At 38.8% G+C, this 113,824-nt stretch overlaps 2 protein-coding genes across 4 annotated transcripts; one reads left to right on the forward strand and one right to left on the reverse strand.

The window, feature by feature from the left end:
- The first annotated feature begins 30,918 nt into the window (after positions 1-30,918).
- On the forward strand, positions 30,919-47,813 carry Tmem243 (transmembrane protein 243). The gene is made up of 4 exons (XM_042684797.1): positions 30,919-31,087; positions 45,214-45,264; positions 46,358-46,462; positions 47,222-47,813. The coding sequence occupies exons 1-4, from the start codon at positions 31,010-31,012 to the stop codon at positions 47,342-47,344; spliced, it is 357 nt and encodes a 118-aa protein (XP_042540731.1). The 5' UTR covers positions 30,919-31,009; the 3' UTR covers positions 47,345-47,813.
- Dmtf1 (cyclin D binding myb like transcription factor 1) lies at positions 47,636-85,100 on the reverse strand. Of its 3 annotated transcripts, none has more exons than XM_042684795.1 (19): positions 84,981-85,100; positions 77,060-77,163; positions 75,658-75,770; positions 73,303-73,419; positions 71,588-71,710; positions 69,027-69,121; positions 66,877-66,991; positions 66,007-66,083; positions 63,297-63,454; positions 61,949-61,981; positions 60,968-61,077; positions 58,596-58,824; positions 57,352-57,503; positions 56,370-56,579; positions 54,276-54,361; positions 51,076-51,231; positions 50,121-50,495; positions 49,208-49,352; positions 47,636-48,948 (listed from the first exon to the last, which is right to left on the reverse strand). In XM_042684795.1, exons 4-19 carry the CDS (start codon positions 73,409-73,411, stop codon positions 48,839-48,841), a joined length of 2,283 nt encoding a protein of 760 aa, XP_042540729.1. In that variant the 5' UTR covers positions 73,412-73,419; positions 75,658-75,770; positions 77,060-77,163; positions 84,981-85,100; the 3' UTR covers positions 47,636-48,838. The 3 variants fall into 3 exon arrangements, with proteins under 3 accessions (XP_042540729.1, XP_042540730.1, XP_042540728.1); XM_042684796.1 differs by having other exon boundaries at positions 71,588-71,707; positions 75,658-75,780; XM_042684794.1 differs by having other exon boundaries at positions 75,658-75,780.
- Positions 85,101-113,824: the final 28,724 nt, after the last annotated feature.

Here is a 113,824-nt window from a genome sequence, read left to right on the forward strand (position 1 = left end):
TGGGCTCTTATTTTGGGAAAGCTCTTAGTATAGATGCACATATTTTGATGAGAAAATATAAATAAAAATAAATTAAAATATTAAAATATCTTAAGACTTTAAGAGCCGTTAAAACAAAATACAACCAATCTCCTCTGGGTATTGATACAATGAAAGTATGCACTTGGGCACAGTAACTACTTAATTAATCACAGGTTTGGTTAGGAGGGCCGCTGTCTGTGAGGTACCAGTTGTGCTTAAGTGACATCTTGTGGCTCATATTGGGTATGACATGCTAGACGGTGCATGTTTGAGGAGGGGCTCACATGATGCGAATTTCTTCTTTTTCTTTTTATAGTATGGGGTGGTCTTGGCTGGCTTCAAATTTACAAACTTCCTTCCTCAGCTGCCCAAATCATAGGATTGCGGGCATTCACCACATGTATGGCTGCCTCATGCAGATTTCTTCCTTCAGGTTTGCATGGCTTGCTTTCTGTGTCTGTGTTACCTGTCCTCACAGTCCATTCTTTTATAAGTACACCAGTTATGAGGCCCACCCTATTCCAGAATGACCTTAGCTAATTATGTCTGCATTTCAGAAAGGGGTGGACCAAAGAGTAGGAAGTTCAAAGGGAAGAAGGAATTTAAAAAACAGGAACTTACAACCTACAAGCCAGGAAGAATCTAGACATGGGGATCAATAATCACAATATGTTGCAAGAAAAGCAACCAAACTGCCAATAACTGTCCCTAATCTACTAACAGAATCCTAGTTCAGTCGGTCTGATGTGGGGTGGGAAAATCTGCATCCAAAGCAATGCCAACTGTACAGGTCATTTGAAAACCACTGGAAATCAGAAGAATAAAGAAGTGGAGGGGTGGCTCAAGTGGTAAAGTGCCAGTGGCTGAGAAAAATATTAAAAAGTTGAGAAAGAGTATGAGGTTCTGAGTTGAGGCTCCACTACCTGCACAAAAGAAAACAAAACAACAAACCAAAAAATCTAAAAAAAAAAAAAAAAGAAGGAAGGTAAAAAGGGAAGGAGGGAGGAAGAGAGAAGGAGAGAGGGAGAGAGGGAGGGAGAAAGAGAAACTAAAAGTGCAAAGAAATTAAAGTCTTAGCTTTCTTTTAATGTGCCCAAAAACTGGTATGACAACTGAGCTAACAGACGCCTATTGTAAAGACATCAATACTGTATAAATATGAGATGTTGATATCATGAGACCACATGTAGACCTTTTGCAAAGGCAGATGACAAAGCAAGACAACACTAGAAAAACAGGTACAGCCACTCAGTCTGGCTCACAGGTGACGTAGGTCATCTGGAAGCCAATGAATTAGTTGTCACCTTGCCCCTTGCAAATAAAAAAATGTTTGTTTGCCCTATGAAAAGTAAACTTTGACTACAATGCAACTACCTGTGTTGGAAAGAAAGAAAAGAACAAGAAAGAGAGAGGGGGAGGAAAGAAAGGAGGAAGGAAGGAAGGAAGGAAGGAAGGAAGGAAGGAAGGAAGGAAGGAAGGGAGGGAGAGAGGGAGGGAGAGAGGGAGGGAGGGAGAAAAAGGGAGGGAGGGAGGGAGGGAGAAAGAGAGGAAGGAGGAGATAAAAGCAACTTGAAGCGTGGATTCCATGGCCAACTATTTATAAATTGCTTCTTTTCGAAGCTTCCCAGGTGGTTTTCATGTAACTTCCCTTTAAGGGGTTGTCACCTTTCCATATCCACTTCTACCAGCCTACCAGACTACTGATCAACTTCCTTGCCACGTGGTAGTGAAAGGTGGACTGCTCATTACTCAAGATCCCTACTGCCTTCTGATCTACATATACATATATTTGTTATTTTCACTGTCAGCTGAAACTCCCTTGGATTCTAGTTTCATATCTGAAAAAGTATCAATTCATCTACTCCATTTTTGTCTCCATTGTACAAAACTCCTGTATTAAGCCAACTCCTAAGTTACGTTTTAACCAGGTGCCCTGTGCAGCTCAATGAGCTCTATGGATAATGGGTCATGAAAAGAAAACTATGGTAACTTCACAGAAGATACTCCCTTACGCTGAGACAATAGGAATAGAAATGCCAGATATAGCAAATAAAAATACAAGTTGCACAGTGAAATCAGACTTTCAGACAAACAATAGTTTTAAAATATAAGCGTCTCCCATGCAGTACTTGAGACCTACTTAAGTATGAAAACATACTTAAATAAGCCTGAGAACCCTGCTGTTAGGAAGTCTGACAAGGTTATCTGCAGTTGCTTTTTTTCACCAAAGTCTAATTCGATGATTAACAATTCCCATGTCTTGGTTATGTGAAAATATTCCTAAGCCTCCTCTGTATTATCTGGTACCTCCAAATAGATTGGGGTGCTTTTGCTAGCCATGCCTTGGCTCATCCAGTACACCCCTGAGGCAACTGGCAAATGTTCAACACCCACCTCTCTGGAGAAACCAACAAAATGGCTGAAAACCTTGATATGAATGTTTCTGTGGTTTCTATGATGTAAATGGTCCTGGATGATTTCAAGCTCCCAGGTTATAAGTGAGAATTGAGCTGGGAAGAGATGTTCACTGTGACAGAGAAATCAGGGAAGAATCTACCCTGGGTATTGTATCCCTCAAGAGAAGAATTCAAGCAAGGTGTGAAGCATAGTTAAAGTGAGGCAAAAGTTTATTAGGAAACCAATATGTCAGGGAAAGATGATCATGTGGCACCTCAGTTTATTTTTAACCACCTTTAGGGAATGCTGTGAAAGTGTTACCAGGAAAGAATGGGAATGGAGTCTCCCCGTCAGGATCTGTCTTCTAGGTCTCTTGTGTTCGCATCAAAAAAGGAGCAGCACACCGACTGGTGACAGTGAAGAATAGGAAGTAGAAGGTGCACCCAGCAGGATATACAGGTGGGCTGAGCTGCAATGCTAAGCCTGGAATGCAGCATTCTTGCCTGTTTACTGGGGAAATCAGCCAAGGCAGGTGGGTCATTGTGTGCACTATCGGTAGTTGTTTATTTGTCACAGACTCAGATGGACAGGTTGGTTGGCAGGTGGAACTTACGGAATAGATGAGCATATGCACCCGCCCAGGTTTACCAGGATGACTGTGCACCAGGCTCCTCATAGAGATTGGGTGGTCTTAAACCAAGATCCTGAGCATCATTAGGGTAAAATGGTTAGTCAGTTCATTGTCCTTGTCCCCTTCACTTTCACACTGGGTTATGGCTCTGCTTTGCCAGATAAACCGCCCAGATTTGGCACCAATTAGTCTGCCCCTGAAATTTAATCAACATCTTTTGTCGGTGTGTTTTGGTGGTCTCTTCAGCACCATTTGGCAATCTCTGTAGTTTCCTTAAAAGTTAGAAAGGTCGGAAGTGGCATTGTGGCTCAAGTGGTAGAGTGCTAGCCTTGAGCTGAAGAACTAAGGAACAGCACTCAGGCCCAGAGTTCAAGCCCCATGACCAACAGAAAAAAAGAAAAAGCTGCAAGTGGCACTGTGGCTCAAGTGGTAGAGTGCTAGCCTTGAGCAAAAGACGCTCAGCGGCAGTGCCCAGAGGCCCTGAGTTCAAGCTCCAATACTGTGGGGGAAAAAAGTGTCTCACAGATTTTAGCCGGGCTGCGGTGGCTCACGCCTGTAATCCTAGCTAAGATGTGAGGATTGTGGTTCAGAGCCAGCCCAGGCACGAAAGTCCGGGAGACTCTGATCTCCAATAAACCACCAGAAAACCGGAAGTGGTGCTGTGTGTGGCTCAAGTGGTAGAGCACTAGCCTTGAACTGAAGAGCTCAGGGACAGGCCCCAAGCCCAGAGTTCATGCCCTAAGACCAATCAAAAAAAAAAAGTCAGAAGGGTGTCTGTGGGAGGGATCTTGGTAACCATGGAGAGTAGTTCTCCCTGTTGCTCCAGCAACCAGGAATTCTGTTCTATCTGCCTGCCTCATACCCACCATGCAGAGTTGAATTCTCAACAACAGAGATGGTAAAGGGTAGTAAAATGACTAAGAAGCAGTGAGTCTCGAGTTTGAATTCAATGTAAAATATAACTTGTCTAATTGTAAGTTAAAATACATTGCCCGCTTTCTTGTGGAACTCCTGAAAAAGTTAACAATTGGCTCTTGCAAGCTGAACTTGGCCACTGAAAATATAAACGTATTTCAGGAAGAAAGTAGTTCGCTAAGCTCAAAAACTACCACAAAGATAGAAGAGAATTTAGGGTAGACAAAGAGAAATATCTAACAGGTTGTAGAGGATTTCTGTCTGTTACTTCAACAGTTGTATATTTGTGATTAGAATGATTCCTGTGAACATGAGATCTCTAGCATAATGAAACTGATTTTAAAAAACATTATAATGTCTTGGTGCCTAAAGGGGACATCAGTCCTCTTTCTAAAGTGACTTTACAGAAATAACACCATAGTTGAAAACGTGTTATATTTTGACATGTTTTAACGTGTTATATTTTGACATGTTTTAACAATTATTTGCCCTATCAGTAACATAGCTTTACTATTAAATCAAATGTTCTAAGAATAATTTGAACATCCACTGATTTCTGAGAACTACAACTTTTGCCATACAATAATAATATAAGGTGAATAGTTTATAGGAATTTAGTTGTATATTTTGAATCAACTGAGATAAATTATAAAACAAGAAGTGAAATACTTGACACCATATCATAATGAAAATTGTTATGAAATTTTGATCCCAGCTTAGCAGTAGATAGAAAAATGAACAGTTTTGAAGTGTCTAGTATTTGCAATTATACAGAAGATGCTGATGTCCTAAACACCTTAAATATTTTTTCTTTACTATGTCCTTTCAAATCTGGCAGCTTTTTGTACATTTTTTAAATGAAAGGAGAAAATGGAGAAAACCCTAAGCTCACAAAATTGTTTGATCAGACTTCAAAGGACACATAGAAGCAAAAATATAAGATATGTCAGGTCTTTGACATATAAGTTTTTTGAAGCTCAACAACTTCTAAATACTGCTTATATATGCTTATATTCAAGTTTTACAGCCAACATATCTTAAAACTTGTCTTTTTTAAGGCAGTAAGTTCAACTAAGAAAATCGTGATTTCTTTCCAACTTTAAATAATATGATTTTGTGTATCTTTAGAAAATCAAGGGCTAGGCATATTAGCTATTTCGGAGGGTGAAGTAGAAGGTTTATGGTTTGAAGTCATCCTAAGCAAAAAGTTAAGACCCTATCTTAAAGAACAAGTGAACATTGTGGTTTATGCATGCTAGTCAAGCACTTTACCACTAAGCCACCATCCCTGTCCCAACCTACAAGGGAGTCAGAGATAGGCGGATCATAACCCGAACCTTCTGTAAAAAGTGTAAGATCCTGCTAAAAATAAACTAGAAGCTAAGTGCCAGTGGCTCATATCTGTAAGCCTAGCTACCCAGGAAGCTGAGGTTTGAAGATGACAGTTCAAATCCAGCCCAGGCAGGAAAGTCTGTGAGACAATAAACTACTCAGAAAAAGCTGGAAGTGGTAGTATGGCTCAAGTGGTACAGTGCTAGACTCGAACACAAAGAGGCTCAGGGACAGTGCCCAGGCCCTGAGTTCAAGCCCCAGGACTGGCAAAAAAATAAAAATAAACTAGAGCAAAAAAGGCTAAGTGTATGGCTTGAGGGGTAGAGTGCTTACCTGGAAAGCATAAAATCCCTGAGTTCAAATTCCAGTATCTTTAAAAACAAACAAAAAGTGAAAGACAAAACACAAGAGCCAGTCACTGGTGGCTCATACCTGTAATCTTAGCTACTGAGAAGGTTGAGATGTGAGGATCATGGTTTGAAGCCAGCTCAGGAAAGAAAGTCTATAAGCCTCTTATCTTCAATAAACTACCAAAAAGCTAGAAAAGCTAGAAGTAGAACTGTAACCTCAGTGATAATGCTCAGGTCCTGAGTTCAAGTCCTGGGACTAGCACACAACACACACACACACACACACACACACACACACACACACACACACACGGAACATCAAACGTTCTTAAACTGATGTTCCTCAAAGTATCAATTCCTCTGAACAAACAACCTATTTATAAGCTTATTTAACTGAATTGATTTAAGCCAGTGGTTTTAAAGATTTTGGAAAGATTATTACCACATACATTGCTGAGCCCCCCAGCTCCCTATCCTCTAGAGTTCCTGATATGAGAGGTTGGGATTGGACCCCCAAAAGGTGTATTTAATGTTTTCCCAGATGGTGCTAATGTTGCTGATTTGGAAGCCAGACATTGAGAACCAGCACTTCCATCATTTAAAACAGTGAGTAGAGATGGAAAGTATCTGACTTTCTTGGCTACTACTACTATATTACGAGGCAATCACACAAGATCCACCAGCAAGATCTTTCCTGATATTTAACTCCAGTAGGCCAGATCTCTTAGACATGCAGTTCAACTTATAGACCATCAAATTGCCTACTCATACCAAATCAAATTTTAATAATGTAATAAAATTTTTATATTTCAGATTTTTAAAAAATCATAGTTCTAGAAAATGAGACTTTCCTAACAAATTAACTTTTACATACATCCTACTAGAAAATATGTAAAGTGCTGGGCACTGGTGGCTCGTGCCTGTAATCCTAGCTACTGAGGAGGCTGAGATCTGAGGATCATGATTCAAAGCCAGCCCAGGCAGGAAAGTCCATGAAACTCTTATCTCCAATAAAAACCACTAGAAGATTGGAAGTGGAGCTGTGACTCAAGCAGTAGAGTGCTCGCCTTGAGCTGAAGAGCGCAGGGACAGTGCCCAAGCCCAGAGTTCAAGCCCCATGACCAACAACAAGAAAGAAAGAAAAAGAAAGAAAGAAAGGAAGGAAGGAAAGAAGGAAGGAAGGAAGGAAGGAAGGAAGGAAGGAAGGAAGGAAGGAAGGAAGGAAGGAAGGAAGGGAGGGAGGGAGGGAGGGAGGAAGGAAGGAAGGAAGGAAGGAAGGAAGGAAGGAAGGAAGGAAAGAAAGAAAGAAAGCATGTAAAATATGTCCATTTAAACAAGTGTAAGAATTATATGCAGAGCTTGTCTCTGGTGGAACATGCAATAATTTTGGAACATGAAATAATTACTTATGTGAAGCAAGTAATCGTAGGTACTTAGGAGGTTGAGATACACAGGATCACAGTTTAAAGCCAGCTCAGGCAGAAAAGCCCACGACAATTCATCTCCAAACTAAGTAGCAGAAATGCCAGGCTAGGAGTGTGGTTTAGAACACCAGCCTAGCAAACGAGACTAGCAAGGTTCTGAGTCAGTACCTGAGAAAAAAATTACTTACAACATTACTTGTGTGAAAGGAAGATTAAGAAATAAAAACATGGAAATTAATTTTACTTTCAAACTTTTACAAAGGACTTAGATTTTTATCTATTTTATTTTTTTGGCTTTAAACAGATTTTATTAACTTACAGTCATACAAGTCATAAGTTTTACATGGGTCTATTTAGGCTAACATCAAGATATATAGGGCTGTGTGCATTTCTGGAGGAGTCAGATTTCAAATACATTCATTCACAGATTAAACACTACAGTATTTAAGAAGAAAAGTTATGGAAAAGCTGGGTGCTCATGGCTTATGCCAGTAATCCTAGTTATTCAGGAGGCTGAGATCTGGAGAATCAATGTTTGAGGCCCCCTCCAAAACAAAAAGTCCTTAAGAGTCCATGTCCAAAATATCCAGCAAAAAGTCAAGCTAATGGTATGGCTCAAGGGGTAGAGCAATAGCCTGAGCAACTAAGCCATGCAGTTTTAGGCCTTGAGTTCAAGCCCTGATACCAAGGGAAACTATTACTAAAATGAGCCTGTACCTAGCAGGAAAACTTGCCAGGGTTATGTCTGCAAGAGTTGTAATTATCTATTGGAGTTATCTAGGCAAATTGGAAAGTCGTTTGTTTTTGTTAAAGAACTCATTTCATCTAATGGTAGACATCTCCTCTTTCTTTTTTCTTTTTTCTCCCTCCCTCCCTCCTTCCCTTCCTTCCTCCTTCCTTCCTTCCTTCCTCCCTCCCTTCCTCCCTCCCTCCCTCCCTTCCTTCTTTCCTTCCTTCCTCCCTTCCTCCCTCCTTCCCTCCCTCCCTTCCTCCCTCCCTTCCTTCCTTCTTTCCTTCCTTTCCTTTTATTTTGTGTGTGTGCCAGTAGTGGAATGTGAACTCAAGACTACACACATTTGCTTACTTATTTTGCTCATGGCTGGCACTCCACCACTTGAGCCATACCTCATTCCAAGCTTTTTGCTGGTTAATTGAAGATAAGAGTCGGTTTTTTTTCTTTTGAGGGGGCTGGCTTCGAACCTGTGATCCTCAGATCTTAGCCTCCTCAGTAGCTAGTAGAATGACAAACAGGAGTCATTGACACTCAGCAAACACTTAAAACTTTTTAATTGGCACTGAGTAATTGTATACAATTATAGGGCACAGTGTGATGTTCTAATGCAACTGTGGAAATCAGACCGTAAGCATTTTATGGTCAGGCACGTCCAACTAAGTGAAGGAGAGGCCCTGAAGCCACATTTCAGGCAGGCTGGGCAATGCAACTGCACAGCAAAGAGCTGTCCTGAGCATCTTTCCTTTTCTGTCATATGAGCGTTTCACCTCCTTTTGTTTTTAACCTCCTAATTGTAGTTGATAGATTCTCTCCCTTGGTCTTTTTCAAGTTGCTACTTGTTTCCTTCATCACATATTTGGCTCTGTTCTTTACTGCCTCACTGATTCTGCATTCTTAACTATTTTGAAAGTCAGCAATGTGGCGATTGTTTGGCTGCCTTTAGTAGAATCCATAATCGAAACTGTGGCTCCCCTGAAATGCCAGGCTCTGAAAGCAAGTAGTTCAGCAGAACCACAACAATAATAACGAGTCTTGTTCGTCTTGTTCGATCTCTTGGGGGAAAATGATTTCTTTGTAGCACCAGTTAAGAAATGTTCGTAATAAATATCAAAACCTAAGGCTAACGTTTGGAAGTTTCAAATGCCATACTGGGTGCTAGCTGTTCCCTTAGTGTTTTTTTCTTGGAAGTGTTTTATATTCTAGGAGAGTCTTGCATTTGAAGGATCACAGCAGCACTTCCAGGCAACTAGGAAACCGGATATTTAGACATGCCAAGTAATGTTGCTCAACAATGAAGAACATGACCAGATGCCATTTTGATACTAAAGATAAAACTTATGTCCAGATTTAATAAACAGGGAAAAACAAAAATAGGGCTGGAAAAACACATCAGTGGAAACACAAATTTCTTTCTTTTCAAAAAGAACATAAGCTGGCTGATAAACTTACCAAGTAGATGAAAGCTGTATTTCTCTGAAATAAAAGCTAACTATATTAAAACAGAAGCTGGGCACCAGTGGCTCAAACATGTTATCCTGTTTACTTGGGAGGCTAATATCCCAAGGATCTTAGTTGAAGACCAACCCAGACATATAAATATGAGACCCCCTTCTCAATCAATAGTTGAGTGCATTGGCATATGTTTGTCATCCCAGCTATGAAAGGAAATATAAAAGTAGCAGCTTGTAGTACAAGCAAATGCTCAGTCAAAAATTAAGACCCTTTCAACAAATAAACTGTGCAAAAAGGGCATGCATGGTTCAGCAGTAGAGTGCCAGATCCAAGTAAAACTTCAGTGCTACCAAAAAAGTAAAAAGGAATAAAAGAAGAGAGAAAAGGATGAAGGGAAGAAGAGAGGAAGAGAAAAATAAAGGCAGGAAGAGAAAGAAGATAGAAAGAAAGAAAGAAAGAAAGAAAGAAAGAAAGAAAGAAAGAAAGAAAGAGGAAGGAGGGAAGGAAGAGGAGAAGGAGGGAAGGAAGGAAGGAAAAGAAAGAAAGAAAAAGAAAGAAAGAAAGAGGAAGGAAGGAAGGAAGGAACAAAGAAAGCAAGCAAGCAAGAAAGAAAAGATTTGCAATGACATTGAATTCTACTAGGCCCATCTGCTAATGAAATCCACTGCTGTAAAAGAAAATAGGTACTGAGTTGTTGTTTTATATGATTTAGAAGAAAATGAACTTCTACACACATTACTTTTTTATGAAATTCAGAACAGAACAAAATGCAAAGTAATCATTGTAATGCATTATTAATATGAAACAGATTCTGTGTTGTTAGGAGAAAAGCCCTCTTTGCTTACCAAAAAACAATGAATCTGAGCCTCTGAGCTGAAGTTCTCATTAACCCAGACATACTTCTCTGCATGATGTGAGACCAGATTCACTAATCTGGCATGAAGTATGGTGTTCCATTTTCCCATACTGAAATGAGTTCCCAGAAATGAAAATAATAGACTGAGGCAGCCACAGTCCTAAAATTGTGAAACTGAAGAATAGAACTCAAGAAGGAATTTGGAATTTAAAATTTGAGGAAAAGTAATTAAATGTTGTATTCTCTTTTTGTAATTAATGGACAGTGTGAATGAAGAGCTAAGTGTGATGCTATTGGTCTGTGGTACAGTATGATACTGACAACCAAATAGGACTTTTGGAAAACTAAATGTATTATAAATATGTCTGAAGTCATTTTCCTAAACACAAGATCATAGACTCTTTATATTCAGATTACCTATGAATTACTGCCTTCCATTTGAAATGAGCTCAAGTTTTGCTTACCAAGAAAGAATCCAAGGCAAAATTCTGTACCAGGCCTAAGGCTTGAAACTTCCAGGTAAAAACACAAGAAAAAAGACTAGGTTTTTTAAACCTCTAAATTAAGGGAGCCATAAATTTAAAAAGACAGTAATAACTGATATGTTTGAAGTGTGTGTGTGTGTGTGTGTGTGTGTGTGTGTTTGAGATAAACCCAGAATGACAAACCCAGCCTCAGTGACTTGAATTACACTGGATGATAGGCATGCACTATCCCCAACACTATCTCAATGTTTTCATAGTCCTTTGTGTTGGGTTAGTGGTGCTGGAGATGGAAACCAGGACCTTGCACACATTAGGCACACACATTAGGCAAGTACTCTACCACTGAGCTAGATCCTCAGCCCCACAATAACATTTAAAATATGTTTCACCAAACCTATGTATACTGAGTCCATGTCTGTAAGAATATTCCCTGTGCTCCTATTTCTACTGCTGAGTTTACTCTGCATTCTTCCTTCTCCCATCTGTCAAATAAATGGTCCTGGCTAGGACCACTTGTTTTAGGACCACAGTTGTAAAGCAAAATTCTCTGTATCAAGAAACTAGGTAAAACTCAGACTGGGGAAGAGGATGTGGGAAGAGGAACTAGAACAAAGGAGAATAAGAAAGAAGAACCTGAGTCAAGGGACTTACTCTATACCCTCCTATAGGAGAGCAAGTCTCATTCAATGGTACTGAAGGGCAGAACTTCTCCTAGAACAAGGGTGGTGGCACTCAATGTCTTATGGGAAAGAATGCACTGCACTGAATCGATGTGGAATATCCCTAGTAGCCCAATAGTGCTACATCATTTTTATTTCAATATGGCATTTTGATATTATGCATCTTTCCTTTATAGTTTAGGAATTTTAGAAAGTGAGACTAATCTGGAAGTTCATGAAACCAGAGGTATGGGAGCAGGGAGAATAGTGGATATTTACATATGTGAATATACAAAAATAGAATAGCACAACAAAACCCACCAAAAAAGTTAATAAAGAAGATTTAAAAATGAGAGTGGATAACCAAGAATAACAGGGGTGGAAAATTGTATCAGAGTGCATTATTTGAAATACATAAATATCACAATGAGGGCCAGGAATGTGGCTTAGTGGTAGAATGCTTGCCTAGCATTCGTGTGGCCCTGGGTTTGATTCCTCAGAACCACATAAACAAAACTAATAATAATAAAATAAACATCACAATGACACCCCTTTGTACAATTGATTTATGCTAATAAGAACTTTTTGAAGAAACCAAGGTCTAAGGATTGGGGTTTGAAGCCAGCCTGAACAGGAAAGTTTGTGAGACTCTTAATCTCCAATCAACCACCAAAATGCAGGAAAAATGGAACTATGGCTCAAATGGAAGAATGCCAGGCTGGAGTGAAAAAGCTAAAGGGCAAAGCACAGACCCTGATTGCAAGCCCTAGTACAAGCACACACACACACACACACACACACACACACACACACACACACACACACCAACTCTAGTTGTCAACTTGTAATTTATTTCATCATCCTAAATTTAATGGCAGCTTCAAGACAAGCCTAGAAGACAATCAAGGTCCTTGTAAGGTGTAAAGTGTCCATGAGAGGGCACCACAATCCTAGTCAGACACTATACTGGGGCCCTCTACTGGGGAAAGAAGGGAAGGGCGGTGTTGCTGCACTTTGCATGTCCTAGCTATGTGTCTCCAGAAGCATCCTGGGACTGGGGCCCAGAGGACTTGTAAGGCATGGATATTCGCCTCTGAAGGCCAGAGCTCCAGGAACTAGGAAAAACCCTCAGGAAACTAATTGTAGCTGTGTTGGAGAGCATACTCCATCAACGGGCACAAAACTTTGTATGTATTTAGTGTACCATTATATGCCAATGAGTGCTTTGGTTTTTTAGACTTCTGTAAGTTTGATAACATAAAAGGTGTAATTTACATGTAAGTTATGAAGCATAATAATGAGGCAGCATGAATATGTCCATTACCTTAGCTTAAAAATAGGTCATGAGCTAGGTGCTGGTGCCTCATGCCTGTAAACCTAGCTGCTCAGGAGGCTGAGCTGAGGATCACAAATCAAAGCCAGCCTAGACAGGAAAATCCATGAGACTCTTATCTCTAGAAGTGGAGCTGTGGCTCAAAGCGGTAGGGGACTAATCCTGAGCAAAAAGAGCTCAGGGATAGTGCCTAAGCCCTGAGATCAAGCCCTACAATCAATTCCACCCCCCCAAAATAGGCCATGAATAATTCCTTTGAGATTCTCCCTTGTCCCTCCCTGAGCTTATTACATTCCCCTTCCAGAAGTAACTACACTTCTAGTTTTGTATTAATGTTTCCTTTATGGTTTCATTGCATCTATCCCTGCATCCTTACTATGAGAAATAGCTAATGTCCTTTGAATCCTTTGCTCTTGGTCAGACAGCAATCTAGATCCTTTACAAATGTTAACTCTAATGGCCACAGTGAGCATATGAGGCAAAGACAATTATCAGTAAATGAGAAGACTGAGGCACAGAGAAGTTGGTGATTTTCTCAGTGTCAGACACTGGTTTTAGTTTCCATATCCTTAACCAATAAGCTATCTCTCTGCGCTAAACAACAGATTGCTCTTCTGCTTATTTTTGAATCTCATACAAGCAGAAGCATACTGTCTTTATTCTGTTTGCTCAGACATACACCTTTAAGCATGGATTCTAATGTAAGGGGTTGACCTGAGAAATGAGCCAGAAAACCTAGTAGGGGAGTGAGAAACTAATTGTGGACTGAGGAGAGATTTGGCAGCCAACATGTGGTTGTCATCAAAGAAGGGACCATTATGGACAGCTGTCTTGATCCCAGGGAGAGTCGCCCCACGCAAGGGTGAGGAAACAGAGGTTGATGTTCCTGGCTTGAATGTCCCTGATACCTCTGGCCTGCTGTGTGTCCAGGTAAGAAGAAAAGCCTGGCTTGATTACAGTTGGAGGCTGCACTGCAGAGTTTGCTGGAAACAGGATTCACACATTTTCATTGGCTGTTACCTCTTCCCATTATGGTTGGGAGACTCATCTTTGCTGCTTTATTGTTACATATAACTGCTTCCTTCATTTTCATTGCTATATTATGTTGTGGGTCTATGTTCCACTTATCTATTCTGCTGTTGATGGACATTTGGACTGTGTCCACCTCCGAACCTTTCCCTAAGTGTCCCTTGGCACGTTTGTGCAAGACTTCCTCCCAGATTTAGAATTGCTGAGTGAGCAGATGTTTGCATCGTTTTCATCTTAACCTTTACTATGCAATCAATACAGTATTTCTTCCAGGTACAACCCTACCAGAAGAGATTTCCTAAAATGTTTTATCTTTGCCAAATACATTACTGCCAGGCTTTTAATTTTTGCAGCTGTTTTAGGTATAAAATGATAAGTGAAATCTTTTGAGAAATACATAGATTATATATCTATGTAATATATATTAATATGTGCAATATATTTAAAATGTATATATGTGTGTATGTTTAATTTTTCATTTAATTTTTCATTTTTTTATTGTAAAGTCACAAAGGGCTGGGGTTGTAATTTAGTGGTAGAAAACTTGCCTAGCATTCATGAGGCTCTGATTCCATCCTGAATATTGTAAAAAAGAACAAAAGAAACAAAGGAAGGAAGGAAGGAAGGAAGGGAGGGAGGGAGGGAGGGAAAGAGGGAGGGAGGGAGGAAGGAAGGAAGGAAGGAAGGAAGGAAGGAAGGAAGGAAGGAGGGCAGGCAGGCAGGCAGGCAAGAAGGAAGGAAGGAAGGAAGGAAGAAAGGCAGGCAAGAAGGAAGGAAGGAAGGAAGGAAGGAGGGAAGCGAGGAAAGGAAGGAGGAAAGGAGGGAGGAAAAGAGGAAAGGAGGGAGGGAGAGAGGGAGGAAGGGAGGGAGGGAGAGGGAAGGAAAAAGTCACATGGGATCAAATTCAATATTTGTTTCTATAATAATATTTTTATCTAAGATTAAAGATTGAGTGACGTAGTATCCATGTATAATCCCAGCTACCTGGGAAATGGAAAATCTAAAGGATGGAGACTTGAGGCCAGCCTGGGAAAAAAGTTACTGAGACTTCAATCTCAGTCAATAAGTCAAAGCATGTTAGTGTGCCTGTGGTGCCTCTAATTGAGAAGACATAGGTCATAAGATCAACATCTGAAGCTAGCCCTGAGGGGAAATAAATAAAGGTGAGGATCTACACCAAAATACCGAATGCAGAAAGGCCTAAGAGTATGGCTTAAGTGGAAGAGCATCTCCCCAGCACCAAGAGGCCCCAAGTTCAACCTCAGTACCATCAAAGAGGAGGGGGAGGCACAAGTAGTTCATGCCTATAGTACTAGCTATACATTGAACTGTGATCTGGAAAGAAAAATTTTGGAGATTATCTCCAGTTAACCATCAAGAAACCTCCAAAATGGGGAACTGGAAGCATGGCTCAACTGAGAGAGTGCCCACCATGAGCAAAAAGCCCAGCAAGAGCTTAAGGCCTCAGCACCGGCAAAATAAAAAAAAATAAAAGAAATGGGTAATAATACACGGAGTCATGTGAGTGGAACTATTGTTGCTTGCATAACTCACCCAAATACTGTAAGATGTATAAAACAAAATGTTTTTCAAAAGCAAAACACATTCAGCAAGTTGATTTAGTGTTTAGATTCAGGAGGGCATTGAAGGATGGAACTAAAGTTCTCTGTGTTAAAGTTCAGTGTCTGTTTCATAGGTAGCTTGCCTGCCATAAGGCAGATGGGTTTCCTGTCCTTTGAAATGTTCTGTTAGAGCTCTTCTTTCTTTGGAACTAGTGGCTCTTCCAGGGTCTTCTCACAAGAGAAAACTTGATCAACATTAATTCTTTCAATATCTATAGTAAAGGAAAAAGAAAATCCCAGTGGAGTTACGTAGAGCTGCTGTAGCAGTCCGCTACAAACGGGGCTGGCTTAAATCAAGAGACATTCATTCTCTCTCAGCCCTGGAAGCAAAGTACAGGGTTTGTTCCTTCTGAGTGTCATGCTTCCATCCACCTCTGGTGGTCGTAGTCAATCTATGGTGTTCCTTGTCTTGTTGCCACCCAACTCTAACCCCTGCCTTGTCTTATAAGGGATCAATGACTGTATTTAGTGCCCAACCCAATCCAAGGTATCTCATATTAAGACCCTTAAGTATACCTGCAGACTCTTCTTTTTCCAATGTAAGTAAGTTCATTGTATTAGTCAACTCAAGTTGCTATAACAACATGGACTTTGTGTCTTAAACATAGAATCTTTATTTCTTGTACTTCTGGAGGCTGGACGTCCAAGATCATCAAGGCTACATTCTGGCAAGACTCCTTCCTGGTTTTCAAACTACAGCTTCTTGCTGTATCTTCACCTAAGTACGCAAATCCCATTCATGAAGGCTCTATCCTTATGACCCAATTAACTCCTAAAGCCCCATCTTCGATATAATTACATTGGCATAGTGATTCTGTTTATACATTTTTGGGAGCCTGTTACACTCAACATATTGTCCATAGTAGTTGACAAAGATTCTTTTTTTTTTTTTTTTTTTTTGTCAGTCGTGGGGCTTGAACTCTGGGCCTGGGTGCTGTCCCTCAGCTCTTCAGCTCAAGGCGAGCGCTCTACCACTTGAGGTACAGCGCCACTTCCGGTTTTCTGGCAGTTTATTGGAGATAGGAGTCTCACAGTACCTCCTGCCCGGGCTGGCTTTGAACCGCAATCCTCAGATCTCAGCCTCCTGAGTAGCTAGGATTACAGGCGTGAGCCACCAGCGCCCGGCTTGACAAAGATTCTTGACCAAATTTTAGTCTGGCTCCTGAACCTTCTGCTAGGCCCCTTGGTGTACTTCTTTGCCATATCCAATTTTATCAACAAACTCAGTTTAGTAAGAATGTTCTACCTTGGGCAGCTAAGTGCCTTGATACCTGATTAGGTTTCTCATCTTTCACCATCTGCCAGGTGATTCCTGATCACTCTGGAACATCCTGAGCAAGACTCTGCTGCTTTAGTTTAGTTAGAATTGTCTTCCCTTCTGATTTTACCTCTTGAGGTTTTCTATTGGTTGAGGTCCACTCTGATGCTTGTTTTTACATTCCCACTTGCACACGCTTCCTCAGAGTTGAGGCCAGGGCAGGCTCCCTCCTTGTAAAGTCAGATTTCAGGGGTCCCCAGGCCTGCCTGGCATGGAAAATGACTTAAACTGAAAGCACTCATCTCCCCGTCTTGACAGCGATATCCTGAAAAATGCCAGCACGAGCCTTGTGCTGACCCCGCTGAATCATCTTCCCTCCCTTTCCCTTTTCCCAGTCACACCTTGCGGCTATAAAAGAGATAACCTGTGAACTGAGAGCCATACTGTTTAATGACATGTCAGCTAAAAACAGATGCTGTTCAAACCTCTTTTCTGGTAACTCAAGGTAAGATTGCAATCCTGTCCTGCCTCCATCTCTGCACAAAGAGCCCCTTCCTCTGTTCCCATATTCCCCAGCTCCCTCAGCAATACAAAGTATCCCTGCCCCCGGCCCCACCTGACTTTACTGTTTCTGCTTATTAATCGAGACCTGAGTTCTAAGGGAAGCACGCCATTTCTTCTTCTACTGTGCTGAAGCAAACTTAATTGCCCTTCTCAGGTTTTCAGTTCAATAAACCCTGTTGTCCTGTCCATTTCTTCATTCACATTCCCGGTACTCAAAATATTTCCTGGCACCCTGGAGAGTCTTGGATGCTGTTTCCCTATTGTACTGTCACATGCGTCTTCGAATATTTTTTTCTCTTGAATGCAATCACAAGCACAGGCATGGGATGCACAGGTCTTCTGGGTGGCCACAGTTCAAGCGGGGAAAAAGGAGGCACTGGAGTCCTTGTTGGGTGGAGACATTCATTGCCTTCAAGATTCAGAAGTTCTGGTCATGTGTGTCTTGGGGGCAAGGTGGGAGAACACTGTGCTGGGTGGTATGGATGGAACTTCTGCCTGTATTCTGAAAGTGAATACTGTTCCCTAAATAGAGGCTCCGGAATAGATGCTTTTGCACTTCAGGGACCATATGGAGCCCAGCCAAGATGGAATGGGGCTTAATGTTTGCACTGCACAGAGCACACAAATATGTATGCTGCTGGGTGGACAGATTGCCAAAGACTTTCTTTATCTTTGTGGTTACTTATTTTCTTCTCTATCTTGACATCCTTTTTTGTTTTGTTTTTGCCAGTTGTGGGGCTCAAACTCTATTCCTGGGTTCTGTCCCTAAGCTTTATTGCTCAAGGCTAGTGCTTTAGCACTTTGAGCCACAGCTCCACTTCTGATTTTCAGGTGATTAAGTATGGATAAGAGTCTCACAGATTTCCTTGCCCAGGCTGGCTTCAAACTGTGATCCTGAGATCTCAGCCTCCTGAGTAGCTAGGGTTCCAGGCTTGAGCCACCAGCACCCAGCTTTGATATCCTCAAAATGAAAATTGAGTGCCTCTCCAAGTTCTTCTTTGGAAGGAGAAACAAACCTGGTGTAAATGTGCTCTGCTATGCTTTGTTTTACCTAAAAAGTCAGCAGTGCTGATAATATGTGTTCATTTTTTTTTCATTCTTTGCTTTTTTTTTCTTGTGTTGTTACCCTTGAAAAGTCAATTCAATATATTTCACATCATTAGAAAGAGACAACATAATAAGCAATATTATTTACTTCATCAAATATTCTCCATGAATTTCTCTGGCTTTTATGCAATAAGTTGTATGCTTGTCTCTTCTTTAGAGAAGCATTATTCTAAGAAAAGATGTGTGATTACCCCCATTGCTCTATTTAGAGAACATCTTAAACAAGGCTGTCAGGTTTGGGCTTCAGTATGTGTTGTGCTTTGCGCCTTGCTGAGCTTACACGACTAAAAATATCAAATTATCACAGAGAAAATGCCTTTGGGGGAAAGATTTTAACCCGCCCCTCAGCTTGAATGCTCATGTGCTTGCATGCACATGCGTGCCTGCACACACACACACACACACACACACACACACACACACACACACACACACACTCACAAAGACTATCAGCTTACAAAAGGAAACTATAAAAACACTGCATCTGGCCTGGATATGTGGCTCAGTGCCTAGCATACATGAAGCTCTGGGTTCGATTCCTCAGTACCACATACACAGAAAAAGCTAGAAGTGGTGCTATGGCTCAAGTGATAGAGTGCTAGCCTTGAGTGAAATAAGTTCAGGGACAGTGCCCAGACTCTTGAGTTCAAGCCCCAGCCCCAGGACTGGCAAAAAAGAAAAGAAAAGAAAACACTGCATCTGTGAATTACATTTATATTTACCTTGTATTGTTTTTCTTTACTGTTAAGCCTTAAGCCTTCCTCTCTTATGGCAAAAGAATCACATGATTTCAGTGTCAATGAACTTTAGCAGCTTTGTATTCCATCCGGCTCATTTTACAATCAAGAATTGGGAACTCTTAAAGCTAAAGGAATAGCAATAACAAAATTAAAGGCTAGAGCCTCCTCTACACATCTCCTAAATAATTTTAAATAATCCTCTCCAAATCATTACCAAGAATCTTGCATGAAATAACAGAGAGATAAGCCACTGAGGTCATTCTCACTTCTTCCTCTATAATGTAATCTAGGAAGTTCTCAAGCTCACCTATTCTTGCTTTGATTTTCCCAGTGCTGAGATTACAGGCATTCACCATCATGCCTCATACTATTTTCTCTTGAAAAACATCGCTCAACACTGGAAAATTTATTTACTTTCCTTTGGATCTTCATTTCAAATTTCTAATATAAGAAATTAGTTAAAAATAAAATACACAGACAACACACCAAACATATACATAAATGTGTGCACACTTGAGCACACACACACACACACACACACACTCACAAATAAATCCCAGAGATTATTGTAGGAACTTTTTGTAAACTGTTGATCTGTTCAAGAATCTATCTAGCATGAACACATTTTTTTTTAAATCCCACTTTTCTATGCAAACTTTGCACCTTTAAATGGAGAACCGTGTTTCTCACACTGGGTGCTAAATAAATCCATGCTGAGGATTTGATCTGCAATCCCAGAAGCTATGCTGACTAAGTCAATTTTAAATACATCTACAATTTATATTTTATTCATTCTAATTGATTTCCATGAGGAGCAACTCTGAACATAAAAACCTACCTCACCTACCACAACAAACTCCTCTTGGGATATTCTCCTTATTTATTGGTATATGGGGTCTGCTCAAGGTCAGGGGTTTTTAATTATTAATTTGTCTTAGAGAAAAATGGGGAATTCCAAATAGATTCTGTGGTATATTTCCTAAGTCGTAGGGCACAAATGTTCATTTCCTAGTTTGATTAAATGTCCAGTAGTTTCTTAAGATGTTAACATTGAGATGAAAGGCACAAAGGCCAGGCTGCACCAGGCATATTACCCTGGGAACTCTCTTCAACTTTTCTGTAAATTAAAAAAAAAAATGCTGTCACAGTGTACTAGCGTTGCCAATGTGGCAGGGCAGATTCCAGGCTTTCCTCTTCCAGATGAGGCCAGTGGCACCCAAGGTGCCTCAGCCCGGGCTAGACTAACAATAGAGTTACTGAGCTGACAGTTGAGGAGCAATTGTCTAGTACATGCAAGGTCCTGGGTTTGATCTGCAGCACTATTGAGCAGGGCTCCTCATCTTCCCCACCTCACCACTGTACCCACATGATTGGCAAGGGTTGGATAGATTTACCATTTATTCCTTTCAGCAGGAGACCCACCAATCTGACTTGCACTCAGCAGTGTATCCTGATTGATATGGACAATCTGTGGTCTTGCCTAAAGCTATTACATGTGTGAAGCTATTCTCCTATCACATGACTTTCAGGCTGAGCATCAGTGACTCCCATGTGATGCCTAGATTGTTAGAAGACACTCTCCCTTATTCTAAATCTGTGGCTCTCTACTGGTACCACAGACTTCCTTCCTTCCTGATCTTTTTCTTCTTGGGTTTTCTTCGAGTCAGTGAGTCTGTGAAAAGTCGCACTCAGGGCAGAAGTTTGAGCTGCAAGTTTGAGAGGTGCTATTCTCTGCTTCCTGCCCTTTAAAACACACAACAGATTAGGGCATATCCAGTCAGACATCTTCTTCTCTTGTCCTTGAATGCCGCCAGCGGGGGCGGAGCTCATTTTACACAGTTCTGCTCTGAGTGTGAGCCTTCCTCTCTCCACTTGCTTCTGATAGTTCTGTCCACAGAACCCTAACACTGTGTGAGAATCATTACTTTCATCAAAACAAACCTCACTGACAGCTATGTGGTCTGGGTTGACCTTAAAAGCCGATTGTCCCCTTGCCCTCTCGCCCCTAGTTTTATTTTCTGATTCCTCTTGCTCTTGGTTTTTGAAGGATCATATACGATGGCACAGTGGTTTCTGAGCGTATTTCACAGAAAAAAAGGATACAGGAGCACAAATTGCCAGTCATCCGATCCTCTTACACAGATGGAACTTTCAAAATGCCCAGGAAAAGACAGAAATCAAACTAATGATGTAAAAAAGTAATTCCCATGTTTTTCATAGCCCCTTTCAGATTGGGTTAGCACGTACAAGTACACTTTCCCCTCTACTGACTCGAGCCTCAGCTCAAGGCACTTGGAAGAGGGAAAGCCTCGCTTTTCTGTACTCAGCGTTTCACCTCTGACACCGCTTGGCATCAGTGCAGGCGCTGCCACTTAAAGGGCTCAGTCCCGTAGGCTGCTCCCACGTAAGATGCCAATTGCTACTAATGGGTCACTGGGGGCACTCATAAGTCTGTCTGACTTGACGGCATATCAGAGGTTGCTACCAGCCCTTCTTCAGGTTTGATCATTTGTTATGATGGCACACACAACTCAAGAAACGTATTTGCTGGTTTGTTGTAAAGGACACCATAAAGGATGCAGATGAAAAGACAAAATACATAGAATGAGGTCTGGAGGGGTCCCTGTGGACTTGGGGCATGCTACCTTGCAGGCGTAGAGATGGCTTCAGTGTAAGAGCTGTCTGAACTCAATCCTCTAAGGATTTTTATGGAGTTTTTTTTAATCACATAGAATATAGTCAGATGTTTTCTGCTTCTACTTATGGGTGGGTCTTTCTTGTGACCATCCCCATCCTGGCTGCCTCTGGGCCCATTATCACTCAGGAGATTCTGAGGGATTCAGAAGCTCTACATGATGAACTAAGGGTAGAGACCTTGTCATGTGACAAAACACATAGACAACTCACTTGATTATACCACATAAATTTCGACTTTGTATTTATATTTTTCTCTGTTTAATCAATGTAATTTTCTCTATCTTACAAAATTTGCCCTATGCCTTTTTAGTAGGTGTGTACGTAAGGTGCATTATTTACAGAGCTAACTGGAGGTCAGATGTTTCAAATATACTATTTAAAAATGCTCATCAAACCCAATGAGGCAAATGTTGCTTTGTTCTTTTCATGAATATAAAAATAGATGACTGGCTGATAACTCATCAGTAGAGTACTTCCCTGACATGCCACATGGTCATGGGTTCCAAAAAATAAAAAAAAAGTTCAAACAGAGCCTCATTGCAGTTAGGTACCTGAGGGGTTAAACTAAGAGTCAGACTGTGGATGCCAAACTCTATGTTATTGACTGGCAGGAACTCCTGGTTTACCAGTGCTTCTCTACTTTACTGCATCATCCTAGCGCTTAGGATATCTTGCTGCTGAAGTGTTTTCTCCAGCAGTTTCTGACTGCATAGGTCTGGGATGTAGTCCCAGGCTATTAAATAAGTCCCCAAGTGCTTGAATTTTCAGCCAGAGTGGAGGCATTGCTTTCTATCAAGATAGCTCCAGTGTGCAGGCAGCAAAAGCAGAGATGCACAAATAATTCTTATTGGAAAAGAAGAGAGTTAACTTTAATCACAACGTTCTTAAATTGCAATGTCTCCTGATAAGGTGGGGCGCCTCTGGTTTGGAGAAAGCGGCACAGAGCAATTCATTAAAGCCATCACTGTGGGTCCTTGCCTTTACCAAGCATTTATTGAGATGAAGACAAAGCCAAGCCTAGAAGGCTAACACTGAAAAGCTGTGCAGAGGATAAGTAGAAGAGCAGTCACGAAGGCTGTTTATAGAGGAAAAGTCAACCAATGGCTGCTGTGTTCTGCAGTAGTCCTTTCACTGGAAACTCAGGGGAGAACACTCATGAGATCATGCTCATTAACTAGGTTTCAGATGAGGCAAATGTGGGAGGCCAGGCAGTTAACACTATCGATACCTGCATGCAGACCCTTTCACAGAAAGTTTGACTTTAAATATGTAATTAATATATTCTTAAATGTTACTATGAAGTGCCCAAGTAAGAGTGACATGTAGCATTCCCACTGAATTCACCCACATGCATGCTTACACACACATATGCACCCACATGCACAGACACCAACATGCCATATAGGAGAAGCTGGAGAAGGCAGCTCACTCATTCTTACTCTGGCTGTTTTCTCTAGGATACACTTGGCAATCTCTTATGGTCATAAGATGTGGGCAACATCTCCAAATAGCATTGTCCTTGCATGGAAACAGCTGGAAGGATTGTTCTCCTCTTATGCCTCTCTCTTTCAGAGAGAAACCACCCACCTCATGACTTGTCCTAATGACTCACTGGCCTAAACACTCACTTCTCCTCCCCCAGCTGCAAGGACTTCTCTGAAAGTGAACATCTGTTTTTGTTTTTCTTGTCTTCTATTGTTTTTGTACTGGAAAGTGGGCTCTGCTCTCAAGGAAGGAGAGGGAGAGAGGAAGATGGCTGTACCAGTGATCAACTCTGTTCCACAGAGGAGGCTGAGAGAGTACTTGGGAGGCTGGGAAAGACACCGGCTCTGTGCGAGTTTGTCATTTACTTATTTCCACATGGTTGAAACAGAGCGTGTTTTAAGTGTTTTTCGTAGAAACAAATCTAGTCAGCAGAGTGGGACCTCTATGATTGTGGGCTAAGGGTGCCATGGGGTATGAACTATGAGTGAAATATGATGGCCGGGCATGGCATTCACTTAAGTTGGAGTAAAGGAGTGATGGAGAAGGGGTGCTAGGTGGAGCTTGTTGGGGACTTTGAGGCTTCCTGTCTGATGGCTTCCACTTCCTCCCTGTCAAGAAGGTGGCTGAGTATCCTGCTGAGACTGAAAGAAGTGGGGGAGGGCCAGAAGTCTGAAGAAAGGGCACAGCGTAAGGAAATTGCCCATGCAATATGTGATTTACAGATTTTTAAAATTTTTGGTTTTATTCTTATTTACTATTTTATCTTATTGGGCTGGTCCTGAGGATTACACTCAGCACGGGCGCTGTCCTGGAGATCTTTTTGCTCAAGGCTAGAACCCTACCACTTGAGCCACAACTCCACTTTCAGCTTTTTGGTGGTTAATTGGAGATGAGTATCATGGACTTTCCTGCCCTGGATATCTCCGAACTATGATCATCCTCAGATCTTAGCCTCTGAGTAGCTAGGATTACAGGTATGAGCCACTGGTGCTCAACTTTCAGATGATTTTAAGGACAGTTGCAGTTGACTGCTCTCAATTTAGATTATTCCATTCAGGTGTTTACTATTCCCACCCTCCAGCTGAATAAGATATCTAATCACAAATGCCGAGGAGGCAGACAGAGTAATATCCCAGGGGACTTTCTGTACAGGTGCAATGAAAAAATAAGATAATGAGGAAGTGAAGATATTTTCAAAAGAATGCCCTGCTGGGTTAGAGAAGCTAAATGAAAGAAAGTAAAACCAAGTAAGATGGCTTATCCTTGCTATTTGGAAAGTAAGATCAGGAGGATCTCAGTTCTAGGAGAGTCTTGGCAAAGGGTTTGCCGAACCCCATCTCAACAACAACAACAAAAAAACCTTGGCATGGTGACAATTCCTTGTCACGTCAGTTAGGAAGAGTGAATAGGAAGATTAGGTCCAGAGTGTCCAGGACAGAAAAATGTTATCTAAAAATAACCTGAGCCAAAAAGGCTGGAGGCATGATTCAAACAGTTGAGAGCTTGTCTAGCAAATATGAAGCTCTGAGTTCAGCACTGCTGCCAAAAGAAGAAAAAGAAGAAGAGAAAGAGGAGGAGAAGGAGGAGGAAGACGAGAAGAGGAGGAGGAGGAGGAAGAGGTAGAAAAAATAAGTGAAATCAGGTATCAGATTCACCAGAAAAAAGTCACAGGAGCAGATGAGAGCAGCTCTGGTGACTACAGCATTGACATGTTGACAGTGTGAAATTCAGAGTGTTGAAAAGGTTCAGAGCATAAAATAGGAATGAGTGACCCAATGGGATGAGGAGGATCAAGAACTTAGAGACCATGGGGTTGGGAGTATTTGCTAGATGGCATTAACCCAATTTGGAAAAACAAAATATTGTAAGTGCTTTACCAGCCTCATCTATCTGGATACTCTGCTGGTATTTATCACAACGCAGTCAGTGATTCAGTTTGAGGTGAGGCTTGTAATCTTTTACTTCTAATGAGTTACCCAGTGATACCAGTGCTGGAAGCCTATAGCTAGAGTGGCAGGTGTTGCTAACCCTATCATTAACTTCAATGCAACTCTTTCCTTTTGAATAATCCTCTCTCATTGTGCTGAAGGCACAGTGGAAAAACAGATTGGGGCCTGGAGTGGTAAGGTCTATTTTTCCCGAGTTTAGCTGGACCAGTGCAACCTCTAGTACTCGTGAGGAAGCTGGATATTCAGAGAAGAAAAATGAAGTAGAGGTGTAAAACACTGACATATGGAGAATAGACCGCAACAGAGTGAGGTTGCTACTTGTGACTCGATCTATCTTCTCAAATGCACCCCCATGAAGTTCTGGCCTCTGTGCCCAGATGCTCACCTCGCCTCCTCATCTTGGTGAATTCAGAGCATCTACACTGTCCACTGTTCACACTGCTTGTCACCATTTATGTCAGCCATCATTTTGATACTATTTGCTAGCGTCATACTGTGAAATGTATATATTTTAAACTATGTAAAAGTTAGACATTTAGTACTTTTTATTATCTTCATTGTTTATATATGAAGGAACTCAAGAGAAGTTAAATAACTTGCTCAAGATCACATAGCTTGAAGGTAGTGGCTTTCGTCTGAGAAAGATAGGTTCTTTTAGATGTAGCACCTTCTGCTTTCTCTACATTTTTTATTTTTACTTATTTTTTTTGTCAGTCTTAGAGCTTGAACTCAGGGCCTGGACACTGTCCCTTAGCTTCTTTTGCTCAAGGCTAGCATTCTACCACTTAGCCACAGTATCCCTTCTGGCTTCTGTTTATGTGGTACTGAGGAATCAAACCCAGGGCTTCATACATGCTGGGTAAGCACTCTACTACTAAGCTACATCCCCAGCCCTTTATATTTTTTATATTATTATATTTTTAATTTTTTGTGCTGGTCATGACTCAGGGCCTAGGTCCTGTCCCTGAGCTTTTTTGCTCAAAGCTAGCACTCTACCTATTGAACCACAGCTCCACTTCCAGCTTCTTAGCGATTTATAGGAGATAAGAGTCTCCTGGACTTTCCTATCTAGGCTAGCTTAGTTTTCAGTTCTCAAATCTCAGCCTCCTGAGTAGCTAGGATTACAAGAGTGATCATGTGACTTGCCTTCTGCTTCAACACAATTTCAAACACCATAATCCCAAATGAACAAAATCCCTGAAGTCTAGGAAAATCACAGTTATAAAAGATTAAAAATCCTGAATTGAAAAAAGAAAAGAAGCTAAGAGGGACAGGTAACTGAGCTGTGGGGAAGGAACTAACAGCCATGGGATGCAGCTGTAGTGAAAGCTTCCTTTGAAAAATTCATCCTTTGCTGATATTACTGGATGCAATTCTTGAAGGGCTTTTCTTCTTTTAGTTACTGCCGTACTAGGGATTGAACCCAAGCCCCTGCTATGCCCTCAGCCCTTTGTTTTTATTTTGTTTTTGAGATAAGTTTGGCCCAGATGGGCCTCAAACTCTTCATCCTCCTGCCTTCACCTCCCAAGTACCTGTTTTTTTCTCATCTATCTTTTTTGTTCTTTCTTTTCTTTCTTTTTTCTCTCTCCTTCCTCTTTCTTTTCTCTCTCCCTCCCTCCCCCTCCTTCTCTCTTCCTCTTTCTCTCTTCCTTTTTCTTTCTTTTTCTCTCTCCCTCCCCCTCCTTCTCTCTCTCTCTCTTCTTTTCTTTCCTTCTTCCTTGTGTGGTCCTGGAGTTTGAACTCAGAGCTTCAAGCTGGATAGGTAGGCACTCTGTGACTTAAACCACATTTCCAACCCTTTTTGCTTTTAGTCATTTTTTTTTCAGGTCAGGTCTCGAACTCTCTTCCACCAGTGAGCTTGGATGATAATCCATCTACTTATTCCTCCTGCTTAGCTGGGACCACAGGCATACACCATCACACCAGTTCACTTCTTCCTGCCCTCCCCACCTCAAACTGAGTTTTTTTTTTGGGGGGGGGGTCCAGTCGTGGGGCCTGAACTCTGGGCCTGGGTGCTGTCCCTCAGCTCTTCAGCTCAAGGCTAGCGCTCTACCACTTGAGCCACAGCACCACATCCGGCTTTTTTCTTTTTGCTTATGTGGTACTGAGGAATCGAACCCAGGGCCTCATGCACACGAGGCAAGCGCTCTTCCACTGAGCCACCTTCCCAGCCCTCAAACTGAGTTTTCACAAACTTTTTGTCCAGGTTGGCCTTGAATCAGGATCCTCCTTATTTCTGCCTTAAAAATAGCTGGGATTTTGCTAGTGAAGTCACTGAGAAGTTTGAAAATAATTATGAGCATAGGAGGATAAGAAGATAGGCATGCAGTGAGTGCTGTTGCTATTCAGTCCCTAGAATTGTTCCACCAAACCTCAGGCTTGTATGTGAGCTTATATGGGACGAGTTTCTCCATACCCCAAGCAGCAGAGAGGCAAAGCACAGAAGAAGGGAGAATTTAATAGGGATATTTAGGCCTAAAGACTTTCAAAAAGAATATCACATAGAAAATGAATGACAGGCAGGGCACTGGTGGCTCAGGTTTGTAATTCTAGCTACCAGGAGCTGATATGTGAGGATCACAGATCAAAACCAACCTGGGCAGGAAAGTCTGTGACACTCTTATCTCCAATTAATCACAGAAAAGTCCAGAAGTGGTGCTGTTGCTCAAGTGGTAGAGTACTAGCCTTGAGAAAAAGGACCTCAGGAACAGTGTCCAGGCCCAGAGTTCAAGGCATAGGACTGGACCAAAAAAAAAAAACAAGTAAAAAAAATGAGTGGGAGCATATTTTTCAAACACAGTGATGCTATAAACAAACAAACAAAAACAAATAGGCATTCCTAAGGAGGCATGACTTGAAAATATGGTAATGATTGTGGAAGTTGGCCAGTTCATATGGGCTACCCCTCCTGTCCCTGTAATGCTTTCTTTAAACAGGTGCTGAAGTTTCTTTTCAGTGAAATTTCCCATTATTTGTAACTGTCAGCGTTCATCTGTTATGTTCTGCCTTCCATCTCCTCAGCTTTATCAATTTTTTTTTTTTTTTTTTTTTGGGTCCGGTTGTGGGGCCTGAACTCTGGGCTTGGGCGCTGTCCCTCAGCTTTTCAGCTCAAGGCTAGCGCTCTACCACTTGAGCCACAGCGCCACTTCCGGCTTTTCTTTTTGCTTATGTGGTGCTGAGGAATCGAACCCAGGGCCTCAGGCATGCAAGGCAAGCGCTCTACCACTGAGCCACCTTCCCAGCCCGAGCTTTATCAATTCTGAAGGTAAAGATTTTAGAGAACTCTAATTCAGTCTCTGCTTTTTTGTTGTAAATTTAACTCCTTAAAGGTGTCTTATCATCACATTAACTTCATGTATAGTGGTGAATGAAATGCCAAAACACTGAAACTTCCTCAATAAATTAAGACTTTAAAAAAAATCTGGGAAGTGGCGCTGTGGCTCAGCGCTAGCCTTGAGCTGAAGAGCTGAGGGACAGTGCCCAGGCCCAGAGTTCAAGCCCCACAACCGACAGGAAAAAAAAAAATCTGCACTTGTGAAAGAGAAAATTCTTAGGAGGTCAAATCTTCGGTTGGCTATATAGTAGTCACTCATAATTTTTTGTCTTCAGAGACTTTGTTTGTAGGTTATAGTATTTTCGATGACCACAGTTAGATAGCTGGTGCCCAAAAGTGCCAGTCAAAGTGATCTGGGTCTCTATATTATGGTTTTTCACGGATGTCTTTATAGATATTTCTGTTCATAACTGTGATTCTACGGGACTGCTGTTAGTACATGTTGTGTGTGAAAGTATATACTTGGAAAAATAGATATGCTACTATTGCCTATACAATGTTCACTTGTATCTTTCAAATAATAATACTCTTTCAAAACTGTAAGTGAAGAGTGTTTAAAATGGTGTCATCAAGATTGTGATCTCTCAGTGTTTTAGACTTCAGAGATTTGGATCTTCCTATATTTCAACCTTCAGTAGTACAGTGTATAAGATTGTCTTCGGTGGTTGTTGCCCAAATCCATCGTGATCATCATATTGCTCTGACTGGCAGTTGTCTGGTACACAATCCATTTCCTAAAAGTATTTTGCTGCTTTTGTTACTGTTTTCGTCTTGATATGGAGTCCAGGCTGGCCTCTAAATCACCATCCTTCTGCTTCCACCCCTGGAGGTCTCGGAGTCCAGTCAGTCATACCCCACCGGGCGAGGCGTCAGACGCATTCTGTTGCATATGGCTACATGCAGGCGAATGAAGTTAGGTGTGGGACCCATCAACCTTTTTAATAGAACCGCGTTTAATCCTGCGTATTATGCCTGCAGTTCACAAACAGTCCAGACCTCAGCGGTAGATCAAATGCACACGGCACCCATTCTGTCCGGTTCCGAGTTCTCCACCCCTCGTTCCAACCGCTCGCATGATCACTGGATTCATGGCTGGGATTCGAAGTTTGTGTGACTACAACGTTCCAGCCTCGACTTCCCAGCACACAAACATTCTGTCTCTCTCTCCTTCCTTCAGTCCGGACCTTGAGTCCCGCCGAATCCGAGGACGCTGTGCTTGCTTGCATTTGTAAATGACTCCAAACGTGAAGCTCGCGGCTGCGACCTCTGCCCACCTCGGTTCCCCCGGGAGGCTGGCGGCGCGCAGCTCCGGCTCCGCCGCGGCCCGGGGGCTTAGCACACGCGCTGGAAGCCTCAGCGGACGAGTTAAACGCCCAACCGTTTCTGTAACAGCCCAGGGTTTGGAGTACACGCAAACCCACGGTGTCCGGGTCGCAGAGCCCGCAGGCTTCAAGATGGCTTTCAGCCGTCTCCAGCCAGATGCAAAGCCGTCTTCGGGAGTGGGCTTCGCCGACGCGGACGGCGCGCCGACGCCAGGGGCTGATGACGGAGAGCCGGGGAGGAAGGTGTAGCCCTGGAGCCCACGCCGCCCGGAGAACCCGGCCCCTCCAGGCAGAAAGCTCCGCAGCCAATGCGGCGCGGCTGCCCGCGGGATTGGCCGCCTGGGCGGTGACGCGGCCTGGGCGGGCCCGGCGGGTTTGCGACAGTGGCGGCGGGCTCCGGGGCCCCGGGATCCGTCGGTGTCCGCCGCGCAGCCCAGCCGCCGGGGCCGAGGCCCCTCCTTCCGCGCGCCTAGCCCGTGTCTCGGCGCCGCGCGCGCCGCGGGATCCCAGCGGACCAGGGGCCAGCGGAGAACGCCGAGGTTTGGCCTGCAGGCGCTGGCAGGCGGCCGGTGGGTGCGGGACCCCGGCGGCGGCGGACTGGGAGGGGAAGCGGCCGCGAGCACGCCACCCCGCGACCTCCTCCGTAGGTGCAACCCAGGCGAGGGAAGCCGAGTTGGGGGGCGCCACCGGAGCCCGCGACTCCAGGGCCGGCCGCGCCGCGGGGCGCGGGGGGCGCTCGCTGACTCCGACCCACGGCCACTTCACGCCTCCCGCCGGCCGGGCGGCCGCGCGGGGTCCGGGGCGAGCGCGCAGCGACTCACTGGAGGAGGGGGTACGGCTCCCCCCCGGTGAAAACTTTCTCCCCTCTGAACCCGGGGCGGGCCGTCTGGGAAGCACGGACTTCTAGGGCGATGTCGGGGAGCGGGGTCCCGGGAGGGAGAATCAGATTGCTGGGCGGACTGCAGCTGGGGCGCCGCGCGCCGCGGGGCGCGGCTGGAAGCTGAGATTTGGGGAAGTGGGGGACGGGGGCGCCCAGCGCGCGGATCGTCCACCGAGTGGTGGCTTTTTCGGTTTCACTTCCCGCAGCAGCTGCTCGAGATGAGGCCGGGAGCGGGGTTCGGGCCGAGCGGCTGCCACCCCCGGCACTGAGCGAGCGCCCACCGCCGCCACCACCCCGGCACTTCCCCGAGCTCCAGGCCCCGCGGCCATGCGCGCGCGGTGAGGCGCCCGCGTTCCCAAGCCGCGGACCCCCGAATCCCGCAGCTCATGTGGGATCGCTGTTGAGTGTCCCTGGACGAACGAAGGAGCGCCAAGATGGAGGACTTTACTGCCAGGACCTACGGCACCAGTGGCCAGGACAACAGACCTCTGTTCGGGGAGACATCAGCCAAGGTGAGTTGTGGACTTTGGTTCCAGGCCGCGCGCGCGTGTGTGTTTTGTGTGTGTCTGTCTGTCTGTCTGCGTTCCCGCCAGAGCCAGGCTGGATCCATTAGTAGCGGCCCCCACTTGGAGGTAGACTGAGCTGGTTCTACACCCTACCCCAGCTCCCTTCTCAGCTTGTTTGGCCTGCCACTTGGCGCCTGCTTTCGGACAGGATTGGCCTATAGAGCTTTGAAGGTTGGAGTGGAGAAAAAGTTCAGAAAGTTCCAGACCATTTGTTGGAAGCCCTTTGCCAGAGTGGAATTTGGGGTAGGTGTACAACCTCACCTCCACTTGAATCTCAGGTGTGTCAAGAGAGGTGCCTTAGAGCCCTTAGGGTTCACTCTTGAGGCAGTAGTACTTGAGGATGTCTTTGATAGCAGCCGCCATTCCAGGAAGTGATCAAAGGGTCCCTGGGCCCCAACAAGCTATACAACTACATTATTCTAGGCTTTTATAGATATACGACCTTTCAAAATGCTTGATTATATAATGTCCCGGGCCAATAACTGTTGAGAGCTCTTTTCCTGTACTCACTGTTAACTTCCAGAGTAGTCTGGGCAGGATAAGCTTGGTTTTCATTTTTCTGTAAATGGCAGGGGGGTTCTTTGACCCCTGATAAAGTGCTTTCAGCCTCTCAAGACACACACAATCCAGGGCTTCCAGGGATAGGAACTTGTACACCTGGTGGTCAAGAACACATTGCTGAGTTTGGAAGCTGCCAGCCTGCCATCAGATTAAATTCCTCCCAAGAAAAATCTTCACAGGGATTTTACTATATCTTAAAGTATTTTAATAAAATTAAGCTTTCTTTCCAGGAAGCTGCCTTTTCTTGATTCTTGTGGCTTTGCATGGTCCCAGACTACAGTGCTTAGGAATTCTAGTCCAGTAGATAGATCTGTTTCTGTAGCCTTGTTGAGTGTTACAAAATGTGCTTGGTCTCAAAGATTCCAGGTAGGTGGAGGGAAAGGAGCAAATCAATGTGGTTTGTCTAGATCATATGCCTGCTCTATACCCTGACATCGCAGAGGGACATGTTGGGGATATAAAGGAGAAACTATTTGCTTTAATGGGGGAAATTTGACCAAAGGAGCATCAGTATAACTTCCATACTGATTGAGATCTCTGGTCTCCTTTTCCTCATTGTTCCTGTAGTATAGAGGGAGATGACTTGGTTGTAGACTGGTTGGCTTATATAGACATTTAGCAGCTGGATGTGGTGATATGTGCCTATAATCCTAGCACTAGTGAGGCTGAGGTAGAAGGATCATTGAGGAGTTCAAGACCAACTTCAGGAATATCATGAGACCCTCCCCCCCATCTCAACAAACAAACAAAAACCTGAACAAATACATAGACATTGAGAAATACTGATATTTTCTGACTAGTTAGGGTTCAAAAGACCAATGCCTAAGTATTTTAAATATTTGTTTATTGTACACATAATTAGTTCAAAGATGTACAGTCCCTCCATTAATTGGGCAATGAACTATGATGGTAGATTTAACTACACTGAGCAAAGTTAAGAATGATATATAATTACAGATCTCTCAAAATTGCTTCTCTTGGTTGGCTCTGCGAAGCTGACTGGATCATTAGATGTAGAGAAATTCCATAGGATAGAAAAAACAAGACATTCTATGGCTCCAGGGTATGAGAAGATACATGCTTCTAATAAGTTAAGATGCCAGAATCTGAAGGAGAAACATCTGTCTTTGTTTATAGAAAATGAAGGTATTACTTGAGGTCCTGAAGACAGGGTACAGGAATGAATGGTGCCTTAATCATGAAGAGATAGGGCATATTCCAGTCCAGCCATTCCCAGAGGACAGGAATTGCAAGAACCCCAGGGTATTTTTGAGGACCCTAAGGAATCTTGGCTCTTGTATGTGGGTATCCTCAGTTTACTCTGTGAGATGCCAGGAAACTGAACCCAATAGCCACTTTACAGTGGAAACTTGTACTAATGCACTACTGTGCTAAAAAATCTTGGAAGGGGAAAGTTGACTTCCTGTTAACAGTCTAACAGACTTTCTGAGCTATTAATAATCTTACTTGCTTTGCAGGCACTATATAGCCTCTCTATATTTATATTATATATGTGTACAAATATATTTTTTAGTATTTTTATAAAGGTGATGTACAGAGGGATTACTGTTACATAAGTCAGGTAAAGAGTACATTTTCCTTTCCTATTTTATTTTTATTTTTTATTGTTATTGTAAAGGTGATGTACTGACGGTTTGTGGTTATATAAGTCAAGTAAAGGGTGGACAGTGTCACCTCTACCCTTGCTCCCTCCCAGTTTAGCCTCTCAACTTCTTACTTTAGTGAGTGAAGCCCAAGAGCAGAGAAGAGTCTGGAAAGAAGTTTGTGGTTCCTCAGTGCCAGGCAACATGCTGGGCATTTGCCTTTTCCTTGTGTGTTCATCAAATTCCTTGCAAGGTAGATGTTGCTATTCGTACTGTACTAAGGAAGTAGTGCTGCTACGGATGACTTGTTCTGCCACCCAGCGTTCTCTGACAATATTTCCCAACTCTCTTTTGTGAGTTGAATAGTGGAATGAGTAGTAACTTAATGATGCAGCACTGCAGACAGTTCACAAACCTATTGCCATTTCACAGGAAGTAGGGCCGAACTGGTTAGTCCCACATGAGTGAAAGATACTGGAACCTAGTGCACAATACAAATATAACATGGTAGCCCATGAGTAGCACCCTGGTGGCCACTCCCTGGAGGATTTTCCATTTTCCTCTGTACTGGATTATATATACTGATTTTAATTAGGGAAACTCTAAATTTGGTCAGTCCTTAACACAATGCTTAGGAACAGCTTTATAGATCAAGCTGTGGAGCAAAAGGCAAAGCAATTTTCTAGGGTTATATAAATGTCTAAGGAATTATTAACAAAAAGGAAAGTTTTTCTTTTGTAAGAAACATATCTTTCATTCTTGACATCTCTGGAATTATATATTAGTATTAATTTGAACTCAGGGCCTCGTGTTCTCTCTAGGCTAGAGCAAAACTGCTGAGCTATGCCTCCAGTCCTGTTTTATTCTGGTTACTTTTTTTTTGGAGGGGGGGTCCGGTCGTGGGGCCTGAACTCTGGGCCTGGGCACTGTCCCTCAGCTCTTCAGCTCAAGGCTAGTGCTCTACCACTTGAGCCACAGCGCCACTTCCGGCTTTTTTTCTTTTTGCTTATGTGGTGCTGAGGAATCGAACCCAGGGCCTCATGCCTGCAAGGCAAGCTCTCTACCACTGAGCCACCTTCCCAGCCCCTCTGGTTACTTTAATGATAGGGTCTCGCTTCCCACCCTCGTCTTCCCCTGAGCCACATTCTGCTTACTTTAGGCTTCTTTTCCTCACTGGGACCACAGGCATATACCACTGCATCCAGTTTCAATCTGTGGAGATAGTCTTACATTTATCTGCCCAGGCTGGCCTGAGACTCCAGTCCTCCTAACCTCAGCCCCTGTGTAGCATGGGATGACAGGAGTTTATCACTGCGTCCATCTCTGGAATCTTTCAAACTTTTTGTGATAGGGCTGACATGAAACCATTATTTTCTGTGCTGAACCTCACAAGTAGCTTGGACTGTAGGCATGAGTCACTGGTACTGGCTTTTTTGTGTTTTTATTTTTAAGACAGTTTTGCTATGTAACATAGTCTGGTCCAACTGTGTGCTCCTGTTTTGTGTTATAGTACATCTCTTTTTTTTTGGGGGGGGGGGGGGGTCCAGTTCTGGGGCCTGAACTCTGGGCCTGGGCGCTGTCCCTCAGCTCTTCAGCTCAAGGCTAGTGCTCTACCACTTGAGCCACAGCGCCACTTCCGGCTTTTTTTCTTTTTGCTTATGTGGTGCTGAGGAATCGAACCCAGGGCCTCATGCATGCAAGGCAAGCACTCTACCACTGAGCCACCTTCCCAGCCCCCTATAGTACATCTCTTTCAAGTAAAAAAACAAATACAGCACAGAGACTGAGACAGTATAAACGTATTAGACTGTTCTTGGTTTTGTGCCAGTACTAGGGCTTGTTTGTTTGCTTTTGTGCCATTACTGGGGCTTGAACTCAGGGCCTGGGCACTGTCCTTTAGCTTTTTTTGCTTAAGGCTGGCATTCTTAACACTTGAGCCACAGCTCCATTTGGGCTTTCTTAAGTGATTAATTAGAGATAAGAGTTTCAGAGAGTTTTCTTGATCCTTAGATCTAAGCCCTCTATGTAGTTAGGATTATAGGTGTTAGCTACCGACTCCTACTATGAATTTTTTTTTTTTGCTGGTTGTGGAGCCTGAATTCTGGGCTTGGGTGCTGTCTCTCAGCTCTTCAGCTCAAGGCTAGCACTCTACCACTTGAGCTACAGTGCCACTTTTGGCTTTTTTTCTGTGTGTGGTGCTGAGGAATGGAACCCAGGGCCTCATGCATTCAAGACAAGCACCCTACCACTGAGCCACCTTCCCAGCCCCACCATAAGATTTTAAGCCTGAGTTGTAGCTTAGTATTTTCTAAAGAAGCATGAGCAAATAAAATTTATCTTAGTATTTCTATTAAGTATCAAAATTGGTGAAATTAATAAAGAAGCATGAGCAAATCAAATTTATCTTAGTATTCCTAAGAAGTATCAAAATTGGTGAAATTAATTTAAATATTTTTATTTGGCCTTATAAGTTCATCATCTCAACATACAACCAATACAAAAATGGGATATTTTTACTTTTTTTGTATTAAGCTTTTGAAATCCAGCGTGTAAACTGTGCTGCCATTTGGACAGCACAGTTTTAAAGCTAGTGAGTCACTCGTTATGGTAGCTCTGTAGTCATAGAGTGAACTATTATTATTTTTCTTCTTTTTATATAGCGTCTCACTATTGCTTTGGTTGGCTTAAAAACTCATAGTAGCCCATGTGATGCTCCTCCTGCCTCCGCTTCTCAAGTGCTGGGATTATATAGTTTTTCTTTGTTCATGTCATTACTGGGGCCTTAAGCTCTTGCTTTACTATTTCCACTCAAAGCTGGCAGGTCCACTACTAGCTGCTTTTTTTTCTGTTGTTGTTCTCTGTCGTGGGAGCTGAACTCTGGGCCTGGGCGCTGTCCCTCAGCTCTTCAGCTCAAGGCTAGCACCCTACCACTTGAGCCACAGCGCTACTTCCGGCTTTTTTCTTTTTGCTTATGTGGTGCTGAGGAATCGAACCCAGGGCCTCATGCATGTGAGGCAAGCGCTCTACCACTGAGCCGCTTTCCCAGCCCTCACTTCCAGCTTTTTGCTGCTTAATTGGAGATGAGTGCCTCATAGACTTATCTGCCAGACCTGGCTTTGTACTGAGATTCTCAGATCTTAGCCTCTTGAGTAGCTGGGATTACAGGTGTGAGGCATCGGTGCCATGTTCCCAGAAAGAGGATTTTGCCTTTAGAACCATACACTTGTCCATAACTTGTCCCTTCACAGAGTTACCTCCCACCCAACCCAGCCTTCTCCTGCATCCCCTCTTCTCATGAGTAAGGAAATAAACAACACAGGAAAGGTAAGATCTTTCCATGACCTACAGCCCTAATCAAACAGTTTGAATGTCGAATGGTGGAAGATTAATGTCTGCTATTTGAGTTTCTGCTCCTTAATTAAGAACAAAGCTATGGTTCTGAATGCTGTCCCAAGGCTGTCCTCCAAGGAGGATGCATGCTTCTAGCTTTTCAACAGGGTTTATACATGGTCATCTGAACACAGCTCTTATGTTCAGTGGAGAGTTTCTCATCTAGTGGGACAGGAAGCTATTGACGTCTTTCATGTGAGGCAGCTCACAACTTTTAGTTCTTGTGCTATAGAAGCAATTCAGGACAAACAGATGCCATGGCTTTCCTCATCCCAAGACTAGGGTGGGGACTGGGATTCCTGGGGGTGGGACTCATGCATTGGCTTGTTTGGAAAGCTCCAAGGGGTCAGGGAATATGGGTGGTTAGGATCCACTGATCTTACCCTTGCTCTGTACAAGCTCCATTCAAACACTTTCTGCTTGCCTTATCTGCCTCCTTGCCCTAGGCAAATGGTCTTCTCCAGACACCTGAATCCCGATTAGTCTGATTTATCACTTTGGCAAACTTCCTTATAGTGCAGTTTCTATCCATGCTTCCCTCTTGCAAGCCTGGCAGGTTCAGGGCTCTTGCTCTTTGTGCTGAGGGACTTGTGTGGATCTGGCTTCTGACTAGCAGTGTCTGCTCCTGGAGTATAGGAGTCAGTTTTTCTTTACTCCTTTAGACTCTAGCACTAGGCACAGTATCTTGTCCTGTTTGTGACTTTTGTGTATTCAGTTTTCCTTGACAGGAGAATTTAGCATCATAAAGTAACCTGTACTCTTGTGAAAATTCTGAAGCAAGGGAAGACAAAGGCTAGTATTCAGAAAGCCAAGATATGTTCCTTACCAAAATAAGAAGTGGCATTTCAAACACCCATACAGAAAAAGCTATCAGCATCTATCTTTTTCTCTACTGATCTATCTGTCTGTCTGTCTCTCTGTCTCTGTCTTTTTACCTATCAATCAAAGAGGACAGTAATGAATGGGTGAATAATATAGCATTTTATGAAAAACACATAAACTAAAACCTTTGAAGCATGTGGTCTACTGAGTATCCCTCTGAAGATTTGATTTTTTGCTGTTCTGTGTTAACTGGCTGGTTCCACTGAATTGAACTATTTTTTAATGGTCAGGTCATGTATTGGTATAGAGACTATGTTTTCTGGTGTGTTAGAAGACAGATCTGAGTGTTCTTTGGAGAGTGATGGAATGCATTTAAAATTATTGGCTTTTCTAGAAACAGGCTATGGCAGTGGGTCAGCTAGCTCCCACTAAGCTCTGAGGAGCCTACTCAATCATGGTAGAAATAATAGTACAATTACCTACAATTTACTAGTCAGTCAACAATGAATATGTTGTTATAGGGGCTTTGTGTTTTATCCTAATCCTTACAGCTTTGTATTTATCCTAATCCTTACAGCAGGCCTGAATTTTAGACTATTATACACACATGGAAAACTAAGGCTTAAATATTAAGTGACTTAAACTCAAGGCCACAGGCAGGTACATGGCAGAAGAAGAGTAAGCCAGTTCTGTCAGGCCTCCACCTCTGCCTTTGTGCTCTATCTCCAATCCTGAAGCTTGGTGCACATTTTAGGGTGCTTCTGGGAGGGCACCAACTTTAGGGGTCATTTTCCTCCTTGAATGTGGACTGGGTTTTTTTTTTTCTTTTCTTCTTTTGTCAGTCATGGAGCCTGAACTGTGGGTCTGGAAACTGTCCCTCAGCTCTTCAGCTCAAGGCCAGCGCTCTACCACTTGGGCCACAGCGCCACTTTCGACTTTTTCTGCTTATGTGGTGATGAGGAATCGAATCCAGGGCCTCATGCATCGGAGGCAAGCACTCTACCCCTGAGCTACCTTCCCAGCCCTAGAGTGGGTTTTTGTCTGTTTTTAATCCTGTGGTCTGATTCCCCCAAATTGTGCTCCAGTGGCTATAATGGATTTCAAATGCATGTTATCTATGAGGAGACATGGGAAGAGATTTCTAAATGTCTGTGAAGAGGGAAATTAACATGTCTATGAACTAACTTTTCTAGATAGAAATGAGGCATTAAGTTTGTGTTCAAATGAACATATAGAAGTGGAGGTCTTGTCTGAGAATTGGAAGGGAGTTGTAAAGGGTAGGTGTGTTTGCATTCTCAGAAAGCTTTCTCATATATCCTCTGCTGTTGGCACAGTTCAGAGTTCAGTACTTCTCTAAGAAGTTTCACATTGGCCCTATGCCTAGAGCCAGTAGGGCAAGATGTCATCTTAGTCTTCATGTATGCATTGGATGTTCCTGATGAAAGCGTAAGTGGAAACTGCTGTTTGGTCAGTTGCACGGATCTCAAAAAAAAAACAAATGAAACCCATGGATAGGGCATGGTTTCTTTTGTTTTGTGTTTTGTTTTGCTTCAGCTGGGCCAAAACCTTTTGATATGAAGTTTCAGTTATTTGGAAACAAAGCAAAAATAGTTTCTGAGAACTGGCCTTTTATTTATAGTACCTGAATACTTAAGTTTGGTAAATGCAAAATGTTGGAGTAAAAATTGTAGGATGTAGTTCAAGAGTCTTGATTTCCACACTGTTAGGTGAACAATTGTCGGAAGTAGAGCCCTTTGGGTTTACGGAATAAGGAATAGTTAGATTGGGGTGTTAAGTCTAAGGACTTGAGTCTAGAAGCAGGGGTAAGATTCCACCACCCCCCCCCCCCCCCCCCAATCCTAGGGCTTGAACTCAGGGCCTGGGCAGTGACCAGGAGCTTCTTTTGCTCAAGACTAGCACTAGCACTACTTGAGCCACTTCTGGCTTCTTGTTTTATGTGGTTCTGAGGAATCAAACCCAGGGCTTCATGCATGTTAGGCAAGCACTCTACCACTAAACCACATTCCCAGCCCCAGGGGTAAGATTTTTTACAGTGGGAAGTGACAGGTTAATTTTCTGATCCGGGAGATTCTGTTTGAGTCAAAGGGGTGGCAGCAGGAAATGGTGAGGGAATATGAGTGATCCTTTGTGGGGTTTTTGTGTTCAGTACTAAAGTTTAAACTCAGGACTTTTTGCTCTCGCTTTTCCACTTAAGATTAGTACTTTACCATTGGTGCTGAATTTCTGCTACTGGCTTTTTGCTGGTTAATTGGAGATAAGTCTCTCAGAATTTTCTTCCTGGGCTGGTTTTGGACCACCATCCTTAGAGCTCAGCCACCTGAGTAGGCATGAACCACCAGCATATATATAGATACCTATATTTTCTTATCACTATATTTATATAGACTCAAGCAATCAATTCTTTTTATAGCCAGAAGTTTGCCTCATCTTATCATTAGTCAGTGTGCTTTAATTAGTGAGTACTTCCCTATTGTACTTTCCATTTGTCACCCAGGAATTTACTACAGTATTTCCCTTTTATCTACAGATGCTTCAAATCATGGATAGTACTGACTCCTAGATTTTAATATTTGAATACCTTTTTCTTCTTACTAAGTACTTACCATGCATTGTGGCTGTGTAATGTTTATGTGGTACAGAAACTAGCCTAAATTTCTTTTTTCTTCTCTACAATTTCATACGCAGATTTTTTTTTTTTGGGGGGGGGGGGTCAGTTGCGGGGCTTGAACTCGGCCTGGGTGCTATCTGTCCCTCAGCTCTTCAGTTCAAGGCTAGTGCTCTACCACTTTAGTCACAGTGCCACTTCTGGCTTTTTCTGCTTATGTGGTGCTGAGGAATCGAACCCGGGGCCTCATGCATGCAAGGCAAGCACTCTACCATTGAGCGACCTTCCCAGCCCAGATTCTTTCTTAACAACCTTATCATGCCTTTTTTCCCCCTCAGCAACTCTGTAAGTATCATATTGCCAGCTACTTTTGTACCTTGAGGCCATTATTAAGGGTCCTTTGAACACAAATACTGCAAAGGGACAATTCATGTCCTAGGCAAGATGGACCTGAACATTAGGGGAGATTTCATCATGCTACTACGACTAGCAAGCAATTTAAAACTTATTTCGGGATTTTTCCATTTAACTTTGATTTTTAGACTATGGATCACTGGTAACTGAATCCATGGAGAGCTAAACAAGATTGAGAGGACTATTGTACTAATTTGAATTTAAATCAGAAATGCTGCTTTAAGACAAATTTTGTTTTACAAGTTTTATTTTTTGGGGGGGAAATCTATATTGGAGCTCAGTGGCTTGGCATTTTTGCTCAAGGCTGGCACTTTTGAGCCATACCTCCATTTGTTTTTTGTTGTTGTTTTGCTGGTTAACTAGATGTCAGCTGGGGCAGGTTTTGTATTGAGATCCTGAGATCTCAAGCCTCCTGTACTATAGATATGAGCCACTAGGACCCAGCCTATGTCTTATAAATTTCTAAAGGGGTTTGGATATATGGAGTATAACTTTCATATCCATCTTGGGAATAGGCAAAGTAAGAATTATTGCTATGGAAATAGAAGGTTGAACACTGTATTTGTGTGTGTTCTACACTCTATAGAAGCAAGATGTTTTCTTGAGAGCCAAGGATAGTTCCTTTTGGATATTTGGGAAGATATTATCAACTTCTTATCAGAACCATCATTACTATCTAAATGAGCTTGGGATACTCTGCTCTTTGAAGGTTCTGGATAATGACTGACCAGGCAAGACTGGGGATGTTCTTGCTTTTTCATTATCAGGGAACTGGATCTACTCTGGCTCAAGTGCAGTCTGAAGTTTATGACTAAGAATTGAGTTAAATACTCAGGGCTAAATGACCTGGAAGGGACCAGATATCATTTAGCCCTATCTTATTTGATAGATCCAAATGGGTTAAGATGGGTTAAAGGATTCATCCAAGGCCACTAGCCAGGAGCAAAATGAGATAAGAACATTAGTGTCCTGAGTCGAACTTCAGGATGAAATGTAGTAAGCTTTTTTTTTTTTTTTTCTTTTTAATTTTTGGTGCTAGTCTTGGAGCTTGAACTCCTGGGCCTGGGACCTGTCCCTGCACTCCTTTTGCTCAAAACTAGCACTTTTAAGCTTGTGTCACAATTCTACTTCTGGCTTTTTAGTGATTAATTGGAGATTAGAATCTCATGGACTTTCTTGCCTGGGATTTGAATCACAATCCTCAGATTTTAGCCTCTTGTATAGCTAGGATTACAGGCGTGAGCCACAGTGCCTGATAGATGTATTAATCTTAAAATTTTTTTGAACTACTCATTAAGTTTATTTTTTTTCAAGTACTATTGGATGGAGACAATAGTGTATCCTTTGGTTTCATCTGAACCTGGTTACTGGTAAATGGAGATAATGTATTTGTTACTTGCTTCACAGAGTATATACACAGATATATATATACATCTTTTTCATTTAGAGGAAGACAGAAATGTGTCTCTTTTGGGCTAGGGCAGATCTCTTTGTTGTGCATTGCATTCCTTCCTTCTCAGCCCTTAAGATATTCAGTTAACCACCAACTGTTCCCATTTTCCCCAGTTTTTTAGTAACTGCAGTGCTTTTGTTCGTCTCTGCACCTGGTAAGAGTTCCTTAGTGAACCATCTCTTTCCTTCTTGTTTTGATCTGCTGGACTTCTTCCAGCGCCTCCCCCCCTCCCCCCACCTGTAATCTCCTCTGGACTGACTTAGTGGCCTGAGTCCTGAGTGGTATAAACTGGAGAATGTAGTTTTATTCATTGCTGTATTTGCATCTGAAGTAATGTTAAAACGACTAAATGACTTATACTTTGAAATCTCTCAAAATTAAAAATATATATAGATGTACATAGCCAGAGATGTATATTTTTATGTGTCTATTAATATATATATATTATATATATATATCAATTAAGACTAAACCTGCTGCTGAACATTTTGGCTTTGGGGGAAGAGACAGCCTAAATCTCTCAGCAGGTAAGAATCTAGGCTGGTTCTGCCCTGTCCATCTTGCTTGAATAAGCAACAAGGTTTAAAGCTGGCAAGGGAGAACAATTTTGGTAGGTGTAACTAAGGTAAAAATTAAGTTGGGAGGAAGCTAGTTTTTATGAAAAGTGAAAAAGTCATTAATTTTAGAAGTACACAGTTTATGTTTATTTCAGTGAAGTTTAAATGCAGTATTCACTTTTCTTCATGAACTCTTATTCTGATTTAGTCACCAAATTGTCCTTGGCAATCCTGATTAGCTAGCTATTGATTTATTCTCCATTTTTGTTGGAGACTGAGACCTCAAGAAGGTATCATTTCTGGCCCAAGCTAGAGCCTCTCCATCTTAGGATCTGCTTCTGCAAAATGGTTTGCTTGGACTCAGCTTTTGAACAATGCTTACTTTAAAATGTTACTGGAGAATCTTGTTAAAAATGCAGATCTTTTAACAAGGTCCCACATCCTCCATTTCTAACAAACTGGTTCACAAATTACACTTAGAATAGCTAAAGTTTAGAGGACTGCATTAGAAGAGGTCTCCCAAAGGTGCTAGTGTTGTTTCTTTGGTTTGGTCTACAATTACATTAATATGAATCGCAGAATACCTAATGCTGAGCTCTTGGCTTGATGAAAATATTTTGAGAAATAGTTCTGCAATATTCTAAACAGTTCATCTCAACTTGGTAGCCCCCGAGGGAACCAATACTTTAGAAGCAGAGAATATAGAAATATGTACGACGATGACATGGAATTCAGTGACCTTTAGAAAGGTAGGCAGAGAAATATTTGTTAAAGTATAAAGTATATATCAGAATGAATAAAATCAATTATCAAAGGTAGCCTACTATCTGGAAAAAAAGTCCACCTATGTGGAAGTCTTTATTCTTAGTAGGCTAATAAGCTCTTTTACTAATAGGCTTTTTGAAGTGCCATCTGCCACTTGCCATCTTGTCTACAGAAGTAGTAGTAGCTTATAGTTTGCTCCTCTAGTGAGGAATATAAATAGGATCTATTGTGCTTGGAAGAGTGGGCCTGCCATTGAATCATGTTTCCATCACTTATTGGTGCTTGAGAACCTGGGGTCAGCTCTCTAGTTTTGCCACCCATAAAGTAGCCATCATTTCATTACAAAATTTTTCATGAAGAGAGGTGAAAGTTCTGAGGATATTACTACTATTTTTCCTCTTGCTTTGATTCTGGTGAACAAGTTGCTATGATATTTGGCTACCTTTCATCTAAACCTCTTCCCTGGCTGTTCTGAGATACACAGGAAATCCATGAAGCTCAGAGGGATAAACAGATACTCTTGCTTCTCACAATAGAACAGAAGAGTGCAACTGAACATTTTATACAGAAGTATTGGAATGTAGATTATTTTTATACACATTTTATGTTAAACACACTTAAGTCATCTTGTGTAGGAATAAGTTAGTGACTGGTAAATTACTCCAGACTGGGTCTCTGGTTTATTCCATGGTTCTATGAGCTGTGCTGTTAAGATCTGATTAGTCCTCTAAGATTAAATTGCAGGGAAAACTATTCTTTGTCCTTAGATCTGGCACACCTAGTTATTATTTGGATTTTGGGACTTTCCTATACTTTTTGCCTGTTGTACTCTTGGTATTCTTATCTTGAAAAGTAGCTTGATATTGAAGGTTTGGTTTGCTGTTGAAATTCCTGTGCCTCTCCCATGTCTCAGGTTTTGTTTATTGGTTACTTATATTCCATACCTACTCTGTTCTCTGTTGATACCAAACTTCTTTTTAAAGATTACTGATTAATTGGATGGGAATGTAGCTCAGTGGTAGAGTGCCTGCCTGGAAAGCACAGGGCTCTGGGTTTGATCTTCCCTGTTTCTCCACACATGAAAAAATAACTGCATTCTTTAGACCCAGCTTTAATTCTCAGAAGTAAGATTATTTGTTAATCTAAATGTTTTCTAAATCAAGTTTTCTGTGGTTTTGTAAATAACATGTCAAATTATGGCTACTTTTAACCACAGGACTCTCTGGTTTCAGTTAATTCTAATCTGCTTTTGGCAAATAATTTAACCACATTGGGTCTAAACTTACCTTAGTCTGTGAAATGAAGATTTAAAATTAAAATTGGATTAAGTTTCCCAGACATTGTATTGGCTAGGAATGAAAATCACAAGGAAATAATAGGGAGGACCCTAGGTTCTTCATTCAGTCAAGTAATTCTTTTTATAAACTGAAGTCTTTGCTATTAAATAAGATGGAATGTTACTTGACTAACTGGTCTTTGAGATTGGTTTCTGCTTTGACACTTTGTGGTCTCTACTTCTAGATTAGATAAGGATACTTCAATACCACTATGTCTTCTAGTAATTTTCACCAAGGCTATAGCTTGGCAGTCCCAGTACTATATCCTCACACACATTACTGTATATACAGGAGCATGTGTAAGCGTTCCTTCCTTTTTAGTCTTCTCCAATCTTTCAGAAACCTCCTCTAGTTAATTGCAATTTCTCAAACTATCTTCTACTCTTATGACTCATTACACACTGCCTGGTCTAGCAGGTGAATGTATGAAAGTCAAAGAAAGGTAGGATTTTGGTTTCTTCATGCTGAACCAACCTACTGCCTTGAATTCATACAGAAAGCCCCAGGAATGCAACCATGGCTTACAAACTCTTTCTTTTTCAGGACCGAATCATCAATTTAGTTGTTGGCAGCTTTACATCCTTACTGATTCTAGTAAGTATCTTTATTTCGTGCTGTACTCAGGCTCTTAAAAATTTTAACATTAAATTAATCAAAAGGAAAAAAAAATTCAGGAAGGAAGGGCTGAGCATGAGCCAATGACATGTTTCAGTCGCAGTCCTCTTAATGCTTTTAATTTTCTTACCACAAAATTACAATTGGCAAATGAAGGAGCTATTTGGATTTCCACTTCCAAAATTACCAAGTGAATATGAGATACAGTGCTACTGAGTTTGCTTACCTAGTAAATTTATAAAAATATCACTCTCTACTATCAGCTTCCTCTATAACTCATCATTTTTGCTGGAAAGGTGGCCCAGTGGTGGAGTGCTTGCCTTGCATGCATGAGGCCCTGGTTTCCATTCCTCAGCACCACATACACAGAAAAAGCCGTTAAGTGGTGCTGTTGCTCAAGTCGTAGAGTGCTAGCCTTGATCTGAAGAGCTGAGGGACAACACCCAGGCCCAGAGTTTACCACAACTGACCAAAAAAGAAAAAGAAAACCCCAAAACAAAAAACAACCCCCCCCCCCCCAAAACAAAACATTTGGTCAGTGTATAGCACTTTCTTATTCTGTGTAATACAACTGGGTGTTATCACAGTAAAAAGCTTCAGTTTCCATAGTCTGATGACATTTGTCTAGACTTTCATTAAATTGGTTAAGAGGATGAATTTTTCCATACTTCTTAATAAAAACAATGGGTATATGAATGGAAAGCCATCCTTCAATATTTTTCATAAAGGTAAGTAAAGCCATCCTTAATTTTTTGTAGAAGTATTCAGCATAACAAGATGGCTAGACCTCTTCAGGATAGTCATTAATCCTAGGAACAGGGTTTAAATGATTTCTTAACAAAGAAGATGAGATTAGCTTGTTTGTCACTGTTTTGTCTCCCTTTGTAAGTGGCTGGAAAGTTTGCAAATATTACAGAAAAAACTTGAACATATTTACAAGTTTTTAAAAATATATTGAAATTCCAGAAAGCAAACCCAGTGGTGGTAGATATAATTTTATAATATGCACAGAGTCGGAGTAATCAAGTCTTGGAATTATTTGTAAATCCTTACACAATTTCCCTCCCTACAGGTAACACTGATCAGTGCTTTTGTATTCCCTCAACTACCCCCGAAACCGCTGAATATATTTTTTGCTGTCTGCATCTCTTTGAGTAGTATTACTGCCTGCATACTTGTGAGTACTATTTAAATTTAAGTAGAGTGTTCTTGAGAGCCTGATATTGTAGTGCTGATGGACAGAGTTCTCATCCCTGGGTCCATAAAGAAGTTTCTCAAATATTCTCTCTTCCATGTCAGAAATTGCAAATCATTAAGTTACCTTTTTTTATTAGATCTCTAAGTTATAAACCTAATGGGAAACTACGTTCCCTTATATTTAAAAAGGAAAGCAAAAATATCTTTAGCTGGCTGAAAAATTTGTACTTGTCTTCACTCAAGGACTTGTGCACAGGGCCAAAAAGGGTTTGAAAATGTTAGTTAGGGAAGAATCAATACTCTGGATTTGTTCCTTTATAATGAGAAAATTAGTCTCTGTAGATCTATGATTACTCTCCATTTGGAGGCAATTAATATCACATTTTCAGGGGAACTTAAAGCTGCAGTTTTGTCCTAGTCACAAGGACTTTGCTTTTACTACAAATAGGGGCTCCTCACTACTTAAGGCTTAACTTGTAATGGTAATTTACTTATCTGACTCAAGCAGTTCACTTGTCTGACCTATTTACTGACAAAATAGGAAGAGTAGGTCCTTGGGATGTGGAAACCTAGAGTAGTATCAGAGTTATTAAGAATAAGGATTAAATTGTGTCTGTGTTGGTCTCAAAAATATATAAAGGGAAACATGACATTGGTGGGAAAAAAATTAGTGGTATTTTTATATTCAACAGTTGGCCTAGTGGCTATTACTTAAAATTTTATTTAATTCTTCTTTTAGATCTACTGGTATCGACAAGGAGACTTAGAACCGAAATTTAGAAATCTAATTTACTATATCGTATTTTCTATCATCATGTTATGTATATGTGCGAACCTGTACTTCCATGATGTGGGAAGGTGAGGCTGCCAAGGAGAAATCCTTACCAGGACTCTTCAAACTGTACATTAGGACAGTGAATAACTTTTGGAAAAAAATACGCTGAAGAATCTTCTACAGAAGTCTGATACATGATTTTCATGTCAATTATAAATCTAAATTCCCTCTTGCAAGGGAGATATATATCATAGATCTCTTTGCTTTTCTTTTAAGGAGCCGATTTTGCACTTGAACATTCCAGCACTCAAATGGCACAAGTAATTTTCACTTTTGAAATTAAACATTTTTCACAATTTAATTGCATGGCTCAGAATCTTGCATTTTAAGACAAATACTCTTTTATTTCTGTTAAACTGAATATACAATTATTGTTCCCTAGGCAACCATTTTTTGCTTATAACTACAATTTCACGTTAACAAAAGAGACGGTGAAAAGACAACTTTGATTGTGAAGATCTAATTACAATAATAAATAAAATAATTTATACAAGTTTTTGTGACTTTTGTTTAGGGATCAAACTCATTAAAGCCCTAGAAATTAATTTTGGCTTATAACCCTTAGGAATGACTCTTGATTTGTTTCCTTTTGTTACAGAAGCAAATTTTATTTTTCAAAATTGCTCAAGAGGGAGAATTATAATGTACTCCCACCAGGTAATGCACTAAGTGAATGACAACTCGAATAACCCCCCTTCAACTATTTTTCTGGAAAATTTATATAGCAAAACATTTAATGAGTGATCATGTGTTAAATACAGGCAACATTATCTCTTTCTGTTTAACCGTAAATTAGTGAGTGCTTTCTGATGAGGGGGGAAAACTGCTCAGCTTCTGGTGGGTTTTGTTACTATTTTTATCCATATTCCCTTTCAAAGTAATGGATATATATAATATGTGTATTATATATATCCTGTAGTGAATTTTCTCAACTCTTTAATGCCTTCTTTACCCTGACTAAATTATTTCCCACTGCCAGCAATGGGTTAACTAAAAGCAACTGCCATACAATCACCTAAGTTTCTTGGTGTTTTTATGCTTCTCAAATTAATACTATATACTCTTGAAGGTCAGTGATAAGCTCTATGGACCACTGTGATAAGGACTTTCAGAAATAAGGTGGGCTAAGACTCAGTAGAGTGCCATGTGTGATCGATCTGTTGAGGTAAAGATTACAGCTTTTAAACTAGAGGAGTTAAGTTTGATGGTTTTAAAAGTTTCCACTAGCTGGAGTGAATCAAATTCCCTCCTGACAACACTAAACACAAGGACGGCAGTCAATACTCCCAATACTCCCCTCAACTATGCAATCATAAAACTGGACCGCAAATGACAAACTTAAGAGGAGGTAAAAAGTCACAGCAGCAGCAGTGTGCGTGCATGGCTTAAATACTGTAGCTACATAAAAACCAAAAGAAGAGATGAATTAAGCCTCTTGAGAGTTGCTCCTATGTCTTTGGAGATATTGTAACTTCACAGAGTGGCTTCTTTGCACAACTACCTGTTTCTTCTAAGAATTATCTAATGGCAGTTTACCAACTCCTCAACATCTTTTGAGTCTTCAGAAACAGGACTGCCCAAACATGATCCAATGATATTTGATTCTTCCTGGTGATGTTGGAATATGGGATCTGTAATGAGTTCAGTTTCAAGTTAGTCAAATGTATATATATAAATATATATTTTTTTCACTACGTAATCCATAGTAAAAATGTACAGTATGTATTTTAACAGGTCTTCATTGGTAAGTCAAGAAAAGACTAACACAAACTAAATTCTTAAAATTTTTATCACTATTTGCCCACTGTCCCTTGCTTTTTTAAGTTCTTAATTCCTTGTTATTTCCCTTATAATTTATCAGGCACATGATAAAGAGTTGTATTACAGTACCTGTTAGTGTTGTCAAAGGCAAGACAGATTCAGTATCAATGACATCAGATGCTTGGATAAAGCCATGAGGAGAAGGAACGATAAGTATTGTTTCATCATCTATTGTTTGATGAATTTGTTCTACTATGGTGGGAGACTCTAAATCCTAAATAATATTTAAAAGAGAAAAAAAGATTCTAACTCAGATTACTTGTTAGTTCTCCTCATGATCCGAAGTACATCTAGATTTGACAGCACTTAATACTCAGGTATTTCATTTTAAAATTACAGTTAAAAAAGGAGCAAGATCTTAAGTAAACTTCAATAACGTCCTAATTTAATGCACTATTAAACAAATTCAAACATTGATACTTGAAAATAGAACAGTCTAGTTGAACAACAGGATGAGGTTCCTAAGCTGAACCCCAAAGATTAACTATACTCAAGAAGTGGGTTCCAGCTGGGTACCAGTGGCTCACACCTGTAATCCTGGCCACTCTGGAGGCTGAGATGTGAGGATCACAGTTCAAAACCAGCCTGGAAAGGAAAGTATGTTTAACATTCTTATTTCCAATTAATTACAGAAAAAGCCAGAAGTGGTACTGTAGCTCAACTGGTAGAGAGCTAGCCTTGGCAAAAGGAGCTTTGAACTGCAAACAAAACAAAACAAAAAACAGTGGGTTACATAAATACTTCAATCTACTATAGGAAGAGAGAGCATCAATGAGAAAGTATGCTAAGGTGAAACTCTGTCCTGTCCACTTCTGGCAGCAACATTGGTAGTGCACTGCTAATTCTACAGTCAAGAGATGGGGTTGTAGTTTAAGGGAGGAAAAAAGGAAGTAACAGAGCCTTATCCTTATGAAGGATTTCTAAGATTTTTTTCCAACTATGCTTTAAGGCTCAAGGTGCTGTTCTTATATATGTGGCTTACCTCGGTAACATAAGCACTGGCTAAATCAGTGGGTGATTCTTCTTGTTTAAGGTCCGTGACGGAGATTTCTTCTTCTGTTCTGACCATAATACTATTCATCAGTTCTGTGCTATTTTGGTCACTGAATTTCGATACATGAGTGTCATTAAATGATGGCTGTATAGTTAATTTAGGCTGATGAATTTCAACTGGGAAAGTGTCTGCTTCTAGTGCATCTGGAGGTTCAGGAAAATCAGATGACTGAATATCACCAACAGTTAGTTCTGCTTGGGATATAGAGGAAGTGATGTCCTCTGCGGCAACAGTCTGAATGATGACTCTTGGTGTGTGACACTGCACTGTAACATTGTCACTTGTGTTCAACAGATGTTCTGGCTATAAATGTTAAAGGAAAACCATTAATGGCATAATGAGTAAAAACTACAGGTGGTTTCCCATTGCTCCCTCCCATAACTTTCCCTTCTGGATCTGGAACTTAAACTTTGTATGTGCGTGCCAATCCTGGGCTTGAACTCAGAGCCATAGCACTGTCTGTGAGCTTTTTTGCTGAGGGCTAGCGCTCTACCATTTGAGCCACAGCTCCACTTAGGGCTTTTTCTGGAGGTAGTTTTAGTGGAGATCGATCAGAGCTTCATGGACTTCCCTGCCTGGGCTGGCTTCAATCCTCAATCCTCAGATCTCAGCCTCCAGAAAAGCTAGGATTATAGGCATAAGCCACTGGAGCCGGGCTTGGACTGTAATGTTTATAATCAGTACTTTTACTCCTACTCTGTTGCCAATGTCCCTTTCTCTTCTAATTTCCCTATATATACATATCATAAGTAGATACAAAAGAGTAACGAGACTTCAGTAAATGAAGAATTGTTTAGGTAACCTTATCAGTGTGAGTATTTATATCTGTATCAACAGATACATAATACATAACTCAAAAATCAAGTAAAACTATGTAACATACGGATAAAGCATGAACAATGATCTGTTCAGGAGAAGCAGGAGCAGCAGCTGTCAGGGTTACTGTGGGACTAGCAGTCAGAGTTAGGGGAAGGCCTTGACTTGAGCTTGTCTGAAGTAGGTAGGTGCCTGGAGTGCCTGTGGGCTGTAAATGGAAAGACTAAAAAGAAAAAAAGATATTTTAACAGAAGTACAACAGACTACTGGCAAAGTCTAGCATTTACTAGCCACAAATGTTCTTATAAATCATGTAGTTACAAACAAGTAATAAAAATTGTTAATCTAGCTAGGCGCTAGTGGCTCAGGCCTGTAATCCTAGCTACTCAGGAGGCTGAGATCTGAGGACCGCGGTTCAAAGCCAACCCAGGCAGAAAAGTCCATGAGACTCTTATCTCCAATAAACCACTAGAAAACCGGAAGTAGCGCCGTGGCTCAAGGGGTAGAGCGTTCGCCTTGAGCTGAAGAGTGCAGGGACAGTGCCCAAGCCCAGAGTTCAAGACCCACAACCAACCAAAAAAAAAAAGTTAATCTCTCTTAAGTCATTGCTCTGTTCAGAGCATTAACTTTACCCTGCCCTTTGCTCCTATGTATTTCTATGTTCTGGTTTTAGCTACTTGTTTCAGGGTACCAAGATAATAGGTGCATGGCACCCAGTCAGCCCACATTAATACTTTTCTTAGTTTTCCTATCAATTTCCCAGTTTAGGACTAAACTTCACTTTTCTAAAAAGGCACAAAAGCAGTGTTTTACACAGTGTTTTTTGTAAAACAATTTTAGTAAATATTCCTTATATTAAAGGGTAACAAAACAGCAATTAGCAGTGTTCTGAAGATGCTTATGTGAAAAGCTGGTTAGCTGATGTTTATCTCTTGAGATGTTAAAATGAGTACAACCAAGTTATTTGCTAACAGATTTTTCAAACCATAAGCTCCTACGTAAGGATTTGAGGTAGGTTTATCCTAATATCCTAAAGATTCTTGTACTTAAAGTAGAGCTGGAGCTGAGTGTCGGTGGCTCATGCCTACAATCATAGCTACATAGGAAGCTGAGACGTGGACGATCACATTTGAAATCAGCACAGGCAGAAAAGGCTGAGACTCTACCAACTAACTAGCAAAAAAGCTGGTTGGAGGTATGGCTCAGGTGGCATCAGCCATAAGCAAGCAGAGTGAGGAATGATAAGGATTCTAAGTTTATACCCTGAGACTGGCAGGAAGGAAAAAAAAAAAAAAAAAAAAAAGCTGATGGTTTTTCAGTACCTTTTGTTGGACCAAAACAACTCTCCTGTGTATAGAATCCCTGAATACAGATAACCTTATTGCTAATAAAGGATTATATCTGCCTCTCATGGAAAAGACAGTAGTATTAGGATTATGAAAGCGCCTAGCACCTAGTAGGGACTCAATTTCTCTTTTCTTCCCGTAAGAGTGAAAGGCTTTATGTATTAATAACGTATGACCAGGTATTAACATAAAATATATGTGTATGCATACATTAATTTAAAGCTCAGTTTAAGATTAGGTAATAAAAGAGAGAAGTCTAAACATTTGACCATGATGCCATAAGCAAAACCTGAACACAAACCTAAATGTACCTCTGTGTGTGTGTGTGTAAATATGTTTTTTTTTGTACTTGGGGAAAGGAGTAAAAACAAAATGAAATTCTGTTTGCTAATGGTTATCATGTCCTGTACACCTCTAACTCTACTCTAGGTTGGGTTTTAAGGATGGAACAAGAACCTTCTGCCATGTTGGCCATTCTCTGGGGATTTGGTTATGGAGAGGATGAATAAACTCTTGCATTAATACCCTTTATGTTCTTCACAATAAATCTTTTTTTTTTTTTCGTCAGTCATGGGGCTTGAACTTGCTGTCCCTGAGCTATTCAGCTCAAGGAAAGTGTTCTACCACTTGAACCACAGCGCCACTTTTCTGGTTTTCTGATGATTAATGGGAGGTAAGAGTTTCATGGACTTTCCTGCTGGGGCTGGCTTTGAACAGTGATAGTCAGATCTTAGCCTCCTGAGTAGCTAGGATTAGAGGTATGAGCCATCGGCGCCTGGCTCAGTAAATAAGTCTTGAGGCACTTTAATGTTATATTCTTACTAAAGTATATGAACTGTTGGATTTACTTACTTTAGAAGGCAGCACAGGCAAGGACTAGAACTTTTTTTTTAATTTTTAAATTATCACTAAAAGACACTCTATATCATAAGTTGTATGTTCCACTTGTACCACCCAGTGGCAATAAAGGGGAATATATATAGATATCCTCTCCAATTTTTGATGGAATTATTTTTAGATAAATCCATCAGAAACATTGTAACTCAACATGCATTTAATATACCTAGCCTGCTGACCACCACAGCAACACAGTACACTGTGGAGTGTTCTTTACCTTGTGATGGTGTGGCTGGTTGGCTGGCTGGGAGCTGCATACAGTTTGCTCCTTTTGCCCAGCCAGCATTGTGACCACATATTGGCTAACACAAGATCAAAATTCAAAATTGAGCACTCATATATGTTACTATGTAGACAGCCATCTACATTTTTTCTACATATAACTTGAGATTAGAAATAATAGATCATTTGCTAAGAAGAGGTAACTTTTTTAAAAAACTACAAGACTTCCTCAAAGTGACTTAACTATTTGAGATCTTATAGTGCTTACTGAGAGAATGTGTTCACTAACAGCTCATAAATTGTCCATAAACTTTGCTTAAATAGCTAGTAGGTACTTAGGACTTAGTACAAACCATAGTACATACTCATTAGCAATGTTATTTAAGAACACAGAGCCAGGTGCTAGGAATCCTAGCTACTCAGGTGGCTGAAATCTGAGAATCAACGTTTGGAGCCAGCCAGGGTAGATAAATCCAATAGACTTATTTCCAGTTAGTTACCAAAAGCCAGAAGTGGAGGCATGGCTCAAGTGTAGACTGCCAGTTCGAAGCCAAAAAAACTGAGGGAAAGCAGAAGGCAAACAAAAGCAAAACAAAAAAGCAAACCTCAAAAATATGCATTGGCTAATGCATATATGGGAGAAAAGAGTATGAAAGTAGAAATCTGATTTATGCTTCATCCAAAATCCGTTTGTCCTCAAATTTTTAATTTCATCTGCTTACATGATAGCATTTTAAAAAATGATACCAATTGGCCTAAAGCATAAAAGTGGCCAATATCTATTAGATGAAGTATTACTCACTGGAAGAATCTCAAATGTCTGTAGTGTTCCACTGTTTAGTGTTACTGTTTCTGGGTCAACAGTAGCAGCAGGAGAGTCTGTTGAAGCTGTAGTAAGAACAAGGACAATAATAAAATGTTTGTCATAAAGGAAATTTCATATTGAATAATTTGCTTGCAAACCTGAAGTCATCAGAATTTCTTCTGAAAGAAATCTAATGGATTTATCTAGGGTGAAATACAGAACATATTTATGCACAATTGTCATACACAGCCAACTTAATGAAACAGAAGTATGCCCACTCATTCATGTTTTAAGTACTCTGTATTTAAACTACAGACTACTTGTATTTGTGAGATATCTTAAGGCTCACAAAGCCTAAAAAAACTTATGACTATACAAAATTTTTGCTGGTACTCGGTATTTACCATAAAAGAATTTCTAATGTTAGGAAGCAAGAACCTATCAGGACAAACCTGGAGAGATAAAAGGAACTGGCACAATGAATTTTTGTGTGCATTCTGACATACAGTATAGATGTTTGGATTGGTATTCATAATACTAGGTATGAGTTCAAGTGACACTGCTTCCTAGCTGTATAAACCTTGGAAAATAACTTACTTGATCCAAACTAATGTCTATAGAGATTTTATTGTCTTGCTTGTTTCATATTAGTTGTTCTGAGGATTAAAAACAGGTTTATACATAGTAAATGTAAGGTGTTTTTAGTTCAAAAGATCACATTTGGGGGACTAAACAGGAGATTTTGCATACAATGCTAAATAAGAATAATAGTTAAGTGAATATCTTGCTGGAAAAAATAAGATTAATATGAAAGCACCATTTACACAGTATTTGTTGTTTTCCTAATAGGTATTGTCAACCCAAGGAAAACTAAATCTTCATGCATTATCAGTTGTTGGCCCACAGTAACTCATTTATTTGAATTAGTAATTTCACTGACTTTGCAGTTCTCAGATTACAAAACAAAAACAAGCAAGGCCAAAGGAAATTTTTTTTCATTATTTATTACATTGGAAGGAAGATGAAACAACCAAACTCATATTAGGATTTAAGATGTATGATTGTTTTCAAAATCACCCCTCTTTTGGTTTTGGTGCCGGGATCAAACTCAGGATCCCAAGCATGATAGACAAATGAACTACCACTGAGTTATCCAATCACATATACAGTTTTATTGTGTGAATAATATCAGCTATTTTTAACCAAGAGACCAGACCATACATTTGGAAATGTGTGGGGTATTTCTCTTATGATGGTAAAGCACTACTGGTATTTTGTGGGTAAGGTCAAGGGTGTCTATGCATTGAGCAATCTGAAGGACAGTTCTGCATACATTTATTTGTCTCAATGCCAAAGGGCGGGGGAGAGAATGGTTGATAATAACACAGTGATTGGTACATTTATGAGTAATAACCGTTTCATAGGCACAAAGCATTATAGGATCTCCACCTATTTAAATACAAGTGAGATAAGGATTAAATAAGGATAAAGAACAGTGAAAAAGGTATGAAAAGTCAACTTGGTTTAGAGCTAAAGAAAATATTTTGCATCTCAACAATAAATTCTGGGTTCTCATAAATCTTATTAAGTATAAAATTATCAAAAACTAAGGAAAACAGAAGGATTATTTTTTCTGACACTAGCCCTTTTATTCCCTAAAAAATAATTTCAACCTCAATGAAACCAATTTTCCTTTGATAGTTAATACTGTAAATCTATCCTCAATTGTGTGTGCTCTGGTGAACTTACCATCTACCTTAACCTGTGAACTCATTTCTTTCCCTGATATAATTTTAGGTAGTTTCTATTAACCATTAATTTTGATTTCTACTTGAGTGGCTCTTATTAAATCCTTTATTATAAAATCTAGAAAGATGTTAAACCATCTTTGACTGTGATTTATAATGGCCAAACCTGCCATATACCCATACATTACACAAATATTAACTGAACATAAAAATGCCTTAGATGTCACTTAATCAATCATCTTGGGCACGTTTCTACCAGTACCTTAGAAGACTGAAAGTATCAGAGCCATTAACCATATCATACAAGTCCAGTAACAAGGAGTCTTGAGGTCCCAACACTTACAGACATGGGTAATCTGGACTGGAATCTGCAATGCTGTCATGGGGCTTGGAGAGATGGCTGTATTATCTTCCAAGCGCGCGACTCTGATCTGAACATGTTGTACACTGGAATTGGAATTACTGTTTGGAACTCCAGATCCTGATTTATTCTCCAAAAGCACTGGGTTGTTTTTTTGGTTCTCGTGTAACTGTTTAAGACCTTTTATTAAGACTGAAGGGAGATGGGTAGACAAAAAAAAAGAACATTGACTCTCGGTAGACTACCATCTAAGCAACAAGGGATACAGGGTGAGAGGGAAAGTATTTGGAATAAATTTTATTTTGGATGTAATACTTTACCAAAGAAAATAGTAAAATCATGGCCTGAAATTATTAGAAACATCCATCATAACAATTATTTTTTTGAGATGGAGCTGGTCTCAAATGATCCTTTAGCTTCAGCTTCCTGTGTAGCTGGGGCTACAGATGTGTATATGCCAGATTTTTTAAATCCTCCACTTTCATCCCCCCAATTTTATCCTCCCACACATGGGATGATAGGCAAACACCACTCCCACTATTGGTTCAGATGGGATCTTCAATTTTTATTTCCCAGGCTGGTATTGAATCACCATCCTTACCATCTCAGCATCCAAATATCTGAGATTACCAGCATGAGCCACTGGTATATATGGTGAATGTTTTTTTAAATTTAGTTTTCTTTGAAAAATAAAAGTTGGTGTTTATACTAAAGTGTGTTTCCTCTTCATAGTTTATGTGAAAGAACAAGAGTATGTGTGTAAATGTGTATATTTTCATCTTATGGCCCTTGGAAATCACAAATCATTAACGCTTCTCTATGAAAACAAGGACTCAGGGCAGAATTTTAAGTAAAAAATCTGTTTTGATGATTTTCTTCTGAGGCAAAAAAACTTCTAAACCTTTAAACTTTCAAGAAGTAAATACAGTAAGGGAAGGACTTTAAAAAGCAAGTAATACATTACCAGGGAATGAAACATCCTTATGGTTTGCAATTTGCCTTTTGATGGTCCACCATTTACTTCTAAGCCATTGTGGTGAACGGACGCTGCTCCATCCCTCAGCTAACAGATCCCAGTTTATGTCATTTTCATCAGCTACATCAAGTTCTGCTATCCTACAGGTTACAAAATAAGCACAGATTAGATGCTAAATTTAATTTCTCAGTAAGAACCCTCTTCTTCTTGTAGGTGACAATGACACAAGAAATAAAGGGAACCTTTACTTATACCAGTGAGATGCTATATTAAGTTTGTATGAGGGAAAGGGTTCCATTTACAGACATGCTTTCAGAGCTATGAGTTAAATTGCTATCAGCAACAGCCTTTGTTTAAAGATCTAAGTAGTGGCTGAATGGTAGATACATGGTTAGAACCAGATGAAGCACTGTAAAGGAAAGGAAACAGGCTAAAGGTTAGAAGCAGATAAAGAACAGTTTAGTTGTAAAATGATTTGCAATATTTCATGGTGTGGCCTCTGAGCTTTTCCATTTGTAAAAATGTTCAGAAAGAGCCATTTAAAAGACGACAGTTGAAATAGGGAAAAACCTGTATTTAAAACAAACTGATAGACAAAAACATAGTACAACTAACTAAATCTGGGGATTTAAAAGTCTTAAATTTTTCAGTTTTAACTGCTTTGATAATTTTGATATCCTCAAGGTATAGCCACAATAATGATATTTAAGTTCAATATCTTAAATATTTTCTTGCTGGTGTTTTGGCTTATTTGGTTCCTGAGTTTTATTGGTTAAACAAAATACCTTGATTTGTGTTTAACTGGATTTGAAAGTATATGCCCCACATCTTGGCAATTTTAAGCACAGTAGCCAAGGATTGAAGGCTATGGAGACTGAATAGGCCTCTTACTCTAAACATGTTCCCGCTAGGCTAGGACTGAGGCACATTGGTGGGACAGTGGAAAAGCTGCACTGTCACTGCCTGTGCCATACCTGTTCTGTGGATATAGAGAGGACTTCAGTCTCCACGCCTTCAATCTGGTACTTTGCCCCGGCACTAAATCCACTAAAAAGGAACAAACACAAAACAAACAAACAAAAGAGCTCAATATGAAATACTTTAGATCATAAATAAAAGCTCTAAGGAAAGGATGCTTTTCAGATATTAAGCATTTAGGAGACCAAGGAAGAAAGTCATCAAGACTTTTATAAAATTAATCAAGTTTTGGCATTAAGAGATTTAGTACAAACCTAAGGATGAGATTGATTTCATCTTCCTTGGTCCATTCAGTACCCCCACTCTGTTTCCAGTTCAGGTAGTTGAGCCATTTAGAACGACATTGTTTTTCTGAGCGGGTACCCACTCGTTCAGCCACAGCTGCCCAAGACACACCCTGTGTGACTATGTCACCTGGCTCAGTGCTTGTCAATTCATGAACCACCTCTGCAAGTCTCTTTTCTTCATCTTCTGTCCATTTCCCTGAAAGAAAGAAAGAAATCCAGACTACCGCTGCTTTTTTTTTTTTTTTTTGCCAATCTTGGGGCTTGAACTCAGGGCTGTCCCTGAGCTGCTTTTATGCAAGGCTAGCACTCTAACTCTCAAGCCACAGTGCCACTTCCAGCTTTTTCTGTTTATGTGGTACTAAGGAACTGAATTCATGGTTTCATGCATGCTAGGCAATCACTCTACCACTAAGCTACATTCCCAACCTCACTGCTACTTTTTTGACTTGTATAGAGCTGATTCAGTCAGTCCTATATTTCCAAGTACTAATAGGAAGCATCCAGTAAGAGTTCAATTACCCAAAACACAACCACAAAGAATTTTATCAAGTTATGTCAAGTCTCTTATATGTAAAACACATCATTGGGAAAACCTTTACTCTAAACACAACCACAAATAAAAAATGAAGTGGTAGATAGTTCAAGAGGCTATTATTTATAAGAATAGATAGAGGGCTGGGAAGGTGGCTCAGTGGTAGAGTGCTTGCCTTGCATGCATGAGGCTCTGGGTTCGATTCCTCAGCACTACATAAGCAAAAAGAAAAAAGCTGGAAGTGGTGCTGTGGCTCAAGTGGTAGAGCACTAGCCTTGAGCTGAAGAACTGAGGGACAGTGCCCAGGCCCAGAGTTCAGGCCCCACGACCGGACCCCCCCCCCAAAAAAAAAAGAATAGAATAGGAGCTACAAATACAACAATATCTTCTCACCTATTTCAAGTAATGATCTTTTATCATCTTGTTCAAACTACTGTGATAAAATATTAAATTCTGAAACAAGTATTCAAACATTTTTATTCCTGTTTTTTTTCTGAGCCTGTAAATTCACTAACACACTAAATATTCCTCTCCATTTAAAAAAAAATGGAGTTTGAGCAGAAAACTAATAAGAAATGTTAACTTTTGACTTAATTCAATTACTAGTAGATAATTATAGGGATTTCAAAAAAGCTTGCTTCAGGAATAAATTCGGCAGTTTTTTACTGACTACTTAGATACCACTGACGGATTCAAAACAAATCTTATTATATTAAATAGCTTGACATCAAAGGAAGGAAACATACAAAGAGTGTCATTCATGGTATAGTACACAAGAGAAATTCACCAGAAGCAATGTCATAACACGGAAAGGAAGCCAGCAAATCAATGGTAGTGTCCTCCCAAATTATGTAACAAAAGAAGCACTGTTCATAGTACTGTATGTGAAAACAGCTTATTTATGTTAACGCATATCTTATCCTAGAAGTAAAGGTCCGATCCCTACATTAAGCTAGCTACACCCAAGAATAACAGAGTAAAATTTAGGCCCTCATTGTCTTGCTGATAACACTAATAGTGACAGTAACAGCTAAGGACAAAATGGTCTTGTTTAGTAGGGTAAGAGATAAGGATAAAAATTATATGCCTGACAATGAAGTTAAAATGGAGAACTCCTTTTTTGTTTTTATTGAAAAACTGAATTTGGGATTGATAGGGCAAAGAGGGAATTATGATAATGAGGCTCAAAGGCCAAGTGATAGTGGCAGAGACAAAGTACTATTTTATTGTTGGTAAAAAGGTTAGCTTTAACACTACCCATACATTTGAGTACATTTAGAAACATTTGTAGTCTGGGTGGGTGGGAAAATGAAATCCCTATACTTATAGGTTTGTTTTATGGAAATGTATACTTTGAACTTGTCCTAAAATATATACAAACCTTTGATCAGAACTTCTATTTTGTGACTTGTCTGTTGCTGAAGTTTGCATAAACCTGAATTGAATAATAAGCTGCTGTTGCTGTTCAGTTAGATTGGCCTATATTAAAAATCACCTCTTGTATGTATGTCGTAAAAAGAAATACTTGCCCTGTTGGGACACAGCTTTGAATTTCTGAAAACTGTGAAATGGTAAATGTAAATCTTTTGAAATGGAACAGATGTCATGTCCTTATGAGTAATGCCACCTTATATAAAAGAATAAAACCAAGGACTATAGTTTGATCTATCTATTAAAGCTGAAAAAAGGTGAGGACTAGGAAATAATTCACCTTAAGCCAACATTTTTTCTTCAGATAAGAAAGCACTATCTGATAGGCTAGAAGCTTAAAGAGTGATAAGAAACCCTGCCAGTGCACTCACAGTACCTGTGTTGCAAGTATCCTTCATCAGTCTGCACCGATCTTTGACAGAAGATGCGCTTCTTCCTAGCGCCGCCCCTATTGTTGCCCAGTCATTGCCATGCTTTATCCGGAGCCTAAAACAAGAGTCTGCCAATCAGCATTTGGTTCAACTGTTTTCTCCCTTTTAATTTCATCATTTATTCTTCATTCTTCTTCTTCCCATTTGACTGGTTTGGAAGTTGTGGGCAGCAATACTTTGAGAGCCAAAGTTTGAAAGTGTGGCCTTTTATTGGGGTCCACAGTTGTCTGTGGGTGAAAAAAAAACAGGCAGCAATTGCCCTTTTCCTGGGTCAGAGAAGAAATAAATAACTTGGATATGTGTTCAAAAAAGATCAAATTTCCCCTCAGGTTATTGATACAATCTCCCAGGCTAGCCCCAGACTTTTCCCTTTTGAGCACACACCTAACAAGCTCTTCTTTAGATATGTGAAAAAGCTTCACAGATCCTTATCATCATAAATAGAATATACCTTCAAATTTTTTCATGATCCATAAAGTCCATTAAACCTATTTTATGGCTCTAACTCAATGAAATAAAATCATGCTTGACTTGGCAGTCTTGACCAGCATAAATATTTAGTGAAGTATTTGCCAAGTCATTATTTTAAATTAAGCTATGAAGCAAAACCCTGTTTTTAATGTTGGTATATAAATCCCCCAAATGTAGTCTTAGGCCACCAAAAATGTCCATTTTATCTTTCTGGAAGCCCTGTTAATGGTCTGAGGAAGTATCCAGTGACTAACAATAAGAGGCTAAATTTGTATGTTATGGGCATAGCCTTATTATATTAGTTCTATAGCTGATAAGCTCTTAAAATAGCCAGTTATGCTTAACAGCAAGATTATACCAGTCTGCAACAAACTGCCCCACTTTCATATTAAAAGTTTAAAATTACAAGACAAAAAGCAAATAACAGAATCAATAAAATAAAATTTAAAACTTACTCCTTGAGCTTCTCAATTTCACCAGGTGTATATCTAAAAATTCAGAGAAATTAAAAAAATTAAAATGAGGAATTAAATACTTTCATATGTCAGAATTTTAGATACCTCATTACAATCACTTAGCCTATTGACATTCTTAAAGTGACCCATTTTATTGAAGTGAATAAAAGTTAAAAATAATTCTATTTTGTTAAAAGGAAAAAAAGGGCCATTACTTTTAGCTGTAATATAAATACTGTAATTTTCTTTAGAAATATTGAATGTTTAAAACATTTGTTCCTATTATTGCCTGGCTTTTATTTCAAAGTTGTTAAGGCACTTGAAATCATAGCTCTTCTGAAAGATTTATGGATGACAATCGAAATGACAGGTAAAAAGAAAATCCGTGGAAAATTCTCTTAAGACACTGAAAAAATTGACATTTTCTTCATTTCCCCCAGCAAAGCATTGACATCTTTGACTGTTTCAATACAGCAGCTGCAATGTCAATTTATTTACAATTTTCCCCCCACAGTCATAATACATAATCTATTTTCTTCAGCTTTCAAGTATATTTTCTTTAGCAGGCTGCTGAAGAGCTAGAAGAAAACCAGTATCAGTAGCTCAGTCTTAGTAGTATCTAGTAAGTCATATTACTACCACTGAAACTTCCCAAAGACAAATAATATCCAGGCATTGTCTCCAGATAACTATCCTCCACTATTTTCATTTATAAAAATGGTCTCTGTGCTAATAAATACGATACTATAAAATCAGAAAGGTTCCAAGGAATACATTTAACACTTTCTACATCTTTAACAACTATGCTTCTATATTTTTTATGCTACTACTTTTTACTTTATTTTTTATGCTGCTTTTTTGGCCAGTCTGTGTCTTGAACTCAATGCCTGGGAACAGTTCCCGAGCTTCTTTTGCTCAAGCTAGTACTCTACCTCTTGAGCCAGTGCCACTTCTGGCCTTTTCTGTTTATGTGGTAATGAGGAACTGAACCCAGGGATTCATGTATGCTATGCAAGCACTCTACCACAAGGCCACACTCCCAGCCCTTTATGCTACTTATTTAATGCTTTTATGCTACTATACTTTTTATGTTACTTTCTTACAGAACAGACTTTGTCATAGAAAGTTGAACCTTTACTTTAACTTAATAGTAAGACAATTCAGTTTGATTTCCAAAAGAGAGTTTATTCTTTTCAACCTAGAACTAGAAGATCAAATTATTATGGATAATAATCCATAGCTGTCGCCACTTAAGTCACTGATAGTTGCTGTATTTTAAAAATTAACAGATTCTTTTAACTAGTCCCCCAAATTACATGAAAACATGCAGCATTACAAGTTTTCATACTTTCCCACATGGTTTCTGTCATCATACATGCGAAGCACTCTTCTATATACTGCAAACAAAGGCCGGTTCAGACCCCATGCTATAGTTCTGTAGAAATCTTTTCTTTCGTCCTTTGACATCTCAAAGATGATTTCTGTAGCATCTTTTATTCCGCGTGCCTAAATGGGTTACATTTCTTTCATTTAGGGATTTCTGATAAAATCATGTGAATATACTATGCTTTTAAACTTGCTTTAATGTTAAAGATCATCAAAGGCATTTATTAAAAAAAGATATTGCTAGTTAGTAATGTTTATAAATGTTAAAATGTTTAGGTAATAAATTAATATTTATTGTTCCAAAAATAAAATAATATTCAACAGATTCAATTTAAGTGTTTTAAAGTTATTGAAAAAATTTAAATAAAGTAGAAAAAAACATACAAAAAATAAATCTACAAATTGTATTTTTGATAGTAAGAAAAAATGGAAACAATTTACTTCTAGCAACAAAATAAAACAGAACACAACTGTAAATAATATAAGAATCAAAAAAGTAGGGCCTAAGTAGAGAAGCTTCAGAGATTGAGACAATAAATGAACATTAACAATTTTGTGGCAATAACATTTGAATGCCTATGAAATGAACACAGTCCTAGAAAAAAAAGCAACTTACCACAAATGACTGGAAAAAATAGCAAATCAACTAGGCACAGACCAACAAGAAACTTTCATAAATTCATTATCATCATCTTTCCATACTGAAAATCCTAAGCCCAGAGTATAAATCGTAACCAATAGTTAAGAGAAACGTAACTATGATCTTAAATTATTCTACAGTAAAGAGAAGAAAAATGCTACTTCCTTGCTCATTTTATCAGGCTGGCATAATCTCAATGGGAAAATCAGACAAAGACAGTTTCAGAAAATAATTGTTAGGTCAAGCTCATTCATTAATATAGATCCTTTCTTCATAGTGTAGCACAGTAAACCCAACAATGTATAAAGTTAATACATCAATGTCAAAGAAAAAACAAATGCAAAACTCCTAAATTCCTTTACCCCAGGAATACACACTCATGTCAGTTTCAGAGAAACTACTGATATGATTGGTCATATCATTGCATGAAAAAAGGGTAAAATTTCAAAAGATATGGCAAAAGCCACTCACAAATAACTTTTTTTCTTTGGTGCTGGTTCTGGGGCTTGAGCCCTTGAACTCAGTGCCTCATACTATTGCTCAGCTTTTTCCCCAAGGCTGGTACTCTACCACTTGAGCCAAACCCCAAGCTCAACTTTTGGCTAATTATTTGAAGATGGAGTCTCTTAGACTTTTCAATCTTCCAGGTTACAGACTGAGTAGTTATGATTATAGGTATAAGCCACCACCAGTACATGGCTCTAAGTGATTTGCAATGTATTTCTGAATACAATGTTTACTATTTCTTTTTCTAAAACAATAAACTCAGTGAAAAGATCTTTATTCACCAGTAAATAATAAAGGATTTTAAACTTTATAGTTTTCAAATCTTAACTTGTAGTCAAAATTAAGATGACAATATACTTATATATATTGAATAAATGGTTAAATACTGTACCTGTCCCCCACTCTCCAAACAGTACTAATGATGTACTTTTCAAACATACACTATTTGAACCCTTATATGGGGATAAGCAGTAAGTCTCTTGGAAAGATTTCCATAAGGAAGAGTATGAATCCATCCCATCAACTTCTTACAACTCAACTTGAAAGCTTTAATGCTTTATTTTTGCTTCAGAATAAAGTTCTAATTGTTTGGTCTTGACTTCGAAGTCCAGTTTTACAGGGGCATTTACCTGATTCAAATTAAAGGGGCTAATTTAGTTTAATGTGATTTAGTGTTTTTGATCTCCGATTGCTTGCTAATCAGCATTTATGCTGTTTCCTCTAGTTAATCATATTTAAATTCTTTTTTAGACCTAGCTCAAATCCTTACTCTTTCAAAAATTTTGAACTCTTGTAGTGTAGGTCACAGGTATCACTCATATGTTAAAATCTTGTACCATTCACATGTTTTGTTTTTCTAAATAGATGCTGTTTTGTTTCAAAAGCATATACTGCATATTAAGGAAATTACTGCCTTCAGAGCCACAACATTTTATGTTCAATGGACAAATAACAAAGAATTTTTGAGTTTTTTTGTTTTTGGTCAGTCATGGGGCCTGAACTCTGGGCCTGGGCACTGTCCCTCAACTCTTTAACTCAAAACTAGTGTTCTACCACATGAGCCACAGTGCCACTTCTGGCTTTTTCTGCTTTATGTGGTGCTGAGGAACCAAACCCAGGGCCTCATGCATGCAAGGCAAGCACTCTATCACTGAGCCACCTTCCCAGCCCTGAATTTTGAGTTTTAAGTGGAAAGAAGATATTTACCCTCAGGCTAAATTACATAAACTATTTTTAAGTTACTTGAAAAGACAAGGCCAAGCTGTTGACAGGCTACAAAGATTTTTGCCTAAACTCTAGTTGGTAACGAAAGCAATTTTTATTACTATTTTATGCTGAGAACTCAAAAAATTTAAATGTATTATACTCTAAGTATAAACTTGTGAATTATTAAGCCATAATTTATTGTAAATCATCTATTATAAAAGTTAATGAAAAGCTCCCAGCAAATCACATGTAATACTATTTGGATATTTTTGCAATCAATAAACAAAGTGGTAAACATAAAAACTATGCCACGGAGTACCTTTAGATAGCGTTCAATGTTGCTCATCAAAATATCAATTTCTTCCTTGGACCACATCCCCTGCTTCCACTTATGTCCTTCAAAAAAATTTTAAAATATTACCTTTACAGAATATAAGTGTTAAAAGGAGATTTATAAAATCAAGAAAGTTAAAATAAAAACTTTTTTCCCCATAAAAAATATTTTTATAAGCAAAAGATCTTAGACAACAACATGAAATAAACTGGATACCAAATAAATACATTCTTGAAGAGTACTATATAGTATAGTTAGGAACAATTTTACTTCCTTCCTTCCTTCAAAATGGCATATATACAAAAACCTAGTGTTGTTTGTTTGTTTGTTTTTTGGGTCCAGTGGCGGGGCCTGAACTCTGGGCCTGGGCACTGTCCCTCAGCTCTTCAGCTCAAGGCTAGCGCTCTACCACTTGAGCCACAGTGCCACTTCTGGCTTTTTTCTTTTTGCTTATGAAGTGTTGAAGAATTGAACCCAGGGGCCTCATGCATGCAAGGCAAGCGCTCTACCACTGAGCCACCTTCCTAGTGTTTTTTAGCAGCTTTTCAGCTCTGCTAAAAACATGGTTAATTAAAATTTCAGACTAAAGTTAATAGACTTCTTTCTATTCTCAAGAGTGGTAACTGTATTGCTTTTTAAATACCACCGAGCCACATTTGTTCAAAAATAAACAAGACAAAACCTACTTTGTATTAGAAAATTAATAATTATTGAAAATCAAGTCATTCAGGGTGAAATTTAATTCATTTAGAAAATCTCAATGGATATGATTTCACAATGATGAAGGTCCTAAGCCCTTTATCTTCTTTTCTTTTTCCCTTCTTACTGGTAACTAAAATGCATTGAACATCTTACCTTTGTTAGTTAATGAATCCTTATCCTCTTTAGTTGTAAACCATGCTTGGCTAACTGCTGATACTTCCTCATTACCCAAGGCAGATATTTCATCTAGTTGTTCATTCTGTAAAATCTTAAAAAGGTAGAAGTGCAAAAAAAAAGGCAGTTTGAATCTACCCAATGTAATTCATCTTTGTTTATAAACCGTAGGCATTATAAATGCTAACAATAAGGAATTGACATATTTTAGATACAGTGGCCTCAACTTTTTATAATGTAGGCCAATTACATTATTTAAATAACTGTGGTACACACTTAAATAATTGTGGTACACACTTGTAATTCTAATACTTAGAAAGTTGAGGCAAGAAAATTTCAAGTAGTTTAAGGTCATCATAAGCTCCATAGCAAGAACTTGTCTTAAAAAAAAAAAAAAATATATATATATATATATATACACACACACATATGTATGATACTTATTTACCTAGGTAAAATGAGCTTACACATAGTCATTCCAGATAGGAAAATAGAAATACTAGAGTTGGATGCTATTATTGAGTAATATAGTCAGAAGCGGTTTGTTGCTTAAAGATAGTCATCTATAATTTCTTGATAGACAAGATTAATAGGCTCAATCACAAGATGTTATTACGTGATCATTGTCTGCTTCTAGTATACTGATTACTGAATGTTTTATAACCTTATTTATGTATCTGCTTCTCAAAGAACTGAATGGTACTAATAACACTACAAGCTAAAGTAACTTTCTTGTGTAACCCCATCACTGGTCACATTTTCAATTACAGACATACCTTTGTCTAACAAATTCTGCAAATTTTAACAAAGCTGCTTTTAATACAACTGACCTTGGCCTGAAGGAGTATCCAGTAAATGAGTAAGACTTAGTAACTACCATATCAGACATGAACCTATCATAGGAAGACCAGGATAAGATGAATCACTTAAGTCCATCTTACTTGGAAGTCTTTATTATAATGTGTGTATATTTATGTTTATAATTGTATATTTATATTTGTATTGACCCAGATACAGAGCTATAGACCTTTTCATTCTTGTTCCTGTGATTCCTAGCTGAATTTAAAAATACTTCATAAATACAGTATGTAGCTACCTGGTAGAAAAATGAACTAGTAAGAGTAGAGGTCCTTATTGTGCTTTAGTTGTTCACTAATACCCTATTCAAATTACTTGCTGAAATCAAAGAGTGAATTGTAAGGAGCTCCTCCATCCTTGTTCAAAGTTGACATTTGAGACTCCCTCCTTTGGTAATTTTGTGATTTTTGGAACTTCCTTGATACTTATTACCAAGGGCAAAAGTTCAAAGTAATCCAATGACATTAGGGTTGTTTTTGATGCTACATATCAACTTGTAACTATCATATTAAATGGTCATTGTGAAGAGATGAAGCAAAAGGAAAAGCTACTTAAACCAAAAGGCACAAGCAGGAAGACAAATTTTTTTTTTTGAAGGGGAGGGTCTGGTCGTGAGGCCTGAACTCTGGGCCTGGGCGCTGTCCCTCAGCTCTTCAGCTCAAGGCTAGCGCTCTACCACTTGAGCCACAGCGCCACTTCCGGATTTTTTTCTTTTTGCTTATGAAGTGCTGAAGAATTGAACCCAGGGCCTCATGCATGCAAGGCAAGCGCTCTACCACTGAGCCACCTTCCCAGCCCCAAGACAAATTTTTAAGAAATACAAATTTAAGCTTTAGACTATGTAAGATGGCAAAATTTTCTGATTTTGACCAACAGTAACTTAGCTGGGACTGAAACAACTAAAAAAGTTTACTAAATCCTAACTACTTTCTAACCTCTCAACACATAGAAAAATATATCTAGTCCTACAGACATAAGAAATCACAGTACTAACATACTGTTATTGATTAACAGCTCATCACTAACACATAATGAATGCCCTTATATCCTTTCCTGTTTCAACAGATGTGAACCACTCAACAGGGCAGGGATTGAATTTTACTAAATTATGTTTACAACTGAGACTCCTATATGGGGGACTAGAAACCTCAATAAAGTGCTATCTTTCATTTTATGATTGTTTTTGTCCAAAACGTGTGTTCGTAACATTTTAAAATATAAACCATATATAAATGATCCTCCTCTTGAGGCCTTTAAAAGATCTACTTTACCTGGATCTGTGTCACAGTTCCCTCAGTAAGATCATCATCTGCCACCTCTGTGGTTGCAGTCATGGTCACCTCAAAGCTCTGATCATTTTCTGAAACTTCAAGAAAAGAATAATTTATCTCTACATTAATGACAGTCTCTAATTATAGTAAGAATTCTTGCAAAAATATGACCACCTAAATTCCCATTATAATTATCAGTATATCCCATATGGAAATACCTGTTTCATGCACACTACTTGTGCATCAAATTCATGTGAGGTACAGAAAAATCCTACCTTTGTGAAGCTTATATTCTAATAGAAAAAGACCTAAAATGGACATACCAGTAAGGGGGATGGTACTTACAAGGTAAGAAGAAAAATATAAAAACAAGAAAGTCAATGTGTTTGAAATTTTGGACAAGAAGCCGGGGAAAATGACCAGTACTTGACACAGAGAATTAGTAAAGGAAGCTAGTCATGAAATATCTTCAGGAAAAGTATTTCAAGAAGGAAAGTCAAACACTAAGACTCTGATGGGGAATGCTTTAAGAGTTTATATAAGAATAGCAAGCCCAGTGTTGCTACAGTAGAAAAAGCATGATTAGTAGGAGATTTTGTGTTAGAGTAAGGACTCTGGCTTCACTGTGATGCAGGAAGAATTTGGATTAAGTAGTGATTTACAATGACAGTTATTTGCCAAACATAGGTGGCTTGTGCTTGTAACCTAACTATTCAAGAGGCTTACATCTGAGGATTTTAATTCAAAGCCAGCCTGAGCAGGAAAGATAAAACTATTTATCTCCCAATAGCCAACAAAAATCTGAAAGTGGAAGTGTGGTTCAAATGGTAGAGCTCCAAGTGAGAGAACCATAAGGCCCTGAGTTCAAGTACAGGTAAATACATACATGTATACATAAATGCAATTACATCTGTAAAATTGACCAAGACTTAAAATTGATTTAGAACTTGACAGTCAAAATAGGAAAGAATTAAAAAACCTGTCAACCATTAGGAGGAAAGATCATTAAATTATAAATATTTTATATTCACATATGTGAAATGTTATTAAGTTTTTTTATAAAATGTCACAATGGGGGTGGGGTGGGAGGTAAGGGATGGGAAGAGGAAACAAAGGAGGAGGAGGCAACAATGCTTGGTAAGAAATGTACTCATTACCTTGGCTCATGTAATTGTAACGCACAATAAAAAAAACTTACTAATAAAGTCAATAACTTTTCATTGCAATTTAACAAAGAATTAAGTCTAAACACAAAGTACATACACATCTTCAATCTTCAATTTTCCAAAATGAAAATTCTGCCAGTTCTGGTGCTTGAACTCAGGGCCTGGGGTACTGTCCCAGTGAGCTTCTTTAGTTCAAGGCTAGCACTCTACCAACTTGAACCACAGTGCCACTTCTGGCCTTTTCTGTTTATGTGGTACTGAGGAATCGAACCCAGGGCTTTGTGCATGCTAGGCAAGCACTCTACCACTAAGCCACCTTCCTAGCCCTTGGCTTGATGTTTTAAAATAAAACATAAAATTAGCTATGGCACAACTCTTTAACAACAATTTGCCCCATTCTACCACGGATGAGATCACATAGTCTGGCTTTGAAACCAGACAAAACAAAGCAGAATTACAACCTAAGTTGCAGTTATAGTCTTTTGTCAATGGTGTTCAACCTGAGGTATTTATCTCCTCTGAAATCTAGTTTGTTCGAAACAATGTTACAATATAAACACGTTAACAACTTCTACAGTGAAAATTAATTAGGCATCTATCTAAATTCCTTTTAGTCATATGCTAAATCTCCAGTAAAGCACTGAACTAAAAGTACATACTATATAAATCACAATGCCTAGATATGACTACAGACAAGTTATTAATTTCTCTGTACCTCAGTTTCTTCATTTATAAAACAGAGATGATAATAATAGTGCCTACTATACAACATGCTTTCCTAATGAGTAAATATGGTCCTAGGGAAGGGGTGAAAGAACTATACACACAGATACACACATGTATATAATAAACTTAATAGCTTCTAGGGCCAATTGTACTTTTCTTTTTTTTTTTTTTGGGTCTGGTCGTGGGGCCTGAACTCTGGGCCTGGGCGCTGTCCCTCAACTCTTCAGCTCAAGGCTAGCGCTCTACCACTTGAGCCACAGCACCACTTCTGGCTTTTTTCTTTTTGCTTATGTGGTACTGAGGAATCGAACCCAGGGCCTCAGGCATACAAGGCAAGTACTCTACAACTGAGCCACCTTCCCAGTCCCACAATTGTACTTTTCATGGGGAGAGTGTAATCAACAACAACAAAAAGAAGTCTAAAGAGGCTCCTTATGTAGTCTACAGGTTAAAATTTTAAGAAGTATTGAGAAGATTAAGTTAGCTAACATAGGTAAAACATTTAGAATTATGCCTGGCATATAAGTACTCATTATGCATTAAAGGTTTTTTCTTTTTACTAAATGAGTAAACTGCCCAGGCCTACCTGAAAATGCCAATTGAATCTCTTGCAAACTTAAATTTGATTTCAAAAGGCAAATTCTGTGCTCTTAATACATAGTGACTTACTTGGGAGTGCAACAACTGATATGCAAGGAGTAGAATCATCAATACTCTGATCATCCTCAGAGGACAAACAAAGCCTCTTATGTGGAGGTTCAGCACTATCTTCTGAGTCTATTTCATCAGCTTCTAGTAAAAGGAAAAAATATAAGAATCTCAAAATCTTCTAATCAACAAGGAAAAAACAAAATCTCCATCTGGTTATGATGGTAACAACTGTCTGACTCATTAAAACAATGTTTTTATTCAACAATTTAACTAACCCCACCTATATAGAAGGAGGACTCAACAGACATTGCTTTCTCTTTATCTACTGACAAGGAACCAAGAACAAAGATAACATATTTTTAAACCAACCAAGTATTTCATATAAAAAACAAGGCTGGATTCATTTTCAAACCAAAGGTTAGAAGTCATTCATGATGTTCTAATCAGAATAATCTAAAGTACTGTGAATAATATACATTCTAAGTTTCTTTGTTCCTAGAAATTGCAATTCAGTAAATTTAAGTGAATACATATGTCTAACATATATATATGCTCTATAAATGTATAGTGCATGTATTTAAATAAATATTAAATACAAATATGTTTGAATAAATATAAACATATTTGAATAAAAAACCAAGGCTGGTTAGTTGATTCATTGATAAATATTTACTAGATGCTTACTATGTTCTAAGTGTTCAAATAGAACAATGAAGGATAAACCCAGAATATCAAGGAGCTTATAATGTAATGGAGATGAGCAAATCAACAATTTCAAAATAATGAATGAAAAGGCCCTGTTAGAGCAGAGCAGTTTTTCACACAGAGTGGAGGTAAGGGAGGATTTTCTAAAGGAAGTAACTTAAACTTGAAAAAGAAGAGAGTCATGAAAAAGTGATTACTTTTCTGGGCAGTAGAAGCAACATTGAGGCATGAAAGGTGTAGGTGTGTTAAGACAATGAAAAGAACTCATCTACTAGAATGTAAGAAGGAGGTAAGGCTAGGAGGAAAAATGATATATGGAAAGGTCTATGTACCAAATTAAAGAATGTATACTATCTTCTAAAAAATATTAAGAGGCTTTAAAATAATTTTCCTTTGCTATTCAATTTCATGACCAATTTTATCAACATTTGACAATTAACTAGAAGTAGGGGACTGGTTATAGCCTATTAGAGATACCCCAAAGAGAAAATAAAGTCTAAACTGAAAGGACTTGAAATAGAGGAAGAAGATAAAAAAAAAATGGAGTACAAAATGCTATATAATACAACAATAAACTTCCATGATGGATGGATGTGAGTCAAGAAAAGGAATTTATTCTTAACTACATTTTATAATCTAAGACAATAAATATAAAAGGGAAAAGAGAGAAGTACATTTAAGAAGTATGTGAAAGAACTTGCTTTATGTGAAATTTAAGATGCCCATGGGGAAAACAGAAAACTCATAATTAGCTAGAATTTTGAGTCATCTGAATAGATAAGGTACTAGGTGAAACCATGTTTGACTGAAATACATCAAGATATAGAATAAAAAGATAGAATACTAAAGGTGAACCTAAAATAAAAAATGAGTAATACAAATAAAATGTAAGCAGAGACTTTTGAATCTTAAATGAAATCTTATACAAACAGTTGTATAAAATCTTTTAGCATCATTAACAATACCAAAAACAAATATCTGCACTACAAAGACTATGTCTACATTTTATGTTGTGTTAAATATGCTACCATTCTGTGGGCAATGAAGAATAAGGTTCCCTTCTGTATCCTGAGTCAATGTCACGGAATTCACAGTTTCTACAGTCACTGTGTCAGAATCCTCTTCAACTGTGCTCATACTCAAATCTGTGTAAGAATAAACTCCAGATTAGAATTTTAAAAAATATTTCAAGACAAGAACATTAAGTATCTCCATCAAATAAACACTATTTGCCTACAGTGTTCTGTGTGGGTGTGTAAGCACATCGCATACAGGCAGTACTGAAACCGAATCATAGGAACTTCTGCCTTCCTTCGCACAAATTTGGCACTCCACCACTTTAGCCACACCTACATTTCCAGCTTTTTACTAATTAGGGGTATCTCTCTGATTTATCTGCCCACGCTGGCTTCGAAACAGGATCCTCTGATCTTAGCCTCTTGAGGAGTTTGGAGTTAGGCTTTCTTTCTTGGTTTCTCCTTTCCTTTCCCCTTCCTCTCTCCCTTCCTCCTCTTTCTTTCTTATATCAGTAATTGAGTTTAGACTCAGGGCCTGGACACAATCCCTTACTTTTTTAGTTCAAGGCTAGCAGTCTACCAGTTGAACCACAGCTGCACTTCCAACTTTTTCAATGGAGAATTAGAAATAAGACTCTCACAGACTTTCTTGCCTTGACTGGCCTGAGACTATGATTGATCCTCAGACATCAGCCTCTATAGTAGCTAGGATTATAGGCATGAACCACCAGCTCCTGACTTAGGCTTTCTTTTGAAAAAGAGAATGCTCAATGTTTAAATTCGTTATTTTTACCCACTATTTTGTACATACATCCTATTATTTTGTTCTTCTTGAGACAGACTGAATGATCAGGGTCCAGAATACACTATGTTCTTTTATAAGCCAGTAATGGGCTTGAACCCAGGACCTCTTAATCTCACTTGGGTTTATTATTATTATAAAAGTGATGTATAGAGGGTTTACAGTTACATAAATCAGGTAAAGAGTACAGTTCTTTCTGAACAATGTTGCCTTGCCCAGTTTTCCCCTCCCATCCCGACCCACAAGTTGTATAGTTCATTCTCAACATAATGTTCAGTGAGTACCATTGCTGCATTTGTTTGCCCTTTGCCCCTCCATTTCTGTGCCTCCCCTTACACTACCAGACATATAAATGAACAAATAGAACAAAAAGGAAAGAAAACAAAAACAGCAAAACAGTAAAAACATCCTATTTTATTTCCTGGATAAGTATTATTTTGTATGATCAGATGAACACAGGCATGCGCCTTTCTGTTCTTTTCCTAAGAGTATCTCTGTGTGAATACCTGTATTCATTTGGCTTTTCTTAACACATTCAGTGTTCTCCCATTTGAGCCACACCTCTAGTTCAGTATTTTGCTGGATAATTAAAGATAGAGTCTCGGGGCTGGGAAGGTGGCTCAGTGGTAGAGTGCTTGTTTTGCATGCATGAGGCCCTGGGTTCGATTCCTCAGCACCACATAAGCAGAAAAAATAAAAAAGCCGGATGTGGCACTGTGGCTCAAGTGGTAGAGTGCTAGCCTTGAGCTGAAGAGTGCAGGGAGCGCCAAGGCCCAGAGTTCAAGCCCCACGACCGGACCCAAAAAAAAAAAAAGAAAAGAAAAAAGATAGAGTCTCAAAGACTTTGCTCAGGCTGCTTTGAATCCTGATCCTCAGATCTCAGCTTTTTGAGTAGCTAGGATAACAGTACAATATTCTTTTTTTAATAATAATTTTTTATTGAGACTAAATGATTACATAAATTTCACAATATTGTAGGATAGTGATAATTAAAGTTACAAACACATTTTAACCTTGACAAGGCAAATTGTCATTATCTTGGTCTATAAAGTTTATGAATTCTACAAGCTTTGACAGTACAACTACAATATTCTTACAGTTGGCAGGGGTAAATGTATTTGACTATTAGTGGCCTTGTTATCTTCAGAATAACCACATAATAGTCCATGAAGTTCTTGCTTCAGTACTCAGTTTGTGTCGTATCAAGTGAGCAAAACAGATGACTTAAATCTTAACATGTATTCAATTAATCCCTATTTGACTCATATGTGGATATTAGTTCATTTGATTACAGTATTGGCTATTTAAATGAATATATTTTTCTTTGGCTGAAAAAAAAACCCCAACATTTATATGGTGCAGATCCAGTGATGTAGTTTATTGTGAGCTAATAATGTATAATAAAATTTCACACACAAAAGGACATCACTCATTTTACAATCGTAATAACTCAGGTCTTAGGGTGGAAATCATTTAATCATGATTATGCTTATACCACAATTATAACTAAAATTGTGAGTAAAATTTTCAAATCCTGAGATACCCTGCAACAAGGACAGGCTTACCTAGACAATGGTGGGATCAGCTATAGCCCTTCCCAGAGAATCAAGTCGCCTTCCCTTAGACAGCAGCATCACTTTCATGTTATCCAGACTGTGTTTCCCCCATGATCCTGTCTCTGCAACAGTCTGAAAAAGTAACAAAAGGGATTATACATTAATGCTTAGTAAAAGCAAGTAATGTATGCATGTATGTTGATAACAGTTGGCGTCTAAGTTTTGTGACTCTTCAACTGAAAGAGTAAGACAAAACTCCAACTCTCTTTAGATGAAGTAATATTGTGGAAAACAGCCTGAAAAAGAACTCTATAATAAAGAACAGGAACAATGAATTCTTGTACCTACTAAGAGTTCAATTTCTCAACCTAAGGTGGTGGTAAGTAAACATTCGATGAAAAATTGGGTTTAGCTGTAGACCTTAGTAGTTTTTTTGGGGGGGAGGGGTCTTGGTCGTGGGGCTTGAATTCATTGCCTGTTACTGTCCCTGAGCTTTTTTGCTTCAGACTAACATTCTACCACTTGAAGCTATAGCTCTCACTTCTGGTTTTTAGGAGGTTAATTGGAGATAAGAGTACCTCGGACTTTCCTGCCTAAGTGGCTTCAACTTTGACCCTCAGATCTCAGCCTTCTGAGTAACTAGGATTTCAGGCATAAGTCACCAGTGACGGGCTCTATTTCTTTCTTTTATTAACATAAGGTAGTTCTATGATGGAAGCTCACTGATATTTTCATAGTCACAAAATAGTTGTCAAAACCTTAGCCAAATGGCTGTTGTCAGGTCTGAGAGCTTCTTCCAAGCAAGACAAGGATCATCTCTCATTTGACAAAAAAGAACACATCTCTTTACAAGAATATATTTTATCTTAAAGTATTAACATGTAATATTTGATCAGAAACCATTATAAAATGACAGATGTATATAGAACTCTATCTAGGAATCTGGAAAAATTAAAATGGCATCAAGCAAGCCAGAAAGGGGAAATTTCAAGATCTTCAATATGAAGTGAAACCTTATAAAATGTGAAAAAAAAAAAAAGGTCTTCAGAAGGATTTTTAACAGTAATCTGATCTTTACTACAAAAGGCCAACCAAAGAATTAAAAGAGCATAGGATCTCAGTACAAGGATTTTCAACAATTAAAATTGGATTAAAATGTGTGTGTGTGTTTTGCAGAAATCAAATAGAATTACTATCTAAGGTGGTTATAGTTGAGAATTCTTATATATAATTAAATTTGCAGTGGAAGTTTTTAATCTTGCAAGAGAAATCTCTAAGCAGCTATTTTGTTTTTCTCATTCTTGAAGGCATTCTTTACTTTTAAAGCTGGTCTAAACACCTACTAGAGAAGACACAGAAATATAGAAGACAGGTGAATATAAGAAAAAGAAAAAGTACCCCATAAACTTACCAGAAAATGAGAGCTTTCACTCTGGTATAGTTCCTTTGTATCTTACCCGTTGGTGTATGTGTGAGACTACAATTTTATATTGTCCTTTTTAGAGTCCATTTACACTGAAAAGTACAAAGGAAACAAATTAATCATTTACAGGAAATTTTTCATTTGTAACTTCTGCATTAAAAAAGTAGTATTATCAAATTCCTTATCCCTGGACATTTATGTTGTTCTCAAATTTCTTCAAATCATATTGAAACAGACATTCCTTAAGTGTAATAATTTCATTATGCCCAAGGGATGGCATGGAACCTTTCAGAGTTGGAGTCTAGTGGAAGTTCTTTTTTTTTTTCTTTGGGGGGGGGGGGGGTCCGGTAGTGGGGTCTGAACTCTGGGCCTGTGCGCTGTCCCTCAGCTCTTCAGCTCAAGGCTAGCACTCTACCACTTGAGCCACAGCACCACTTCTGGCTTTTTTCTTTTTGCTTATGTGGTGCTGAGGAATCAAACCCAGGGCCTCAGGCATGCAAGGCAAGTGCTCTACCACTGAGTCACCTTCCCAGCCCCTATTGGGAAGTTCTTAATCAGTTGGATAAGTATCCTCAATAATTATGAGATTTCCATCTCTAGCTTCCTGTTTTAAAGTATTCTCTCTTCTACCTGAGAATGCTCCTGACATTTATTTTGGGGTCTTTTCAGAGCCAGCAACCTATACTTTGGACTTCCACTTTCTAAAACTGAGCTAAATGAAGTTCTTTTCTTTATGACATGAACTTGTCTCAGTATTTCATGATCATGACAAAAAAAAATTAAACAAAAAAAGACAGACAGGGTAGATACAAAAGGCTTTGAAAATCCTATTTTTGAAACGGAATATTATTTACACTTTCTAACAGATCACTCAGATTGTAGCATACAGAATGAAAAAGTAAATTATAATACATGTCATCCAAGAGATTATTGTGGTTTGGAAAAAGTAGCAGGAATTAATGAGAAATGGTTGGACAGAGGATATTGGTTTTTGGCAGGACCAATAGTATTTGTTAAATGAACACATGGAGAGATGTGGTAAGAGAACTAAAGCTATCTCAATATGATTTTCTTGGCTTCTATCTTGAATTGATATGAAACATCCAAATGAAAGTGCCAAATCGATAACAGGATATGTAGAAGCTCAACAGCCTAGAAGAGCACTTCTGAAAGATGATTGAGAGATGTCAATGAGTAAGTCAACTTGTGATTAGTGTTAAAAGTTGAGCAATTTCACTCAGGAGACTGAGATCTGAGGATCAACCTGGGCAGGAAATTCTCTGGGCAGGCCGGTGGGTACAGTTGCTGAAGTGAGCTGTGATTCAAGTGGCAGAGTGCTAGACTTTAGCAAAAAAACTCAGGGACCAGGGCCCCAGGTTCCAACTTGAAGACCCAAGGTGGGGGGGAGGGGCAATTTAGTGCCTGTATTATAACTCATTATACACAAACTATGCTAAACACCATCAATTCACTTTTATTTCCCCTTCTTTTGTAATGAATTCTACCGTGTGTCACTTTTATATTACTTACAAATCAAAATATATAGTGCAGGAAATGAAAAGGGATAAGCTTATAATGAAATAATATTCTTGATTTAACACAGAACTCAGTTATTCATGTTAGGCTTTATCTCAGCATTAAGTCTACATTCGAATCAGCTAAATATCAAATGCTACCAGGTGCCTGTGGCTCATGCCTATAATTCTAGCTACTCAGAAGGCTAAGATCTAAAGATCATGATTTGAAGCCAGTTGGGCAGAAAAGTCTGTAAGACTCTCATCTCTAATTAATCACAGAAAAAGTGGCACTGGCTCAACTGGTAGAGTGCTAGCCTTGAGCAAAACGGGAACTGAGAGACAGCATCCAGGCTGTGTTCAAGCCCCAGGACTGGCCAAAAAAAAAAAAAAGTCAAGTATCTTATTAAAAAAAAAACCAAAAAACACAAGATACATTTCTTCCTAGTTTGAGACCTAACTTTTGGCTTTTATTTTTCTTTTTTCTGGCCAGTAGTAGGGCTTGAATTTGGGGCCCTAAGCTCTTGTCTTTTTTTTTTTGTTTTTGCTTATGACTGGTACTCTACCACTTAAGTCAAACCTCCAATTCCTGCTTTTTGCTTGTTCACTGGAGATAAAAAAATCAGATTTGTCTGCTTCGGTTATAACTGGGATTCTCAGATCTCAAATATCCCAGTAGCTAAGATTATAGGTTGTGAGCCACCAGCACTCAGCAACAATACATTTTTTTAGGCCTGAGACTAGGACTCAAACTTGGTACTTGACGCCTTTGCTCACTGGCTAGCACTGTACCAACTGAGCCACTACTCCAACCAACCAAATTTTTAAAAAGTAAGTTTTCAAAAGCCCAGCAGGCAACATTTTGCTGACAGTAGATGCTGTCATTATTCTAAATTGGAAAATAAGTCTATATGGCATTAGTTTTTGTTGTTGTTGGGATAGTACTGGGGTTTGAATTCAGGGCCATTTACTTGCTGGGTAAGCACTCTGACCATTTGAGCCATATCACTAACCCTTTTTGCTTTAGCTAATTTTCAGGTAGGGCCTCATTTATGCTAGCCTGGCTTGTATTGAGATCCTACTTATGCTTTGCAATGTCATAGCCAGCTTTATTAAATGAGAAGGGGGGTCTTGGGAAACATGGGTTATCCTTGAACCATGAACCTCATCTCAGCCTCACAAACAGCTAAGTTTATAGATGTGACCTGCCATACCCAGAAATACACTATTATCATGGAAAACCTACCAAAATATATGGTGAGTTAAAGACTGAAAAGCAGGAGGCATTAATTCAATAAGCAAGGAAACAATCAGTTCCTATTCCCTGATGTAATACCAGTTTTTCATATGCCTCTTAACACTTTTTTATGTTACACTCCCAGTCTTTTAACCATGTATCAGAGTAACTTTGTTTTTATAATGATTCATGATACTCCTGCCTTAGCCTATGTACTTGAAACTACCATGCCTGGTTTTATAACCTCCTCTCTACCATTTTTTTTTTTTTGCACCATTTACTGTAGCAGGAGCATTTTCTAATATTTTTAATCCTCACATTTTAAATGGTCACATTAGTTTGATCAGCAAATATCGAACTTTTTGACTTTGACATTATACTATTTGTAATAACTTAATCACTGCCATACCTATATTTATACTATTGTATGATTTTTAAAAAATATGTTTCTTGAAGTATTCTTATTTTGAAAGAATGAAGAATCTCTTCCTAATAGAAAAACCTTACTGGCAGGTTAACACGTAACACAGGTATACATTCTACATAGGGATACACAGACATCAGAAAACAGACAAGGCCACAGAATCACATTTTGAGTACTAGTTTTATTCCATACAGAAATACAACACTTCATACTTGAGGTAGAATGCTTAGTACATGGTTCCAGAGCCTTGAAATTGTGTCTTTATATAATCTGTGAAAAAGTTTAAGAAGCAGATTTATGAAGCATATAAAATTAAGGTACTTAATGTTCATTGACTTTAACACTGGGGTTGAATGTAGGTCCTTAAACTTGCCAGGCAGGTGCTCTGTATAGCTTGATTTTTAAGATGAAAAATGACTATAAACTATAATGTGTCAATAATGTTTGAGTCTATTCTAATAGGTTTCTTTTGTATATGTGTGCATGCATGTGTGCCAGTATGGGGGCAACTCAGGGCCTGGGCACTGTCCTTGGACCCTAATCCTCAGATCTCAGCCTCCTGAGTAGATGGGATTTCAGGCATGAGCCACTGGCACAAAGCTTTCTAATAAGTTTCAATTGTTTCAGATGTAATTATTATTTGAATAAGAAGAATTACTTGGTAATCTAGGTCATTTTAAGGTAAAAGATTTAATACCTGACAACAAAACTATTGCCTGCTAAAAAGTTATTTTTCATCTAGTGCATGATTTAAGGGTTTTTGTTTGCCTATACTATCAGTTATTCAAGACTGAGCACTTTTATACAAGACACCAACAAAAGCTCTATAAAAGGAAATAAAAATGATTACCCAGTTCCTCTGATTTACATTCGAGTTAATTTTCAAAGCACATTTTCCTAGCAGATATTTAAATACACATAGGAAATAATTATACCTAATGAGTAGTTCTTTTACTACCTATTGTGTTGTATAACAAGTGAATGATTAGGTTTGACCATTAGTGACTGGGAAAAATGGTTCAACAACAGTACATTTAACTAAAATATTTTGTAAGAGGATGGTTTGAGCAAGGCACTGGTGGTTCATGCCTGTTAACCTAGCTACTCAGGAGGCTGAGATCTGAACATCGGGGTTCAAAGCCAGCCTGGGCAGACATGTCCCTGAGACTTATCTCCAATTAACCACCAGAAAACTGGAAGTGGCACTGTGGCGAAAATGGTAGAGCATTTGCTCTTCAGCTCAAGGACAGCACCCAGGCCCAGAGTTCAAGCTCAACAGACAAAAAAGAAAAAAAAAAAAAAAGAAAAGAGAATGGTTTAAAAACAACAGCAGCAAAAACAACAATGAAGTAATTCATAACTACCTCTCTAGTGTGTTTGTCTAATTCCTTTCTGGTATCTAGTCTTGGAATGGGCTATTTTCCCACACATTTGGGGACCAGGGAGTCATGATTAATAGGTACTGTTTGAATATTATCAGTTTATCTTTATGAAATCAAAGCAAACAAATCTATGTGTGACTTCTATATAAATTATCTTCATAAAGTTAAAAACACTATCAATACTGATGGAGAAATTGCATTAAACACCAGATATATTTTAGAACTATCTGCCTTTTTTGTGTTTGTTTTTGAGATAGGAACTGATCTTATGTCCAGGTCATGATGAATTGTAATCTACCTACCCATTTGTGATTTCCCTTGTCACGGAGATGATAGCTCAACTCATAAAGTCCAGTCATTGATCCAAATATTGCTGAAAACTTTTTTGTCTAGGCTGGCCTTATATGATTAACTCCTCCAATCTGTGCCTCCCAAGCTGCTAGGATTTTATGTCTGACTCCTAAAAATGTTTTATAAACAATACTAAAAATTATAGTAATAAGATCAAATAGACTATTAAAAAGGAAAATGCAATGATTAAAAAGGCTGGTTACATCTCAGTACAAATTAACAGCAACTACAGCATATAAAAATTGGACCGAATCTTTCTAAGCTTTTTTGCTCTTCTGAAGTTTTGATTTCTATACAAGATAATGATATTTATTTAATATGTTATTCTGGCCTTCAATACTTTCAAAAATGCTTCGTGTCCTCAATATTTCAACATCCATATTCCAAGGCTGTAAATCCTAAGGATGCTTTTTTTTTTTATTCATTCATACAAATGTAAACTCAAGCCAGTAACTTAATGGACCAAAAAAAAGGAACTGTTCAAAAAATTTTTCAAGAACAATTACACATCAATAAATATTAGGGTATGTAATTGTTTGTGGGATAAATGAAGCTATAAAGTATTATGTAGGAAATACAGTTTCTTGTTGTTGGTAATTACTAAGTGGTGGATTGAAATGAGATGACATTTCTCCATCTTTTTTTTTTTTTTTTCAAAAAAAAACCAAAACAAGTAAGTAATTCAGGCACTGGTTTCTCATGCCTGTAATCCTAACTGCTAAGGAGGCTGTGATCTGTGGATTGAAGTTCAATGCCAGCAATGACATAAGACTCTCAACTGGGCACCAAAAACTACAAGAAATGGTGTGACTCAAATGGTAGAGTGCTACTCTTGAGCAAAAAAGCTCAGGGACAGGCAGTGCCACGCTGAGTTCAAGCTCCAGTACACACAAACTCTCTCATACACACACACATGAAAAAGGGAAAGAAAAAAAATACTTCTAAAACCTGAATACCAGGAAGAAAAAGGTTTATATATAGTATATACTTTTTTTTTGCTTAAGGCTAGCCCTCTACCAGTTGAGCCACAGCTCTACTTCTGATTTTTCTGGTAGTTAATTGGAGAAATGAGTCTCAGGGACTTCTTTGCCTAGGCTGGCTTAGAACTGTGATCCTCAAATCTCAGTCTCCTGAGTAGCTAGGATTACAGGCTTGAGCCACCCTCACTCAGTCTATATTATTCTCATCACTGCTAAAAGTATGGTCTTAATGTCTAGGCTGATGAAACATAGCAAATAATAGCATCTTGGCTCCATCAACTAGTTTCTTCAATTTTCAACTGAAGACCTGAAGGTCCTAGATTGGTCCCTTAGAGCAAACTTTAAGGTGAGCCTATCAACTAAAACAATGGGAAAAAGTTAGCTTGCTTGGTGGCACAAAAAAAAGCACCTGGGATATAAAAATGGGATGAAATCAGCACAAAAGGTGTTAACTTTTTTCTTCATAACAAACAAGTATTTGGTACTCTCTCAGCATTAAAATGTTGTTAATTTTAGAGTTGTTTTCTAAATTGTAACTAGATTTCTAAATGGTAACCAACTATATGAAATTTTATCATTGCTTCACCATTATAATAAAAAGCTAAGGTTCTGGGGTGTTATCACCTCAGGAGTTGTATAAAATTAAAGCTGGGTGGAACATTACTCAATTACTAAAACAATCAAGATACAAGAGTGATTATTTAAGACACATACATAAAAAAACCCCAGCTTAAAGACATTTAATAGGAAAACCCAGAAAATGCTAAACTGAAGAAAACGTGAAACATTCAACATAATCAAAAATTATTTCATTTGAACTGGTGCCTAAAAGCTAAAGACCGTAATTCACAAATCAAAACTCTTTAAGTGTTACGGAAAAAAAAATCCCAAACGGCATTATTTTTCTCCAATTATGACAAGGAATAATCACAGTATAGAACGTGCATCCTCCCCTCGGACCCCCCCACCCCCACCGTCCCAACAAGGAGGTATACCATGAACTTTCCAGAAAAGCCATCACCCGAATACAGGCTGGGAAGGGCTTCGAGGAGGAGCGGTGTCCATTTTCACAGAACCATCGCCGTTCCCTCATTTACAACTACATGAAGACGGGTTTGCGGCCAGTTCTCTCCAAAACCTACCGGAGACGGGGCTACCACTACCTAGGTCCCCAGGCGATGGTCAAGCAAGTCCACTCGGCTCCCGGCACAGTTCCAGCTAGTTCCTGTCTGGCAGGGGCGTTCGGTTCGGCTAGGGTCCCCCCCCCACCCCCGACCCGCACCCCGGCCGGTCCCGCGGCCCACCTCCCCGCACGCCGTCCCGGCCGGGTAGGAATGGGAAGCCATCAGACTAGCAAAACCCCGACTCCTTCGGTCGTGAGTAGCCGAGCAGGGCTGAACGCAAACTGAAGCGAGACAAGGGTGATCAGAAGGGCGGTTAAAGGGGGACAGGGAGGGGGACGCAGGGCGAGCGAGCGGGGGAGGGGGCGGGGGGCGAGACCCGCCCCACTGTCAACCCCACCCAGCCCCGCGCCCGCCGCCGGGCCGCTCGCAGCCCGGGGACAGCCGGCAGCCCGTCCGAGGCACGCCGCGGGCCGGCCCCCGCCGGCTCCGGACCACCCCCGCTCCCGGCCCCCGCTCCCCACCACAGCTCCCGGCCCACCCCCCCCAGGGGTCCCGGCGCCATTTAGCTCCTCCGAAGCCGCCGCCATTTTCCGCCCCCGCCGAAGCGCGGATCAGCCCGGGCCATCGCTCGATCGCTCGTTCGCTCCCCTCAGTTCCGCAGCTCCCATCGCCGCCGCCTCAGCTCGGCTCTGAGGAGGAGGCCGCCCCGGCCCGCACGCAGCCGGAATCCGGCAGCTTCCACCTCACGGAGACTCAGCTCCTGCCCTGCCGCGGCGCCCCGGCGCCGGCAGCCGGCCAGCCGGAGCTGAAGGGCCGAGCAAAGGGGGCCGGGCAGGCGCCACTGGGCGGAGCGGCTGTGGCGGCGGTTGGGACCTGAAGGTTCCATCGCGCACTTACTTCCTGTTTTGGGTCCGGGCACTTTGGAAGAACCAGGATGGAGGCTCCAAAAAATACCAGGATGGAGGAAGCAACCACGGGCGAGAGTGGCTACAGCTGCAGTGAGCGAACGCGACGAGCCACCGGAAACGGAGCTGCGACCGCGCCCCGCCTCCGGAACGCTCCCTCCCCCCTACCGCCCTCCGGCCCGCCTCTCTCGTGGGGCGGGCCCCGCGCTGCGTCACTTCCGGCAAGGGCTGGGAGCGCGAAAAAAGGGTTTCGCTGGGGTCTCCCTGGTGCTCTCGGGGCACTTTTCTCTGTCTTCAAGCAGAACCTGGGCTCTCACGTCCACTGCTCCGCTGCGGATGCTAAAAGGGAAATGGTTTTTCTTTTAAAAAGTTGTTTTCTTCTGCAACTGTGGTTCTCTGGGCTCGTGAGAACACAGGCCCCGCGGGCTGTGGTTCTCAGGGAGTCTCGTTGTGAAACTGAACGCGTGTGTCCGGGCCTTCGAGCTCGGTTTGCCTGGTGTCTGCTTGTGTCTCTGGACTTGCTGCTCAGTTTTGTTGTGAACATTAAACTCTAAAACAAAGGTTTTGTTAAAAATTAATGTGAAAGGGCTAAGCTCCCTTTTTAGTATGTACTGTTGATAAGTAATTTTAATGTAAGCTAACCTATGGGGTAAGATAGTGTCATGCTGTAGATGTTGGAGTCAGACCGAGGTGAAATCTTTGCTCCATTGACTGACTGTATGTTGCTTAACTTCTCTAAGTTTCATTTACCTTAGAAAAATGGGAGTCAGAAGATCCACTTTCAAAAAATAATGTAGACAACATGTTTGCATAGAGCTTGATGTATGTATGCTTACTAGCATAAGAAATGGAAACTATGAAACGAAGTAGAAAAGTAAAAACTACTCAAAAGAGCAGTTCTCATGCAATAATTACATATACACCATGGTTGACACATTGATGAAAAAGTGGTTCTCAATTAGCAAGAGGTTTTACTAACCAACTATACAGGATTCTTTTCACTAAGCCATAAAAATCATACCTACATTGGTTGTCTGTTCTCTTTTACAAAATCTTAGATAATCCTGAACCCTTGTGTTTAATTTCCTTAACTTTTAATTTCATTAACTCACTTTTCTAGGTGACTTTTTGGCTTTTTTTTTCTTAACTATCTTTTCCCAGAGTCAGTTGGGTTTTACTTAAGACAAGTATATTTTAATATTAATTAATGCCTAACTGAAAAGCAAGGGCTTGTTAATATTTTCTCCCACTAGCAATTGATCAATAAATCTGGGTGTCCAGCTGGGTACCCTTCAGTACTGACACCACTAGAGGTAGCATGAAATTCCAGAGTATGATCTCAGTTCCCAAGACTGGTCTCACTGCCTGTACTTTAGATGCCATTTGCAAGCCCCCGACTGTTTTACCAATGCTTCTGATCAACACACTATAAAATTTAATTTCTCCAACTGCATCCACAGGTTTGATTAATTTGTTTGAGCAGCTCAAAAACTTAAGAAAATATTATGCATGAATGAAACAGACATTGTGTTGAAATGTGATTGGACAAAAGGAGTGTGATCTAATGCTAATAGATTGAGGAAGGAGACCCAGAATGATGTCTGTTTAGATTCACTGTGCAACATTCCATCCTTAAGGGCATGCATGGGGCTGTATTTCTTCTGAAGTAGGGGTCTTTTCATCTGCTATCAGATAAGGTAGGTCCGAGAATTTCTTCATAGCCATCTCCAAGGCAGAAAGATGGAGGAGATAAATAGAGTTCCTGTGACTTGCTTTAAGAAAGTCTACTTTTTATGGCTTGCATTGGGGAGGAAGTTACAAGCTGAGAATCAAGAATGAAAATAAAAAATATGTAACATCATAATTTTAATCTATTATAACAAAATCTTTATGTCTTTAATTTGAATAATCAATGTTCAAAAACTATCCATACAATTTAAATCATAGAACTTTCTGTAGTTATACATACCTCACTACTCAGCCAATGGGTACCTAAGTAAAGCATGAGACTTTATCCTAAGATTACCTAATTAGGAATTAATGCCTGGTAGAGAAATGAGAAGTATTTCTGTCACAAACAGAAATTGCTATATTATAAAAGTAGAGTACAGTTACAGTTTTGCTGCATTTGCTAGCTATGCTTATCTCTATAGCTAGCAAATGAAGCTAGTGTTGGATTTCATATTTGTAAAATTACACTTTCATGAACTAGCTGAATACTGATGAAATTTTTGTGACAGGTTGGTATATTAATATTAAAATATCTCAAATACTGAGCTATGGGATTTTTTTTGTTTCAATATTTATCATTTGCTAGATTCTGTGGTTCAGAACAAAAGGATATGTTTCAAAGTAAGAGAATAAAATTTCTGGGTACTTTTCTTTCCACATAATCCAGTCCTGTTAATAGAACAAATGGGTTCTGGAACACCTTCTCAAACTTTGGGAGACCTGATGAGGATTCCCATTATGTAAAGCAGTCTCATTAAGGCCCTCATACTAGGCTTTTCCAGGCTGAGTCCCACCTCAGATTCTTTCTGTAGGCTCCCCTCTGAACCTTATGGCATTCTAGCTCATAACCATTTTCTCACATTTCCATTTTGTATCTGTCTTACTTCGATACTCCTTTTACATGGTCACCACCTCTTCCTACCCTCTTAATGTCTTTACTGAAAGCTATTAACAGAATATTAGCAAAACCTGATTTCTAGTTAGGGAAGACATATTCTGGTGCTCGTACTCAGTGAAGATAAAAGCTTGGAGGCTCTGAAAGTGAGCTTTTCCAATGAGAACTCAAGAGTAAGCCTTTCTGAAAAAGTTTAATCAGAGGCTAGAATGGCAAGAAGAAAAGTAGGTGGGAAGTAGAAGGTATTTGTCAAGCTAGTACAAGAAAGAAGATATATGTAAAAAGAACAGACCTATGTAATATTTATCAAATAGAACATATTACTGGCTTAAGTTCTTTGCAGATGTTAACCAATGTTTTTTTTTCTTAGTTTTTTATTTTATTTCATGTACGAACCATTAAGATCTACCCATTTGCTAGGTGTTAAATACACTATTGTTGACTATAGGTACAATATTGTTCAGCAGGTCTCATTCATCTTCGAGTATTATTCTGGTTAATAAGTAGCTCTCCATTTCTTCCTCCTTTCAACTTGTGCTAGCCACATTCCCTTTCTCCTCCCTTGAGTTTTTAGCGCAGGTCTTGCACTTGCTAAGCAGGCACCACTTGAACCATGCCTTTAACCTTTTTGTGACTTTTATTTTTTAAATATTATTATTATTAAGTGATGTACAGAGGGATTACTGTTTCATAGATAATGAGTACATTTCTTTTTGGACAATGTCACACCTTCCTTTGCTCTCTCCCAGTTATACTTTTAGTTTTTTAATGTAGGGCTTGGCATTTATGTTGGGGCTGACCAGGACAATAATACTCCTATTTTTGCTTCCCACATTGCTGGGATTATCGTTGTACCATCATACCTTGCTTTGTGGATCTGATGAGGGAGGAAGGTCTCACAAACTTATTGCCCGAGCTGGTCTCAAACTCTGTCCTGATCTCAGCCTCCCAAGTTTTTAGGTTTACAGTCATGAAACATCTGCTATCTCTGCCATGTCATAGCTTTAATTTGCCAGCATATGGCACAGTGTTTTAATTCAGTAGATGCTTAAACAAAACATTCAGTCTTAAAAAAGACACTAGCTATTTATATTATTTTGCAATAGCTACTGTCTACAGGAGATCATAGTCTTGACAGTATTACTGGACAACTATGAAATAAAACAAAAGTTAGCTTCTATTATTGTTCAAGTAGCAGGGGGTTATTTTAGCACAGTATCACATATGGGGTATGACTGAATCTATTGCTCAAATCTCATCTGTTTAGATGCAATATTTTATAGGATAGATCATGTCATTTAACCAGCAGATGTCTCTATTGCTCAGCAAGATTTTCTTTTTTTTACAGAAAAGTAGCTTCACTAGTAGATGAAAATTTTAGGGAGTTGAATTGCTACTGACAGAATATAGCAGGCCACGCACAAGCTTTAACAATAATAAAACCAAAGGGATAGGAATTATACTTTCAACGTCAAATATGACAAAGCTCTCTAGCCTGGAAATATTTGTTAGATTAATTGCCTTTTCTGCTTTTCTATGTAAGTCTGATTTCCTCAAAACAGGTAAGGAAATGACAAAGAAACAAGTTACCCCTATGATTTTTGCACTTTCAGGAATTTGGATATGTGATATCATTCAACAGATATGCCTGAGTGTCTACTTGTGATGAGCACTTTTCTAGGCATAGAAAATATGGTAGAGATCAGGAGACAAGGTTCTTTATGTTCAAAGAATATATATTGTAGTAGAAAGTTTATAGTAACATACCAATTTACTAGGTTCCTGGCACCTGTCTTTAAAATTGTTCATAATTAACAATAAGGCATGGTGATAAAATGATATAAAATTCCAATCACTTGGAATCAGCAGATAAGCTAACTTGCAAATTCTAGGAAAGAGCCAATGCCTATTGCTACCACTGCACCTTTACAGCAAATAGTAAATGATCTGAAAATATTAGACATTATTTGTTTTTACCCATCAGTTAATAATTAACAAGACAAAACCTGTGTTTTGTGTGTCTTTCACTGCTGTGTGTGATCGTTTACAGATGCAACTTATTTCAGTGACGAGACATCAAAAAATGTCTATTAGCATACTAAAATAACGGGCAGTCTCTCTAGATACCATTTTAACTTATTTCAAAATTGTCATCTATTGCCAATGGTATAAAAGGGGATATTATAAGTTTCATTTCTATATTTATTTTTATTTCTTCTTGGAAATTGCCTAGCTTTCTTGCTTCTGGGTCAACATTCTGGGTTTACAGAAAGAGATGTGGCCTCTTACTTGAGGACTTTTCCCCTGCTCCCTTTTTGAGATAGTTCCAACTCCATAGCATAACCTAGTATAGAATTTGATTTGTGGCCCAGGTTGGCCTGCAACTTGGTCTGAGGCCTTCCTCAGCCTTCTAAGTGTTGCAGGCATCTGTTCCCAAATCAATATCCTAAGGAATCCCTCTCTATTGGGTTCAATGGAAACTCTTAATATACATGCAAAAGATACTTATATCCTCTAGAATGCATGCATGCTAAATTTGTTACTTAACATCAAAACCTAACAAAATACTATGAAGCAAAATATTGTTACCCCCACAAAAAGTTGCAATCTCTAATATCTGATCATCTAATACCTGACTAATTTAAGACTATCTACATTATATTATATTTAACAAGATTAAATTAATTTTAAGCATAATATTTTTATTATAATGATTGTAACCTAGTCAGGTCTTGTGAAGACATGTAATATGTAATTTTTAATGAAATTAAAGCTAATAAGATTAGGAAAGCAGAGTTTTAATGTGCCAACTGTTCAGGCTAGAGGATAACATTATTATACATAATTGTATTTTATAATTGTAGTCAAGTCATTGCAGAGGTATTCTATCTATATTAACAAACAGGGTAAGGAAGATATGTAGCTTTGGCAGTCAGACAATTGTTTTCTTTTCTTTTCTTTTTTTTTTTTGGGTCAGTTCGTGGGGCCTGAACTCTGGGCCTGGGCGCTGTCCCTCAGCTCTTCAGCTCAAGGCTAGCGCTCTACCACTTGAGCCACAGCGCCACTTCCGGCTTTTTTCTTTTTGCTTATGTGGTGCTGAGGAATCGAACCCAGGGCCCCATGCATGCAAGGCAAGCCCTCTACCACCTTCCCAGCCCTCTTGTTTTCTGTTAGGTTTATACCAACCTAGTCTGTTCTGTGTTGGTTCAACCTAGTGTAAAAGGACATAAGATGATCACAGTTACTATCTGAATTAAGTTGCAACTCCTTTCTCATTAGAACTAAATAAACTGTAGTTTTGTTTAATAGGAGTCTATTTTCATGTGATGCTACAGTCTTTTTCTTTGTCAAAGAGTCATCTGTGATAGAATAATTCTTTGTTGAGATTTTTTTTTATATTTAATGCCAGTACTGGGGTCAAGGCCTCTCTAGCTCATAGAAGTTAAGCAAGTACTCCTTTACTGTACTATACCTCCAGTCTGTGTGTGCGTGCGTGCATGCATGTGTGCACACATGGGCGAGTGCATCCCAGTAACTCATTCATCTTTATTACAGCTGATACTTGAACTATGCTTCCAGTCTGGGATTTTGCTGGTTAATTGGAGATAGAGTCTTAAGGACTTTTCTCCTTCTGCAGACTTTGAATCTTGATCCATCAGGTCTCAGCTCCTAGAGTAGCTAGGATTACAGATGTGAGATACTGCCCAGTTGCCTTGGTTATTTTTGATGTAAGGTCTCACTCTTTGTCCAAGTATGCATATGTACCATGATTTATCTGTTTTAGTCTTCCCTTAGTTCCTGGAATCACAAGTTTTTTCCATTGAGAAGAAATCTTGCCAACTTTTCTACCGGACTGGCCTTGACTATGATCTGTTTGATTTCAGCCTCTTCCAAGTAGCTAGGATTATAGGCATGAGCCACTGGCACTCAGATTTACTAAATTTTGAATAGAAAGTTAAATGATTGATTCTATTTCTTCATATTGTTTAAGCAACTAAAAGGGGAAAAATTAATTTGAGTGAATCTTGAAAGTCATAGGTTTTCCATTGTAACTCTGTATTAAATATATGGGCTTGTAGTAAGCCTTTGGAGTGTTCTTTAGACCTTGATGGTTTATCTTTTTTTTTAATCATTTTCTAAAAAATTCCTTCTCCAGTGACTTTTACACATAAACTTCCTCAATAACCTCCCCATGCTTTTGCATTCATGTGTGCTCATTCTTAACTCCTTCCCTTCCATCCCACTGATGTTTCTTCTTTTATTCATGATAACCCTTTCTTTTGAACTTTTGATCTCATCTCCCAGTAGGACTGTGCTTATTACTCTTTTATGTTTTTAACCACTGTGGGTACTATATGCACAAACTTGCCAATGAAGTCCATTAACTGACCTCCAATAGCTAAAACAAATGAGCAATTTTGTATGGGTCATTTTAACTTACTATTGCCAGCCATAGTTGTTCATGAGATAATACCTTCTTCCTTTTTTAGTTACCCTTTTTCTTGGCTTTGAGGTACAGTACATTTTTTATAACACACCAAACACTTCTTTACTAAGCCGGCTTGTAAATTCATAGTCATCCCTGTTGATTTACTAGGTTTATACCTCCCATTGCATCCTCTTTTTTTTTTTTTTTTATCTATTATGGGGCTTGAACTCAGGACCTGGGTGTTATCTCTGAGCTTTTTCACTGAAAGCTAGTGCTCTACCCCTTTGAGCCTCAATGCCACTTCTGGCTTCCTGGTGTTAATTGGAGATAAAGAGTCTCACGGACTGTCTGGCCCAGGATGGCTTTGAACTGCAATCCTCAAGAGTTGCTAAGATTACAGGCATGAACCACCAGGGCCCAGCTCATCCTCCCTTCTTAAATAATACTGTCTACTCCATTGTCTTGAATTGTTCTTTGTAAATTAATATTTCCTAAATTTATAACTTTTCATTTGCTATTCAAATACTCTATTATAAACCTCTCTATGAGACTTTCAGTGTTAGAGTACAATTTATAAACATGACTGTAAAAGTAACTCCCATTCAACAAGTTCTTCATAAAATGAGACTTTGACACCTTTCCCAAGGAGTATGACCTCTACTCCTCTTGAAACTAGGACAGCTTTTGTGGCTATTTTATATAATCAAGTATGCAAGAAGTGGTATAAGCTGACTCCTGAAAATAAGTACAAAAAAGGGAGGGTGCTATTAGCCACCATACAATATTACCAATGATCAGATACCATCCTGGGAGAAAGCTTGAACTAGCCCTTAGAAAAAAATCCCAAAGGCTGGGAAGGTGGCTCAGTGGTAGAGCGCTTGTCTTGCATGCATGAAGCCCTGGGTTCAATTCCTCAGCACCATATAAGCAAAAAGAAAAAAGCCGGAAGTGGCGCTGTGGCTCAAGTGGTAGAGTGCTAGCCTTGAGCTGAAGAGCTGAGGGACAGCGCCCAGGCCCAGAGTTCAGGCCCCACAACCGGACTCCTCCCCCCAAAAAAGAAAAAAATCCCAAAGTCCTGGAACAATATCAATAGAATAGGATTACTGGAGAGCCCCTAAGTGCTCCAGTCACCTTCCGTATTAATGATCTATTTCTCCATAACATATTGTCCCCAAATATAGTAGCATGAAACAGATAACCTTTATTACCTCATGCATCAGGAATCCAAGAGTGGCCTTGTAGTGTGCTTCGTATCTCATGACATTGCCATTAGGAAGTCAGCTGAGACAGCTATCATCTGGCAGATCTAGTACCAAAATGGCTTATTGACATGGCTGTTGGCAAAAGGCACCATTCCTGGATGTTGACTGTAGGTTTCAATTCCTTTCCATGCAGTCCTTTTCTGTAGGGCTCTTGAATGTCTTCACAACATTTAGCTGTTTTCTCCAAAAGTAAATGACACTAGAATGAGATCAAGAAGAAAACTTTAAGCTTTGTTACCACATCTGGTTTGTTCTGTTCATTTGTAGTGAGTCTCTAAGGCAATCCAAGGGAAGAAACATTAGGCCTCACTGTTTTAAAATATATTTTCATTGATTCATGGTAATTGTATGTGTTTATCGGGTTCAAGTGACATTTTAATAATACACATAATGTATAATGATTAAATCATTATACATGAATAAATGAACTACCACTTTAGATATTTATTATGATTTTTTTTGTATTGAAAATACTCAAAGTCCTAGTAGTTATTTAAAAATATACAGTTAGCCAAGTACTGGTGGCTCATGCCTGTAATTCTAGTGACTCAAGAGGCTGAGATCTGAGGTTAATGGTTCAAAGCCAGCTCAGACAAGAAAGCCCAGACACTCTTATCTCCAATTAATCTTCAGAAAACCAGAGGTGGTGCTGTGACTCAAGTGGTAGTGTGCTTGCCTTGAGCTGAATCACTCAGGGACTATGCCTTGGCCCAGAGTTCAAGCCCCATGACTGACATATACATCTATCTATCTATATATACATATATATGTATATATATACACACAAACATATATACATATATATACACACATATATATAGTTATCAACTGACCATAATTACCTTGTTATGCTATAGAATATTAGAAGTTATTCATCCTATCCAACTTCCCATCAATACTTAGCATCTTTATCTTTCCTGCCATATGCCCTTTACCCTGTTAATCACTATTTGTTAATCACTATTCTCTCCTTCTGTGAGATTGGTTTTTTAGTTTCCACATGTAAATGAAGACATGTACTATATCTCTTTCTGTGCCTTGTTTATTTCACTCAATATAAGTCCTTCCAGTTCCATCCATATTGCTATCATTGTGATTGCTGAATGACATTCTTTTTTATTTTTTTATTTTTAATTATATTATTAATTAATTTTTTATTGTGAAAATACCATACAGAGGGGTTACAATTACATGGGCAAGGTAATGAGTACATTTCTTATCAAGCATTGTTGCCTCCTCCTTTGTTTCGCCTTCCCATCCCTTCCCATATTCTAACCTGTATATATATATATATATATATATACATATATATATATATATATATATATACACACACACATATATATATCTTTTTTATTCACTCATCTATCAATGAACACCTAGATTGATTCCATATCTTGATTATCATGAAATGAATGTGAGGATGTAGTTGTTTTTTTTACATATGGATTTCATTTCCTTAGTACACATACCTTGTAGTGAAATTGCTGGATCACATGGCAGTTCCGGTTGGTTTTTTTGAGCAACTTCTACAGGTTTCCATACTGGCTATGTGTTGCTGTTAAAGACTTCATGTTTTGTAGTATTTGCTTTTAGCTCTAGCTAATTAGAACCTTGAGGCTTCTGGACAAAACCCTGGAGAGTCTAGTTTCTTCTGTAATGTCCCATAAATGTGTCTGGAGGTTCCTATTCCTTTCTCTTCCTCTGCTCTTAGAGCTTTACTCCAAAAAGGAAGTAGATGGTGGATATTCCTTCTCACCTACCTCCTGACACTTAATGGCTTGTCAATGCTTTCATTTCTTTCTTGTTGGGAAGATTGATCATATGCCATTGGCATTCTTTCCTTGTTCTAATTGATGATATGAACTCCAATCTAGGTGGGCTAAGACATTCTCTTAGCTTTCAAAGGAAAGATTTTAGGATTCCAAGTCTCTGTTTTTCTAAAGTTCTTGGCTCTTAAAGATCAAAAGCTCTAGATTTTAATATTAATGTATCATAAATTTATAAAAATCCATGCAATGGCTGGATGTATAACTCAACAATAGAGTACTTGCCTAGCATAAATGAGGACCTGGCTTCATTCCTTGACACTGCCAAAAATATCTACTGAAAAAATTTAACTTATTTCTTTGTTCTAGCCTTCTCCAATGTTAAAGCTGCCTTTTTGATAAGCAGAAAGTAATGGGTATACAAAAATATGGGAAGAAAGAATATTTTATAGCTATTTTTTATATTAAAGGATTATTTTACACACATTTACATTATTTTTACAAAATAAAGTTTGTACAAAGTGTGTCTATATGATGTAATGCATTATATCTCTTTTCAATGACTTAATTTGGAATTTGGGAGATACTCAGGATTGGAATTCCAGTTGACATCATAAATACTACAAGAAAGAGAAACTTAGAAGAAACCTGTAGCTAGAAATTAGTGTATTTTTAAGAGACAGACAGCACAGATGACAGATTTCCAGACTACATAGACCCTCCTGGATCCCCAAAGGGCTGGCAATGTAATTTTATGTGAACCTTTTGCAGGAGTTACAAGAAGTGGCTACTGGCATAATTTAGAGACACTAAGCCCCTCGTAAGAAATAAATGGGTTAAAATTATTAGGATTTTGAAATGTTATATGTTAGGGAAAAAACAAGTTGTATATTATTTTCAAATAATACGTTGAATATTATTTTTAAATAAAATTGCCACAAGCACTTGTAAGCCAGCATGTGCCAGAAAGGAATATTATCAGTGGATGCTATATTTCTACATTTGTCATATTGCTAATAAAGCTCATAAAAATTACTTGAATTCTATGTCAGTAATTAATAACATACTGATTACCTGAACAGCAAGGTCAAAAACTGAATTGCCCATCAGTAGCTCAAATAAGAAGAGTGAGGTTCTGAGTTTCCTACTTGGCCAGATATTTTCAATTCTTCTCTCACAGTTCACATGGGAAGGACTGTACTCACAGTGTCAAAAAGGAACTTCTAAGAAGATCACCTGGCATTGTATCTGATCAATACAACCTAGCATTCCTGATATACCTTTGTTTATATTTATTTGGATCTAACTAAACTTTTCCAGGGCTTTTGCTGGTAATGAGCTTATTCAGCAGTGAATTATTCTGTAATCAGGCATGCCACAATCTATCAGAAATTCACAGTTGTTCCTCTGTTGTACAGTTCCCACAAACAGTATAAACCACAGTCCATTGGACTCTGGAAAGACTGGAAATTGACTCAGTACATAAAGTGTGCTTAAGAGAAATTTAGGTGACATTCTTAAATTTTGGCTACACTTATTCTATATTTTAGTTATGAAAGCAACTCATATTTCTTGTCTATATTCAGTAGCTAAAACTAACAGTTTTTTTTACTTTTTATGTTTTTTATTGTAAAAATACTGTACAGAGGGGTTACAGTTACATGAGCAAGGTAATGAGTACATTTCCTATCAAGCATTGTTACCTACTCCTTTGTTTTTTCCCTACCATCCCTTCCCTCCCACCTCCACAACTAAATTGTAAAGTTCATTTTTCAACATAGTGTCTTGTACATCTCATTGTTGAATGAGTCAACCTGTATCCCTATTTAAACAATTTGTTTTTTCCCTTCCCCTCCACAAATTATACCAACATCAAATACAGTGAAAACAGGGGTTGTACCATGGGGGAGGAACATACAAAGAAACAAAAAAAATCACATGGCACAATGTGATTTTTAGAAACAATAGCAAGAAAGAAAAAACCACTTGTGGCCCTATCTTGGGATTCATTTCTCTTAACATCATTTTATCTGGTCATATGTACATAGCTTTTGACCTTTTCTGCCTCCATCAGAAAGAAAAACTAACACTGTTAAGTGTAACTAAACCTCTATCATATTGCTAACTTCATGGTTGCTGTAATTAGCACATTTGGGAATTCTGTAGGTAATTACATTTTTCATCTAGATTTAATCCTTGCTTTTTTTTTGTTGTTGTTGTTGGTGGTGGTGGTCATGGGGCTTCCACTCTGGGCTTGGGCACTGTCCCTGTATCTTTTGCGTAAGGCTAGTGTTCTACCACTTTGAGCCATAGTGCCACTTCCAGATTTGTGGTGGTTAAATGAACAGTCTCATGCATGGCCTTTCCTGCCCAGGCTGGCTTTGAACTTTGATCCTCAGATCTTAGCCTCCTGAGTAGCTAGAATTACTGGTATGAGCCATGAGCACCAGGATTAACCCTGCTCTGATCATTATTGATTGTTTAAATATTGTGGACTTTAATGGAAACATGATACTTACAGATCATCTAGGGTCTCCAATCTCCTACTGCATAAAATCAATGTGAGATTTTGTTTCTTTTATTTTTTTTTATTATTTTAAGGCCCTGATTGAGCATATGAGGGAAAAACGTGATATATGCTTGAGTCTGGCTCATTTATCTTTACATAATGTTATCTACTACCCATTTTCCTGCAAATGATACAATTTCATTCTTCAGTGTGAGATTTTCTTAGTATCAACTTTAGTTATACTCAAAGCTTTCTACAACTTTCTTCTGGTTCTCAAGATTTCACATTGTCATGGCTCTCTTTTTCCTCCAATTCTTGTAATCAGGCAATATGCTATTTTACCTTGAACAGGAGACTCTTCACAACTTACCATAATGCTTCTCATTCTAGGAATCTAGAATGAATACATAGGAAAGTTAAAGATTTCAAGAAGGAACCACAGTCTTCTACCATTTCTCTAGTTTTTTCCCTGCCTTTCCTACTCTCTGTCCTACTCTCTCTGAACAATAACTGTTCATTTTTATTGTCTTACACTTAGTATTTTATCAGGCTGACATAGCAACACTTACTTGCAATAGTGACTATACTGATTCCTAGATTTATTCCTCCCCTCATCTATTTCATTAGAATGTTTGAGTGCAAAGATAACAATTAAATTTTGCAGCCCTCTGTGTTAAGTATAATTGTGTAACTATACTCTGGCCAATGTGATGTACAAAAGTGTACAACCTTCCCTACAGAAATGAGCTTCCCACAGAAATGGTGGGACAAAGGGTGAATTAATTCAGCAGTGATATGCACTAGACACTATGTTGGAAATGAACTTGAAAACTTGGAGGGAAGGTTGGGAGGGGTAAAATGGTGAGAAAATGAGGGAGGTAGTGCACTGCTCAAAAGGAAATGTACATACTACCTGACATGTGACTGTAAGCACTCTGTACATTACCTTTACTATTTAAAAAAAAGAGCTTGTCCTCCTCTTCAGCTTTCCTTTTTCCTTCTAGCTAGAATGTGGGTATGACCAGACTGAATCATCTTGAACTTTATGGAGAAGTGCAGCAGAAATAGGAACAACTATGGATGGACACCATGGAATCCATATACCACCCTTGACCTACCTCCCCTCTGTCCTGTACTCTTTGCAAGGATTCTCTGTGCTCAGCTCACACTTAAGAAATGGGAAGTTATTATACACTCTCCTCTTGCAGGTTGAACATTTACATAAATTATTAGGAATTATTCTCCACAGGAGATTGATCTATTTTGCCCACTTTTTACTCACTGATTTGTTTATATTGATATAAATCAATTGATAGTTATCATATATATTGGGTTATAATTCAATACTACTTTATTTTATTTTCTTGCTTAACTTTTCCAACTTCGTAATATATTAACGTGGTTTCCAAAGAGAAAAAAAAAAACTTATACAATTTGACTTTAGCTTTTTATGCTATTTGCCTTTTTCACCAGTCTCACCGATCTGAATATTTTTCTGAACTTCTTGACTCATCTCATCTTTTTAAAAAATTTTTATTTTATTGTAAAGATGTTGTAAAAGGGGTTACATTTACATGAGTAAGGTAGAGTATTCTTGTTGAACATTGCTATCCCCTCCTTTGTTTTTCTCCTATAATCTCTTCCTTCCCCCTTCACCTCCCTCTCTCCTCCTCCCACTCTGAAATTGTAAAGTTCATTTCCAACATGGTGTCTTGTGAGTATCATTGTAGCAATAGGTCATCCTGTGTCCTTGTTTCAGCATTTTGTTATTCTCCTTCCCCTTCCCAAGTTAGATAAATGTATATACAAGATGCAGAGTACCAAAATCAAATACAATGACAACAAGGGATTTAATCATGGGGAAAAACATACAAAAGAAACAAAAAAAAATCTCATAGTATACTAAAAACAACAACAACAAAGAAAGACCTCTTGTGGCCATATCTTGGGGTTCATTTTGCTTAGCATCATCTTAAATGGTCATATGTACATAGCTTTTGAGCTGTTCTGCTCAACTGATAAGATTATCCTTGATGTATACTAATTATTGCAAATAAGGCAAACCATGGGACCTATATTTCTTTGGATCTAGATGATTTCACTTAATATGATTTTTTCCAAGTCTTTCCATTTCCTAACAAATGAAGCGGTGTCATTCTGATGGAAGCATAGAATTTCATTGTATACATATACCACATTTTCTTGATCCATTCATCCACTGAGGGGCATGTGTGTTGGTTCCAATCAATCCAATCAATCTTAGCTATGGTGAATAATGATGCAATAAACATAGTTGTGCTGGTAGCTTTAGTATGGCCTTGTTTGTGATCATTGGGGTAAATGTCCAGAAGTGGGATTGCTGGGTCATAGGGGAGCTCTATGTGGAGTCTTTTGAGGAACCTCCATACTGCTTCCCAGAGTAGTTGAACAAGTTTACACTCCCACCAACAGCGCAGCATGGTTCCCTTTTCACCATGTCCCTTCCAGCCATTCTAACTGGGGTGAGGTAGAATCTCAATATTGTTTTGATTTGCATTTCTTTTATGGCCAGAGAAGTTAAGCGTTTCTTCATGTGTCTATTGGCCATTATTACTTCATCTTCAGAGAAGAAGTCTTCAAGTCTTTAGCCCACTTGTTAATGGGGCAGTTGTTTCTTTGTCTGGGGGGGGGGAATTTAAGTTTTTGAGTTCTAAGTGTATTTTAGATATGAGACCCTTGTCTATTGTATGGCTAGTGAAGATCTCCCAATCCATGGACTTTCTATTGATCTTGCTAGCTGTGTCCTTTGGACTCATCTCATCTTAATGCTTGCTTTCCTCTCAGTTCCTTCTCTGATTAAAACTGATCATGCATAGATTACACATAAAACACTTAAGAACTAATGCTTAAATATTACTTAAAAATGTAAATGAACCTTACAAAGGAAAGAGAAAGAAGAGGTGTTTTTGTAGAAGGATGTTGTTTGATATTTCTTTTTTGCTAACTCCCCGTTCTATCTTTACTGGTTGTTCGTGTTTGTGTGTGTGCCGACGTGCGCACACGCATGAAAGATATCTAACAACCTTGTCAACAATGTCCATCCACTATTTAACAAGTTGGAAGTGACTATTTATTCAATAAACATTGATGTGCCTCCTATATGCTAATCATACTTCAAAGAGGAAGGAATGGATATTAAGTTGAATAATAAATTGTATAGTTTCTATCTTTGGAGACCTCAGTGTAATATAAAAATGAGGCAAAGGAGAAATAATGTGACCTTGAATTTGAGACCTCATAATCTATAATTAAGGTATTGGAACACAAAATATTTTGAAGAGTAGATGATACTCAGAATTTGAGTTTTTAGCAATGGAGAAATTCCGCTAGAAAGTAGCTTTTAAATTTAAAATTATTTGGGAGGATAGAAGTAGACTTTCAGTGGTCAAGTCTACAGTATTAAAAAAATCAGGATAGATGTTGAAGTCAAAAGATAATAATGTCAGGAGGAGGTAGAGAAAACGGCAAACTTTGAAGTGAAAATGTTATTGAAGGTATGGTACTGTTGGAATTTTGCAGGATACAAAGGCAACAAAGTGCTTCCATACTGTTTCTTAGGACCTAAAGAATGAAAAAATAATTTTACTCCAGACAGCTTCAATCTTGACAGGGCTAGGAAAGGAAAAAAAGTGGTAATTGTAGCAGAGGATAAGTTGTAGGCATGTATGAAATAACTGACCGGAGAATACAAGGGAAAATAAAATCCAATCATCATGTAGCAGTAGTTCAAACTATAACATTATCCACTTATCATTACATTGTTTTATAATCATCGGCCTAAATATATCTGAGACGATGTAGATATAGTGGACAAATCATAGCCGAGACTGCCAGGCTATCCAAGTACATGAAACAGGTGATTTAAGTATAAAGTATGATATGAGAAAGTTGCATGAGGGTAACCAAAGGGCAGTGGGATGCAAAGAAAGGGCTACAGTTCTTGTAATATGAATTAGAAAAACTAACAATTATCCTATTCTAGCAAGTTTCAAGGCTAAGAACATCTTCCATGAAAAACCAGATTTTAAATATATTATTATACCCAATAAAACAGTTTTGGAATAGTTTAAGGCATAGAGAATTCACAAATAAACAGATGCAACAGAAAGAGGGAGGGAACAGATAGATTTTTAACACCTTCAGCCAAAAGAATACCTGTTAAAAAAAATGCCACTATCGCAGACTAGGGATTTGATAGTTAAATAAAAGGATAGAAATATCTTCTGACAAATGGCAAATCAGTAACTAATAATTGCTTGTTCAAATAGTTGAGACAAGAATGAATGAAGAGCATATGTTGCTTGATTGAGCTGTCAGCACTTAGATGAGCTGTTGATAAAAGTGAAAGGATATTAAATTAGAAACAAGATTTTGTGGCATTTGGAGAATACCGTGGAAACAGTGACACTTTAATGTTTAAGTCACAATGCAAATTACTTTTTATAATATGTAGAAAGTATATCATATGAAATGAGTCATGTCTACACTCCTCAGGTGGGGGAATGCTCTCCCATAGTACTTTCTCCCACAATGTACATTTCCCACATATTTTAGGACCCATTTCTCCTTACTTGGGAGTTTCATTTGGAGAGAATGATAGAAAATGGAAAGTTGGAAAAAATGTGAAAAGTACAGTTAGAGTTAACTCAGAGAAAAAGAATATCTGTTCTTACTTTCTATCTCTCCCCAGCATCCCTGGAGCACTGGATTTGTTTGACCTAAATCCAAAACGATCAAAGACCCCCATGTGCCTGCTTTGAACAGGACAATGAGAACAGAATCAGAAACTACATTTAAACTCAACTCTGAAGAGTAAAATCCTTAAGATTTTTTGAGAGGAAGAACTAAGCGATTTTATTTTTGATACAGAGAAGAGATTTATTACATGGCAGCCATGGGAAGATAGCACTTTGGTACATATTTAGCCATCTTTAGGGATACAACATTGGTTTCAGGTTTAATGGGGAGAGTTGGGGACAGGGGCTGAGAAAGGTATGCAGTTAATACAGTCCTAGGTCACAGGTCTAGAACTAAACAATTTTAAATGACCCAAAATAATGTAATAAAATTGCCTCCTGAATGAAAGATCTTTGTAAATCTAGTCCAGAAGCTTTCATATGTTATTTAATTCTACATGTGATCATGACATTGTTACCTACCTTTGGGCAAAATAATTTACTTTAGAAAGCCAGTTTTCTTATTCATAATGTTCTGAAGACTCAAAAATAATTCACACATATATTTTTCCCCTAGCTCTTAAAATTAAAAATAGAATCATGATTTAACTTAGAGAAAAGGGGAAAGTGTGGTATAATGACCTTCCTTTTTCATAAGTTATTTGAGAATAATTTGCTGATGTGATGTGCTTTTGTCAGTAACACTATAGAAGGAATGTCAAATCTCTCATTATATATTATTAGTTGTCACAAGAGTTTTATTCATTCCATGTTATTCACTTCTTATTACTGCTGTAACAAATTACCACAAATTTAGTAGATTAAAACAACATGAACCTGTTATTTTGCACTTCTGGAAATAGAAACCTTAAATCACTTCATTGGAAATCAAGGTATCAGCACAACTACATTTTTTCTGGAAACTTTGGGTTCCAGAACATGGTTCCTTCTGTTTTATTTTTTTCTCATTTATAAGCTTCTTACAGCCTTTGATTTATGGATCTCTTCCATCTTCAGAAGTAGTAATTACATCATTCCAGACTGTTTTCATTGCATGTACAAGTCTTATCCTGCTTTTTTTCAAAAGTATATTTATACCACTGGATAGGCCAAGATGGGAAGATTTTCCCATCTTAAGATTCTTACTTTACCACGTCTGTAAAGTCTCCTTTGCCACCTAAAGTACAAGTACTAGTTGCTTTTGTTGTGGTGACCAAAAAACCTGATAGAAACAATAGAAAGGAGGATTGTTGCATTTTGGTTCATGGTTTCAGGGCCAAAATAAGATTGAATGTTTTTTATACTTGGTTGACCACATTCATTTGGGCAGAAAGTCATGGCAGTGGGAACTAGTGCCAGAAGAACTTTTTCACCTCATGATGGACAGAAGCAGAGAGACAGGCAGGGTGTCATGGACAAGATAATCTCAAGGACATGCCCTGGAAACCTGTTTCTTCTAGGTAGACCCACTTTCCAATATTTCTGGAACTTCTCAGTACAAAACTATCAGCTGGGTAGTTAAGCTTTAGCAAATGAGTTTATGGGGTACATTTTATATTCAAACCATAACAGTAACACATTGAATGTTCTGGGAATAAGTATGTGGATATATGGCAATGGATAGCATTATTCTGTCCATCACATCCATTTGGAGTCATGATTACTGTAACACTTGGCTACCAATTTCCTCTGCTGTAAAGTTATTTTCTTTTTCATTGTCATTAATAACTTTTATGGAAGAAATTCTATGGATTTATTTAAATAGCCCATTCCTCATGGGATTTCTGTTTATTTATTTCACTAAAGACTCGTCAGTAAATTTTAGGATCTACAAAATAAAACTGCTTTTTGTAAAATAAATATATCAACACACCTGGACATGTCTTGTATGAGGTGCGTTCTCTGTCCCAACCCTTGAATTAGTCATTTCTCCAAAACTCCTGGGTTCTTCCAGTGGAGGATTATATTTAGAAATAAAGAACTGGATAATAAATGTGACCAATATGATTGGAATATTATTCCTAGATCCTCTTGGTGAGCAGAGCTTTACATATATCCTTCACTAACAGAGTTGTGCAGAAACAATTATTCAGTTTTTTTCATAAAAACTCAAAGCTAGCAGCAGCACAAATATCTATTGAGTGAAAGAAGGTAAAGATAAAAGAAAGAACAAATGGTGTAGGCTACTTCATAAATTTCAAAGTCATATTGAAAGGATCAACTCAGATGAAAACACTTAGCATGACTATTTATGTTAAGCTCAAGAGCAGGTAAGACTATACTATAGTAATAGATCAGAACAGAGACTATCTACAGGGCTTGGAATAAATAGAAAGAGATGGTAATTTTCTGCCATAATGGAAATACTTTATTTCTTAAGTGTGGTGTCAATTATATAATATACCCACTCTGATTATACATAAGTGATATAGGCTGATTCAATTTGAGGAGTGGGTTTTTTTTCTGTCATTCATTGGGCCTGAACACTGTCCCCCAGCTCTTCAGCTCGAGGCTAGTGTTCTACTACTTCTGGTTTTTTCTGCTTATGTGGTGCTGAGGAATTGAACCCAGGGCCTCATGCATGCAAGGCAAGCACTCTATCGCTGAGCCACCTTCCCAGCCTGAGGAGTGTCTTTTGAATCCTGTCTTGGTCTTTCTTCCTTCCCATTCACTTAGAGTACCTCTAATAGAATTCACCAGAGAAAGGAACCAATAGGTAACATTTGTTTACTTATTACTTATTTATTATGAAGAAATGATTTGAGAAATTATGAAAGGCACATCCCATGATCTTCTGTTTATAAGCAGGAGATCTCAGAAAGCTGGTAGGGTAACTCACGAGGTCTGAGAATCAGTGTAATCAGTGGTATGATTCTAGTTTTCTCAAGCTCTTCACAGACTGTATGATGTTTCTTATATTGAGAGAAAACTGTTTTACTTTGTCTTCTGAGTCCAGTCTAACCAAATTAATAAAAAAAAAAACAACCTCACAGACACATCCAGAAGTGATGTTCAATATAGCCACCCCATGGCCTAATCAAGTTGATAAAGAACTTTAAAGACTGGAAGCTGTTAGATAAGAAATGGCAAACCATTGTCAAAGTTCAAGTACCTCATAACTTGGTAGATCTACCATGGTTCCAGAACAAAAGGAGGCTGAAATCTTAATAGATTTAAGCCATTGTAGCTGAGCCTCAGTTAAAAGTCCAAACCATTTCATAAATGATGTTTCCCTTTATCTATTGTCCTCTTACCATCTCTAGATTGGAGTATATTATTTCTAAATCTATGAAGGAGAATTAAATAGTTATCTCACTTGGATTACTAATGCTGTAAAAAATGCTATTCTGAAGCTGGGTGCAGGTGTCTCACACCTGTAATCCTAGCTACTCAGGAGGGTGAGCTCTGAGGATTGTGATTCAAAGCCAGCTGGGGCAGGAAAGTCCTTGAGACTCTTATCTCCAATTAACCACCAGAAAACCAGAAGTGGTGCTGCTATGGCTCAAGTGTAGAGTATTATCCTTAAGCTGAAGAGCTGAGGGACAGTACCCAGGCCCAGAGTTCAAGCCCCACAACCGACCAAAAAAAAAATTCTGTATTCAAAAAAACTACAATAGCTTCCCGCCCCCTCTCTTTTTCTTTGCCAGTCCTGGGACTTGAACTCAGGGCCTGGACACTGTCCCTGAGCTGCTTTTTTGCTCAAGGCTAGCTCTCTGCTACTTGAACCACAGCACTACTGGCTTATTCTGTTTATGTGGTACTGAGGAATTGGACCCAGGGCTTCATGAATGCTAGGCAAGCACTCTACCACTAAGCCACATTCCCAGCCCTACAATAGCTTTTTATGTGTGAATAATGGTAAATTCTTGAAAATAATATATTTCACTCATTTCTCAAATATCTACTGGCCATGCAACCTTTTTCCCAATGACTCAACCATCTGAAACAGGTGTGTGTGTTTTTTGTTTGTTTTGTTGTGTTTTTTTTGAAACATGACTCTCAACAACGTCTAATTCTAAACAGTTCTTCCTATGAGGATTTGCCATGTTCATTACCCACAAAGTACCTCTGCTTTTCTGGTTTCTTTGCTTTTTTTTTTTCTTTTTTGGCCAGTCTTGGGGCTAGAAAGGTCCTGGGTGCTGTTCCTGAGCCTCTTTGTGCTCAAGGCTAGCACTCTACCACTTGAGCCATAGCACCACTTCTGGCTTGTTCTGAGGTTATTGGAGATAAAAGTCCTACAGACTTTTTCTGCCTAGGCTGGCTTTGAACTGTGATTCTCAGAGCTCAGCCTCCTGAGTAGTTAGGATTAACAGGTGTGAGCCACCAGTGCCTGGCAATTAAGTTTCTGACTCTTGTTGTTCTTGTCCTTACTTTCATCTTGTATGTTTTTAAATGTCTGGGAAATGACTATTGCTAAACTAAACTGGTATTCCACACTCAAATATTAACAGTTCTACTTATTTCCCTTTGCTAACAATGCTATTTAGCTTCAAATAGCATTGTGCCTAAATAACACTTTGTAGATATGTGAAAGAGGCTAAAGAAGGAATGCCTGAAATCCAACATTTCTGTGTGTTATGATTTGGAGGTGAAATACTTTAGATTGCCTGCAGAGAATTAAAGTTCTAAAAAGATCACAGGGCAGTGTACCAAAATCTTCTCTAAAAAAAGAATGGTTTTCAAGCAAGTGATGTTGAACTGCAACCTGCTTGAAAATATTTGATAGCTAAAGAAAGAATATGTCAGTCAGATAGTATGCTAGTTTGGTTAGCCTGGAGATTTCAGAAAGAGGAAGATCACAGGGGTATAGGTTGTGCTTAGAAGCAGGAGACATTGGTCTAGACTGATATAAAAAGGACATTCATTCCAGGGCTGTACTCAAAATAAACCTCTTGATTACAATTTAGCTTTCCATATAGTGTCTTGATAATAAAGAAGATGTAGGCCAAGAGAACATAAGGCAACAAATACTTTCCTTTGCAAAATTAATATACTTAAATTGGAGTTTATATGTCATCTTAGTAGCAGGGTTAGTGACATGCTGTGCAGTATTCTATAGGCCAGATTGTAGAGCTTTTAAGGCTGACAACCAAACCTGTTAGGAGTTTATTAAAGTAAATGCAACCCTGCTGGGAGCTGAGTAAGTTATCTTCTTTCAGATCCCTGCTGTGGTGTAAATTCATTTCCTACAGATTTCTATGTGTAATTCAGATGAATCAAGTGTAGTATTGTGGCACACTGGTACTCACACCCTTTCCTAATCTTTCATAATCTCCTACTTTCACTTTGAGGTGAAAGTAGAATCAAACACGCATTCTATAACCACACCTGGAAAATTAAACAGAAACAATTTCTTTTTTTCTTTTTCTTTTCTTTTTTGTTTTTTTTGCCAGTCCTGGGGCTTGAACTCAGGTCCTAGGCACTGTCCCTGAGCTGCTTTTGCTCAGTGCTAGCACTCTACCACTTGAGCCATAGCACCACTTCTGGCTTTTTCTGGTTATGTGGTACTGAGGAATTGAACACAAGGCTTCATGCATGCCGGGCAAACACTGGACCACTAAGCCACATTCCCAGCCCACAAGAATTTCTTAACAGGTGCCTTTAATTTTTAAACAACTTTCAATATTAATTTAGCTCCTCAATTAATTTGTTTTAGGAAAAGAATTCAACTACAAGTTGCTTGAAATAGCTATTTTGTTTTTTTTAGAAAATAGAAGTTGGGTCTGATGATTCTACTCTCTTTTTTAGTCCAACAAACATGTTTATTACTTTCTTTGATATAAAGTACTATTCTGAGCAAGAATCTCTGCCAATTCCTATTTAGACTTTGGGTTGGGGTTTTCTGAAATGTCATAAACTGGGAGAGTAGAAATTAAAATATTAAACATTCTCTACTGAGGACTAATGTTATTTGGACTTTTTAATGGATTGTGTTAACTATAATGTCCTGAGTCACCCAAAGAGGAGCTAAACATTAGGAGAGGATAATCACTAACTTAGAGGTTCATGAGGGCAGAGCTGAGTTCATCACACATCTGTAATATAACATGTAGTCATACTAGATCACACCAACCACTGCATTTCACCCTTCTGACCACAGTATTATTTTAAGGGTGGGTACATAATTACCCTATTACTAAAATAATATTTATGATGATACTTGCTGACCTGTCACGTTAAGAGAAAGCTAACAAGAGCTAAAACATAAATGGACATAATAACTTATATATGACTCTAAGCATTCATAGAGACCAAAGGAAGATACCCTTAAGAGAGGAACCCAAGGTGTAATTCCTCTGAACATTTAAAATAGTATTTATCAAAATGAATTCCAGGAAATAGAAACATGTTTTGTTTATTGTTGTTGTTGATAATATTTGTTTTTGCTTTTTTTTTTGCCTTTTTGGGGGGAAGAGAGGGAATTCAGAAAGCGAGGGAGGGAAGAAGGGTGAATAAATGCAGTCAAGTTATGGTATTCAATATGCACTAAGTGGAAAGTGAACGATACATCTTAAGGGCAAGGACAGGAGGGAGAAACTGGAGGAAAGTGAAGGAAAGGCTGACATTGTCCAAAAAAGAAATGTACTCATTACTGACTTATGAAATGGTAACCCCTCTGTATAACACCTTAATAATAGCGATAAAACTATATTAAAAATAATAAAAGAAAACTAACAAGAAATTGAATTCTGGGTAATTTTAAAAAAGATGTCCCCCCTTTTCTAGTCCTCCACTCTTGGGTGGAGAACTATTGTGATATCATTTAGGACAGGCCAGCCAGAGACATATGCTTCTCATCAGCTACCTGCAGCCATCTGCCAGTACTGATAATTTTATTTGGACCAGAAATGATGTTTTAAATATCCAAATAGACCTTGGCTGAAAACAATTTTTCCAGTCCTTTAGGGAAACATAAATTTGGTTTTATTGTAGTCATCAGGGAAATGCCAAAGCTTCTCAGGAAGGTCACTATGCAAACCTGAGGATAAAATCTATATTATACAAGGCAGAGTGGAAAAATGAAGAAAAAAATGGGTATTTGATGACACAGGTATATTTATTATTAAAGCCAGTTTGGATTGTTTATTTTTTTCCTCTTATATGTAATGATTTTTAGTGGATTTGACAATCAAAGTATATAAGGATGCATGCAAAGCAGTTTTTCCTGATAACACATATGTGTTAAAGATTGGATTCCAAGCAGCCACTTCTAAGGACCTTAAACCTTTCTAAGGCATTTTCTTATCATTGTTCTCTAACATCACTACTTATTGTTCAATTTTTGAATAACTTCTGAAATTACTGTATATTTATGCCTGATTAATTTTCACATGAGATCGATTATACTTTCTTTATGTAGACTGAAAGGCAAATGTCTTCAACCAACTGTTTGTTGAAGATCAGTCATGATTTTAAAGTAATTTTACCATTCATTTTTAAAGAACAGGAAGAGATAGCTTCTTGTAATCACTTCTTAAGTAACCAAAATTTCTGTTATTCCTATATTCTAACTATATCAACAGAGAGCAGGAGAGATGACTTCTGCTGAACAGCATGGACATCATTAACAGTTTGGCTTGTCTCCATTTTTTGGTCAACATTCTCATACCCTCCCCCATTCTATTTCCAGTATGTTCACGTTTTTCCTAGAATAGCTATGAAATCATGTAATTAGTCTCCAAATCAGCTATGCTGACACAGCCACTGGCAAAAAGTACAGAGAAATTGATTAGCTTATTTCTAAGAAAACACTCTAAAAGAGTCAGGCCTGCTTCCAAACATTCTGATCTGTCAATTAATAGTATGTTTTTGTTAATGATATATGAAATGGCAACGTAAAAACCGTCCCCAGCATGGCTCTCAGAATTCTTGACCTTGGCTGCCGTAATCACACACTACTGGCTCACACTTCTGCACATATACAATAGCTTGCCCATTACTTGGCCAAAATAGCTGTACTTAGAGAACTTCCAACCTGAGACAAAAGTGTATGAGCACAGGCGCATATCCTGGGGCTAGAACTAAGGGCCTGCGTGCTATCCCTGTGTTTTTCTACTCAAAGCTGGTACTCTACCACTTGAGCCACAGGTCCACTTCTAGCTTTTTGGTGACTATTTGTAGATAACAGTCTCATAGACTTTCTTGCCCATGCTGGCTTCAAACTGTGAACTTCAGATCTCAGCCCTTTGAGTAGCTTTGATTACAAGCAGTGCCTGTCTGTTCACTGACTGCATTTGAGAAAGGGGTTTGCTTCCTGCTATTGCTGGGATGATAGGCATGTCTCACCATGCCCAGCTTCTTCCTTTGAGACACAGTTTCAAGGTCTTTTCTGCTTGGGCTGGTCTGAAACTGAAATCCTCCAGTCTTGCCATCCATATAGCTAAGATGATAGGCATGCACCACCATGTCAGCTACTGGTTGAGGATGTCTGATGTATACCCACAATGGTGTTGAGCCATGCTTCTCCTGATCTCAGCCTTCTAAGTAGCTAGGATTACAGGCATGGGCCACTAGCCCTGCCTTGCCAAGCATTTATTCTAGTGCTTTGTTCTGCATTTTACAATAAATGTTCACTATAGTTAGAGGAGATAGAGCAAGAAATAGCTGATGCAGAATATACAAGCATGCTACCAACTTGCCTTCTTTTCTGCATGCTCTTCCAGAGTTCTGTATATTTCAAAAACTTTAATCTTCACAGTAGGCCTATATGCTAGAAACTATTGTTATCCCCACTTAGCAAATTAAGAAACTGGCACCAAAATGTCAGTTAAGAATATCCCCAAGATTTCAGGTAGACATGAAAATGTTGGAGCTAAGGTAAATCTCAGACTGCTAGGCATCAGAGTCTGGGTTCCTAGGTACCATCTTGTACTGTTAGCATCTGTGGAACATGGAGTGTGCATTCCAGGCTCCCAATTTTCCCCCCAGAAGTTTTCTTATCCAAAATTAGCCATCTCATGACTTTTTTTGGGGGGGGGGTGAGGGTCGGTCATGGGGCCTGATCTCTTGGCCTGGGCACTGTCCCTCAGTTCTTCAGCTCAAGGCTAGTGCTCTACCACTTGAGACACACTGTCACTTCCAGCTTTTACTGCTTATGTGGTACTGAGGAATCAAACCCAGGACCTCGTGCATGCAAGGCAAGCACTTTACCACTGAGTCACCTTCCCAGTCCCATATCGTGACTCTTGATCTGTGAAAATGCTTATAATATAATTAAACAAATTTGCATAATTGTAGATTTACCAGGGACATCTATATTACTTAAAAAAAATCCAGCTTCGTCAAAGCAAACTTCCACTATGTTGGGTAGATGGAGTTTTATTTTTAATCAAATTTTGTAAAAGAATGTTTTCTTAGTCAGATATAACATACATTTTCTTTATTTTGCTAATGTAATAAATTATACTGATTTTCAAATTTATAGAGCTCTTTTTATTTCTGGGATATACATTTGCTAGTTATGCTATCTTTTTATATATATTCTACATCCTTATTGTATGAAAAATGCAGCAATTTATCTACTGCATACAAAATTTTAAGTCAATGGACATAAAATGATTCACATAATTCTTTTATTATTTTTAAATGCTGTAAGATCTGTCATACTATTTTATCTTTCATTCTTGATGTTTGTTAAGTGTCATCAGGACTTGTAAAGAATCTGCTTATAAACCAACATGTTTGTCTGTTATAGTTGCACAGATACTGGCAGAAACCAAGAGGCCTGAGGGTTGGAAATAAAAGATAGTTTATCACATCAACTGCAGTAGCCACATTAGACAACTTTATTTCTTGTAAATGATTAGTACTGCACTAAAATATTTGTCTAATCATTTCAACATCTGGCATCTTAAGACTGACACCTGGTGATGGCAGTTTCTCTTAAGGGCTCTTAGATCTTCTAGGTTTTTAGTACACCAAACATGTTTTGATTTATCTTGAATATTTTGAGAATTATATGAGCCTCCACTTGTAAAAATATTGTGCAAATGTTGTCTTTGTCCTTTTCACTGTTTTAGCAGGCAATCAATCTGAGAGGATGCTTTTGTGGTAATGGTTTTGATAGTAGAATATTTACAGCTGTCTGGATAGATCACTTATGTGATAGTGGGTGCTAATCTGTCGTTCTATTCTAAAGCCTTCACCATGCTAACATTGTGTTTGGGGTTTATCTTGAGCATGTACATGTTTGGAGGAGGCTAAGACTCAGTCATCATGAGATGGTTTATAAGGCAGGACATAGGTCTGGAGAATCTCCTTTCACCTCTCTTGTGAGAGAGCTGCCAAGTATCTCTTATTCCACTACTTTGGCTACAAGGCTCGTCTAAGCCTCTTTACACAGCTGTGTACTTCCTATAACTGGTTCTTTGGGAGCCAGTGATAAGAGAACAAAGAGAAAATCCTGGGTTTCCTGCCCTCTTTGAGGGCCTTTTTTTCTGGCCTTCTACCTGGAGATGAAAGAAATTCCTGACAGTTTTTGGAGTCTGGAAGACCACTTGTTACTGTGCTCGCACAGGGTCTTGCTTTAGGACAGAGCTGTGAAGAAAGGAAAACACCAAAACAGAACACAAATGCAGACTCCTCTCATGCTCTCTGATTTGCTCCTACTCAGTCCTCTTTCTCAGGAGGGGTGATTCTCTTGGAGATTTTCCTATCCACGTTTCAGGATGTGGGCTGCTCTTGAGATTAAGCTGGGAAACTCAATGGTATTCAGGTTATTTGACTTTTGGTTACATTCTCCAATATGCTTGCTCAGATTTATTTCCAAAGAGTTGCTTTTCATGTTCCATTTCAAGAGTTTAAACTATAATCAGCAGGAGAGTTAGATTGTAGTGTGTTTACTCAATTTAAAATGCACTAGAAAGTCCTAAATGGTCTCTTAAGTTGACACATTCATTTCTGAGTGATCTGATAAAATCAGTGTGACACTATGATATAAAACACTCTCAGCCACTAGAGTTATTGATTTATTTATTAACTAAATACTTGAATCTAAACTATGTTTTATATTCTGAAAAATGTGTCAGAATACATTTGTAAATAAGGCCCCATTATCTGGTAGAAAGGATGCATAAATTAGTAATGCTAGTACAGAATAAGAACTAAAGAGTACCTTGAATTTTGGAGTGGGGAGGAGAGGAGGAGTGGACAAGGCCTATATTGGGATTTATTTTTTTAAGCCTAAGCTCTTGGGAATATTTTATCTCTTTTTCTTTAATGTAGTCCAAAAATAAAATCAGTTCCAAGGCATAACTAACTGTATTTCACAAATTGTATTTACACAAATGTAAAGTGTATACGTAAGCAAAATTAAAAGTAACATCGAACCTGAACCATCATTTTCCATTTCTTCTCCCAGTATTACCTTGCAGTCCTAAGGTATTTGATCTAATAATTGATCCTTTGAGTTTTACACAGGTTCAAGTTTCTACTTTCAACCTCTGAGGCAATGCTAAGCTATAGTTGCAAGTTTAAAGCTAGTTCTTCAGCACTACAAACTATCCCTTGTTTTACTTTTGTATCATC

The sequence above is a fragment of the Dipodomys spectabilis genome, unplaced genomic scaffold (genome assembly GCF_019054845.1).
Source record: "Dipodomys spectabilis isolate Male_0828 unplaced genomic scaffold, ASM1905484v1 ptg000089l, whole genome shotgun sequence".
Lineage (NCBI taxonomy): Eukaryota > Metazoa > Chordata > Mammalia > Rodentia > Heteromyidae > Dipodomys > Dipodomys spectabilis.

Bases quoted from the DNA above. Each gene is read 5' to 3' on its own strand.
- Dmtf1 (XM_042684795.1), bottom strand. From the start codon at position 73,411: ATGAGCACAGTTGAAGAGGATTCTGACACAGTGACTGTAGAAACTGTG. The intron at 51,232-54,275 runs GTGAGTAATACT...TTTTCTTTTTAG, and splicing joins AGACATTTGAGATTCTTCCA to TCTTTCCATTTACAGCCCAC. The intron at 49,353-50,120 runs GTAAGCCACATA...AATATTATTTAG, and splicing joins CCAGTGCTTATGTTACCGAG to GATTTAGAGTCTCCCACCAT.
- Tmem243 (XM_042684797.1), top strand. From the start codon at position 31,010: ATGGAGGACTTTACTGCCAGGACCTACGGCACCAGTGGCCAGGACAAC. The intron at 31,088-45,213 runs GTGAGTTGTGGA...TTTCTTTTTCAG, and splicing joins TCGGGGAGACATCAGCCAAG to GACCGAATCATCAATTTAGT. The intron at 46,463-47,221 runs GTGAGTACTATT...TTCTTCTTTTAG, and splicing joins GTATTACTGCCTGCATACTT to ATCTACTGGTATCGACAAGG.